Raw genomic sequence first — 144,179 nt, 5'->3', positions numbered from 1 at the left:
CCCATCAAGGAGGTGAAGAATAACTTCTGTTCTAGTCTTCTCTGAATTTTTCTTTTTATACCATCAAACTTCCATTGATTCACTTTTAGTTAATTCCCTATCTTGATCTTATCTTTCAGTATGCAGATATTCAAACTACTCTGATTTTATTAGAATAAGCTTGATAACTGTAGAAAGAGGGCTTTGGGTGTAACCTGAGTTATTCATTCTCTATCTACCATTATGCCCTATTTAACAATATCTGTTCTGCTTGGTTGTTACTGACGCATCATTAGTAGTAAAATATATTGACTATAGGCACTTGTGTATTAATATCTTCAAATAAGCCTGGCCTAGAAAGGTAGGTTATGAAAATAATATGACATATATGAAACTACTTTGAAAAAAGTTAAAAGCATCATGTAAAACAAGATTATTAGCATTTCATTTAAATGTATTATGTTGTCCGATAATACCAGAAACCCTTCTTACCTTTCACATTGAGATAATCCAGGATTAAAACAGCCTAGATCTGGAGCTGGCCTGGAGGTGTAGTGGTTAAGTTCATGCACTCTGCTTCGGCAACCCAGGGTTCATGGGTTTGGATCCTGGGCACAGACCTACACTCCAGTCATCAAGCCATGCTGTGGTAGAATCCCACAAACAAAAAGTATGGGGCAGGCCTGGTTGTGCAGTGGTTAAGTGCACATGTTCCCCTTTGGTGGTCCAGGGTCCACCAGTTCGGATCCTGGGTGTCGACATGGCACCACTTGGCAAACCATGCTGTGGTAGGAGTCCCACATATAAAGTAGAGGAAGACGGGCATGGATGTTAGCTCAGGGCCAGTCTTCCTCAGCAAAAAGAGGAAGATTTGCACAAGTGTTAGCTCAGGGTGAATCTTGCTCAAGCAAAAAAAGGGAGATTGGCAACAGATGTTAGCTCAGGACCAATATTCCTCACCAAAAAAACAAAAGTAAAAACAAAAAACAGCCTAGATCAAAGAGATCTTGGAATGAAACTAAAACACCCTTATAATAACAAGAGAACAAAGTAGACATAAAGGCAAGGAGCATTGCTAGAGAAAAAGAGGGAAATTTTGTAACACTGAAGGGATTAATCCACTAGGAAAATATCATAATTCTAAATCTGTATGCACCTAATAACATAGCTTTAAAATACATAAAGCAAAGTTTGACAAATCTCAAAGGACAAATATATAAACCCACAAGCTTTACAAGACACTTAAACCTCTCTCAAGAGTCAATAAAAAGAGCAGACAAAATATCACTATGGGTATAGAAAATTTAAACAACACAATTAGCAAACTTGAATTAGCCAGCAAAAATAGAACACTGCATCCAACAACATCAGAATACAAATTATTTCCAAGTGCTTGTGCAATAAAAAATAAATAAAAGATGCATTTTAGAACTAAATGTAAAAGGTAAATTATAAAGCTTCTGGGAGAAGATATGGAAGAATATCTTCATGTCTTTGAAGTAGGCAAATGTTTCTCAAATGGGACACAAAAGATGATAAACTAAAAGGAAAAGAAAACATTGGCTTAGCTTAAAGTTTAAAATTTGTATTTGTCGGGGCTGGCCCTGTGGCTGAGTGGTTAAGTTCGTGCACTCCGCTGCAGGCAGCCCAGTGTTTCGTTGGTTCGAATCCTGGGCGCAGACACGGCACTGCTCATCAGACCATGCTGAGGCAGTGTCCCACATGCCACAACTAGAAGGACCCACCACGAAGAATATACAACTATGTACTGGGGGCTTTGGGGAGAAAAAGGAAAAAAATAAAATCTTTAAAAAAAAATTTGTATTTATCAAAAGACACCATTAAGAAAGTAAAAAGCCAAGCTATAGGGTGGAAAACTATATTTTATTTTGATATATTTAACAAATAACTCATGTCCAGAATGATTTAACATGAAGAACTCATACAGGGGCTGGCTTGGTGGCGCAGTGGTTAAGGTCCGCATCGCTTCGGCAGCCCAAGGTTCACCAGTTCAGATCCCCTTTGCACCACTTATCAAGCCATGCTGTGGCAGGTGTCCCACATATAAAGTAGAGGAAGATGGGCACAGATGTTAGCTCAGGGCCAATCTTCCTCAAAAAAAGAAAAAAAGAATTCACACAAATAAAAAAGAAAATGATAATAATCCAATAGATAAATGAACAAAAGACTTCATAGAACACTTTACAAAAGAGTATATCCAAATAGCCAATAAAATATGAAGGTGAGCATCTTATTTATCAGGCTAATCAAATTAAAAACATAAAGAGACACCACTTTATATCACCAACATTATTAAAATTACAAAGTGGCAATATCAAGTGCTGGTGAAGAGGTAGAACAAGCGGACCACATATATGCCTCTGCGAGTGTAAATTAGGACAACTACTTTAGAAACTGTTTGGCAGCATCTCCTAAAGCTGGATATACGCATATCACATGTTCAAGGAATTTTACCCCTAGGCATAAACCCAACAGAAACGTATACATGTGTTCAACAAAGACATGGGTAAAAATACTTATAGCAGGACTATTTGTAATAGCCAGAAACTGGAAACAAGGCAACTGTCCATCTACAGCGGAACAAATTATTGTGTATTCATACCATGAAATACTACTATATGGCAATAAAAACGAACGGACTACAACCACAACAACACAAATGAATCTCACAAACACCTACACATAGTGCTGAGTGAAGGAATCCAGGTACAAAAGAGAAGATGCTGTGTGAGTCCACTGATGCGAGTTCAAAACAGGCAAAGCGAAGCTGTAGTGTTGGACGTCAGATCAGGGGTTTCTGTTGGGCAAGGGAGTTAGGAAGTGGAAACGGGTTTCTGAGATTCTGTTATTGTTCTGGTTGCTGATTACTTGGGAGTGAAAATCAACTGAGTTACGATTTGTACATTGCTGTGCATGTTACATGTCAGTAATATCTTATTAAGAAGCAGAACTAATGCACCATCCACCTCATCATCCCAAAACCTCAGTGGAATAGCGCTTCACTGACATGTCCCTATGTACCCGAGTATGGTGACTGACTAAAAGTTAACACTTGAAAGATTGTTAAGCCTATTGCTAAAACTTCAGATAAAACTATATGAGCACTAAATATTTATTTGAAATCAAAAAGCTTGCTAATAACCTATGGATATTCCACCTACACGTGGTTTATTTCTTTGTCTGTAGTGCCACAGATGACTATGTATAATTAACTAAAACCTGAACATCAATTTGTATTTTAAACCTGACTAGGGGCCGGCCCAGCGGCGCAGTGCTTAAATTCGCACCTTCTGCTTCGGCGGCCCGGGGTTTGCCGGTTCGGATCCCAGGTGCAGACATGGCACTGCTTCGTAAGCCATGCTGTGGCAGGCGTCCCACATATGAAGTAGAGGAAGATGGGCACGGATGTTAGCTTAGGGCCAGTCTTCCTCAGCAAAAAGAGAGGATTGGCAGCAGTTAGCTCAGGGCTAATCTTCCTCAAAAAACAAACAAACAATAAACATGACTAAAAATATTATCAATTGAATTATATGATTAACAAAGATTGAGAAGAAGGTTATGGTTTGTCAGTAATAATTAGTCTTCTAAGCTGTCCTAAAAAATTAAAATGATAATAATCTAGAAGCAATTTAGCTACTAATCCATGACAGAGGCCATTAAAGTTTAAGATTTCAATAATTAAGGACAAAGAAATGTATAAACTAGGGTCATTGGTGTCTAAAAACTAAAAAAAAGAATATGATACAAACATTTAATATGTAAGATAAAGAAGCCCAGTGGATTATAATAAAGTTATAGGTGCCGTGTTAGTTTTCTATGGCTGCATAACAAATTATCACAAATTTAGCAGCTTGAAGACAGCACAAATTTATTAGGTCATAATAAATTTGGGTCAGGAGTCCAGGTACAAGTTAACTGAGTCCTCAACTCAGGCTCTCATCAGGCTGAAACCAAGGTGTCGACTGGAGCTACAATCGCATCTGAAGCTCTGGGGTCCTCTTCCTGGCTCACTGGTTGTTGGCAAAATTCATTTTCTTGCCACTGCAGGCCTGAGTTCCCTGTTTTCTTGCTGGCTATCAGCTGAGGGCTTTTCTCAGCTTCTAGATGCTGCCTACCATTCCCTGCCACGTGGTCTTTTCCTCAAAATGGCAAGTCTTTAAGGCCAGAAGGAAAATCTGTCCCTTCAGTCTGCTTAAATGGAGTCTTATATAAACTAATCTAGGAAGCGACTGTTCCATCATATTCATAGGCCCTACCCCGTCTCAGGGGGAGGGGATTCTCTGCGGTCTGTATACCGAGGAGTGGGGATTTGGGGGTCATCATAGAATCCTGCTTACCACAGGTTCATATTAGTCGTATATAAATTCCCAGCATAAGAAGCATATTTGATGAATTAAAAAATCCACTTTATTGTGACATGAAGATTAGAAAGAAATGTGATAGATATATTTAAAGGAGGAGGAGAAACTGTGATGACTCAGTGTTAAAAATTACAGAGATAATACATAAATATATTATAAAACTATATAAATTTAACATTATCATGCTAAAGTGCAGTACACAATTTAAAAATAGAAACCCATTTGGATTGCCAGTATTTTTGCTTTTTATCCTAAAATAGTTAATTTTAAGAGAAATACCCCATGCAAGGATGTTATTGAATTTTTCTAGTATTTTACAAAAAGAATAACTCTAGAAATCATTTGCAACAAGATATAAAAATTATTTTGTAGCTAATCTACCTGTGAAATATAAGCTGTCATTGAATTTGTTTAATGACTGCAGGCATTTACATATATCATAGAGCTTAAATTGTTTTCAACATTTCTAAAATAAAATGCAGCACTTTCTTCCCTGAAACTACTGTTCTTTCCTAATTTGTCTATTTCTATTCATGGCATCACCATCCTCCCAGTCACTAAAATTAGAAACTTGAAAGTCATCTTCCATGACTTTCCCCACCTTATCCCCATCACAAATAGAGTCACTAGGTTATAACATTCCCCTCCTTCATTAAGAAAACATTTACCGAGGGTCTGCTGCCTTTAGGCACCATGCCAGGCTCCCAAACTGGCACAGTGAGTTAAGTCATGACTCCTGCTTCAAGGACCTCAGCATCCAGTGTGGTCGTTTTACAATGTTTCCCTCAATTTCCATTCTCACTGCGCCTGTTTTGTGTTGAAAGCCCCCCGCCTAGTTGTCTTCCCTCTAAACAATCCTTACGTCTAGTTCATTCTGTGTACTGCTGCCAGATGAATTATTGATTCATTCACTCATTCATTCTTTGACACCTCTGTTAGGCACTTGTCTAAATGCTAAGACTACAGCACTGAACAAGACAGCCGAAAGCCCCTGCCCTCAGGAAGTATATGTTCTAGAGCAAGAAGGAAGATACATTTATAAAGAATATTTCATATAACATCTGGGAGTGACAATTATCCTATAGAGCCTCTTTCACTATGTCACTCCGTCTCAATCTTCATTTGCTCTTCGATGTTGAAAATATAAGTTCTTGACATTCAGGACCTTCCTCAGTGTGCTCTTTCTTCCTTTTCACTGCTCCTTTTTACAAATTGTCTCCCTTCTAAAGGCTAGCCTTCTCAGTTCTTCATTCTACTGCTTCCATGCCCATGCTTACCTTTTTTTCCTCTCTTCTGGCTACCTTCTTCCCCTACCCAATTCTACCTAATCATCCTCAAATTTGCTGTAGTCTTTCCTGACTATTTCAACCCAAAATGCTTTCTCTCTTCCGACCTTCCTGTAGTATTATTATCTATAACTATTTTTTTTAAAGCCCATATTTTCTGGTAATATAATCTGTTGCTTTTTTGCAAGTATGTATGCATTTCATATTTCCACCAGATCCCCAGCTCCTTTAGGACAAAAACTATATCTGTCTCAGTATCTTTTTTTTTTTTTTTTTGCTGGGAAAGATTTGCCCTGTACTAATATCTGTTGCTAATCTTCCCCTTTCTCTGTTTTTTTTTCCTCTCCCCAAAGCCCCAGCACATAGTTGTATATTGTAGTTATAAGTCCTTCTAGTTCTTCAGTGTGAGCCACTGCCACAGCATGGCTACTGACAGATGAGTGGAGTGGTTCCATGCCTGGGAATGGAACTCACGCTGCTAAAGCAGAATGTGTGGAACTTCATCCGCTAGGCCATCAGGGCTGGCTCTCAGTATCTTTAATACTAATTTTCACGAAGATACAGATGAATTTTTCCTTCTTTCAGAATTAGATTAGTCTTCTATCCGATAAATAGTCCCTTTACACAGTAGTCATTCTCAGATAATTAAACCATTTTGTATACAATTTTTCCTCACAAAAACAGAAGAGTACTCACATAAAGAAAAAAATTACTATCACTAATACAAAAACAGGAAGTTTTTGAAAAAATGTCTTGATAAATTCCTATAGAAAGTCTACAAAAATAGCAAGACCTCTATGTCCAACCTGTTTTTGTCTTCTCCAGTGTACATTCTTCCCAGGATTTTGTAACCTCCAGAGCATCATGGCTTTGACACTGTAGTCACTCACCTCACAATAATGATCTGTACTGAGCACTGGTTGTGCTCCCGGCACTGTGCTGAGCACTTTATGAATGTTATCTTCAAGTCTTTAGCCTCATCCTACAGTAGATACTATTACTCTCATTTCACTTAGAGGAAGACAGACTTCCATGACCAGCAATATGGCAATCTATATCTGAAAAACCTCCAAAAAACACACAAAACAATGCTGGATAAAATATAACAAATATCTTTGTAAATGGATAGCTGAGTTTGCAAGAAAGTAAAGGAAATCCTCAGAGGTTAAACATGAAGAGAAAACTAAAAACTAGAGCTAAAAGTGTGAAGTGATGGTGGGTTGTCTTGGGGCAGGCACGGGAGTCATTCTCATTCACTCTAAGTGTAGATATATGAGGAGGTAAGCCTTGGATCAGGCAAGGTGTGGCATTAGAACTGAGACCTTCTGCAAAAAGATGGGCTCATTGGGATCCAATGAAAGGATGAAGTAGAAAAAAGTAACACAGCGACACTGGGAGACACAATAGCTTGTCATCTCATTGCATTCTGGGTCAGAAAACAAAGTTTCCTCTTAGAATTTGCCTCAGAACAGCATTCAGATTTGATTTTAGAATTTATACTCTCTGTAGGGCCTGGAAACCTTTAAGCCAAGAAATTCCCAGCCTCAGTGCCAACTCCTTGCCTCTGATTTGTCTAAGGCCTACTCTCCTCTCCCTGTCTGTCCATTAATATGAAAGCTGATAATACTCACGGGGAGACTTACAGAAGCAAAGACCAAATCAGTCTCTGAAAAGATTCTCTTTATCCTTGGTAGTATTCTTTGCTTTGGAATCTATCTTGTCTGTTATTGATATAGCCACCCCAACTTTCCTTTGAGTAGTGTTGGCATGGTCTATCTTTTTCTATCCTTTTACCTTTAAACTGTATCTTATTATTTAAAGCAGATTTCTTGCAGATAGTGCATAGTTAGGACTTGGGTTTTCATCTAATCTGTCAATATCTGCCTTTTAATTAGACTTGAGGAGACCCTCTACAGATCTCGGGAACTCTCTCTCTCTCTGTACTTCTCTCCTCCTTGATATTCTGATTTGTAGACCCTAACCTCCTTGGCCTTTCCACATTCCCAGTTCTATCTCCTCACCTCAGAAAATCTGCCAGGCTCCTCCTGTGCATACTTTCCCTGGAAACCCTCTTTTTTTAATTGAAGTATGTTGAAACCCTTTTAATCATGGAGCTCATCTCATTTGTTTCTTGTCTCTTTGGGATCATTGTCTTTGTTGCTTAATGTTTGTTGTCTTTAAAAACTGTTGTTTCATATATTTTGCCTGGATTTTTAAGTGTTTCAGGCATAAAAGTAAATACAGTCCTTGTTACTCCATCTTGCCTAGATGTGGAAGTACAAACCACTCTAGAAGGACATTCCATACAGGATTCCCACAAATAAAGCTCTGATTAAAATGCACCACCCATCTAAATTACAAAACACATGAGGAAATAATCCATCATGAGTTAAAGTCAATAAACACAAAAAACAGCATGCTTAGACCCCAAGAACTTTAGAAAGTAGAATTATTAGATATTGATCATAGCATAGTCAATCATGTTTCAAATGATTCAAGATATTTTAAAAAAATAGAAACGAAATGACTTTCTCCAAGAGTACCAGGCACTTTTGAAAAAATACCAAAGAGAACTTCTAGAACTGAAAAATATAGTCATTGAAATTACATATATAGAAACAGAAGTTCATTAAGTTTGATTTGCCTAAAATTACCCAACTTGTATGTGGTAGATCTGGAACACAAGCTGTTCTATGTAAAACCAATGCTTGTGATCTTTTTATTACACTGTATCCTGAATTTAGTGGAAAAATGAATGAGCAATGAGGCCTTTCCACATATAATGTCTCCTCCCAGTCTTTTCATTTAACATTAACTAATATTTGAGTCATTGATGATGAAATTAACACAACATGCATATAATAGTGACCTTAAGGATCATCATTAACACACATGCTTTAGGTCAACATAAATGAAGGTCATTTTATTGAACCCAAACTTGAATAAAACTGGGCGTACTTTGTTTCAACTTCAGATCCATGTCGCTTTGGAAATACATCCAAAATTAATACATATATGACTCTAAAAGCAAATTATGCATATTCCAATCACTCTTCAAAACTTCATGAAAACCTTCTTTGCACATCTTGTTTTACCCAAAGTTCCTTTCTGCCTACCAAAATAAAACAAACAATAACAAAACATAACTCCCCTCTTCAGTTTCGTATTGTTTTTTTTCTCCTATCTCTTCCTTCCTTCTGTTGCCACTTCTTTATTATATAAAAAAGTCAGTCTTATTCCAGTTCCTCTCTTATACATCTCTGTGATGTACTTGAAAACAATTTTGATTCTTGATTTTTCTTGGTCCCTTCCATCCCATTGTCTCCTTTATTTTTTTGGAGATGGAGATCAGAATAAACGTGATTTAACTTTTGGCTTGAATCACCCACAAGAGGGATCTGGATTGGGAACAAACCACACCACATTCACCAACCCTTTCCTCTTGTTGTTTTAATTAACATTTTTGCAGAAGTGAATCCTGATAAAAATGAAGTTGTATGATTAGAAAAATTTGAGTGAGAATTCAGTACAAATGTGGCTTTAATGAACATCAAGCTATTTAAGTCTTAGCTCATTTTAAATCAAAGAATATTTGAATCTTAGCACTGAAATGGAAATCGGAGGTCTCATATATACATATACATATGTATACAGACACACATATATACATATATTTTTGTTAATTTAATTTATTTATTTTGGTCCTTACTAATCTAACTGCAATATTGTTTTTATTTTAGATTCTAAATTTGCCTTAACAGTTTAAAACTATAGTAAACAGAAAGACCCTTTGTTCACAAAAGAAGTAATAGCTACAAAACTCTGACATAATGTCCTAAAAGGTGAGGTGTGATTGACTCATAACAACTAGTCAGCTACATGAGTGGAGTGTTGTAATGCAACTTCAGTGTAATGGAAAAACAATGAGTTTTCAAGAATGTTTGGTAGGGCCAGCCCAGTGGCTCAGCGGTTAAGTTCACACGTTCCACTTTGGCGGCCAAGGGTTCACTGGTTCGGATCCTGGGTGTGGACCTATGCACTGCTTGTCAAGCCATGCTGTGACAGGTGTCCCACATAAAATAGAGGAAGATGGGCATGGATGTTAGCTCAGGGCCAGTCTTCTCCAGTAAAAAGAGGAGGATGGGTGGCAGATGTTAGCTCAGGGCTAATCTTCCTCAAAAAAAAAAAAAAAAAAAAGAACAAAGAATGCTTGGTGGATAGCTTCAGAACCATTTTGTACAATTCTCCTTTCAAGTTTTTCCTTCCTTTTGGTTGGACAAAGGTATTGCCAAATACTTGGGAAATGATAACTTTTTATTCCCAGTGATTGGTTGATATGAACGCACCTCTCTGAGGTAAGCCCTCATCTCTTGCTGGAAACTCCTCCCCCATTGTTCTAAGGATCTTTATACAAAGTAAGGTATAAATGACTAACAGAAGTTTAAATATCACTCTTTTCATTATGGAACTTTTCAAACATATATAAAATAGAATGAATAGGATGGTAAACTTCCAAGTACCATTATCACCCAGCTTCAAAAGTATTCATGTTTTGCCAGTTCTATAAAAAATTACCTTTTCTTGTCTATTAATAAGGATGGATATTATTTTAAAGGAGATCTTCCTGTAAATCTTTGTTCCTAACCTAGATCATAACTGTAAATGGTTATTCTGTTTCTATCTGTAAAGAGAATCAGGATCAATTCAGAGGAGAAAGATACATGAAGCTTATCTCCACTGCAGAAAGCAGGAAGTGATTCCTTCCTTTGGTAAAAATACAGTGTTTGACTACAAAAGGCCTCTGTTCAACTTTTGAAAAGTGTGGTGCCGGAAATCTCTTTGACTCTCAAAAGGATTTTCCACACAATTTTGGATAAATCATCATATTTCACTATATTTATAGAGGTTTCTCTTTTCCTTCTTGGTGTTTTCATTCTAGAGTGGATGTTTGTATGAGGTGGAAGAAGAGGATTTCAAGCAGGTTTTTCTTGATCTCCCATTATCCAAACTTTTGAATATAATAGAAGCTTGCCCTGAATACCACAGATAATTAAAATATGAGAGTCCTAATGTTACTTCCTCCTTTAATGATACTTCAGGGACTGGACTGGTGGTGTAGCGGTTAAGTTTGCACACTCTGCTTCAGTGGCCCAGGGTTCACAGGTTCGGATCCTGGGCACAGAGCTACACACTCTTCATCAAGTCACACTGTGGTGGTGTGCCACATATAAAATAGAGGAAAATGGGCACAGGTGTTAGCTCAGCAACAACCTTCCTCACAAAAAAAAGAGAGAGAAAAAATAATATTTCACTCTGACAGTCAAAGACTATTTTTTTTTTTAAAGATTTTATTTTTTCCTTTTTCTCCCCAAAGCCCCCGGGTACATAGTTGTATATTCTTCATTGTGGGTCCTTCTAGTTGTGGCATGTGGGACGCTGCCTCAGTGTTGTTTGACGAGCAGTGCCATGTCCGCGCCCAGGATTCGAACCAACAAAACACTGGGCCGCCTGCAGCGGAGCACGGGAACTTAACCACTCGGCCATGGGGTCAGCCCCTCAAAGGCTATTTTAAAGCAGGGCAAGTGTGTAATGGTAGAAAAAACAAAGTAAAGACAATAACTAAGTCCATGAAAGACAGATGTTATATTTAGAGAGAGGAAAAAAAGGCAGATGACTACTTCATTTCTTATACCAAAATAAATTTCAGGTGAATTAAAGATTTAAACAACATAAAAATTGAAACCACAAAAGTACCAGAAGATAACTTGGGAGAATTCCTAAACACAGTCTTATAATGGAGAAGGTCTTTTACACTATGACACAAATCCAGAAGCCATGAAGGAACCCAACTGGATCAATGGGCCATGTTTAGTTGCAAGGGTGGCTGGGAAGTTAAGTGTCTGCCAAAGGGACCAGGACTGTTAAAAATTGACTTGGAGCAGTTAGTATTCATTGCTCAGGCTGGACACATTGCCACCCTGAACAAAATCAAGATTCAGTCAGGAGGTAAGGAGGTGGGAGGACATTTATAGATAAACAACTAACAGGATCTGCCATAATTACTGTGTCCTTTCCTTGCAGAATCCTTAAATCTTGTCATAGCATTGCCTGATCTTTATCTTTTCCTAACATTTTACTTTAATTACATTGGCCAAATAAGTGCTATGTCAAAAAATTATCAAAAATATAAATTATAAAATATTTGCTACTATAGAAAATAACTAGTATGTTTTAGAAATAAATACTATTATTATAACATGGAACAATAGATAGTCTCAGTTAAAGAAAACATATTTACCTAGTCTACATAAAAAGAAAGAAAATGTTAATACTTTATCGACTTATCAAAAAAGAAAATTTCAAATCAATTTAAAAATAAAAATAATCACTATAAGGGAGAGCAAATTATTTTAGATGAAAATGAATCACAGATTTTTCTTCATTTAAAACATCTTAGAACTGTTATTCACATCAGATTAACAATATAATATGCAGCCTTTATAGTTGCAAAATACAGAAAAGAAAATAATAAGTAGAAGTACATAATCTTGGGCCAGACCAGTGGCGCAGCAGTTAAGTTCACACATTCTGCTTTGGCGGCCCAGGGTTTGCCAGTTTGGATCCCGGGTGTGGACATGGCACTGCTCAGTAAGCCATGCTGTGGCAGGTGTCCCACATATAAAGTAGAGGAAGATGGGCATGGATGTTAGCTCAGGGCCGGTCTTCCTCAGCAAAAAGAAGAGGATTGGCAGCAGATGTTAGCTCAGGGCTGATCTTCCTCAAAAAAAAAAAAAGAAGTACACAATCTTCCAATAATTATTTAGTTAGGTGAATTTAGTCCTGGGATGTTATGATGACTGGTTTAGTAGAATGGTTTAAAAAGGAAACATACTTATACCATCTAAGAACGAAGATTATATAAGCGGCATATTGCCCATGACCTCAGCCAGAAAGCTCAGGAAATAAGAACATCAATACATAATGCATTTAAGAAACTTCAGGCCAAAATCATCTCATGCTTTGGTTAATGCCTAGTCTTAAAAGACTGATTATTTTACCTGATGAAAGCACAATTTTGAACAAGCCAGGCTGTGTGCTTAATTGATAAATTTTTAGCTGACTGGGAAAATAATATGGCACTATATTTTTCAACCTACTGTATTTGTTTTGATTTTTCAAACAAAAAAATCCTTGACATGCTTTTCTAGCTGGTCAAGAATCCCCAAAAGTATGGAAATTTAATGGATATCCTTTTTATTAGCTAAGACATAAAAAATATTTATATCAAATAGCAAAATACAAATTCAGAAATCCTCATCAACTTTAGGATTTATTAATAAACAAAGCCTATGGAGAAATGGCAAAACTGAAAATATAAAATCTATTTCTATATCTCAGTCCAAAAGAACAAAGAATCTCTATTCCAAACAAAAACGTAATTATCTATGCTACCTATCATGATTACTCAAACACTGCAGCTAAATCAATGCATTTTGACCTAGCTATGGCTGTGTAGACAGGTATCTAGATAACTCAGATTTTAAAGCCTTTTCATTCAGCAATACTCTTCATAATCTTATGGAAGATATTTTTGGTTATTTCCAAATGGTAGCAAAAGCTTATTTATAATTTAGATTTTAGGTTATATAAACTTTCAGCATTCTCCAATCTATTAGCATAATTCTAAATCACCACTACTTTTCATTACATTTCATTCTATTTGTTATAGACCCATTGCCTTTATTAGTCAACTTTGCTTCGGTTACAAATGGTCCCAGAAATCTGTTACTTAAAATAACATGGCTTATTCCTTGCTCACATTACATGCTGGCCGACAAGTTTGCCTGTGGTTTTGCTCCATCGATCTTTTCCTGGGACCCTACTGAAGGAATAGTTTCTGTGTAGAACATCCTATTCTTATGGCAATGAGAAAGAAAAAGATTGTTGGCAGAAAAATCCAATGGCCTATGTCACTTTTGTTTACATATCATTGACCAAAGCAAATCACATGGCCAAATTTGACATTGAGGCAGGAAAGTACACTCCATTGACCGGGAGGCACTGCTAGCCACGTGGCAACGGATGGGGACATATAATCCTCTTACAGATAAGCAGGGAGCAATTTGTGAGGAATACAATCTACCAGTCCTATATTCTTAGGTTAAATATATTGGAGTCATTAAAAAACAAAACAAAAACCTGTCTTCTTTCCTCCTCCCATCCAATCAGTTACAAACTCCCTTCAATTCTTTCCCCCAATGTACTCTGAGTATTGCTTGATTGGAGATTGTCCTAAGAAGGAACTGCCATCCAAGAGAAGTTAGAGAATACAGAATGGGATCATGGTTGTTTTAAAGGGGCTCTAACAATCAGCTTCATAAAAACTACATCCCAGTCTGCTGAAAGAACTTACAGATGTGATGAGGGATTCCCTGATAAGTTAGATGAGTTGTAATGATTATAAGAGAAACCAGAAGATAGATGTTGGATACATATTCTGATTACAAAAGTGCTACGGTATAGCGTGACTTTGGCAAGTAGTTTAAACTTGAGAGCTTTGGTTTTCTTATTTACTCAATGGGAATAGTAATATCTAGTCCGTAATGTCATTGAGAAGCTTAAATGAAATGAGATGACAATAACACAGGGTTGAATTTTAAAATATTAGCTCTTTTCTCTATTAAAAAAAGTTTCCAGAGGGGCTGGCCCCATGGCCGAGTGGTTTAGTTTGCGCGCTCCGCTGCAGGTGGCCCAGTGTTTCATCAGTTCGAATCCTGGGCGCGGACATGGTACTGCTCATCAAGCCACGCTGAGGCAGCCTCCCACATGCCACAACTAGAAGGATCCACAACTAAGGATATACAACTATGTTCCGGGGGCGGTTTGGGGAGAAAAAGGAAAAAAATTTTTAAAAAAAGTATTAAAAAAATAAATAAATAAATAAACAAAAAATAATAAAAACAGTTTCCAGAAATGCATAACAAATACACCAGTGCCTAACAAAACTTTAGAAAAGATTATTAACCAATTATTTTGAGTGTAGAATGGGAAACAATGATTAGCTATGTTCACCATGAAGCAATTCAGAACAAGACATACCAAGCTTTCTTTTATTTTATTTTGTTTTGTCCTTGGATAAGGTTGTTAAATTGATAGGTGGAAAAATGCTGCAGGCATTCTTTTTGAAATAGCAAGGTATTTTTCAAAATCACTTATAATACAGATGAAAATAAGATAAAGAAAGGGTAAGAGGATTTATTGCTTGTTGAACAAATACACCTAAACAGTATCTAATAATGGATTTTTGTCCACACAGAGATTGGTGGCTTCGTACTTGTTCTTCATTGTATTATTGATTTGGATTTGAGTATACTATACATGATTTGCTTTTCACATAATTGGACACTGTTTAGTCAGGGTTCTCCAGCAAAACAGAACCAAGAGGTGATAGATACATGGAGATAGTAATCTATCTACCTATAATCTATATCTCTCTCTCTAAAGAGATCTCTCTCTATATATATCTATACGTATCTCTCTATATATATCTAAGAGAGAGACGGAGAGATTTTATTTAATGAACTCACTTACACAATTGTGGAGTGGGCAAGTTTGAAATCTGCAGGGCAGGCCAGCAAGCTGGAAACTTTGTAGGAGTTGACACTGCAGTCTTGAGGCAGAATTTCTTCTTCTGTGGGAACTCTCAGTTCTTGCTCTTAGGGCCTTCAACTAATTGGATGAGGCCCACTCACGTTATTGAAGGTAATCTCCTTTACTTATAGTGAACTGTTACCCACATTTTCAAAATACCTTCAAAGTAATATCTAGATAGTATTTAATTAAATAACCAGGTAGCAGAGCCTAGCCAAATTGACACATAAAACTAACCATCACAGATACCAAAAAGGTGGAAGAAATAGTCAATATACTGTATTACACAATGGGGAATTAAAAAAAAATCCTTAAGCCTGAAATATTAAATTCAAACTAAAATAATGCACTAGATTAAATACTATGAGTTGCACAAATACAGCACCGGGGAAACTTGACTTGATGAACATTCACAGGGAAAATGTTTCAATAGTAATTGCTGTAAACAATGTTTTTCAACAGCAGGATGTGACCTGCCAAGAATTCCAATTTCTTCTTTCCCTCCTTTTTCTTTCATTTTTTTCTCTTCTTCTTTCCTTCCACAGAGATTTACTGAGCACTTACTATGTGGCAGACACTGTCCTAGGCAAATGGAATATAGCAGTTAATAATATAGGCAGAAGTCCTGCACTCATGAATCTTAGAATCTATTTGTGGAGGTAGAGAATAAACAAGTAAACAAATAAAAATATGCCATAACTTCAGGCACTGAAAAGAAAGAAGAAAAATCGAACAGTGTTAAGTGGAGGCTCTTTGTGGTTAGAGCAGCTGGTGAAGAACTTTATGAGGATATGACATTTGAGCAGACTTCAGTGAAGGAAGGAAGGAAGGCATGCACAGCTCTGTTGAAGAGTATTTCATGCAGAGTACGGTAAATCTAAAGGCTCGGAGACAGTACAATTCTTGATATATTCAGGAAACAACAAGACACTCAGTGTGATAGGATTATAGTAGAGGGATAGAAGTGTGTGGGAGGGGCTGAGATTTATGAGAGAGGCAGAGGCCGTGTCATGTATGGCCTTACAGAGGGCGGGAAGAAGTTTGCCTTTTATTATGTGTGATGGGAGGATTTTAAAAAGGGATGTGAGGTCATTTGATTTACATTTTAAAAAGGTCATTCTAGCTAATGTCTGTAGAATAAACAAGAGGAGTAAAAGTGGAAGCAGGAAGACTGCTAGAATAGTCTATTGTAGAAGTCGAAGCAAGAGCTGATGATGGCTTAGCTTGGAGTGCTAGCAATTAAGATTGAAATGCAATCAAATATAGGATGCATTTTGAAGACAGAGCTACAGAATGTACTATGAATTAAACGTGGAATACCAGAGAAAGAGGGGAATCAATGTTATCTAAGTTTTCGGCCACTAGGGGAGTGGTGATACCATTTACTACATGGGGATTCTGTGGGAGGGGTTTTTATGTGTGGTAAATTCAAGAGTTCTATTTTGGACATGAGATATTCAAATGGAGATGCCATGGGACAGTTTGGGCTAAGACGGGAGGTTGGGGTTGGAGGTATTAATTTGGGAGTCATCTGCTTATCTATGATATTTAAAGTCATGGATTTTGATTAAATTATTTAGGAAGAACAGTGGATGGTGAAGAAAGCCAAGGGTACTCCCAACATTTAGAACTTAAGAGGGAAACCATCTGCAAAGGGGTTGAGGCCAGTGACTTAAGATAGAGTGATGTTTTGGAAGCCAGGTAAAGAAAATGTTTCAAGGAGGAGGAAGGGACCAACTTTTAGATGCTGCTGAACAGTTAAGATGAGGATACATGCCATCTTAAGCTGTATTAATAGAAGCTTAGAATAAGGGATATAAAATTTATATTCCATACTAGATTGGCCAAAATATATCTTTACCTGCCATGTAGGGTACCATGATCAAGTGATAGTGACAATGGGAGTGTGTCCAGATTAGGAGCAAGATGGTGAGGGGTCAATATCTGGCCATTTGAAATATCACAAAAGCAACTGAATTTTTTTATGTGAGGAAGAGACATCTTTCAGGACTTATTAGTTATCTTCGAGTATTTTAAAGGCTCTATGTTTAATATAAATTTAGAAACATGAACTAGGACCAATTTGAGGAAGTCACCAGGAGCACATTTCTGCTCAATAAAGGGAACTATTTTCTAACACTTACAGCTAATGCCACATCTTAAGAACATCGAATCACCGAAAATTTCACATTTTCACCAAGTCACAGACTTTCTAGAAAGGCCTTTTGTGTTGAGTAGGACTAATATTAGCTGAACTCCAATATCCTTTTCAAGCCCTAAGTCTCGTTGTTCATCCTCAGATTTTTGTTTCCACGATAGTCTTCCTCATTCAACAATCTTCAGCAGCTGCCTATTTGCCTCAAGACAAAATTCAAACGCCTCTGCCTAGCTTTAAAAAACTTCCATAACTTTGCCCTAACTTACAACTTCCTCTTCATCTTCCTTTCTGATTATGAACTCTCTGCTCTAGTATGGCTTGCTTCTTCCTTCTCTACCACAGAATTTGCTCCTCATGTCATCTCACCTTTTCTTATCTCCTTACCTGGGACGTCTAGTTCCTCTTCTTTCACTTCTTTTTTTTTTTTTTTTCATTAAAAGAATTAGTGAAAGTTAATAGAAGCTCAAGGAAAACTTTGCCCTTTTGCTTCAGGACACAAACCATCTGATTCTTCTCAACTGCCATTGCAGTAATCTAACACTTTACCTCATGTAAACAATTATACATTGGATTTTACATTGTAGTGTAGTATTATGTCACCATTTCAAAAGTGCAAATCTCATCCTCTCGACAAGATTTTTATCCACTACAATAGATACAATTCATTGAGCTCCTACTTTGTTCCATTATCTCGTTATATTAAATTCTCATGCAAACCTCCTAAAGGTAGGTGTAGAAGCTGTCAGCAGCCCCCTCATATTCCCTGGTCACCATTCTAGCGCCTGTCCATGCAGTCTACCTGGTGACTGTCTGGGAGCTTTCTCTTGCCTGTGAACATGGGACATCTCAGAAGCGCAGGGAGTTAAGGAATCGAAGAGGATTCTTCACCAAAGATAGAAGGGAGTTGGAGGATAAGTACCTCGAGCTTCCTCACTCCTCTAAGACATGTTTAACATGGTTTCCCATAGTTCCCCAATGGAATCAAGCCCTCATCCCTTGCCCACAGTGATTACCTATCTGATGACACACCCTTCATTGGCTTCCTTTCCGTCCCTGTCTCACTTCCCCTGTGCAATGAGGCTTCCTGGGATCAGCTCCCAAATAATTTACAACCCAGTTCTAGTCTCGGGGTCTGCTTCTGGGGGAACCCAACCTACGCCAACAGGTATTGCTATCCACACATATAACAGATGTGAAAATTGAGACTCAGAGAGGTTAAGTAACTTGGCCAGAGTTATAGAGCTCTGCCACAGAGTGGCAGAGGAGGGATTCAAACAGTCTGTCTGCCCCAGCATCCCAGGTTTGGGACTGGTTTACTGTCTGCATCATTACACTGTAACACTCTGTGAACACTCACCAAAGACTTCGTCAAGTGACTATAAAAACCATAAAGATTTCAAGTCAGTTTAGTTTTTCTCTTCCTAATACAATTTATCTTAGTGTTAAATGCTGGACTTATTTACGTGGCTAGTTGATTAAATGTCTACCTCTCTCTCTAAACTGTATGCTCCATGAGAGCAAAGACCATGTCTATTTTGGCTCCCCATTGTTTCCCTGGTACTTAATAAAGATTTATAAGTGGGAGCAAAGAAGTACTGGAAGCCACGGGTAAGCAGGAATCATGAGGTGGAGCGGGGTGGTTGGTACTGAGGGTGGAGTCCGAACCAGCGGTGGCTATGTTAGGCGGAGAAACAGAATGAAGTAGTGACAGCACTTGAGTCATGGGGATGGTGTCGCCCCTGAAAGAGATAATAACACAGTCCCCATTCTTCAGACATGACCACAAGCATGCCTGTTAGTTCCCTAGAGCTGCTTCTGGATCCTGAACAACACAAGACATTATAGTTCCCTATGAGACTAGACATTTTACTGTGGGACAGTTTTCTTGTCCTACCTGACTTCCACAGGAATCTTTATAATAAACTTTCATCACCTGCGGTGAACTGATCACACTTTTGAACTCAACAGCTTACATATCTGTCAATTAAGGATAATAACATTGTCATACTTTTCCAGACTTGTGAAAGAGACACTGCACAAGAAAGCATGTTGACAAATTTAAAATTTTCTTTGAATACAAGACATGAATTTTGGACCACTTTTAATAAAATAAACATGCTATCAAATTATTTCTTCAAAAACGCTGTTGTAATATTCATGATAGTTTTTCTTGAATCTTTCCCATTTGGCTATCAATAAGCTATTTTATGTCCAATGCATAATCACCGTTGCTCCTATTATATTATCTAGCTCAAAATACATGTTAAAAAAAGAAGACAGGAAATATGTTTGGAATCCAGCAATACATAGATAGTCTTAGAAAATCACTCCCTCTGGTCAGCATTGCTCCAGGGATATTTGCATTGCTGGGAAATGATGAGTTCTCATCCCAGTGACATTATGATTAATGCTGAATAACTTAGCCATTCGTGCTAAATAGCCTTAGTAGGTCATAGAGTAGGATAAATTAAATATTAAAATAGTCAAGCATAACAAAAATAACATTCCAAAGTACCTATAATTAATTGAACTAAGTTCTTCATCACGTTCTCAAACCCTGGTGTAGAAGGTGGTGTCAGTGTGAAGCCCATACCTCCTTAGCACTCACCTGTTCTGGGCATGCAACGGCCTCTCACTGCAAATATTAGTAACTCTCTACCTGAGGGCTTTCTCTAGCCAGGGGAGACCCTCAGCCTGCACACAAGGCAATCTGGAGCCGTTGGAGAGGAGATGCTTCCAGGAGCAGCCCTCAACCAACGACAAATGGGAACTGATGAATACAAACCACAGTTTCTTTGTCCCTCAGGTGTGACAACCCTCGGGCTGGGGCTGTGTTGTCTCCCAGAGCTGTGCAGTGGCAGTGAGCCCCAATGCTCTTAGCAGTATCCTGCTCATTAAGACATCCTGAATGGCTTCCTTCCCATCCCTACTCGCCTACTGAAATTTCCTGGGATCACCTCCCAAATAAACAACTTCATAGTCAAGTCCTAGTTTCAGAATCTGCTTCTGGGGAAACCCAAACTAAGCTACCTGGTCTGCAAACCAATGCCAACTTTTAATAAATTCATGAAAAAGTGAAAAAGAAAGACGTACTATACGATGCACATTTCATGAAGCTAAATTTATGTAACTCAAAAGACTTCTTTTTTTCTGGAATTCTTTCCTTCTCTTTTCTTGTCTTTTTTCTCCCTTCCTTCCTCTCTCTCCCTCCCCCTCCCCCTCCTCCTCTTCCTTCTTCCTCTCTCTTTCTGCCTTGAAGCGTCCTTTTCTTTCATGAAATAGAGTGGTTGAAAATGATAGTTAATAACAACAAAATATTTCTCACTTCACAAAATTTAAAGTTGGCAAACTCGTAACAATTCAATAGTTTCTCAATTTTTGTGGAAGCTTTACTAGTCTGTAAAGTCCAGAAATCTGGAAATTACTGCTGAGCTACATGTTATATTTCATTGTTATTTTAATGATTAGATAAAGAATGAGTAGAAAGTTAAAAAATGAAAAAGTTGTGTTAAGATAACAGGTGAAGTTGAAAAGTTCTGCAAAGGAACATGCGAATTGAGAAATAAGTATAGTTAGAAATACCTTAGAAAGGTAGTTACCAGGAAACTCCCAGGTAGACCAAAGAACACAGCCTGAATTAGAGATTTTGCAGGACTCCTAAGGTGAAGAGGTCAAAGGTTAGCTGGATTCCGTGACCGTGCTTCAGGTGGCCTTTAAATTGTTGCTGACATACACAAAGAACAGGAGTGTAATTATGAGGGAAATATGGACTCCCCTATTTTCTTTCCCCTGAAACCATTCCACTTCCTTTTTTCTTTCATTTTTACCATGGAGCACTGTCATGGAAAGGAACCAAGGCACAGAAAGGAAATATATAAATGTTCCTGGTCAGAGGAAAATAATAGGCAAAGAAAAACACACTAGACATAATGGAGGGGAAATTTCTGATAAAGAATAATGAAAAATCAGCAAATAAAGACAGACGAATAAGGACAAACTAAATAAAAAGTAGAGACATTTTTCTCCCCTTCTTTCAAGAAAAGGGGTATTTAGATCCAACTGCTCTAGGCTCTTTTAACCATATATAAGTTTAAATGTTTCAAGAGGGCTCCTGATAATTTCCTTTGAAGTTTCATAGCCTCAGAGATGATAATATCCTTTAATTTCTCCAAGGTGTTTATACTTTTCATAAATCTCATTTAGTTATTATACCACATACTGTAATCTCTGCAGAGCTATTTATTTTATCATCAAAATAATCTCCTTTAACCTGTAACTGCTCAACATTACTTTCTCAAAATATCTCCCTAATGAGGAAATTTGTGCTCTTGAGGATTTTTGAGATGAGGTCAGCAAATGCAGTAGGGCTATTAGAGGTTAGGAGTAAAGGCTTCCTTTCAAAATTTTTGGGTCATTGAAATCTTCTGATGCTATTTAGATAAATCTGGAAGCCTACTTGTATGGCTGAGCATCTACTGGGGCTTGAAACACAATTTGGGATTCTTCAAACACAGCTGTAAGCTTTTCATCACTTCTTATCTAGTCTTCCTCTCAGTAACTCCTAATATATTTGCTCTGAACCCCTTGAGGCTCTCTAAAATTGTATTAACTCAGAATTACCTTTTCACTTACTGGGGTATCAACACTGCAAAATATTTCAGAATGTATTACACGCATATTTGAGTGGCCAATAAAATCAGAATGAGCCAAATTCATTTTTTTAATTAAACATTCATATTCTTCTCACTCACAAGTCTTTGTCCAGCATTTTTGATTGTTTATTCTTCATTAAATACTATATTTAATTCAATATCTGGAGTAACTTTCCTAAAATTATAGGTTGTTTTACTAAAAGTAAAAGCTACTTTGAATTTTCCTCTTTTCTTTTGTATATTGTTCTGTTTTTCAGTACCTCCCTGTTTAGTATTATCTGTGAATTTAATTAACAGACTGTTTACTTCCCTTTGTTAACTGATGTTACGTAACACCACACCTAACACCAATTCTGTGCTGCAATGTCTCTCTCCAAATAGATTTTTCATAGTTTTTGTTTTAAAAATAGTTCTTGGTTTTTGACTCATGAAACTTTAAGGAGTATATTTATGTCAGAAAATTCAAGGGCTTGGAAGAAAAGAACAGGAAGACGTAGAAGCAGAAATTGAGGGAGAAATCAGCAGAAAAAAAGAGAACATGAGACTCTAAATGAGAGCAGGGCAGAAGATCAAGGTGAGTAGAAAAAGAAAAAAGGAAACACAAAAATAAAGAAAGTAGAAACACTTAACCCTTTTGGAAAAAATAAAGTCACTGAAGATAGAAGATGGATTTGAGATGAAGGAAATACACAAGGAATAGTAAAGATCAAAGCCTAGATCTGTCCAATAAAAGGAGTATACAAAATATTTGAAAATAACTCATCTAAAATATGTGGTAATTTCTTTGGATGAACAGGACAGCACCACTCTAAGATTGAATATAAGGTAAGATATCACTATTAGGTTGATAAACTAATAGACATAGTATGTCTTTCCTACTAGTTGAGCAATTGATGTCCAAAGATGTGAACTGACCTAATCCAGGGTTTGTTAAAAGCATGGAGATCTGTTAAAGCATTTGGCCAGGATACCTAGTACCGGGCTAGGAAGTAGGATAGACCACAGGTACTAATTGCAGTATAGTTTTGTGGATACATACACCTAAAAGTAACTAGAAAACAGTATAACAGTATATAATTGGCGTTGGACTGCATTAAATATTGGCCTTTAAGTGCTATAGAATTTTCAACAAAGGGGAAGGAGATAATTCTGCAAATTAGAGTGGTGAGCCTGACCTGGAATCTCACGCAGCATATAGATGGTGTGTGGGCACTGAGGGAAGATCAGTGATAACCAAGAGCTGGGGTAACCTGTCAGAATAATGTCCTATAGTCAGAGGCTGACGGTAGTAACTGGGGTGGGAGTGTTGGAGGACTGGGATGCTAACATACCGTAGGCTCTCAAGCACAGGCTACATGAAAATTTGCTGGCAGTGAGTGGAACAGGTACTTTGATGGTCTAACTCTGAGAGTCTAAGTTTAAAAGAAAAACTGATTTCAGCGAGGTGACTGTAAGAAGCAGTACTTCATTATTGTCTTAAGGATTACGGCTTTACTTCATTATGCACTTTCTCATTTTCTAACCTCCTTTCTAGAATAGCACAGAGTTTAGCAATCCAATACCAACATCTCTTATCCATCTACCTAATGAATGACATTGAGCCGGCTTTCTCATCTACTCTTCTTTCTTTCATTCAGGACCACTGCACACCTCCTTCTTGATTAGCATATTATACTCTAGCATAGTGGTTCTTAAACTTAAATGTGTAAACTTGGAGGGCTCATTAAAACATAGATTGCTGCACAGTTTCTGATTCAGAAGGTCTGGGCTGGGGTTCCCAAATTTGTATTTTTGCCAGTTCCTAGGATAATACTGGTCAGAGACTACTCTTGTGACTAGTCCATCTTACTCTCCCAAGTGGTACAATGCATAACAGCACCATGAAGGAGTCCTCAAGATTACTGTTTAATCAAGTTTGTCATGGATTTGGCAAATAGACTCATGCAAACTTCTAAAGGAAAGGAAAATGTCTTGTGTGCACCTTGCCCCCTTTCAGTGGTCGATTCCTTTTCTCCTGGGCCTCTATTACAACCCTTTCCCAACCCCCATGTGGTCCTATATTGATTTGATCATCTTTAGCAGAGAAAATATTGATCTCAAAGATCAATATTTAATGGTATTTAATGTGGGATTCCTCCTGGGAGAATTTAAACGATAAGAAAAATATATATGAATCCAAAAGGGCAAATTACTAGTACTGTAATTTCAAACAATGGGAATGATTCCTCCACCTACATGAACGCACAGAATAGTTTATTATAGAAGACAAAACAAAACCAACCAACCTTTAGCTATATTAAGGGTGAGACTTCAGTTTACTGCTAATTTTTGAAACTATACATAATTATAACTGGCACTTGGGGCCTTCTTGACATTTGCGTTGTTGAAGGTGCTCCGTCCGTTCGCATGTGCATCGTGGAGCATGCCCTGCCGTCTTTTGCACACAAACAAGGACAAAGTGCGTTGACGAGTGTTGTCTATGGCATCGCTCCTCTCCACACCTCGTTAGTACTCAACAGACTTGCACTGGCACAGGTAAATGTGTGTGTGTGAGACAGGGAGAGAGAGGGATGGTCGGTGGAGAAAATAAAACGTGTACGGTCTTGCTTCACAACCACTATCTCCACCAAAATTCTTAGCCCTTCCCACATGGACCTCTTTAGCCATTTCGTTTTCTTGTCTTGAATTTCAGAACCTAATTTTTTATTGCATTTTAGTTTTCAGTTTGTAGTAGTCGTATAGTGATTTAAATTATGCAACGAAAATGAAAACATAAATATCACTGCCTCGACCTTCGAAGCAATACCCACCCTCCCCCGGGGCCTCGGCTGTCTGGTTTCTGCGCCGCCGGCTAAGGGTGTTTTTTCCACCGGCCCGGAAGCGAAGCAGTGGCTCCGAGGCATCTTCCTTTCCCTTTCCCCATCCTTCCTCCCACCGCCTCCCTGCCCCTCCCGCCTCGCCTAGTCTTCAGCGCGCAGGGCGGCCGCGTGCTCAGGTACTCACTCCTCCCCTCCTCCGCCCCACCGGCCCATCAAACAAAGCCCAGGCAGACAGGCGCGCGCCGCCGGCAACACCGACGGGAGAAGCCGCCCCGCAGCCACGCGCTCGCACCGGAGCGGGACGGGGAGCGCGTCCGCGCCCCGCGCGTGCCCGCCGCTTCCTTCCCTCCCGACTCTTCCTTTTCCTCTCTCCAGGCCTGGCCCCCCCACCCCCGCGCCGGGAACGCGCCTGCGCAGAAGCGCCGTCGCCCTCCTCCCCCGCCCTTCCTTCCCTCCGCTCCTCCTCCTGTGCCCCGCCTTCCTTTCTCTCTTGTCGATTTCACTGAGAGCTCCAGGTTAGGAGCAGTTCAGTCCATTTCCCCACTACCCCGCCCCCCTTCCTCTTTTCTCCCCACCCCTCCCATCCCCAGCCCGGTGGAGGATGAAGCGGCTGCAGCGGCCCCAGCCCCAGCAGCGGCACCGGCGGTGGCTGCGGTGGGGGTGGCCGGAACTGGGGTGGTGAAGAAGCGGTGGCGGCGGCGGCGGTGGCTGAGGGAGCGGCAGCCGCCCCAGCCGCTTCCCCTGTGCTTCCCTTCCTCTTTAGGGCAGCCAGGAAGTTTTTCGCTTCTGTGTATGTGTGTGTGCGTGAGTGTGGGTGTGTAAGGTGAAGGTTTGGGCGGCGTTTGTGCCGGCGTTGGGTTTTTTGCCCACTTCGCTTCCCGTAACCCGGGCAGCTCCGGAGCCTGGGCTGTGGCCCGAGGAGGGGGCGCGGCGGCGGGCTCTCTCCTTTTGTTGTTGTTTCCTCCGCCCGGGGAGCTGAAGGGGGGACGCGCCTGGGTGGGGCGGCTCGGAGCCCGGGCCTGGTGGCCCCCGGGGCTCCCGGGCGGGCAGGGTAGGGCAGAGGAGAGCGGGCTTCAACATGATGGCGGCCGAGGGCGGCAGTGAGGAGGGCGGCCCGGTGACCGCCGGGGCAGCAGGCGGCGGCGCGGCCGCAGGCTCCAGCGCCTATCCGGCAGTGTGTCGGGTGAAGATCCCCGCGGCTCTGCCTGTGGCAGCCGCCCCCTATCCTGGGCTGGCGGAGCCCGGAGTGGCCGGGACTCTGGGTGGCGGAGCCGCTGTGGGGTCAGGGTTCTTAGGGACCGGGTCTGTGGCGGGGACACTGGGGGGAGCCGGACTGTCAGGGGGAGGTGCTGCTGCTGGCGTGGCTGGTGCCGCCGCCGCCGCCGGCCCTGGCGGGGAGATGGCTCTCACCAAGGGGACCACTTCGTTGCCTGCCGAGACCTTCGGGGCGGGCGGCGGATTCCCTCCTCTGCCGCCCCCTCCCCTGCTGCCCCCTTTGGGCGCGGGCCTGGGAACAGTGGACGAAGGTGATTCTCTGGATGGACCAGAATACGAGGAGGAAGAGGTGGCCATCCCGCTGACCGCTCCTCCAACTAACCAGTAAGTCAAGACCGCTGTTCTGGGACTGGGGAAGCTAGCTCCTGGAAAGGAGTCGGGGAACATACCTCCTTCTTTCAGCTATGATTTGTTCTGAAAAGTTTTGAAGCTTCAGGTTCCCTGCGTAGGGATTTAAGATGATCTCTCATCTTCCCTACAGGCATACTCCCTGGCGTCTTTGTATATTTATTGCTCCTCTGGGAAGACGTAAAGTTTTTAAGATGGGAAGCATGGGAAAATGTGTCTCCAGTGAGAACCGGATATGGTTCTGCCCCTTCCAAATTGAGGTGGCGGTCTGGGATTCAGCTGAGCTTGCAGCTCCCGAGGCAGGCAGAGTCTGTATCAACGTGTGTGTGTTCCCTGTTGAAGCTAGACGATTAGTGGGAAGCTTTGAATATTTGAATGAGTATTGTACTGATAGCATTTGAAACATGCGTTGGTCAGAATGCTTTGTTTTTGTTGCACTGCAAATCCCAACTTCTGCCTATTGAAAGCATAGAGATGCAGAAAAGTCTGGATGACTGACGAAACTGTGGGTCAGTGAGAAACGAAAGGAGTTCCGCGAATTACAGGTGTGATTAAGGGCCCATGCTCCAGCAATCTCTAACTTGTGCCATAGAATTCCCATTTATTAATATTAGTGTAATTCTTTTTATAGCTGCGACTTTGTAAATAGAATATTGAAGTAAAACATAATAGTGTGCTTCCCTTCAACACTTTTTGTTGGTGGCCAATACAATATTTTATTTGAAAATTTGACAGTCTACTGCACAATATATAGAGCAAATGACTTTTCTGTATGAAGTTAACACCTCCCCCTTACTTCTTCTCTTCCTAAGTGAACTTAGGTATGCGTTTATAAAGGTGGACCTTGAGGAGAGGGAAATGATGATGGGAAGTGGTAATAGGCAAAACTTGTTTTACAGATCCCTCACCTCTGTCTTCATTGACCTTTAGAATTTCGACAACCTTTAATGAGTATCAGAGGAAAAAAGATTTGGTTCATATGTTGACAGTCACTCCGGACAATTGAAAGGTTTTTTTTTTGGATAAGCTGTTTTGGAGGATTTAGAAAGGACTCATAAAAAGACTTAGGAAAAGATTCTGTAATAATCCATTTTTGACTTAAGGCTGCATCTTCTGATATTTAAGGTGGAAAATGAAAGCTAGTCGTATTTATGTCAGCCATGGTATAGGAGTGTTGTATTCCTTTTATATTCAACATGAGTTCAATTTTTTTGTGTAATTTTACTCCAACTTACTATGTTAAGTCTATGTATTGCAGACTTTTCTGAAGGTGTTCTGAGAGTGTTAAACATTCGAATTTTCAGCACTGTTTGCACACTTTCAAGCCATTTTGAAAAATTCAGTCAGGTTTGAATTTTAAGTGCCCACTACCTTTTCAGCACTGTCCTTATAGTAAACAAAGTGCAGCTTTTCATACTGAAAGAATGCTGTCTTATTCCAGTTCATCCCTGGATTGAGTTAGGCATATTTAGTGTATTGTAGTTCTAAGTATTTTTAAGTAGAATTTATTTTGTAGAGCAATTTTAGGTTCACAGCAAAATTGAGCAGAAAATACAGAGCATTGCCATTAAATTTTTAATAATAAACATGAGTGGGTACATAGGAAAAATTGTGTTTGTGAGAAGTCCATTGTGTAAGATTTTCATCATTACCTCATCTGTATTTGGGAATAAAAATAATATCTGTATGACTATGTGTATGAGAATTGTTCATGTTCTAAAAAGTATCCTCCGTTTCTGGTGTGTTTTTTAAATTTGCCACTGAGAAGTACAAATTTCCCTCTTTTCTTTATCTTAGATATCAACCCAGTCACTGGAGGCAATACAGTGTAGTGGTTAAGCGTGCAAATTCTGAAGTTAGACAAGATTTGGGTTGGAATCCTGACTCTGCCACTTACTAGCTGTGTGATCTTGGAAAGGTCAGTTTCCCCATCTGTAAAATGGGGATAATAATGGTACCTCCCTCATATGGTCATTTTTAAAGTTTAATGAAAACCCTGAACATATTCAGCACAGTGCCTGACACATAGTAGGTGTTCAATAAGTAAATAATCTCCCCAAATAACAATAATATAATTTTATTGTGATTAAATTGCCTACTAATTCTATTGGTATAGGCACTCCCTTACTAATATCTATTTTAAAGAGTGTTTTGAGCTCCAAAGGCCTGCCTACCATGATTAATTGTATTAAAAATTTTACTTTTACTTCATAAAGTCTTCCAGCAAATTAAGCAGGTTTAGAGATGAAATTCAAGTACTTTCTATAGATTCCTATTTTTAAATGAAAGGAGGAAAAAGCCTTAGTGACTTGGTTGAATAATGTCAAATCTGTCATAAAAGTATTGAAGAAACGTTTTTGGCCTAAATTAATATTTGATTACTAGTGACTGTTCACCTTAGTTCTTGATAGGATGGTATTAGGGAGGTTGGGGTCACAGGATTGAATCCACAGTGGTTTGTTACACTAGGGTTCACAGACTTCAACCTTGTATCCAGCTAGTGCGGTGTGTTGGTCACAAGAGAGTCAAGTGACAATATGTAGATAGACCAGTGCAAATATATTAATGCTGTTAGTATTTCGTACATTGTTTTTTTGTGTGCATGGTGAATCATTAGTCTCATGTTTATTAGTGAGCATTTTCATCAGATTCGTTAAGGCTGGAAAAGTTTGTATAATTTTAACTGTTACACTTATTTGAGTATTTTCTTCTGGGGGAATTTTAGATCTAGTTGGAAATCAAGTAAACCAATTAGTATGATTCAGCCTAGCTTAAGATAAATATCATGAGTGAAGTATGTGCAAAGGGTCATGAAGGTTAAAAGAATAAGAAGTTTATATAGTTAGGATCAATAAAGTCTTTGAGGAAAAGTAGCAGGTATGTTTTCCCTGCTGCTTCATTTATTTTCTGAACGAGAAGTTATTGGGTCCCATGCCCTTTGCCTAATGATTCTATCAGAAGAGAAAGAGTTATGAGTTAAATAAGTATAAACTTTTGACCCTTAGTGGAGTCTGTCCTACTGAACTCTTAATTATTTACCTGTGGTCTGGAGGGAGGTTGAAGGGGGCGCCTGTAGTTACTGAAAAGACAGATCCCCAGCTAAAGGCTAGACTTGGTCTGGATCATTCATTAGCCACTCTGGGGAAACCAGGCAAACATTATTGACAGAGACAAAAAGAAAAAGGACAGCCTTAAATTAGGAAGAAGAAAGAGAAGATGCAGAGTAGGCCTTGCTTTGCTCCTGTCTCTTTACTGGCCATTAGGAGAGTGAGAGAATGCCTTTAAGAGCAGCTCGAAGACCCAAAACAGTGGTACCTTGGAGGGGGGTGCTTATAATGATTATTAACAATAACAATTATTACTGCTGACATTTCTTGGTTGCTTACTACCTAACAGGAATGTTCTAATTGGTTTACATGTGTTGTTTTAGTTAGGTATTGCTTTACTCCAAAACTTAATTGCTAAAACGTTTATTTGCTCTTGATTCTGAAACTTGGGCAGGACCTGATGGGGACTGCTCCATGTGTCATTTCTTGGCCAAAATGTTCCAGGTGACTTCTTAGCTCATAAGTGTGGCGCATCAGCTGGGATGGCTAGAACCTCTCCCCACCCCCCCTCCCTGTCCCTCCCTCTATCTCCCCCCCCCCCCCCCTCTACCCACTCCTGTAGTCTCTACTTCATTAGCTTGAGCTTCTTCACAGCATGGGCGGCTGGGTTTAGCGAGGGAGCTATCCCAGAGGACAAGCCTCACTGTGCCAACACTTAGCAAGACTGTGTGTTCTTCATGTTAATGTTCTGCTGGCCAGTGCTAATCACATGACCCGCTCCAGATTTAATATGGGAAGGGACTGTACAAAGGCATCACTGCTGGGAGGTGAGATTTCTTGGGGGCACCAAAGTACAGCCGGACTGCGTGTATTTACGTGTAGTATCAGATAATACTGGAAGACTAGAGGTGAGGGAGGAGGTGGGAGAAAGGGCAAGTACTGAAGAGTCCTTCCCTTAGGCTCAATGTGGTAGATTGTCTTTTATTAAATGATTCAGATATCCCTACAATATTTTGCTTCTGACCACCATTATATTAATTTTAAACCAAAGATACTGAGTGTAGATGTTGGTTATGGGTAATTATTGGAATATGCATATATATATATATATATGGTAGGTGTGTTATCTTGAAATTACCTGCAGTACATTTCAGTTGTGGGCTAAGTTAAAAGTAGTTGTTATCAGATATAATTTACTGATAACTTCTTCATATGTCTAATCATTATCTCAGCAGGATTTGGGGTATAATTTTAGGTGTTTCAATGATTACATGAATAAAACAATGAACGTTATGGGGGACAAAAAGAAATATAAAAGAATATACAATTAGTGGAAGATGAGGCATTAGTGATAGAAAAATAAGATGATTAAATTGGAGACACATTATATGGATACGTTTTTCAAATTAGAGGATACTTATGGAAAAGTTGGAAGAATGGAAGTGTATGAAAGAATGATTGAAATTTCGTACTGTAATCCTCTTTCACTGAAGTTTTCTAGAAAGTTTGACTAACTTTTGTAGCATTGGTGTTTGATATTATATTAGTAAGAGTGATATGTAAAGATACATAGTATTTTAGTGATAGAGGAAACTCTCAGTGCCCAGGCGCAGAAGCAGACTTAGGTAGAGTGGTTGCTTAGGGTCACATAGCTAGATAGTGGGAGAACTGAGACAGAATCCAGTCCCCATAATTTTTCAGTTAGGTTTAGATTTGAGTAATATTTATAATTAATTTTGGGGTGGAGGGGATGGAAAGGCAGATGCCCAGTATTGACTGAACATTTACCATATTCTGGGCACTTTACATAGATTATCTCATTTAAGTCTCACAACTATACAGTGAGAATAGCTATTCACACTTTTATTGTTAAGAAGACTGAATGATAGAACTGGAATTCTAATGCACATACTTTACTTTTTCCTTTGTCTTGCCCTCTTCTAATACATATAATACACATGTATGTCCATGTACCCATACAAAACTTAGTATGCTTCAGGGCTGGCCAGTCACTGGGTGTTAGGACTGAATTGTGCCCCCTAGATTCATAATTTGAAGCCTTAACCCCTGATGTGGCTGTTTATGGAGATAGGACCTTTAAGGAGGTAATTAAGGTTAAATGAGGTCATAAGGGTGACCATAATCCAATAGGACTGGTCTTATAAGAAGAGAAAGAGGCACCAGGAGTACATGTGCGCAGAGAAGAGGCTGTGTGAGTTCGTGGCCATCTGCAAGCCAAGAGGAGAGGCCTCACTAGAAACCAGCTCTGCTAGTACCTTAATTTTGGACTCGGCCTCCAGAACCGTGAGGAAATAATTTCTGCTGTTTGAGCCATCCAGTCTGTGATATTTTGTTATAGTAGCCTGAGGTGACTGATATACTGGGTAACCCTGCGTCTTTAAAAATGGCTTTGGATGATTTTGGAGCAGATTAAATACACATCTACTACTTGAGAAACAGGATCCTCATTCTTTTATTTCCTGTCGTTCATTGTAGGAAAGAACAACTTTGTGCTTTACTTTCTTTCTTTGTGAGTTAGTGTCTTCTATCTCCTCTTTTGGCTCTCTACCTGTGTTGAAAGATGGAAAACATGTTTAAATGCATGTCTGGTTATTATAGTGTGAAAAGATCCTACATATGACCATGGATGGTAGCCATGGAAAATCCTATAGGTGAGACATTACTCCAGCAAATTTTCTGTATTCACTCTGTATTCATTGTTGTGATGTTCAATATAGCTTTTAAAATTCCTTTTATATATCTGTCTCAAGCTAAGGGAAAGACCTAGAGATCCCCCTCGACTCTTTTTTTTTTTTCAGATTTTTTTATTCTTTTCCTTTTTCTCCCCAAAGCCCCCTGGTACATAGTTGTATATTCTTCGTTGTGGGTCCCTCTAGTTGCGGCTTGTGGGACGCTGCCTCAGTGTGGTTTGATGAGCAGTGCCATGTCCACGCCCAGGATTCCAACCAACGAAACACTGGGCTGCCTGCAGCGAAGCTCACGAACTTAACCACTCGGCCACGGGGCCAGCCCCTTCCCCCCCCCCCCCCCCCGACTCTTTTAAGCCTTCTTTGTAGGTGTAATCCATTAGACTGGGTTCACAGTTAAGATGCTTATATAATAGAACCATCTCTGTCTCTCTCTTGCATCCATGTCTGTCTACCTAAATATTGATTCGTCTCTCAGATTTTTAAGTTAAACTTATTTTGAGGTTATTGTAGATTCACATTCAGTTGTAAGAAATAATATAGAGATGTGTTCTTCATTGAATTTTCCTCAGTGGCAACATCTGGTATCACAACCAGGAAATTGACATTGATATATTTCACCCGTTGTACATACACTTGTGTGTGTGTGTGTGAAGCATTTAGTTCTATATAGTTTTATCATGTGTAGATTTGTGTAATCATCACCATAGTAAAGATAAAGAACAGTTTCATCACCACCAGGATCCCTTGTGCTGCCCTTTTTATAACAAAACTCACCTCCTTTCTCCCCTCCTTCCATTTGTAACCCCTGGCAAGCACTAATCTCTCTTCATTTGGTTATTTCAAAAAGCTTATGACAATTCCCTCAAGATTCATCCAAGTTGTTGCATGTATAATATTTTGTTCCTTTTCATTGCTGAGTAGTATTCCATGGTATGGATGTACTACAGTTTGTTCAACTGTTAGAAAACACCCATTAGAGAAGACTCATTAGGAAACGTTTGGTTTGTTTCCAGTTTTGTCTATTATAAGAAAAACTGCTGTGAACATTTGTGTTTATATTTTTGTGTGAGCATGTGATTTTATTTCTGTCAGATAATGCCAAAGAGTGCAATTGCTGAATTATAAGGTAGTTGCATGTTCAGTCTTACAAGAAGCTGCCAATCTGTTTTCTAAAGTGGTTGTATCCTTTTACATTCTCCCCAGCAATGTATGAGTGATCTTGATTCTCTGTGTCCTAACCAGCATTTGATGTCGTCATTTTTATTTTAGCTATTCTCATAGATATCTAGTGATATCTCACTGTGGTTTTGATTTGCATTTCCCTAATGGCTGTTGACATTGATATGTGCTAATTTGCTCTCTGTATATCCTCTTTGGTGAAGTGTCTGTTCATCTCGTTTGCCCATTTTCCTATAGGATTGTTTGGGTCTTTTTATTGCTGGATTTTGAGAGCTCTTTAAGTATTCTGTTGGTCCTTTGTCTAATATGTGGTTTGCAAATATTTTCTCCCATTTTGTAGCTTGTCTTTTTCTCCTTTTAATGGTCTGCTTTTGCAGAGCAAAAGTTTTTAATTTTGACGAGACTTAATTTATTGATGTTTCCTTTTGTAGGCTGTGCTTTTGAAGTCAAGTCTAAGAACTCTTTGCCTAGCCTAGGTCTCAGAGATTTTCTCCTAATTTTCCCTAAAAGTTTAATAATTTTATGTTTTAGAGTTAAGTCCATGATCCATTTTTAAAATTTCATTTTAATAAAAGATATGAAGTTCAAGTTGAGGTTCAGATTTTTCCTGTGGATATTTAATTGCTTCAGCGCCATTTGTTGGAAAGGCAAATATCCTTCTTCCATTGAATTGCTTTTGTGCTTTTGTCGTAAATCAGTTGGGCACATATGTATGGGTTTACTCCTGAGTTTTCTGTTGTGTTCCATTGATCTGTATGTCTCTATCTGCTAATGTCATACTCTTGATTACTGTAGGTATGTAGTAATCCTTAATATTGGGTAGAGTGATTTGTTTCACTTTTCAATATGGTTTTAGCTATTCTGAGGCTTGTGTCGTACAAATTTTAGAATAAGCTTGTCCATGTCTACAAAAACTTTTCTGAGATTTTCATAGGAATTGCATTAAGTCTGTAGATCAGTTTGGGGAGAATTGACATCTTAACTATGTTGACATAGTATGTACCTTCATTTATTTAGGTCTTCTTTGATTTCTTTAATTAGCATTTTGTAATTTTAAGAGTATCAGTTCTGTATACTTGTTGTTAAATTTATACTTAAGTTTCCCTTCTTTGGAGCAATTTTGTAAATGTTATTATGTTTTCAATTTCAGTTTTCACATGTTCATTGTTAGTAGATAGAAATGTGATTCATTTTTGTATGTTGGTCTTGTGTCCTGCAACCTTGCTAAACTTACCTTTCAGTTCTAAGAGGTTCTTACAGATTCCTTGGGATTTTCTACATAGATAATCATGTCAAGTGCAAATAGGGGCAGTTTTTACTTCTTTATTTGCAATCTGTATCCTTTTATTTCTTTTTCTTGTCTTGTTACAGTGGCTAGTACTATATTGAATGAGGATAGTGAGAGCAGACATTCTTGCTTTTTGTTCCTTGTCTTAGGTTGAAAGCATTTAGCATTAAGCATGATAGTAACTAGAGGCTTTTTTTGTTGGGGTAGGATAGATACTCTTTATCAAGTCGAGGTGGATCACCTCTCCTCCTAGTTTACTCAGAGTTTTTGTTATGAATGGTTGCTGGATTTTGTCAAATGCTTTTTCTGGGTTCGTTTATATGATTGTATGATTTTTTTCTTTAGCTTGTGATATGGTAGATTATACTGATTTTTTTAAATGTTGAACCAGCCTTGCATACCTGGAATAAATCCCACTTGGTTATGGTGTATAATGCATTACAAACATTGCTGAATTTGGGTTGTTGATATTTTCAGGATTTTTGTGTCTAAGTTCATGAGAGATATTGGTCTGTAGCTTCCCTGTGACATTTTTGTTTCATTTCAGTATTTGGGTAGTACTGGCCTCATGGTATGAGGTAGGACATGTTCCCTCCTCTTCCATTCTTTGAAAGGGTTTGTGACATATTGGTATTAATTCTTCTTTAAATATTTGGTAGAATTCTTTTGTTAAAACATCTCAGATTGGGATTTCCTTTTTTGGAGATTTTAAATTATGAATTCATTTCTTTTTTTTTTTGGAAGATTAGCCCTGAGCTAACATCTATTGCCAATCCTCCTCTTTTTGCTGAGGAAGACTGGCCCTGAGCTAACATCCATGCGCATCTTCCTATACTTTATATGTGGGACGCCTACCACAGCATAGCTTGCCAAGCAGTGTCATGTCTGCACCCAGGATCTGAACTGGCGAACCCCAGGCCGCTGAAGCAGAACACGTGCACTTAACCGCTGTGCCACTGGGCTGGCCCCTGCATTCATTTTTTTAATGGTTATTGGATTATGTTTATTAGTTTATTTTGGTAGCATGTAGTTTTGAGGAATTAATTAATTTCTTTTAATTTGTCTTATTTATGAGCATAAACTTATTTGTATTGTTCCTAATTATCCTTTTAATGGCTGTAGGATATTATTCTTGATATTGGTAGATTGTATCTTCTTTTTGTTTTCTTAGTCTTGCTAAAGACTTACCAGTTTTATTAACTTTTTCAAAGAATTAGCTTTATGTGTTGTTGATTTTCCTCTATGATTTTCTTGTTTTCACTTTGATTGATTTTTGCCCTTATTTTTATTGTACCCCTTCTTCTGATTGCTTTGGGTTTATTTTGCTCCTATTTTCCTAGTTTCTTGAGGTAGGAATTTTAGATTATTGACTTGAGACCATTCCTGTTTCCTAATGTAAGCATTTAATGCTGTACCTCTTCCTCTTAGCACTGCTGTAGCTATATCCCACATCTTTTGACGTGTCTTTTCATTTTCATTCAATTCCATGTTTCTTTTTTTAATTTTTACTAACCCATGGATTATTTAGAAGTATGTTGTTTAATTTCCAGGTGTTTTGAGATTTACCAGTTGTCTTTCTGTGACTGATTTCTAGTTAGAATCCATTATTGGTCAGAGAACATACTGTTATGATTTCAGTACTTAAAAATTTTTCAGGTTTGTTTTATGGACCAGGATATGGTCTGTTTTGGTGAATGTTCCATGGACACTTGAAAAAAATGTGCGTTTGTCCTTTTTTTGGTGGAGTGTTCTATATATGTCAGATTCTCTTGGTTGATTGTGTTGTTTAGAACTTTTAAATCTTTGCTGATTTTCTGTTTAATATTTCTGTGAGTTTTGGAGAGGGGAGTCTTGAAGCACCCAACTCTAATCATGAATTTGTCTATTTCTCCTTTCAGCTCTATCAGTTTTTGCGTGATGCATTTTGAAGCTCTGTTGTTTGGTGTGTACATATTTAGGACTGCCACATATTCCTGGTGGATTGACATTTTTATCATTATATAATGTCCTTCTTTTGTCTCTAGCAATTGTCTTTGCTTTAAAGTCTATCTAATATTAATATAGCCACTCTTGCTTTTCTTTTGTTTACATGCATCTTTTTCCATACTTTGCTTTTCACACGCCTTATTTTAAGTAAGTTAATTGTAGACAGCCTATAGTTGGGTCATTTTTTTTTAAGTCCACACTGCCAATCTCTGCCTTTATTTGGTGTACAGTAGTCCCCTCTTATCACAAGAGATACGTTCCAAAACCCCCAGTGCTTGCCTGAAACTGCAGATAAACCAAACCCTATATATACTATGTTTTTTCCTATATATCTGTACCTATGGTAAAGTTTGTTTTATAAGTTAGGCACAGTGAGAGATTAACAACAAAAATAGACCAGTTGTAACAATATGCTGTAATAAAAGTTTTGTGAATGTGGTCTCTCACTCTCAAAATATGTTATTGTACTGTATTCACTCTTCTTGTGATGATGTGAGATGATAACAGTGCCTAAGTGATGACATAGGTGAATGACGTAGTGTTAGGCTACTGTTAAGCTTGATACCTCAGAAGAAGGAGGATCAAGCCATGACAATGGCAGTGGTTGGATGTCAGGAGCAGATGATGTTGATAGTTGGTTGACCACAAGCACTGTGGTACTCTGACAGTTGATCTGATAATCAAGATGGCTACTAAGTGACTAACGGGTGTGTAGTGTATACTGCGTGGATTTGCTGGACAAAAGGATGCTTCATGTCTTGAGTGGGATGGAGCAGAGGATACAAGATTTCATCACACTACTCAGAGTGGCATGCAATTGAAAACTTATGAGTTTATTTCTGGAAGTTTCCATTTAATATTTTTGGGCTGAGATTGACCAGGGGTACCTGACACCACCGAACGTGAAACCTTGGATAAGGGAGGACTACTATGTTTTAACTATTTACATTTACAGTAATTATTGATAAGTTAGTACTTAAGTCTGGCATTTTACTTTTTTGTTTTCTGTTTGTCCTCTCTGTTTCTCATTTCTGTTTCTCTTTTCTTCCCTTCCTATGGGTTATTGAACATTTGTTAGGATTTTATCCTGATTTATTCGTAATGTTTTTTGAATTTATCACTTTGTAGAATTTTCTTAGTGATTGTCTTGGATATTAAAGTATACATATGTAATTTGCTGCAGTCTGTTGGTCTAAACATTTTATCAGTTTGAACGAAGTGTGGAAACTGTTCTTCCATTTAGATGCTTTTACCCTCCCACTTTGTAAATATCATTGTCTTGAATATTTCTTCTGCATACATTGAGTAACCTCATCAGATGGTATTAATATTTTTTTATTGGGGTAAAATATTCATGACATAAAATTTTACCATTTTAACCATTTTTCAGTGTACAGCTCTGTGATGTAAAGTACATTCACATTGTTGTTGCACATTACCACCATCTGTTTCCAGAACTTTTCTGTCTTCTTCAACTGAAACTATGCACCCATTAAACACTAACTCCCCATTCCCCTCTCCGCTAGCCCATGGCAACCATCATTTTACTTTCTGTTTCGATGAATTTGATACTGCAGGTACCTCATATAAGTGGAATTGTATAATTTGTCCTTTTGTGACTGACTTATTTCACCTTAGCATAGTGTCTTCAAGGCTCATCTGTGTTGTAGCATTTATTGGAGTTTTCTTTTTAAGGCTAAGTGCTGTTCTAGCCTTATCCCACGTTTTGTTTATCCACTTATCCAGCAATGGATACTTGTGTTGCTTCCACCTTTTGGCTATTGTGAATAATGCTGCTTGAACATGATGTACAAATGTCTGTTCAAGTCACTGCTTTCATTTTGGAAATATACTGGGAATTGAAATTGCTGGACCACATGGTAATTCTGTGTTTAAGTTTTTGAGGGATTGCCATGCTATTTTCTGTAATGGCTATACCATTTGACATTTCCATTAGCAGTGCACAAGGGTTCCAATTGCTCCACATCCTTACCACCACTTGTTGTTTTCTGTTTTGTTTTGATAATAGCTATCCTAATGGGTGTGAAATGGTATTTCATTGTTGTTTGACTTGTATTTCCCTAATAAATAGTGATATTGAGCATCTTTTCATGTGTTTATTGGTCATTTGTTTATCTTCTTTGGAGAAATGTCTGTTCAAGTCCTTTGCCCATTTTTAATCAGGTTGTTTGTTCTTTTGTTGAGTTTTAGGAGTTCTTTGTATATTCTGGGTATCTCTCCCTTTTCAGATAAATGGTTTGCAAATATTTCTCCCATTCCATGGATTGCCTTTTAACTCTGTGTCAGAGGTTTTTAATTTTGATGAACTCTAACTTACCTATTTTTTTTGCCTGTATAATTTTTATTTCATCCATTAACTATGATTTTAAAACCTCTTGAGTAGAAGAGTAGTGTACTGAGTCTATTGTTTTTATTCGTATCTCTGCTTTTCCCATTGTTCTTTCTTCTTTCCTGATGTTCCAGGATTCCTTCTTATCATTTGAAGAACTTTCTTAGCCATTCTTGAAGGATATATCTACTAGTGACAAATTCTTTTAGTTTTCCTTTTCCTATTTATGTCTTTATTCCCCCTCATTCCTGAAAGATAATTTTGTCAGATATAGAATTCATGGTTGGCAATTCTTTTCTTTCAGCACTTGAAAAATTTTTTGTCACTTTTTTCTGAACTTTGTGGTTTCAGATGAGAAACGTACAGTTGTTCGAATTGGTGTTCCCCTATACATAATTCATTCTTTGTTTGCGGTTGCTTTCAAGATTTTTCCTTTGTCATTGTTTTCAGACGCTTAGTGATGATATGTCAAGGTATGGTTTCTGGTGGGTTTACCTTTCTGTGGTCTGCTTACTTGAATCTATGGGTTCATGTCTTTCTCTGAATTTGGAAGTTTTCAGCCATTATTTTTTTGAATACTCTTTCAACTCCGCCATCTTTCTCTTCTCTTTATGGGACTCCAGTGGTAGGGACTTAGATCTTCTGTTATTGTCCCATGGATCTTTGAGACTTTGTTAGTTTCTTTTCAGTAATTTTTCTCTCTTTTGTTCAGACTGGGTAAATTCTATTGCTCTGTCCTCAAGTTCACTGATTCTGTCCTGTGTAGTGCCTATTATTGAGCTCATCCAATAAGTTTTTCTTTTCTTATTGCAGTTTTCAGTTCTATAATTTCCATTTGATTTTTTCTAATTTCTTTTTCTTGGCTTGGATTTGTATTTTTTTGTCTGTTTCAAGAGAATTTGTAATTGATTGATGATGAATTTTTATGATGGCTGCTTTGAAATCTTTGTTGGATAACTCCAATATCTAATGTCATATCAGTGTTGGTGTCTGTTGATTGTCTTTGTCTCATTCAAGTAGTGATTTTGTTGGTTCTTGGTATGATGAGTGATGTTTTTGTTGGGTGTTTTGTTTTCTATATAATTTTTTTCTTTTAGTTTTTAAATTTTTATTTATTTATTTTTGAGGAAGATTAGCCCTGAGCTAACATCTGCTGCCAATTCTTCTCTTTTTGCTGAGGAAGACTGGTCCTGAGCTAACATCTATGCCCATCTTCCTCTACTTTATATGTGGGACGCCTGCCACAGCATGGCCTGAGAAGTGGTGCGTAGGTCTGCACCTGGGATCCGAACTGGCAAACCCCAGGCTGCCGAAGGGGAACATGTGAACTTAACCTCTGTGCCACCAGGCTGGCCCCTATATAATTTTTCAAAACTACTTTTTCTTTTAAGTATGGTTAATAGATGTTGACTGTAGAAAATTTGGAGACTGTTGGAAAATACAAACAAAAAAATTGCTCTTACACTACCAAATATAGCTACTGTTAAATTTTTTGCATATTATTTATATATGAAAGAAAATATGTATATAGTCCCATCCATCCAAATATAATTATAGCTAATGTTTTTACACATGAGGAAACTGAGATAAGGAGAATTTAGGTAACTTTGCTAGGTCACAAAACTACCAAATTATTTAAACCCAAGCTTTTGACTCCTCGGTTCTATACTTTTTTTTTTTTTTTTTTTTAATATTTTATTTTTCTCCTTTTTCTCCCCAAAGCCCCCCGGTACATAGTTGTATATTTCGTTGTGGGTCCTTCTAGTTGTGGCATGTGGGACGCTGCCTCAGCGTGGTCTGATGAGCAGTGCCATGTCCGCGCCCAGGATTCGAAACAACGAAACACTGGGCCGCCTGCAGCGGAGCGCGCGAACTTAACCACTCTCCCACCGGGCCAGCCCCTCGGTTCTATACTTTTAACCACTGTGGTACACTTTCTCTTGTTCTGTTTTTTTTCCTTACCACTTCAGAAAAACTGTTTCAATAGGAGAAAGAACTTTTTTGAGGAGGAATAATCAATAGCTTAATAACCCTCTTCAGGCATTTTGCATAGTGTTTAAGTAGTTCAATATGTGTTTATAGATATTTGAATATGTTTAGATACATAAACAGTCATCTTTTGGTATCCAAGGGTATTGGTTCCAGGACCCCTCCCTCCCCAGGATAGCAAAATCTGCAGATGCTCAAATCTCTTAGTCAGGCCCTCCATATCCACAGGTTCCCCATCCACAGATACAGAGGGCCAACTGTATATACATGCATTTTGGAAGATTATCTTAGGTAGCAGAGAAAGGAGCTTTGATACCTCTTGTTAACGTATTCACTAAGGGATATTTAAATAAATACAGTCATGTCTCGCTTAATGATGGGGGTATATTCTGAGAAATGCATCGTGAGGCAATTTTGTCATTGTATGAACATCACAGAGTGTAATTACACAGACCTGGATGGTGTAGCCTACTACACACCTAGGCTACATGGTAGTAATCGTAGGTGACCATCTTTGTTTGTATACATGGTCTATTGTTGACCAAACATTGTTATGCTGCGCATGACTGCAAATACTTCCTTAAATTTGAATGGGAAGTGGTAATAGGTCTTTTTTTCTTTTACAAGTTTTTGTCTCCTATCAAGAGAATAGTCTTGTTTTTTTTTAAGCTAATCATTGCTAGCTTCTTTACTTATTTATTGAGCAATGAATGTGTGGAAATTCCGCACGTTATCTCACTTAAGTGACTGTAACGTTGCTCATCATATCTGTGTAGTAAGCTTGGTTGTTGACCCCCATCAAGTGAATTTTAGTGTAGCTGCCTGAGCATGGATTTAGGGGAAATTCCTAATCACTGGGTTAAATGGTGACTATATGAGGACTTAGGGATATTTTACTGCCTTTTAGTTCCTACTTGACTAAGAAAACTAATCCAGGCGCTGGCCTGGTGGCGCAGTGGTTAAGTTCACACGCTCTGCTACTCAGCGGCCCGGGGTTCGCCGGTTCGGATCTCGGGTGTGGACATGGCACTGCTTGGCATGCCATGCTGTGGTAGGCGTCCCACATAGAAAGTAGAGAAAGATGGGCACGGATGTTAGCTCAGGGCCAGGCTTCCTCAGCAAAAAGAGGAGGACTGGCAGTAGTTAGCTCAGGGCTAATCTTCCTCAAAAAAAAAAAAAAAGGAAAGAAAACTAATCCAGGTATCTAGAGTGGAATTGCTGCTGCACTTATTTACTTATCAGACACAGCACTGCTTATGGCTGGTGATAAGAGAAATAAAACTTAAATTAGTTTTCAGTACTTCCTTGGAACCCTCTAAGAATTTCTCTACATTTGTCATTGCTGGCAATTAAAGATGAGTTAACTTTGTGGTTTGATGTTTGCTTTTAGTCATTGCATAAATTTAATTTTTCGTGGAATTCAGAAGAAAGGAATGTACATCTCACACTGACAGGAGATTACATCCTGTAATTAATACTAGAATTCCTGAATATCATCCTCAGAATGTTTTCATCGTGAATTCATTTTTGAAATAACTATAGAAGTGAATAAAAAATACCTAATATTTTTTTATTTTGACACTTTTTTTAGGGACCTGTTCTATGTAATGTGATAAAAGAACATTAAACACTAAAGTAGTGTCAGAAATCCTACAAAGTCTTAGAGTGCTGTGGAGAAACGGTGTCTTTTAATAAATTAGTGTTAATTTTTATGGAAATGGTCTTCTTTGCCTCGTGCACAGAGCCTCTGAGTGAGTACAACAAAAGAACAGTTGAAATATAATAGCTAGCAGCCGTATGGTGGTATGCTTTAAATGCCACAGAAAGGAGCTGGTGCGTTGTAGTGGAAGTATGTGGAATCCATAGAATGTGATCCTCTGCTACTTAACTTTTCAAAACAGTTTTTTTCTTAAAGTTTTCAGTCAATCTGTCTTTTTCTCCTCCCCCCACTCCAATCTAATCATTTATTAGGATTGTTCTTTTCTATCTCCTAAATTGCCCTAGAATCTTTTTTTTTAATCTCCCCCTATGGCTTCAAACTCTTGTTTTCTCTTTCCTCCTGTTGGAGTGGTCTGTTAATTTTCTCTCTGTCACTGATCTCTTTCCCTGACAATTACTACCTCTCTTTGTCAATGGCTTTCAAAATTTTTTTATTTTATGTAAGTAAAAATTAAGAAATTCATTGTGCATTGTGACACACTTTATGTGTCTGTAAATACAAAAAAATGAAACTAAAATTGCATGAAACATACCCTTTTTAAAGATTATTACTGGTGACGCATACTATTTTCTTTTTACCTTTGTTCTAGTCTACTTAAAAAAAATACTGGTGGAGAGGCACTAAATTGAATTTGAGACTCCCAGCAGTTTGAAAAACTGCTTGATATTACTGCCAGCATGATTTTGTAAAGACAAATCTTATCATACTCTTTCTTGAAACCTTTCCACAAGTCTGCATTGTCTAGAGTAGTGGCTTTCAAATCTCATTTTGACCACGACTCACCAAAAGAAGTAGATTTTACATCTGTGACCCAGCAGACATATATAAACAGCTATATATAACAGAAACAAAAGTTTCATGAAACAGTACTTACCCTGGCTACTGTGATGCACTCTATTTACAGTTTTGTTCTTTTCTATTTCACTTCATTAAAAAGAATGCTGACTGTGAGTTATTAAATTGATTTCTTGACCCAGTGGCTTGAGACCTGCAAGTTGAGACCAAAAAATTAAAGCATACTTAATGCTATTTATTCCTTAAACTTTCCATGCTATTTTCTGTCATTTACTATTTCTTCTGTCTGGGGTACCCTTCTCCCTACCTTGATTGTGTGGCAACCTCTCATTCATTCTTGTAAACATAGCTGAGACGTTACTGAAGGTGATGTATAATGACAAAAATAAAGGTTTCTTCTCAAACGGTGGCAACAGAGCTCTCATTAAACAGACTCGGAAACAAGTGTTTCCTCAGAGCATTAAACCACAATATCTCAATTAAATTAACAATAGCAATGAAATTAAATGCTTTCTAGTTAGAAAGACCTGACAGTAACCTGGTTGGTAGTATTGACGTATTCAGATAATGGGGATTGTAGCAGTGACCTGGGCATAGTGGACTCACAGAAGATGGAGACTTCGGCGGGGCTTGGCAGTGATCATCTAAGCTCCAGGGAGTGGGCTTTTTTATCTGGTGCAGTTATTTTTTTTATTACATAATTGTTTTCATTAAATATATAAATTACCTATGTCCTTTGGTCCAGATTTCAAGCTCAATAAGCAACCTTTCTCAAGTTTTTATGTTGAAAAATCTGCAGAAAAGTTGTAAGAATAGGGTACTGAGAAACCATATATCCTTTACCTTTTGCCACACTTTGTTTATCCTTTTGTCTTTATGTGTATGTATCTATTACTTTTACTGAACTGTTCGTGAGTTACTTACAGAGATTCTGTCCCTTCCCCCTTCAATACTTCATCATGTATTTCCTGGGAATAAGGACAATAGCCTACATAGCCAAATAGAATGAATTAAACAGTAATATAATTCATATTCACACATCCTCAGTTGCTCCTATAATGTCCTTTATATCTGTTTATTTTTTTAATGAATTGCATTTAATTGTTATGTGTCTAGTTTCCTGTAATCTAGAACTGTTCCCTTAACTTCCTTTTTTCTTTTAGGATACTGACATTTTTGAAGAGTGCAGGACAGTTGTTTTGTAGTATGTATCTCAGTTTGTATTTGTCTGATTGTTTCCCCTTCATTAGATTTAGGTTAACCGTTCTTGGCAGAAATACTCCGCAGGTCATGAGTTTTTGGTACATCGCAACCAGGGTCACATGATGTCAGTTGTCCTATTGATGACATACATAAGTTTGAACTTGGTTTAGGTGGATTCCACCAGATTTTGCCATTAACAAAAGGTAATAAGCAATAAGTACCCAGTGGTTTAAGTATTTATTGATTTTTACCTGAATTGATTACTCTGTTGTAATGGTATTGTAAAATGGTCATTTTTTTTTTCCTATTTATCATTCCTTTGAAATTTATTAGTTGGCATTCTTCATCACACAACCTTCTCTTTATAGTTTGGCTTCCCACTTAACAGGCCTGCAGGGGGAGAGTAAGCTAGGAAGAGATGTATGCAGGCATTTATTTTTTGTCGTTAATAGAAGCATTGTTGCGGTTTCTTTATTAGCCACTTGTAAGCTTTGTTAGAGTGGACCAGCGGTCTTGAGTCCAGTCACACCTTCAACTTGACTGACTTGAATTTGAGTTACAGACCCTGGAGAAGTCACCTTGGTTATTGATTCTTTATGAAGTCTCTTGGCAGCCAGCGAGTTAATTCTGCCTGGCACCTTACCCTTTTGTTTCACATGTTTTTACAGTGACCTTTTCAAAATAATTAGGGCTAGGAGGATGCTTATCAGAAAAGGCATTGGATTTTGGTTAAATGTGGTTAAAAGTGATGGATAATTAACAGCAATGCTGTTTGAGTAAAATAGTGAATGCTTGTAGGTAGGCTTAAAGGAGTGTTGCATTTTTCCAATTCAATTTCTTTTTTTCTGAGGAAGAGGAGCCCTGAGCTAACATCTGTTGCCAATCTTCCTCTTTTTTTGCATGAGAAAGATTAGCCCTGAGCTAAAATCTGTGCCAGTCTTCCTCCAGTTTATATGTAGGTAACTACCACAGCGTGGCTGACACGTGATGTAGGTCCGCACCCCAGATCTGGATGTAGATTAAGTTGGGGAGAAATGACATCTTGACAGTATTGAGTCCTGTTATCCACAGTCGTGTAATATTTCTCATTTTATTTAGTTCTTCTTTGATTTTGTTCACCAGAGTTTTATAGTTTTCCTCATATAGCTCTTGTACATGTTTTGTTAGATTTATACCTGAGTCTTTAAGTTTTTGGGATGCTGATAAAAATGGTAATGTGTTTTAAATTTCACATGCCACTAGTTCATAGCTGGTATGTAGGAAAGCTATTGGCTTTTGTATGTTAACCTTGTATCCTGCAGCCTTGCTATAATCTATTATTAGTTCCAGGAGTTTTTTTATTGATGCTTTTAGATTTTGTATGTAGACAATCTTGTCATCTGCAAAGAAAAACAGGTTTATTTTTTCCTTCCCAAGTTTTTTGTCTTGTATTTCTTTTTCTTGTCTAACATGTTAGTTAAAACTTCTAGTGTGATGATGAAAAGGACTGGTGGGAGAGGACATTCTTGCCTTGTTCCCAATCTTAGTGGGGAAACTTCAAGTTTCTCACTGTTAAGTGTAATGTCAGTTGTAGGTTTTTCGTCAAGTTCTTTAAAGTTGTAAGATTTTTCTGAAGTTAAGGAAGTTCCCTTGTGTTTCTAGATTTGAGAGGTTTTGTCTTATCTTTTTTTCCTGCTGAGGAGGGTTCACCTTGAGCTAACATCAGCTGCCAATCTTCCTCTTTTTGTATGGGAGCTGCTGCCACAGCATGGCCACTGATAGATGAGTGTTATAGGTCCATGCCCAGGAACCGAACCTGGGCTGGCTGCTGAAGTGGAGTGTGCTGAACTTAACCACCAGGCCACCGGGGCTGGCCCTGTCTTATTTAATGAGTGTTGAATTTTTGTCAAATGTTTTTTCTGCATCTGTTTTACGATCGTGAGATATTTCCTTAACTTGTTGATGTGATGAATTACAATAATTGATTTTCAGATATTGAACCAGCCTTGCATACCTGGGAATCTCACTTGGTCATGGTGTATAATTATTTTTGTACATTGTTGGATTTGATTTGCTAATATTTTGTTGAGGATTTTGCATCTATGTTGATGAGAGATACTGTTCTGCAGTTTTCTTTTCTTATAATTTCTTTGTCTGGTTTTGGTGTTAGGATATTGCTGACCTTATAGAATCAGTTAGGAAGTATTCCTTCTACTTCTGTCTTCTGGAAGAGATTGTGGAGAATTGGTATAATTTCTTCCTAAAGTGTTTGGTGGAATTCACAGTGAACCCATCTGGGCCTGGTGCTTTCTATTTTGGAAGGTTATTACTTATTGATTCAATTTCTGTAATAGACATAGGCCACTCAGATCATCAGTTTTTTCTTGTGTGAGTTTTGATAAATTGTTTTATTCAAGGAGTTGGTCTGTTTCATCTAGGTTATCAAATTTGTGGGCATAGAGTTGTTCGTAGCGTATGCTTTGTTTTGGTGAGGAAAACTGACCCTGAGCTAACATCTGTTGCCAATCTTCCTCTTTTTTTTTCTCCCTAAAACCCCAGTACATAGTGGTATATCTGCGTTGTAGGTCATCCTAGGTCTTCTATGTGGGGTGCTGCCACAGCATGGCCTGATGAGCGGTACTAGGTCTGCACCCAGGATCTGAACCAGTCAACCCCGGGCCGCTGAAGTGGAGCACATGAACTTAACCACTTGGCTATGGGGCCGGCCCCTTTAATTTCTGATATTAGTAATTTGTGTCTTCTTTTTCGTCTTAGCCTAGCTAGAGGCTTATTGAGTTTATTGATCTTTTCAAAGGCCACCTTTGGTTTCATTGATTTTTTTTCTCTATTGATTTCCTGTTTTCAATTTCAATTTTAATTTCAAAATACTGAGCTTTGCTCTAGTTTTTATTTCTTTTCTTCTGCTTACTTTGGGTTTAATTTGCTCTTCTTTTTCTAGTTTCCTAAGGTAGATACTTAAATTATTGATTTTAGATCTTTTTTTCTAATTTATGTGTTCAGTACTATGAATTTCTCACTAAGGACTATTTTTGCTACATCTCACAGATTTTAATGTTATGTTTTCATTTTCATTTAGTTCAAAATGTTTTTAAATTTCTCTTGAGATTTCTTTGCTGCATGTGTCATTTAGAAGTTTGTTGTTTAGTTTCCTAGTATTTTGGGATTTTCAAGCTATCTTTCTGTTATTGATGTCTATTTTAATTCCATTGTTGTCCGAGACCAGACATTGTATGATGTCTGTCTCAAATTTGTTAAGGTGTTTTTTATGGCTCATAATGTGGTCTGTCCTGGTGAATGTTCCATGTGAGCTTTTAAGAGAATGTGTTATGTCCTGTTGTTGCATGAACTAGTCTACAGATGTCAATTATATCCGGATGATTGATGGTGCTGTTGAGTTCAGCTGTGTCCTTGCTGATTTTCTGCCTGCTGGGTCTGTCCATTTGTGAGAGAAGATTGTTAAAGTCTCCAACTATAATTGTGAATTCATATATTTCATCTTGCATTTCTATCAGTTTTTGCCACACATATTCTGACCTCTGTCGTTAGACATATGCACACTAAGGACGGTTACGTCTTCCTGGAGTATTGACCTCTATATCATCATGTAATGACCCTCTTTATCCCTGATAACTTTCCTTGCTTTGAAGTCTGCTCTGTCTGAAATTAATATAGCTACTCCAGCTTTATCTTTTTGATTGGTGTTAGCATGATATATCTTTCTCTGTCTCTTTACTTTTATTTTTCACAGTTAAAAAATTTTTTTTTCTTGTGATGAGAACTTTTAAGATCTCTGTCTTTTTACTTTTAATCTTTATGTGTCTTTATATTTAAAGTTGATTTCTTGTAGACAACATATAGTTGGGTCTTGTTTTTTGATCCATTCTGACAATTCTGCCTTTTAATTGGTACATTAGACCATAGCCCTTTATGGGCCCGGCACACTTCTGCTGTGCCACTCTGCTATTTTAGACCATTGCCCTTTAAAATGATTATTGATATAATTGGATTAATATCATATTAATGTCTTCTATTTGTTCCCCTTGTTCTTTGCTCTTATTTTTGTCGAACACACTTTTTCTGCCTTTTGTGGTTTTAATGGAGCATTTTATATAATTCCATATTCTCTCTTTTCTGAGCATATCAATTGTACTTCTTGTTTTACTTTTTCTTAGTTTTTGCCCTAGAATTTACAATATACATTTATATCTAAGTCCACTTTCAAATAATACTATATTGCTTCACAGGTAGTGCGTTTATTTTATAATGAAATATTCCTAATTTCTCCCTCCCATCCCTTGTATCATTACTGTCATTCATTTCACTTATATATGAGCATATGTATATGATATATATATAATCAAATATATTGTTGCTATTATTATTTGGTTAATTTTCTTTTTTTGAAGGTAGATTAACCCTGAGCTAACATCTGCTACTAATCCTCCTCTTTTTTGCTGATGAAGACTGGCCCTGAGCTAACATCCGTGCCTGTCTTCCTCCACTTTATATGTGGGATGCCTACCACAGCACGGCTTGCCAAGCGGTGCCATGTCTGCACCTGGGATCTGAACTGGTGAACCCCGGGTTGCCGAAGCGGAATGTGGGAACCTAACCGCTGTGCCACCGGGCTGGTCCCTATTTGGTTCATTTTTAACTGTTAGATCAATTAAGGATAAAAAAAAATAAAACTTTACTTTCACTTATTTATTCTTTGGTGCTCTTCCTTTCTTTATGTAGATCTGAGTTTTTGACCTATATAATTTTTCTTCTTTGAAAAACTTCTTTTAACATTTTTTGCAGAGCATGTGTACTGCCAACAAATTCCCTCAATTTCTCCGTCTGAGAAAGTATTTTTCCTGCACTTTTGAAGGATAATTCTGCAGGGTACAGAGTTCTAGGTTGGTGACATCTCTCAACATTCCAAATATTTCAGTCCACTCTCTTATTGCTTGCATGGTTTCTGGGGCGAAGTTGGATTTAATTTTTATTGTTGCTCCTGTATGGGTAAGATGTTTTTTCCCTTGCGGCTTCTTTTAGACTTTATCTTTGATGTTCTGAAGTTTGAATAGGATGTGCCTAGGTGTAGTTGTTTTGGCATTTATTTTGCTTGGTGTTCTCTGAGTTTCCTGGATCGGTGGTTTGTTGTCTGACGTTAATTTGGGGATATTCTCGGTCATTATTGCTTAAATAGTTTTCTTCCCCTCCTGGCATTCCTTCCCGTTACATATATATCTTTTGTAGTTGTCCTGCAGTTCTTGGATATTCTGTTCTTTTTCAGTCTCTTTTCTCTCTTTGCTTTTCAGTTTTCTACTGTCATATCTTCAAGTTCAGAGATTCTTTCCTCAGTTGTTTCCAGTCTGCTAATGAGCCCATAAAAAGCAGTCTTCATTTCTGTTACAGAATTTTTGATCTCGTAAAATTTCTTTTTGATTCTTTTTTAGAATTTGCATTTCTCTGCTTACATTATCCTTCTGTTCTTTCATGTTGTCTTCTTTTTCCATTAAAAGATTCCTGGTCTGATAACTCCAACATTCCTGCCATCTCTGACTCTGGTTCTGATTCTAGTTCTATCTCTCCAATTTGTTTTTTTTTGCCTTTTGGTATGCCTTGTAATTTTTTTTTGAAAAGTGGGCACGTGTACTGGGTAGAAGTAACTGCACTAGGTAGGCCTTTAGTAATGTCATGCTAAGGTGTAAGGGAAGGAAGTGTTCTATAGTGCTATCATTAGGACTTGGTCTTTTGGCGGGCCTCTGCCCCTGGGCTGTGAACTTAAGTGCTTCTGTTGTTTTCTCTACCCGCTTAGGTGGGAGAGGATGTCTGTAGAGGCCTGGTGTTGAGTATTTCCCTTCGCCTACATGGAAGGCTAGAGCTGGCTGGAGTTGGGCATTTCCTTTCCCTCAGGTGGATTGGACTCTTGATGAAACCCTAGCAGGTTAGGCTCTGGTAAATTAATTTCCCCTGGGGACAGGTCTTGTTACGAACAGAATGGTTTATTTCTGGTTTATTTCAGAATGGTTTCTTTCCTTCCCCCTGTTAGAAGCATGAGGTGATTTTTCTCAGATGTTCACTCCAAGGACCTCGTAGAACTCCTGAAAATAAAACTCACAAAAGCGTTGGGGGTCCACTCTGTGACTGGGTCACCCTGGAGTTGTTAACTCTCAGAGTTGTCTACACTGAGCCTCCAATAATTCATCAGTTACAGTTCAGGTTTCCCTACTCTGGTGCTGGTTCCTAGGGAGGTTTCTGCTCAGATAAGTTATGATTCTCTTCATCTGCCTGTCTCTCTCTCAGTTTTGGGGGCAGCAGTTTGCCCTGTGACCTCACTTCTCTCATGGATCTAAGAAGAATTGTTGATTTTTCAGTTTCTTCAGCTTTTTACTTGTTAAGACAGAGTAGCAACTTCTAAGTTCCTTATACACCTAACTGGAACCTGGAAGTGGCTTAAAGGAATTTTAAGTTAAAAGTTTTAAAGAGGTTAAAAAGAATTTTGTGTGTGGGAATTTGGAGGCTAAATCCTTCAGGAGAATGGTAGCCAGAGGGGATGGCAGAGTAAGGGGAGCAGCTTTTTCAAAATAGCATAGAGAAGTAATTTGAATGAAAATATTTTTACTCCTAATAGTAAATATTTAGGTGTCTTTTTTTTTTTTAAGATTTTATTTTTCATTTTTCTTCCCAAAGCCCCCTGGTACATAGTTGTGTATTTTTAGTTGTAGGTCCTTCTAGTTGTGGCATGTGGGATGCCGCCTCAGCATGGCTTGTTGAGCAGTGCCATGCTCATGCCCAGGATTCAAACTGGTGAAACCCTGGGCTGCTGAAGCAGTGTGCGCGAACTTAACCACTGGGTCACGGGGCCAGCCCCCTAGGTGTCTTTTTAAACAATCATTTAGCTTGGATTTCTTATTTTTACTCCGGCATATTCAAAAGCAAGTTATGCTTTATTTTTCAACATATGTTAATGTATTTAGTCAAAATCTAAAGAATTAAGGTAGAGATTTTATCATTAGAAGAAAGCAATTTTGAACAAAAAGAAGGAATTATTAGCCAGTCAGCAGGTGTCCACTGTTTCTTAAGTGATTCATAGCATTTTGTAAATTGTGCACTGCATTGTTCAGTTATAGGATTGGTATTCTGTGACTTTTTTGACAGTCCGTGTTCTTAGAAATCTAGAATGCACATAATACAAGATTCCTGGCTCTTTAATGTACTAAACAAACTTTTTTGTTAACTCGGCTTTTCCTCAACTTAATTATATGCTTGATGAACTTTGAGAAACGTGGTAATAGCAAGTAGCTAGGTTTCTATCCACCTGGTGCTGACAGGGTTAGTAGTATAGAGGAAGGAACCCATAGTTTAGGCTTTGGAAAACCTGCGTTTCTGTTTTTAATGCTTTTACTGAATCACTGTATTGGAAAATTTATTTAATTTCCTCATGATTCAGTTTTCCTTTTGTGAAACACAGTGACTTTTCTCCATTTCTTATTCATAGTGATGTTGATGTTTTATAATTATCAAAAAGCTTTAGCAGAGCACTTATATACAAAATTTACATATGATTCTTTTAGAAGAAGGTGGACTTTTGATTCCTACACTTTCTAGGGGCAGGTGACATTGATGTGAATTGTCACAGAAATCTCTATAAATATTGAAATAGTAACTGAATCAAGAAAAAAGTCAATAGCTTGTTAACTTTAGAGGCAGCAGTGCTAAGAACTTAGGTTTTCATGTAATCTTTTTCTTTGCACACACTATAATATGTGGCCAGGACAAGATGACAATAAAGCAAGAATAAATACACATTTTAGTGTTACTTATTAAGATTTACAGAGATAAGAGGAAGTATCCCTAGCAGGGAAGCTTATCCTGCTTATTAATGACAGAAATGTAATAGAAAACATGATGGAAAATGTTGGCATAAAATCATATGCAGTTGTTTTTGAGATAACACCTACATTTCTAATTGCTTTATTCTAGGGAAGTTAAAACTGTATGAGTTTTAGACTAATGCCTACAATAATTGGGGATAGAAGAGCTTTTTGTATGAAGAGAGACTAAAGTATTCAGATTTTTTATTATTGAAAAAGATTAAAAATGATGGATATGATTAAAGTTTGCATAACTACTTAATGAGTAGAGAAAGTGAAAAATGGTGACAAAATCCTGAGAGGTATAAAAATACACGTGCCAAAGAGGCAGAACGATGCAGTCCCATCGTTGCTCTGACCTCAGTGATCATGAGTTGTTAGTCATAGGGAGGCAGAACAGGTGAGACAGGGCTAGGGCCTGGCGCTTTCTGCTATTGCTAGATGTGGCACTTAGGTTGTGTCCAGTTCTGTCTGTTACAAATAGTATACTGTGAATTTTCTTGTAATGTTTTTTGATCAACATATATGTGCCGTTATGTTAGTTGCATACCTAGGATTAGAATTGCCAGGTCATAGGATGTTCATACAATAAGCTTGGTAGATGTTATATATGTAACTACAAGGGTGGATAGCCCTTGTGGTTTTAATTTGTATTTTCCCGATGTGATGAATAATGAAGGTGTGTATCTTTTCATATTTATTGACTTACTTGGATAAATAACCTCTTCCATAATTATTTGTTAAAGTCTTTGCCATTTTTCTGTTGGCTTTTTTCTTATTGATGTCTAGTTGTTTTTTCTGTCTATGAGTTCTTTGTTGGATGTCTTAGAGATACCAATTCTTGTCTTTTCAGTCTCTTAATGCTGTCTTTAATGAAGAGAAGGTCTTAATTTTAATATATCAGTTTTTCCCTTTATGATTGGTGCTTTTTTGGGTCATGTTTAACAAATCTTTGCCTGCTCTAAGGGCATGAAAATATTTGCCTATGTTTTTTCTAGAAGCTTTATAGGTTTTGAGCTTTTACTTAGAGATGTAAGATATGTATGGAATTGACTTTTGTGTATGGAGCAAGGAAGGGGTCGCCTTTTTCTGATGTGGATATCCAGTTGACCCAGCAACATTAATGAAAAGACGCTCTCTTTCAGGTTTATCATTGTCGTAAGTCAATGGCAGTCTGTGTGTGAGTCTCTTGCATCTCAGTTGTATTCCTTTGGTTAACTTGTCTGTCTTTGCAATAAGTCTTGATAAATGATAGCATGACTAATTGTTCTGTAGGACCAATAAGATTTCCCCCTTTTTGTTACTGAAATTGACAATTTGTGACTTTTTTCCTGTTTTGATTAGTCTTGCTAGAATCATCAATTTTATTAATCTTTCCAAAAGCCAACTTATGTTTTTTTCTGCAGTTTTATGTTACGCTTTTGCTTTTATTAATTCTATTATTTTCTACTTTCTTTTTGCCTTTTTCAGGTTTAACTTTTTGTTCTTTCACTAATTTCTTGAGATAGATACTTAAATAATTATTGTCATTCTTTTCTTTTTTTTTTTTGCTGAGGAAAATTTGCCCTGAGCTAAGATCTGTTGCCAGTCTTCCTCTTTTTTTCTTCCATGTGAGCTGCTGCCACAGCATGGCTACTAAAACACATTGGTGTAGGTCTACACCTGGGAACTGAACCCGGGCTGCTGAAGCAGAGTGCACTGACCTTAACCACTAGTCCACTGGAGCTGGCCCTGTCATTCTTCTTTTTTGATATAAGCATTTAAGGCAACAGATTTTACTCTATAGCTTCAACTGCATGTCGCAATTTTTTATATGTCCTTGCTTTATTATCATTCATTTAAGTACTTTCTATTTTCCATTGTGATTTCTCCTTTGACTCAAGAGTTAGGAAGTATATTGTGTAATTTCCAAATATTTTTAAGTAGGTTTTTTGTTGAGTTTTGTTGTTGGTGGTGTTTTTTGGTGATTTCTTGATTCATTTCATTAAGGCCAGAGAACATACTCTGAAATGATTTCAGTCCTTTGAAATGAGGCTTCCTTTTTGATTCAGCATATGGCAGTTTTGATAAATGTTCCGTGTTCACTTGACAGGAATATATATTCTTTTGTTATTGGATGCAGTTTCTATATAGATCATTACATTATATTTATGAATCTTTTTATGTTTACTGATTTTTTTTTTTTTCTTTTCTTAGCTTATTCTGTTAAGAGAATTATGTTAAAGTTTCCCGACTGACTATGGTTTATATTTTGATGCCACATTACTGGGTATGTGCACTGTTAGCTTAGCATAAATTCCTGGTAAATTGGTCCCTTTATTATGATGAAATGCCCCATATTATCTCTAATAATACTTCTTGTCTTAAAATCTAATTTTTCTAACATCATTTTTCTTTTGATTAGTGTTAGCATGGTATAAGTTTTTCCATCCTTTTACTTTCTTTTTTTTTTTGAGGAAGATTAGCCCTGAGCTAACATCTGCTGTCAGTCCTCCTCTTTTTTTGCTGAGGAATACTGGCCCTGAGCTAACATCCGTGCCCGTCTTTCTCTACTTATATGTCATGCCTACCATAACATGGCTTGCCAAGCACTGCCATGGCTGCACCGGGATCCGAACTGGCGAACCCCGGGCCACTGCAGCAGAACATGCACACACTTAACTGCTGTGCCACCGGGCCTGCCCTCCAGCCTTTTACTTTCAACCTTTCTGTGTTCTTTTATTTAAGATGTATCTCTTATAAGTGTTTTATTTTTTATCCGTTCTGGCAATCTTGATCTTTTAGTGGTTGCCCTAGAAATTACAACACTTATCATTGACTTATTGCAGTCTATCAAAAATACTTTTACCACTTCCTTAACAATGCTAAGAACCTAGAACACTTGAACTCTACTTACACTTCTGCTTTTTACATTGTTATCTTGAATTTTCATTGTGCATGTGCTTTAATACTCACTAGATACTATTGCTTTACACAGTCACTGTTTATTTAGATTTACCCATGTATATTTACCCTTTTTACTTTATACGGCATTTCCGTGGGAACCTTTTTTCTTTTTGCCTATAGAACTTCTTTTAATATTTCTTTTGGTAAACATCTAATGTCCTTTACTTTCTGTTTATCTGAAAACATACTTCTTTTTGTTTTTAAAGGATATTGTTGCTGGGCATAAAAGTCTAGGTTTGAAGTTATTTTCTTTCAGAAATGTGATGATATTCCATTCTCTCAGTCTTCCAGTATTTCTATTGCAAAGTCAGCAAAGATTTTTTTGTTATTTCTTTGAAGTTAGCATCTTTTTGTTCTGACTCCTCTTAAAATTTAGTCTTGTCTGGTTTTTAGTATCTTTACTATGGTGTGCCTAGATGTGGCTTTCTTTTTTTATCTTGCATGGGGTATACCAATTTTCTTGAATCTTTGGGTTGATATCTTTCATTGGGTTTGGGAAATTCTTGACCATTTTCTCTTAAGATTATGCTTTTGTTCCGTTGTCTTTCTCTCCTCCTGTGAGACTGCACATATGTTAACCACTTTTTCTTTATTATGTCCCATTCATCTTTTATGCTTTCTTTTGTATATTTTGTCCCTGTTTTCTTTTTGTGCTGTAGTAAAAATATTTTCTATGAGTGTTGCTCATTCATTAACTTTTTAAAAATGTGCTTGATCCACTGTCAATCTCATATATGTAGCTCTTAATTTTGTAAATTTGATTACTTTTTAATCATTCCAATTTTATGGTTAAAGTCCATTTTTATATCTATTTTATCTTTTTCTATAGTTCTGTGAATTGTTAAAGTCTCTATTAATTTTAAGTTTATTCACCTCTGGGTCTAAAATTGATAATTTGTGACATTTTTCTCCTTTTGATCAGTCTTACTAGAATCTGTTGATTTTATTAGTCTCTCCAAGAACTAACTTTTGAATTTTTTCTTAAGTTTATTATTATATCTTTGTTTTATTTTTTTGCTTGTTTGTTTTCTTTTATTGGATCCTGTCTCTTGGCATGCTGTTAATTTTTAACTAAATGCCAGACATTGTGTTTGACAATTTGTGGACGATCTGAATGATAATTTGCTGCAGAGGATGACCTACCCTTTCCTCTGCTAAGTGGATAGAGTGCAGTGAAATCACTTTAGTTAGAAAGTTTTCCAACACTCCATTTTGCTCTGCAGAGTCTTTGCTGGACTTCTTATCCCTCCAGCTCCAGAATTCAGTAAATGTCTCTAGAGGGTAACTAGTTCAGCCTGTGGTTCAGTTCGGTCTCCTTTGTGACTGGAATCCTGGCCCTTCAAGTCTCTTAATATGTGTTTGAGCAGCTTTGTGAGACTACCAGAAGCTCTCCTGGATTCGTTTCCTCCTAATAGGACCCACGCAGAACGCCTGGGTCTTTTGCATGGATCCTCAGACTCTTGCTTTGTGACCACAATTGGCAAATACTCTGAGGGAAAAAGTGGCAAAGTGGCTGCTGAATGGCACTCTACTTTCACTGAAGTTTTGTCTCCTCATGTTCTGATTATCTCAGGAGCTCTTGGATGACTTGAGATAGAGAAACTTCTTCTTTTTCTTGTATTTTATTTGCTTTTGCTAGTTATTCTTGGTGGGAGGATCAATCTTCTGCAAATAATGTTACAAGTATTACATGAATACCTCCTGTGGAAAAAACAAAACCAAAAATGAACAATATGAGAAAATGTCTCCACTACTTCATACCTCCCTAATCTGTTTCTTAGTAGTAACTGTTGCTATTATGTATGTGTATGTTTGTTCATGCATATATATGTGTAACATATATATGATTGTTGTGTGTTAAGATTATTAAGTTTTCCAGTAGTCTATATATATTTGCACACAGGAAAAAAAGGCAATGTGTATAAAATGGTATAAAAAGTTATTCTGTGATTAAAAAAATCCCCTTCTACCACTCGCTCTCAGTTCTCCAGTTATACTTTCTAAGGTCAACTATTTACCACTCTTTTGTATATTTATTTATGTAACAGCTAAATTTTTCAGAACCCGGTTATACCAGGCACTGTTCTAGATGCTTCGGATAAATGAATAAACACATGAAGATATCTGCTCCTTTGGTGGTTACGTTTTGCTGGAAAGAGAAAGACAATAAACATTAATAAATAAATAAGTTGTACAAAATGCTAGAGGTAATAAGTGCTATGACAAAAAGAGAGGAAAAAATTGGACAGGATAAAGGGGGTCATTGGTAGTGCCAGGAGGGAGGGTGCAATTTTAAACAGGGTGGCGGGAATAGGACTCATTGAGGAGATTTTTGTGTAAAGGTACCTTAAGTACCTTCAAGTCTTTACATTTGTCTACTTATGTATGTTTGAATTACTGTATTCTTTTAAGTAGCTACATAGTTTTCTATTGGATGTACAAAGTTTATTTACTCAGATCTCCAATTGTTAAATAATTGTTCTACCTAATCTTATGATGTTGTAAACAGCTACAGTGACCCTTCTTGTGTGTGTTGTATGAGCACGTGTGTGCATTTAATATTTTGCTTACTTTTACTTTGACATAGTTTTTGTGCTGTCAAATCTCAGTCTTTGTGTAATTTTTTCTTTTTTCGCTTTTAAGTGTAGATTGGCATATATCAAAGCTTATGTATAAACTTATAGATTTTATAGTTTGATTTTTTAAAAAGTTGTTTAATTTCTCTGGCATTTATTTTGTTATTGCTTGGGAATCTGAGCTGATTACTTTCCAAACATCTAACTGATTGTTGCAGGACTGTTTATTGAATATGTTTTTTGATATGCATCCCAGTGTATATTAAATTTTTATGTGTGATATGGTCCTTTTCTGTGTACATGGTGATTGAAATTGTGTTGCTGTTTGGGTGATCTGCAGGGATGGCTTTAGAGAGGAAGCAGCGGAAGCAGATATATGTAATGTTTTTGTTAGAGGAAAGACTTAATGTTATTGGCTATGGCAAGTAATGTCAAGGAGCTTATTGATTTTGAAGATCAATTAGGTGATAATTGGCTGCTGTGAAGTTCATTGCTTTGTGCATAAATTTGTGATCCATAAGTAAGGCAATCCTAAAAAATTGCTGAAAATATGTTAAAAGTAAGGAACATAGCAAACTATCAAGTAGAAACTAAGGAATTTTCAAAGAATTTTAAGGAATTCCCTAAGCCAGTGATTCAGCTAAAGAAAAATTAGTAATCTAAAAAGAGTGGAATGGTCATCAAAATATTAGTAAGCAGAAGAAAGACGCCAAAGCTAGGAAGTTAAAAAAAAATCTGAAACATATCAGTAAAATAAAATAATGTTTGAATTAATAAAGTATTGGGAAATTAGGTCCTTTATAACAGAGTAGGTTTTATTTAAAAAGGGTGACAACCAAAAATTCATAACTAATGGAGGCTGTCTGGGCTTGGCATAAAGAAATAGAGAGGAAAGAATTAACATTTTCGTTAAGATATTGGTGATGGCCTTGTCTTCCATATGAAAGTTGACAGGCTTAGCTGAGACTCTTCAGCTAAGAGGTTGGATTGCTTCCAGGGGGTTGATAGACTCTTGTCTGCTTTGACTAGGATATTGGTTCCAAATCCTGAGGTTCCTTGAGACCCTTTCAGGAGGTCTGTAAAGTCAAAATGGTTTTCATAATACTAAGCTATTATTTGCCATTTTGCTTTGTTGACGTTTGCAGTGATGGTGCAAAGCAATAGGAGGTAAAACTTCTGGTACTTGTGTATAAATTGATGCCGTGGCACCCAACTGTACTAGTAGTTATTGTAGTCATCACTTGCAGAGAAAAAAGAAGCCAGTTTCAATTAAGAATGTCTTTGATGGAGCAGTAAAAATTGTTAATTTTATTGTTACAATCCCAGTGTATGTCTTTTTAATATTCTGTGTGGCGAAATGGAAAATACACATAATACTACATCCTTAAGTACATTGTCTTGAGGAAAAGCAGTTGTGTGATTATTTGATTAGAGAGCTGAACTAGCTGCCACTTTTAATGCACACTATTTTTACTATAAAGAATGACTGACAGACAAACTATGATTAGTCAGTCTTGAGTATATGACAGATATTTTCTTGAAAAAGAACGAAGTGAGATCTGTCACTTTAAGGAAGATAACTGACAGTATTTGGTGTTTCAAGCAAAATTTGAGCTTTCAAGTAAAAAATAGAATTTTGGAAGCCTTGTGTCTGCAGCTGTGACTTTGAGAGCTTCTTAATGACTTTTCTAGTGATATTGATGGTTGTTGTTGGAGGTCCTTACAACCACCCTGAGGTTCAGTGATTTTCTAGAAAGACTAACAGAACTCAGCAAAGCTGTTAAATTCACGGTAACAGTTTATTATAGCAAAAGGATACAGATTAAAATCAGCAACGGAAGAAAGTGCATAGGGCAGAGTCCAGGAAAGACTAGACACAAGCTTCTAGTTGTCCTCTCCCAGTGGAGTCATCTAAACAGTCCTTGGTTCTCCCAGCAACAATGTGTGACAATATGTATGAAGTATTACCCATCAGGAAAGCTCATGTAAGCTTTAGTGTCTAGAATTTTTACTGGGAGTTGGTCATGTAGACCTGGAGCCCCCGTGTGGCTGACCTTAGTTACTCCATCAGTTTGACTCTAGAGATCAAACGCACGTTATCTGGACCAAGGGCACCCCCCCCCCCCCCCCCCCCCATAAATCATGTTGTTAGCGTAAACAATCTGGCAAGGCCCAAGGTTCTCAGTAAATAAAGACACTCTTATTTGGCAGGATATTTTAAGGGCTCAGAGTTGTCTCCCAGGAGCTGGGCAAGAGTCGAATGTGCAGTTTGGACAACCTAGGCCTACTTTACTGCATAGTGGTAATGTAAAGGATGTGACATCTTGATATTATAAAACAAAATGTGTTAACACTTAGAAGATCTTCATAGCTCAGTGAACCAATATTGCTAAATGACTATGGCATGGTACTACAAAATATGCATGAATAAATGATTGACCAATGGATTTTAATAGATCAGAGTTTAGAATGTTTTATAGGCATGGTCGGATTCTACATTTCATCTCCCTTTTGTTTTTAATTTTTTTCCTGCTTTTTCTCCCCAAATCCCCCCAGCACATAGTTGTATATTGTAGTTGTGGTCCTTCTAGTTGTGGACATCTACCTTTTAAGTATTAAGGTTAAATAACAGTTTTCATATACTATGAACCAAAACAATATGCAGCAAATGATTGAATGCAGAAATAGATATGAGAATCCACCTATCTTCTGTTAAGTTAGCTGTTAAAGAACTCTATAAAAATGCTCTCTTCTCACTAAATGTGTTTTGGAAAATATAGTTATTTTACATAAGAATATATTTTCTGTATTAACAATAACTCCATTATTTGTTAATTTAAAATTAATAGTAAACATATTTTAAATGTTTTAATTTCTAAAACTGTTAATATTGATAGATATAACCAACACAAACAACTTCCTTTGGGGGTCCAGTAGTTTTTTAAACATGTGAAAGGACCTAGAGTCCAAAAAGCTGGTCTAGAGGTAATAAAAGGGTGAAATGAACAACTAACCTAAGGGAAGGGTAGGCTTGTAACTGGGATCTCAGAGGTAACTGGAACCAGGGATTTTAATGATACCATAAATCTCCATTTCCATCTCTTTATCTGTTTGGCCCCATTAGCTTCACTTTGTTATTATACACTGGCTCTTCCAAGTAGTGGAAAACCTAGCAAATAAATAAATAAACAAAAACCCTTTCTTTGACTTGGCATCCTATAGCTTTTGCCATCAGAGAAAGACTGACTCTTTCTCAGTTCCAGGGTGCAAAAAATACTTGAAAAGAAACTTTGACTCTGCTTAGTTCAGGTGCTCCTCATGGAATGATCAATTTTGACTGGGTCAGGTTCTTCAAAGAAAATGAAAGCTTCCTCAGAAGCCATGTTTTTGGAATTGGGGGAGAAAGAGGTCCCAGAGAAGGAGGTATGAGTGTATATGGGATGAATGATGAACAGGCAACTCCCAAATCAGCATCTTTGAGTATCAGCACGTTGTATAGATTGCAAATATGATGAGAGTTTGAGTAGGGGAGGTTGGGGGTCCAGGTGAGGGAACCAACAGGTCTGCTTCAGTCTTTCTACTGAGAAAATGGATGTAATCACAAGGCATTATATGCTAGGTGGTTTTTAGATTTAAAACATCACTTTGGGCAAGAGTGGTCTTGAGATGATTCCTTGGAGGAGGTGGAATTTTGGCTCTGCCTGAGGCATGGGTGTTCCTTGGAGGGAAGAGTGATAAAAGAATCTCTAGAATGGGGGTGGGAGGACAATGCAGGTTGAGGAAATAGCTTGAATGGGAGAATGCAAGGCATTCTCCAGTTTGGCTAGATAAGTGGATTCCAGTAAGGGATTATGACTTTAGAATTTCAGCGTAGGCAGGCATTTTTGACAAATTTGTTTTTCTCAGCTTCCCACCTGTCAATGCCTACTATGTTCAAAGCGTTGTGCCAGGTGCTAGACTAGAGGATTGTGAAGATGGTGTAAGTGTCCCCAATATCCTCAAGTACCTTTCAACTAAATGGAGAAAATAGATGTGAAAATGACTGACTATATTACAGATGAGATAAAGTGTAAAAAAAAAAAAAGTATGAAAAATAAGCTGGGAGCATGGTAGAAGCAGATTAATTATGACCAGTGGATCAAGGAGATGGCACTTGAGCTAGGCATTGAAGGATGGTGTGGATTTCCATAGGCAAAGGGCTGGCAATAAGGGCATTTCAAATGAAAGGAATGGCACGATCAAATGGATGGAGTCTTGAAAGTAGTGTGTGCTTAATATGTTTAGGAGGTGACAAGTAGTGCTGTGGGGACTGGAAAAGTCATAAAAATTACTGAATGCCGTGCCAGTAGTTTGGGTTTTGTTCTCTAAGCAGTGGGACCATTTCAGTGTCTGAGTTGTGATTCAGGTGTAGCTGTTTCTGGAGGTGTTAATACAGATGTATAAGGAAATGGAGGAGCAGCGAAGCTGGAAGACCTATTGCAGGAACTGCTACAGGACGTGATGAGGAAGGACATTGACAGTGGGAAAGGGAAAAATGAGATAGCTAAAAGGGCATTGAGAATTTGGAATTGTCAAGACTTCGTGACTGGTTGGATAGGAGGGAAACAGCATAGAGTAAGTCATAGGTACTGATGAGAGGTTTCCACCAGGTGAAACCATCTGTAATTGCTTTTTTGACCTTAAAAAAACAGCACTGTATTGTTCTACCTAATAGCTTGGGTGAATGGACTGATGTATGACATAAGTAAAGATGAGAAGCAGGAGAGAAAGAAGAGGTTAGGAGAGGGATGTGGGAAGAATGATGATTAGGTCACTGTTTTAATGTGTTGGGTTTGAGTTGTCTGTTGAGACCTCCAGATTGAAAGGTCCAGCAGCTGTTGGAAATGCAGGTCTGCATTAAGGCCGACTGGAGAGTTAGGAATGATTACATTGGTAAATACTCTATATCGTGACACTAGATGAGTATGACAGATATGTGATCTAGTTTATATAAGTGGCACTCCCCTTTTTGATTTGGAGATCCTAAACAAAATCTTGAATATTATACCTGTTTTTGAGGACATTATATTTGGATTTAGGCAAAATAAGGTTTCCAAATTAGTTAAAATGTAAGGGGTTTTATATTAAAATGGATATATTCTGATTTTCATATTCATTGTGTTCATAAATAAGTACAGAATTATGTTGCAGCTCTTATTGATGGCTAACAGGCAAATACTTCCTTTTAAAAAATCTTGTGTTTTTAAAGAAGCACACTGTCTTCTGGGGTTTTTACAGAACATCTCAGTCTCGAGTAGGTTTAGAGTACTGTTTGATATCTTTTGTTAGAATACCTGATATGGGAGAGGGTTGAACAACAACTGTTGGTGTTATTATATTTTATATGCTACTAAACAGGAAGTAGCTTTGTTTTTCTATATTAATTAAGCAAATTAAATACTTCCTAGCAATTGTGGTTATTGTTTTGCTTAAGAAACAATGTTGATATAGAATAGAGCACACTACGGGTAAAAATAAACCTAATTTTAAAAATGAATATGCAGGCTGATGCTTTGATTTCTGTTACAGAAAGTTCAAAATTTTAATCAAAATTTTCTGTGGCTTCTTAGAAAATTTATTTGTAATTCAATTTATTTGTAATTGTATTAAAATTTAGAAAAAAATTAAGACAGATGTTCAAATCTATCAAAGTAATATATTTTAAACTGAAATTTTTGTGAATAAATTTCAGAGAACTATTAATGTTAAATTTCTTTGTGCTAGAATGCCTTGAGAGCAGATCTGTTTATTTGAAAAGAAGCTAGAAGCGTATAAATTTAGAGCACATACTATGAGTAATAATTATCACCTGTGCCTTAGCTCTCGTGCCTTTAACAATGCCCTCTAAGGTATCATTGTTTTGGCCATGGTACCTGGGGAACAATTCTTTCTTTGAACGGTTACTATGGTTGTCTTACTGAGGGCCTCTTGGTTTCCTAATGCACTTGAAGAAATGTAAAAAACAGTTGTGGAAAAAATAACCAGCTTTTCAAAAGTCAATGAATAGCTTATTCTGATTTCCAGATCATCAGTAGACAGACAGTTAAATTTGACAATCACAAACATACTTCAAAACCTAACCCTCTTTTTCTCTTTCATCTTTCTCTTCTCTAAATTCTGCACCCCTCACCCTGATAGGTAGGTGGAGCCTTTTGTAGTGGCCTTTGAATGCCAGGTTGACTAGTTTGTACTTCGTTTGGTAATGGGTAGCCATTTGTAGACTTTGGAGTTATTAGAGTGAGATGATTAAGCCTATGGTTTAGGAAGATTAATCTTTCCACAGTTGTAGGAAGGGTTAAAACAGGCTGAGAGGAAAAGAGGGCCTGAACTAGAGTAATCGATGAGGGAATGGAAAACTGGAGAATAACTTGTATAATACAACTCCAGTGATGTTGGAGATGCAGTATACAAGTTGATGGTTTTATAGCGAGAGAGGAAGGAATCAGAGTAGTTTTTGAAGTTTTGGGTTTGAACACTAGGAAGGATGCTGGTGCCATTAACAGTAGAGGAGTAAAGAGGTAGAGGAGTGTGTGTGTGTTTATGTTTGTAGGGGTAGTTGCTGATTTTTTAGATTTAGACATATTCACCTTAAGGTGAAGATTCTTAGCAGCTGCTTGTTACCTTAGGCCTGAACTTAGGAGGAAAGCCAGGTTTAGAGAGAAGGATTTGGGAATTGTCTTCATAGAGGTTATAGTCTGAGCTGAGGAGGTCCTGTTATTTCCCTAAGTAAGAACAAATAGAGAAATAGAAAATTCTGACGGAAAAAACCCATAGGAAACAGCTTAATTTTAGGATGACCTTTGGCTAAATCGCATAATCTTTTCACCCTCATTTTAAAAAAATGTTATATAGGAGGAAATAACTCGAGAAGGCACAGAGGGAGAAAACCAATGTCTAAAACAGGCCTAAAACCTATAGGTGCTTAAAAATATTTGTTGAGGAATAAATGTAATTTGGTTAGGATGTAGGGGACTTGTAACGGGCGCATAGTGGAGAACTTTGAGTGCTGTGGTATAATATGCATCCCCACCCCCACTCCCATGCTGGGACCAGATGAGAGGATAGATCTGAGAATATTTTGAACTTTTAAAATGTTCTTTGAGATATATTTGTGTTTGAGGAACTGATTCAGCAAGTAAGGTTATAAGTCTAGCCTAATTCAGAAGCTTATATTCTTTTCATTTCATCTGATAAGAATTAGACTTGTAAAGTAATTTTTGGAAGTTTAAAGTATTCTCATGTTCCTATATGTATATATAAACTTTTTTTGCCTGTGCTGTTCCCTCTGCCTGTGACATCTTTCTCACCTTCCCAGTCCCTTGCTTTCTCTGAATCACTTGCTACTTTTAGGTTTCCATGTGGCCATCAGTTTTTTCAAGAAGTGTGCACTAAAACCCAATGACTGATGTTTTTCTGTGTGCCCCCATGTGCCAGTACTTACTGCAGCAGACTGCAACTGCCTGTCTGTCTCTATTCTCCACTAGATCGTTAACGTCCGTCGTGGTGTTCTGTGGTGCTAACTTGTTTTTCTACCATGTAGCACGATGCTCGGCATGTAGTCGTCGGAGATGGACTAAATAAAAGGCAGTGTTAGAGTAAAGTTTGCTTTTAGCCTTCAGAGTCAGTGTTTTAAAGGTCCATCTTAAAATACAGCTTAAGAAATGTTTTGGTTTCAATAGGTAGCCGCTGAATCACCATACTTTCCAAATTTTACATTGAGCATTGTGAAATTAAAAAAAAAAAACGTTTGTTTTTAAGTAAAGGATTGCTTCCGGGTAGCTTACACCTGTTGCAGCAGTGCTTTGGACCAGATGGCTGCAAGTCATTTTCTTGCCCTGGTTTCATCACTTAGTTGCACGTGTAACACTGCAATTGATGAAGTTCTTAGAAAAACTCAATTGTGAGAATTGGTAGTTTTTGAGGAGTGAAATTACAGAGAGATAAGTAATTGAAGATGTTAGGTAGGAATTGATGTTAGCCTCCTACTAGTAGGTATTTTGCTTTTTCTTGTTTTTTTTTGTTTTTCTTTTTAACATGTTTGATTAATGCCTAACATTTTTGGAGAAGGTATGGCCTTTTCTACCCATCATTATCTGTTTTCTAGTGTGATGGGTGTTAAGGGTAGTGAGAATGAGACTGTCTTGGTGGATAGCAGTTCACTATAAGCATTGTTATAAGCATTGTATTGGGTCCCACCTTTTGTATATTAGTCTTTCAGTGCATTGAATTTTTGGGTGGATAGAATATGTGATGATGCTGTTTCTTTACTTCCACAGAACTACAGACTCTGTAATTATGTTCCCTGTGGCAAAAGGAGATAGAATTTCTGCTCTTGCTATGTACTAATTTGATCTGAGATTTATAACTAAATATTTACACAAACACACACACATACTGATATTTGCCTGAACACACAAATGAACTCAAGATCTCTAACATATACACATGAGTGTTCTTCTCAAGTTTCAGTGATGTAGTTGGTCTAAGGGGTATGGGTATTACACCTATAATGCTTAGTTTAGTGTTTGTTCAAGTGAGTTTACTAGTGACCAAGTTTTAATCTCTGCATAGTGATAAGAAAGAAAAGACTGAGTAAAATCACTTAGTATAAGGTATATTGTCTTTACTTTTCCCTTCACTTTACAGAGTAAACTTCTTTTTCTTAACCATCAGCTCAGACGGTATGACTGTAGAAACATGTTTGTTAAAAGGAAATATGGGGGCTTTAGGAAATGTATAGTAGTTTTAGCAAATTTATAGGTCTATGTCTTATCAGCCTGAAGTAACCAATTTAATTTCAGAAAGGACAAGCATTGTAGGGAAATCCAAATCATTGAGAGTTAAAGAAGAACTTTAGAAGTTTGTGGTGTGATCAGGCACAGAGTCGTAAGTGATTCAGGTGACAAAAGAGATTTCTTGGCAATTGGATTTCTGCATATGTGTTTCTCTGTAAGGACTTTGGTACCTTCACTGGCATCACTAAGAGGAAGAGCATAGTGGAAAGTAAAAGTGATCTGCTGGGAACTTCAATTTAGTTTCCTTTTCAGAAGAAGGAAGTCTGTTGAGGATAGCACTATTTTAATGTTTTTCTGCTGTAGTAGGCAGTTTCCATTTAGAATTGTCAAGTTAGTTTTAAATAATCATGTAGTTTGAATGAAGTGTCTGTCTATGTTCACACCAGGTTATTTTCTTATCGCCTGGAGTTCTGTATTATTCTTCCTGATCAGGAGAGACAGACCAAAAAGTACGAAGGCCCCTGCACGGCTCCTCAAAAGTGCTCCAGCAATATACAGCATATGTTTATAGAAAACATTCATGTCATTCCAGACTTAAAAATAAAAATGACTCCTGTAGCTTGTCCAACTTGTCTCTTTCATTGACTTATTTGATATGTAGTTTCATCTTGGAATGATATTTTAGATAAACTGTGTAGTTTCTAAGAAAATGAAATCAAGGGACTCCATATCTGCTTGTAAGATTTCTCAACAAAAATTGCAAAACTAGGTGACAAAAATGTATTTACTTCTTAAATATCCTGCCTTTTCCCCCATCTTCCTTAAATGAGAGAAAAAGAGATGTTTTACTTTTAAATAGGAGAATATTAGATATTTTATTATTAAAGTGTTATGTTAGGCAAATTTAAGTCACAATATCTCATGCATCCTGTCTTGCTATCCCTCCAAAGAAGATATCCACATTGGGGAAAGAGTGGGTCTATTCGTTCTAGAGTTGCCAAGAGAAATGGAAGACTTTCTAGTTTATGCATAGCATGGTGCCTCTAGCCCCAATCATTATGTATGATCTGTAATGTGTAAAAAAGGAGTTTTGGGAAAAGAAATTTCCTCTTAAAATCAGTGCTTTCGCAGAAACAGATTGGTTTCTCTTGCTTCCCAAAACTTGATGAAAGATAATCAAGACTGGAAAATAGGAAGATAATTGAGGCTTGGGTCACCACAAATTAGTTATCCATTATGCAAGTCATGAAATTTGAGATTTTCATTGATGAAGTTGTATTAATCAGTCCTATTGTCTTTTGTATGTATCTATATAATTTATATGTATATAGTTTAATATTATTCATTTAATAATAATATCAAGGCACCCATCTATGAGGTAGGTACTGTTATTATATGCCTTTTATAGATGAGGAAACTGAGGCTCAGAAATTAAGTAATTTGCCCACATTTGTACAGCCAGGTAGCAGAGCTAGGATCAAACACAAGCTGTGGCTCCAAGGTCTTTCCTCTTAACCGTTATACTATGTAGCCTGTGTAGTACGTTTTCATTTTTATATATTTTTTGAAGGAGTTTAGGATAAATATTTATTCTGAGTTTGAGATGGAGATTATTTACTTATTTTACAAGTGATGGTAATGAGGTCCAAATGTAGCAACTTGACTATAGTTATGGAGGTTTCTGGTAAGTCAGCTTAGTCTCTTTTTAGTAAGTTTAGGAGGTGTCAGTGTAGCCATCCTTCTTTGAGCTCTGTCACCCTAAATTGTTTTCATGTTCTTTTCAGACATAGCAGTCTTCAAAGATCAGAACTTGCTTAGTGTGCACATTGAAGACTTTTTTTTTTTATATTAGCAAGGAAGTTGAACTAGCCTTCTAAAGTCTTTTCCAACATTATGTTTTGTGATTCAACAATTCTTTCATTCAACAAATACTTTTCAAATTAATATTACTATGTGCCAGGTACAGTCTGTGAGTTATAATTGCCACAAATATAAACAGAGTAAAAAGTTTACCTTAGTTGATAGAGCCCATAGATATTTGGTAATTTCATGTTACACTCAGAATATCCTCATACCCCTAATATGACACTTTGGTTATTCTGTGTTCCTTTGAAGTATTCTAGATTCCAGTTGCATTTCTTGTTTTATTTACTTATTTGAAAACAATCACCAGCAAAACTGCCCTTAAAGAGATACAATAAGGCTTTGACTGTAACGTCTTAAGAGAATAGAGGAGATGATTGAATATGTTTTCTTTCATGTCCTTGTAATGATGCTACTGTAACTATTTGTACAGTCAGAAAGTTTAGCATTTTTGTTAAACTGAAACTTTTAGACAAATATCTACTAAGGAAGTGTCTTTTCTAGGAGAGTGTCATATCTTTGGTCTGGGGGTATGTTTTGACAAGGCATATGCCACGTGATTTTTTGTATAAAAATGAATTACGTTACAAATTTCAGAAAATCAAGGTAGGCAGCATTTTCTTGGCTGCTGGGGTTAAACAGAATAGATAATGATTCTCTATGAGAAATTGCCACCTTAGGGACTCTGAATCTCCTGTGAGGTGAAATTTTTTATGTTCATCAAAAAGATCATAGGTTAAAAAGGGGTTGAGAGAGATGGTTTGAGAGTAAACCCAAGGACTAGTGCTCAATGGATGAAGAGCTTTGCTTAGGTTCTAAAGATCGATGAAGTATTTGAATAAAATCATTGGGTTTATGATTTATTTATAAAATATTTGTTATAGTTGCATATCATGATGCTATATGCAATTTTAATAAAATGATTACTTTTATCTAGTATGATACTGATTTTTTTGATTTCCAAGTTTTTAAATGGGCTAAAGATTGCATATGGTAACAGTTTAATTTAAGTGCTTTTTATGCCTCAGTAGTAACTTTAAAATATCTGTGCAGGCTCATTTAAAATATTCTTGTTACTATGATTCACCTTGATAATTTGAAGTTAAACAATAAAGATAATTCAAGAAACTGAGTTTTTTTTGGTTTTTTTTTTAAGATTTTATTTGTTTCCTTTTTCTTCCCAAACCCCCCCAGTACATAGTTGTATATTCTTCGTTGTGGGTCCTTCTAGTTGTGGCTTGCGGGACGCTGCCTCAGCGTGGTTTGATGAACAGTGCCATGTCCGTGCCCAGGATTCGAACCAACGAAACACTGGGCCGCCTGCAGCGGAGCGCGAACTTAACCACTCGGCCACTGAGTTTTGATGAATACCATTCCATTTTTTTCCTAGAACAGCCAGAGACTTATAACAAGGAAATGTTTTAACACTTTTTGAGGATCAGCCTCAACAGCATGTGTGCTTATAAGCCTATTGTTGGATAATTTAATTTCAGTTTATAGTCATAAGCAAGAATTGACATATTTTGCTCTTTGTCTTTGAAGCTTATGAGCTTTGCCATAAAGGGAATGAGCTAATACTGAAGAAACAAAGTTGTTTATTTAAGTTAATGTGTCTGTCTTGAACTGAGTACCTATTTTAATGCCAGGATCTTACAGAAAGTACATAGATGTAAAAAATAAAAGTCGCAAATATATCTTTAACGTATCAGTAAAGGTCTTTAGGTGGGTACTTATTATTAGTAATTGTGTAATGCTTCAGGCACCTTCGTGTGTCATCTCATGGTGAGTTCACAAGATGAAGAAGATTAAATAAAATCTTTTAATCCTGACATTTTGCATAAGACACAATAGAAATTAAACAAATATCAAGTACAGAAAAATAGGGACTTTGCTTAAAATTGTTCTTAATTTTGTCTTTGTTCAGTGTGTAAGTCTGCTTTGTGGGATAGCTCCACTGCTGTCCCAGGTAATAAAGAATGTGCCAGTTTCATGTTCTAAGGGTGTCTCATATACTTTCACAACTAAATAAGCTTTTAGCCTGGAATTTCAAAATTTTGTCCTGATCATGTATCATTAAATTTTAGCTCTTCAAGGGACTTTTAATGATTATTAGTCTAAACTTTTCCTTTTAGTCTAAACTTTTTCCTCTTGGAAGCTAAATTTACTGGTCAGTAGCCTCAAAGATAGTGGTTGAACTGAGAGTAGAATTTTAGAGGAATTACAGTTTACAATTATGTTTTTCCTATTAAGTTATAATGAAGCTCCACGACTAAGTTTCTCATTATTTGATTTCAGTTTTAAGGACAGACTTCCAAAGAAGTGGGTTGGTTTTTAGAAGAAAACTGAAAATAATTCTTTTGAGAAGTTTTAAGTTTTTTTTTTTTTTTAAATAAACTAAGGAGTCAAGAATAGTAAGCTTTCATTACAGCAGGCTTAGGAAAATAGTCATAGTAGTATAATAGTTCAGACTATTGAGTTAAGGCTGGATACTAAATGTCGGTGTAAGATGAAAGTTTATTGTTTTCTGAATGTTTCAAGATAGACTACAAGTACCAAAGGATAAGTTTGGATGGCTAACATATTAAAAGTGTAAAAAAATTTCATAACAATTACTTTGCAAATTTAAATTCCAATCTATTTTTAAGTATGCTTCTATTTATATCAATCCATGAGACTTTTATAGACGTAGTTTGGTAGCATGGGTTATGCTCATTATAGCCACTCATTGAAGCAGATCATGGGGTAGCATGGTGGGTAGAATATAGTTAAGTTGAGAGCAGGAAAGTTAAAGGGACAAAGGTATTATTTATTTCCCATGTGTTTGTTAAGTAAATTTGAGGAGTCGAGTTCAAATGTGTGGTTATGGAGTAGATCATCCTAAAACCAAAGAAAATAATCTGCTTCATGTTGAAAGAGGAAATTAGAATAGTAGCCTTTAGACAGTGTCCTTCTCTTTCCTGGTTCCAGGGCACAAACGCTACATGGAATAAAGTTGTATTTTCTCACATGTACCATGTGCCATGTTATGTCAAGTCTTGGTTCCTTCGTATACAGAGAGGCAGTAAATTAATCATTCGTTTGAATTTGTCCATCTTACTCTTATTTTTCTAAGTAAGGATTTGATTGTAAGAAGTGTTCGTATTTGAACAGATAGATGATGCTGGAGGGAGGTAGATGGGCAGAAATGGAACATGTTCATATGTGAGGTGATTAGGCCTGAGGTTATAGAACAAATTTGAAACTGAGTAAATTAATTTTTTTAACACACTGAAAAGTTAAAAATAATTGAGTTAAAATTGGGGGAACTGGTTCAGAGTAAAATGTCAATGTTTAAGTTACATGTAGGTATTTTAACCTCTAGCAGTATATTTTTCTACCAATAGTAATTTTACGATTGCCGTTTTGATTCTAATCCGTTAATTTTTTCCCTTAGGTGGTATCATGGAAAACTTGATAGAACTATCGCAGAAGAACGCCTCAGGCAGGCAGGGAAGTCTGGAAGCTACCTTATAAGAGAGAGTGATCGGAGGCCAGGGTCCTTTGTTCTTTCATTTCTTAGCCAGACAAATGTTGTCAACCATTTTAGGTAAGTCTTTATTCCTATTATGAGGCTATATAATATAGCTATTTTGCTGTAATAGTCATAAGTATACCTGCTTTAATAAAGGTGAATGACTCAGTGACATTTACATAATGGAGAAGGAAATTTGTTTTCAATTAAACGATTTAAGTTTTAGAGTAGATATTATTGAATGTTTACATTTTGGTTTAAAAACAATATTATTACTAGTGTCACTGTGCTAATCCCACATATAATCATCACTTTTAAAGTATAAAGAATTGCAAAGATACTTTGAATGGTAAAATAGAAATAAAGGAAATGTATACTTTTAGACTAGGGAGTAACAAAATACAAGAAACAGTATTTAAGAGTCAAGCTGTGTGCCTTTAATTCATTTTATTTCACTCTTCTGAAACTCTTTGCAAACAGTCATTTCAATTAAACAGGCATGTAGATTTTCAAGTACAGGTATCAAAGTCTGCATGTGCACGTATATTTACGTATATTGTATTCAATTTCATTTTTATGAGAGACAGTGAAAAAAATCATCTAGTGTCTATAACATTAACTGATAAAAATGTTTGTATATTTTTGATCTTTAGATTTGAAAATAAGCTTTAAGAATGCTATTATACCACATGTAGAATGTGAAATTATTATTACACTCTGTAAATATTTCAAGAGATCTGTAAGGTACTTTTAGCCAGAGAAAATTTGTTAAAATAGTATTTAGTCTTAAGTATGGAAAGTGGGAAGAGATATCCGAGCCTACAAACATTTTAATGAATTATGTAATTGAAGTTTATAAGTCAGATATGTATTTCATATCAAATGCATACATATGTATTTTTAAAAGAAATCTCAAGTAACTTACATATGCTGATGGTATTAATAAGCGGTATTTTAATACAGGGATGCAGTTAAAGGAAAAGAGTATGAAAATTATGGTTTATAATTCCTATGGAAATTGGTCTTCAAAACTGACTCTAAAGGTGTTTGTTAATTCTGTATTTTTTTTTCCTGTACCAATAGGATTATTGCTATGTGTGGAGATTACTACATTGGTGGAAGACGTTTTTCTTCACTGTCAGACCTAATAGGTTATTACAGTCATGTTTCCTGTTTGCTTAAAGGAGAAAAATTGCTTTATCCAGTTGCACCACCAGAGGTAAGTAAAACTTGAATAAAATATCTTTCAAAACTTCATTGTTTCGCTCTACTGATGGGGTTAGCTCTTGTTCAATTTCCTGTAATGTTTATTCTGGTATAATTCAAGAGGTATATGTTGTATTAAATTTTAATTCTGATTGTAGTGTCAGAGCAAAACTGACCACTTCTTTAAAAAACAATAAAAAGTAATTTTTATTTTGTATTGAAGTTATTTTATATAATACTGTATGGTGATAGCCTAAAACATATTGTTGAATGAATGAGGAGTAATTACTGATATCATAGTGCTACTGCTGAAGCTGCTGCAAGGTTCTGAAAAGCCTTCTCCATCATCAGAGAAAGGTTAATTTGTATGTTCTGTGTAGTTTATTTAAGATTAAATGATAACTCACATTACTTGGAAAAAGTATATTGGGTACTACTGTTAAAAGAATTTGTATAAAAAGACAAACATTTCTAGGCTTCGGATGTTTAGAGTCTCACTAAAAAATAGTTTGAATGATCCTGTGGAGTTTATAATTTGGATTTTTATTGGCTTTAACTTTGTGTGGACATACCTGATTTTATTTTGACATAAAAAGGTTATTTATATTTAGTAAATCAATTTTTTATGGTTTCTAGCCAGTAGAAGATAGAAGACGTGTTCGAGCCATTCTCCCTTACACAAAAGTACCAGACACTGATGAAATAAGGTATTTTATAATATATTTTCATTTATAGGCATTTGAGACAGGCATGTGAAAGACTTTGAAAATTTATTGCTTTTGGACTAAGAGGGTTTTGGAGTTGAGGAAATAGCAGGCAGCAAGGCAAAAGTGCTTTTCATGTTGAGTCCATTGTTCCTGTACTCCTGTGTTGGCTTGTCAGTCCACGCTGGATTTGGATGAGTGGCCACAGTGAAGATGATAGGAGAAATATCTTAGCTTTTATTAGGCTATCTCTAACAAAGTAAGGAGAGTTCTGCTATATTCTATACTCTTTTTAAATTTTTCTTGCTACGTGATATTTATGTCCTAACGGTAAATGGTACTCAAATGATGATTAAACTTCTATTTTACATCACGGGTGAATAATTTTAAGTGTTATTAATGGTATAGAACTATAGAACATGATAATATTTTGTTTTTATTTTTATATAGTTTGATTTATATATAATTTGTTTTTAGTGATTAATGCATAGTGTTACAAAATTATGCACGGGTAAAGGATCCAGTCAAAGTGCAAGATAGACCAGTAGATCTTACTGGAATGTGCACAGAAAATTCATTGATACATAGCTTTAGATTCTACGTTACAACTAACCTTCAAGAAAGTACTACTTGCTGAGTTTTTGGTGTAATATCATAGAATATCTCTATCTGAAAGGCTGTTAAAATACTCATATCTTTTTCACAACTGCATATTTGTGTGAAGTCAGATTTTCTTCATTTGCTTTTAAACAAAAAAAATAGCAACACATTGAATGCAGATACAGATAGGAGAATCCAGCAGTTTTTAGTTAAGCCAGACACTGAGATTTGCAAAAATGTACGACAATATTCTCACTGAACTTGTAACAATTTTAATTATTTTCATATTCTTTGTTATTATGTAATGGGGTATATAATTATTTTTAAAGGGATTAGTAAATATTTAAAAACATTTATATTTTAAATTCTAATATGGTAAATATAAATAAATGTAATCCATATAAATAAAGGCCTTTTAGGATATCAGTTTTTTTTGTTTTTTTTAAAGATTTTATTTTTTCCTTTTTCTCCCCAAAGCCCCCCGGTACATAGTTGTGTATTCTTCGTTGTGGGTCCTTCTAGTTGTGGCATGTGGGACGCTGCCTCAGCGCGGTTTGATGAGCAGTGCCATGTCCGCGCCCAGGATTCGAACTAACGAAACACTGGGCCGCCTGCAGTGGAGCGCACGAACTTAACCACTCGGCCACGGGGCCAGCCCCCTAGGATATCAGTTTTTAAGAGTATAAAGGGGTCCTGAGAGACACCCCCAAAACTGAGAACTACTGATCTAGTTTTAAGATAAATTTAAGATGAAAATTTAAACAAGAATTAAAATGTATAAATTTTGATTTGATGATATAAATGTGTTTGAAGTTATTAGTCTTTTTGAAATTTGTATATACCTGTGAAGTTTTTTCTTTCAGGTAAAAACATCTGAACGTTAATGAGATTTAATAAAGCACTTTAACTTCTTTTTGGGAAAAATGCAAAATAATACAGAATGAATCTTATGATTATGTTGTTTGTTCTAGTAAGCTTTTTATTTTGAATTTTTTTGTTTTTTATGCCCTAAAAAATTAGTAGTAGAGCAACAGAAATGTGCACAGAAGATAATAACAGCATAACAGAAGTCGAAATTAAAAAAAAAACCTCTTACAACTGCTTTTGATCAAGAAATGAAATTTAGTTGAAATGAAACATTTCCCATTTCTTTTTTACTTATTGTCCATACGTACTCCCTTTTTACTCATTCATGATTGTTTTCTTTACTTATTTAGGTAGTTGGTTCTAGAAAGGAATAATTTATTTGGTTAAGTGGTAAGTCTCTTGCCATTTAGCTAGTGAAATATTGGTCATTCTTATCAAGGGTTGTAGAGTAAAGATAGAATGCAGTATTCTGTGTTTATTCAAATAGAGTGCAGCTAAAGTGTTGGGTACAAGTTTTCTATTCTTGAACTTGTCCAAGAAACAGTGAGACTTGAGATATTTTAGAGAAAAACAAAGTTTTCAAAGGTATGAGAAGAGGTTTACTTAATAAAACGTTGGTCTGTGAATATTAAGACTGAAAGGAAAATTGATTAAAAAATGTAATAGATATGGGTATAGATGTAGGGTCAATGGTAGCAGTCAGTCATTCTTGAAAGCTTGAGGCGTTTCTTCAAACCTAAAAGGAAAAGTTCAAGGAATTGCTGATGGTTTCATATTGGTGACATACATCAACAACTTATTATCAACAGCTTATTTCTCCTGTGATTATGTGGAGGTTGAAAACATCTGCATTCCAATAAAAAGAAACTAGGTCGTGTGTGCATCCCTCTACTAAGAAACTGATAACAGAAAAGCATGCATGTGTTCTCATAATATATTCCTGTTGCCGCTTTCAGAGAAAGAATGTTATGTGTTGAATCATGGATGTCGGAGTAAATGAAATAAACTCTAATGAGAAAAAATGTTAATTCTCATAAGCATCTGCCTGAGAAGGCTAATTGTGCTTATTTAAAATAAACTTTTTCTAAAGTAACTGTATCTTGTATATGCATAATGAATTAATTATACTTATTTTATGTTTACAATTTTATATCTAACCCACATCTGAGAGAGTAATAACACTGAAACTGAAATTTTTAAGTTCAGTTTTCTTGGAGTTATACCCCAAAACCTGTAATACATGTACAATTACTGTTTACGAAAATCCCAATTTGAATCTAACAATAATACAGTGATATAGATAGTGCAGCTATCATTATTAAGCCTATTTTGCATATAAGGAAATTAAGATTCAGATTTTTAAGTGTCTTCAAAATTTTACATGTAGATAATGCCAGAAACAAGACAAAAATCTAGGATATTTGACTTTAATCCTTTGCATTTTACAGTATCATATTATCTGTGTGGTACATGATTACTTAAATTTCTGTGTTTAAAATTTTTATTTAATTTTAGTAACTTCATAATTGCTATTTTCAGTTTCTTAAAAGGAGATATGTTCATTGTTCATAACGAATTAGAAGATGGATGGATGTGGGTTACAAATCTAAGAACAGATGAACAAGGCCTTATTGTTGAAGACCTAGTGGAAGAGGTGGTAAGTTTTTTTTCTTTCTTCTCACTCTCAGAATTCTAAATATTGTGTAAAATTTTGGAACTTGTCCGTAATCAGAGAAATTAGCTATGAATATATTTCTTTTATGAAAAACCTCAGTTCATAAGTATAAAGAATTTTCACCAAAATGCATTTACTGTTAGTAAATACTATTTATTTGTAAAGAGCATAACCAAACTAGCCTGTTTTAATTTGTAGCTGCCAATTTTCAGATTTCATGAGTTTCTAAGAATTAAAAATGTATTAGCAGGGAAGCCACCCTGGTGGTGCAGTGGTTAAGTTTGCACGCTGTAATGTGGTAGCCCAGCGTTCACCAGTTTGGATCCCAAGTGTGGACCTATGAACTGCTGGTCAAGCCATGCTGTGGCAGGCGTCCCACATGTACAGTGGAGGAAGATGGGCACAGATGTTAGCTCAGGGCCAATCTTCCTCAGCAAAAAGCAGAGGATTGGCAGCAGATGTTAGCTCATGGCTAATCTTCCTCAAAAAATAAAAAGTATTAGCAGGACTAGCCCCGTGGTGTAGTGGTTAAGTTTGAATGCTTTGGCAGCCTGGGTTCACAGGTTTGGATCCCAGGTGCACACCCAACCATTCGTCAGCCATGCTGTGCCGGCAACCCGCATAGAAAGTAGAGGAAGATTGGCCACAGATGTTAGCTCAGGGCTGATTAATCCCATTCAGCAGAAAAAAAAAATTATTTTTAAATGTATTAGCATCTGTGCTTATCTGTATCCCTTTTTGTTTTCTTACTCTTCCTCATAAATGATGTTATGTTGAACTGATCATGGAATCTCAAATGGTTGCACATATTTGTTTCAAATTCCTTGTCTCCCAAATATATGTATAATTTTCTAGTAACATTGGGAAAACTTAGTTATATTACACGTATATTATCACATGGTTTTACGTTTTGAGTATTCCCCTTGTTTTCATTGTCATCACATATTACGTTATCAGTCATCTTATCACACAGTATAAATTATGGCATTTTTAGATAGTGGGTCAGCCTTTAAGCAACATTTGCATCGCAGAGACAATAGTCAGCATCACTGAAACATTATCGAACGTTATATTACAATCTTGGAATTCACCCTTCCCTTTCAGATTTGTTCAGCAGGATGGAATGGTTTTCTGTATTTTTTACAATCCTCAGAGCTATTGTCTTTAATATGCCACGAACCTGCCAATATGCTGACACCTGTGCTCTGATGATTGCTCCAGGAAGATGGCAGTGGAGAATAGTTTTCTCTGCTATTAATTCTCTTGTCTGCCTATTCTGGCAGCCAGATCTTGATATATAGAAGTAAAACACACTGAAGAAAAGTGGGTGGAGTTGAGGAAATGGTATGATACATTGCATACTTATAGTCACATAGTTACTTAGTGCAAGAACTGGGGTTAGAACTCCTAATTCCTGGATTAGTATTCTGTATTGTATAGTAGGAGAGAGATTTATTCCATATAAGCAAGAAGTATTCAAACTGAAGAATCTGACTATTTGTGTTGGTTGTACTACAAAATTTCTTAGTTAAAACTTTTATGTTGAATTTTCTTCTCCCTGCTGTAAACCCCTCCCTCCATTATTCTAAGTATTTAAAGGAATTATGGTATAAGTTGAACTTTTCTTGAGCTCTTGGAATTCTGTGTCAAATTTAACAAGGCAAACTTTAGTAAGGAAAACCAAAAGTTATCCAATGAATGCAGAAAAAAAATATCCCAATTTAAGATAAGGAGACATGACCTAACATCAATAAAAGGAAAAAAAAAGAAAAAAGAGCACAAGTTAACAGCTCAGAATGAGCGAACAAAGTGATGTGGCTGCTGGAAATAAATACAGTCATCCTTTGTATTAGTAGTGGAATGGTTCCAAGTTAGAGTTATAAGCAGTTTTTACCTCAATATTTAGAATAATTTTTCATAATGATCTTCATTGGCACCTAGTGATTCCCTGTAGCTTGAAAAGCCATTTTGAGATTGTCTAGATTTCAGGCATTTGGATGGTGGTTGGATTTAAGGAATTTCCCACTCTGAAATTCTACTTACTGCTCTCTGAGCACATTTATACTTTTATGTCATAACTCTAGCTGTTAGCTCTGTGAGGATCTTTGTCTCTGATTCAAGGACGTGTCACTGTTGCCTAGAATAGTGTCTGACATTCATAGACATTCAGTAAATGTTTGTTGAATGAATGAATGTCTCGTGCCTATACTTCTTCCTCTTCCTTGACACTCCTGTGCTGCTGGACTACCTTGTAAAATGTGATTTATCTTTGTTGGTTCAGCTCAGATGTCGCCCCTTCTTTCACAGAGGTTTTCTGTCTGTCTTAGGCTAGGTTGTTTCCTCTTGTGTTTCTATAGCACCTTGTTAATTCTACATTCCATTACATTGTATGAAATGAATTTATTGTGTAAACCTCTTTTATAGAGATTAACTCCTTTTGTGTCAGGATAATGCGTTTTGTTTTTATGTAATTTTTTTAGCATACTGCTTTGTAATATAGTAGGCATTCAGTGAATGTTTGATTTTAGTTTGGTTAGGTATTTGGTGAGTGAGGACCAAGTTGAGAGAAGTAAATCCATGCGTAGTTAGACAATTTTTCTATTTTTTCCTTCATTATTCAATGAAAACTTGGTGCCAGGTACTGTGCTGGGTACTAGGACTATAGTTCAACAGATGTTCAGTGAAAATTATATGCCCAGCATTGTGCTAGTGGTTGTGGTGGTGGTGGGTGTTAACAAAGAACGGCTAAGATCTTAAGATGCTTACAGCCTCTGTAATGGAATGAATAACACTAGTGTGTCTTAAACGATAGAAATATTGAATAGAGTAAGGTATAGTTTAAAAGATGATGAAAGAAGGATGATGCCTTTTTCTATTCAAAATAAAGTTTGTATTTACCTTTTAGGAACTCAGTCTCCCTGAGGAGGTAGTTATTTGAGGGAAATCCTGCCTACATGGTTTAGGTTTTAACTAATAGGTCAGAAGCAGTGAGTGGAAAGGACATTTTGAGTCAAAAAAAGAACAAGCTACAGTGGTGGGAGAATGTAGATTAGGAAGTAGGTAGTTTTGTGTGACCATGGTATAGATACCCAAAGAGAATTGGTTGTATGAGTCAGTAAACTTAGACCTGAGTCATATGGTAAAGGATTTTGATTTTAAACTGAAGAGTTTCTAGACAGTAGAGAAGTACTGTTAGGTTTTTAAAATTTGTTTGTTTTTGTTTGGTTTGATGTTTCTTAATGCAGGGCAAAGTTGCACTTGAAACCCATGAAGATACCCAGATTGGAGTGGTGGGGTGGGATGGGCCACAGAGGGCTGTCCTAGCTGGGCTACTGTAATCGTTTAAGAAAAGGGAGGCAAAGGGCCTGAATGAGAGTAATGGCAACGAGGGGAGAAAAGTAGTAAGGGAGAGGGTTTGGAAAGACATTTCTTGAACAGAAACACCTTTTCTTGTATACTCATAAATAAATATGAAGGGCAGGGTGGAAACATGGTAGAAGATGTTTTTGATTAATTTTAATAAAGATCAATAGTTAATTATATAAAATATTGTCTTAATGTCTTCCCCTTTAGGGCCGGGAAGAAGATCCTCATGAAGGCAAAATGTGAGTTTGTGTTAATTATTAAAAGCAAAAAATATATATTGTAAACCTGCTAATTGGAAAACTTTGGCCAAACAATATTTCAAAGAAAATTGATACTTTTGGGGCTGACTTAAATTTTTTTTTTATTTGGCTCAGGAGTTGCTATCTAAATATTTTCTTAAGGACCTAGTGATAAAGTCTTTCTTTTAAACAATGAAGGAGGCTCATACCTATAGATACAACTCTTATATCACCAAACTGAAGACTTTCTGATAAACATTACATTAATAACATTATGAATGCACAATTCCTCGCATTTTTCTCTACTTCCTTGTTGATTTATTCATCATCTTTCTTGTTTACATCACCACATCTTCTATATATTTTATGGTTCAGTTTTTTGGTTTTTTTAGTCAGAGAACTTTTCCCTAAGATCATAGTTGTAATATTAATAAGATTCTGCAAGTACTTTGTTTTCATAATCTTTTCAGGCTGATTTTAAGTATCTTATGAGAGCTCATTCAAAGACCAGGTGTTACTGCACTTACCGCTTGCCACATTCTTCTCTTAGACTCCAGAAGTTATCAGCTGTACCCAATAATTCTTCTGGGAAATCACTCCATCTGATATTTCAGCCTTGCTCTCATTTTATTATGGTTCTTGAAGATCTGTTTTGCTGTCCTTCTCATCCCTCGTGACATTTATTTGTATATAAGTTTTCTTTTAAAGACCTTAACTCTTAATCCCAATTCTGTTGTACTCATAGTATTTTAATAGACTGTTCATCTTCTAATATCTTTTCAGTCGCACATTTTTCCCTTACCATCCTGTCAGCATTTATGGATGGAATTTGTCTTACCTCTCAAGTGTTTTCTTATTCTTTGTTCTAACCATTAGAACATAGAACCTTAAACTGAGTACTCCACTTTCTGTCACCTTATTTAGTTTCCCACCCTTCCTTAAGTGGAACGCATGAGTTATTTTCTGAGTTCATTTTCCTTGTTGTTCTATGTAGCTGCAAAATAGGCTCGGTGAGTGAGACTGTACCTTGTTGACTGTGTTAGTTTGAAGCCTCCCCACTACCTGTGTCGGGAGTTACGAATTCTACTTCGTGCTTGGAGGAGGCATACAGATAACGTAAGCAAGTGAAGTGGGTCAGGTGTGTCTGTTCCTGTTTTTCTCAAATTACAATAATCTTGATCTTTCTTATTTTCCTTCTTGGATAGAGACCGAGGTACATGGAACTATTTCCTTACTGTAAGAAAACAACCCTGCAAGCGTGGGGATTAAATGGCAGCTAACATTAACTCTTTGTATTAGGGAAGACTGCAGGAAGTTGAAAACTAGAAAGTAATTGCCTCCAGGAAGGTGACTGCCCTGTCCAACTGATGTGTGCAAGAATGGGAGTCTAGTGTTTGTGAAATCTTGATTTTCCAGAGAAGCTAGAAATTTATATTTTTCTCCCTATTTAAAATAATACCATAGATTTAAAAAGAAAAGAAAAAAATGTACCAGTAAATATTTAAAGCTACATCCACTTTTCTCATAGTGTAAAGTATAAATCCCACTTTCACTGTGAAATCTTTAATATCATTGTGATCGTTCCATTTTCTGAACTTTATAATTTTCTACTCATTTGGTATTTAGCATAAGCTAAATTTGCATCGTTGGTTTCTTTTCTGTATTTGTCAGCTCCCTCTCATTTCCTAAGATGGAAACTGGCAGTAAAGTGTCGTCTGTGACATCCACAAGTACCCTTTGAGGCTAAACAGTCAGTGTAACTTCAGTTGTGTTTCTTTCTGGCTCCCTATTTCCATGACACGGGTACCAAGTCCTGATCATTTTATCTTCTAAAATGTTTCTCGAATGTATGGCTACTTCTCAATCTTAAGCAACCGTATTCTAGTTCGGGCCCTTTTCATCTCTCACCAGGGCTGGGTGTAGCAGTAAGCTCCATGTTGGTCTCCCTTGATGCCTTAGTCTCCTCAAATCCTTTTGTCCAGTAGCCAGAATCATCTACCTAAAATGCATTATCTAACTATCACTTTTTCATTTAAAATTCTTCGGTGGTCCTCTGCCATCTTTGTCTTCGCAGAGCCTCGAACGGTCATCTCATCTAGCTCTTGTGTCTTCCCTTAGTCCTGTCTCTTGTCACTTCCAGTTCTATGCTCTACTCGCCAGTTTGCAGACCTTCACATGCTGCGATAGTGCTGTTTTTCTCCTTTGCTCAAGCTACTTCCTAGGCCAGAACTCCCCTCCATTGTGTTTCGTTAATTCCTATTCTTACTTAAAGACTTAACTCATTTATCATTCTTTCCAAGAAATCTCCCTTTATGTTTTCCCTGACACACTCTACCGAATTCGTGCCCTTGTCTGTTATTCCAGAAATGCCCTCAGTGTATACTTATCACTGCATTTTATCATATTTTCTACATTGCTTTTATATTTATACAATATTTGTGTCCCTTTTTCTTATTAGAATGGGGACTTCCTAAGAGAAGAGACTCATTTCTATCATTGGTGGAAACCCTGTGCTTGAAATATATACATTTTACACATAGGTAATAAATGTCTGAATGAGAAAACTCAGATCTAATCCTTTCAGAAACGATATTGTCAGTTTGTTCTCTAAACCCCATTTGTTGCCACCCCCTTTGAATTCCCCTTTTTTCTTTTATTCTAGCTGTAAAAATACACAATTGGCCTTCTAAGTCATCTAATCAACTCTCCCCCAGAATACAGAAATCCTGTTGTAGCATTTATAGTAAATGGTCGTAATTTAGACTATTAAAATGCAACATGGAACCTCACCACCTTTTAAGGCAGCCTGTATTGCTCCAGTTACTGTATACTTGCTTTATATTATTCGTAATTTGCATTGGGAGCCCCAGGAAATCTGAATTAGGGAGTTAATGGTTAGAATAGAGTTAAGGAGAGAATTTAAAAGTTTAAGATTTCATTCATTTGAAAAGGTAAAACAGTTATATTTTATACTTTGACCAGTGGTAATGTGGATGATTTAAAACCGTGTGAACAGCCTTTAAACTTGGAACATTGGGCTTTAGAGCACTTGTAGGTTTAGTCTTGTAGTATTTTTACTTTCCAACTTGTTCTTTAAGCCACTATTAAAAATAGTTGTAGGGGCTGGCCCGGTGGCATAACGGTTAAGTTCACATACTCAGCTTCAGTGGCCCGGGGTTCACGGGTTCAGATCTCAGGTGTGGACCTAGCACACTGCTCATCAAGCCATGCTGTGGCAGTGTCCCACATACAAAGTAGAGTAAGACTGGCACAGATGTTAGCTCAGGGACAATATTCTTCAAGCAAAAAGAGGAAGATTGGCAACATATGTTAGCTCAGGGCCAATCTTCCTCACCAAAAAAATAAAATAAAGTAATTGTAGGCCCTAAAAATAGATGGCAAAGTGGTAGAGAGGTGATCTGGGGTTGTCAGCTTGGCATTAACATGTGTCAATCAGCAAGATAGATAATAGTCCTTTAGGTCAATGAAAGGAGGTTTTATGTAATTTAATTACTAGTAATTAATTTTTAAATCAGCTATGTCATTTTATTTTAGGGTAAAATTTAAATCATTATTATATGCAGTGGATCTTGACTGTAATGGCATTTATAATAATTTATAAAGGCTTATTTTAAGTATACAGAATATGAAGTACTCTAGCAATCTCATTTGCTAGGCCATAAGCTCAAGTAGAGATAGGAATACTAAGTCATTCTTTTCTTTCAGTTCTTGATGTTGGTTTCTACTCTTTCTCATCACTCAATCATATTTTCTGACTTTCAGTAAAGTATGTATCAGCCATGTTGATTTTATTTGAAGAGAGAACTTATCACATATTATAGGAAAATTTACTTTGAGAGAAATATGAGAAAAATTAATTCACTATATTTTTTCTGGGCAGTTCTATAGTGGGCTGTACTTGTACCACTCTTCCCTCTCAATAAAAAGAAAAGAGAATGCTAGCTATGATGTGGGTATATAACAGTATGTCATTATCAGAATTAAAATCATTGCTGTTTTTGTACTGGTAATTAATATGGAAATTATAGTTCATACTAGATAGTTGTTAATTTTTCTATATTTTGTTGAAATTATACGTTGAGAAAGTGTTGTAACAAATGTAAAAGGAATGAGATAATTTGATCAGTTGCATTACATTTATCTCATTATGTCAGCTTGAATTAAACTTATATTTTGTTGGTTGTTTAGTTTTGATCCTATAACAGCAAAAAATACTTTTGATTTACATATTTAATTTGTTCTCTTTTTAAGATGGTTCCATGGGAAAATTTCCAAACAAGAAGCTTATAATTTACTAATGACAGGTACTTGTATATTTACTTGCCTTTTCTAATGTCTTTATTTAAAAAGAACAATAAAAGAACCAATCATTTATCATATATTTTGCCTTTAGCGTTCATTTGATATTTATGCGTATTGTAATTTCTTGCCCAGTGCAGAGACACTGGTGTTTTTTTGTTTTTTCATATTTTTAGTAGAAAACATAAGTGTAAAATTCATCGAAGTGTGTTTTGCTTCTGCCCCAGACCCCTGTCCTCTTCACTAGATGAGAGTTTTTTCTCTGTTTCTAGAAGTTTTCTGTGTGTGTATCTCACTTCCTCACCTCTGCACACATGCACTCCCAGGAACATGCAACACACCTTTTTCATGTTAGGATATATTTTGGGAGATCATTCCATATCTGCATATATGAATTTTCATTATTCTTAATGACCTGAGCTTTCCCTTGTATAAATACCATAATTTGTTATCAGCCTCCTATAGAGGAATGTTTTCATTTTTTTGCTGTTCAGCTGCAGCAGATGTTCTTGCATTTATCTTTGTGCACTTGTGGAATTATAAAGTTGGACCGTATTTAAAATATATTAATTTTGACATTTCCCAGAACTTTGTGGTTATAGTATATGCAAAGTAAAACCTGATTTTTGTATGATGGGTTTATTATTTAAAAGAAAAACCATCCTGTCATCATGTATCCTAACTAAATATTTAAGACTGAATTAACTTAACTGCCAAATATCTCTTCAGTAAACCATGCCTTATGAGGATCTGAGACAAGTTTAAGCCGTAATTTGTAATTTAGAAGTCTTAGTTCTTTAAAAAGAACCGGAGTTCAATAGTTTCTGTATATGGTGAATAAACTACTGCTTATTAAAGATGGTATCTCAGATACTGTCTTAAGCCCCAAGGCATTGCATTTTAATGTAATTAATACTTTGCTCTTTTGAAAGATTTGAGGTAGTTTTAAAAATGTTCAGTTTTATTGTGAAGATGTAGGTTGAGTAGGTTAAACATGAATTAAAGAACATGAGAATGCTATATGGTAATAATAGTGACCAAATGCTCAACCAAAATGACATGCTATCGGCTTTCAAAGTGGGACTAAAATATGTATTTTAGTGGATTTGCTGAATTTTGAATGTAAGTTTATATTTTCGAACTTGCACCACCAAATACTTGAGGCACTCTGGTTTTAGGCAAGTAAAGCTGAAAAGGAACTAAACTTAATTTCCTTACATTAGTTTTTATTTTCTTTGGGTCATGTGCACTTTGAAGAATCTGGTGATTTTCTTCCCTGAGAAGTACACATAGGTACTTGCATGCACCATTTTACAGTAATTCCTACTCTTTGTACTGAACATGAAATTACTTGGTACTAAGTGCCTTGGCTAGATGATTGGAACTATTAGTAATTTACATAAAAATTACATCTAATACTCAACGTGTTCATTGTACTTTCCTAAAAGCAATCAAGTTCTGATCTTTTCTATGTCATTAGGACGTAAACAGAGAAAAGGCAAAGTATCTTAGTGTTAAGAGTCACTGCCAATTGAAGATAGCAAAAAGACTTCTCTAAAATCAATATGAAAATATTTAATATATGATAATTTGCTTCCACGTGACTTTTCAGGATCATACCTATTGAATGAAGTATAGTGCATGCGTACTGATTTTGATAAGATACACAAATATTTCAGTTGTTTTCACTCTACCTTTGTAAGTTTTTGGTACTATTTTATTACAGTTACCACTTTTTACTGTGTAATCAGAAGCATTAAGTACAGAGTATTTCTAAGCAAAATTCACTTTAACTTTTTTAGACTCTTCTTATTAAGGGGATTTGCAAACAGAATATAGCAGTGTGAGCCAGTATCCCATGGCTGTGGTTAGAGTAATCTAACCTGTGGTTAGATTATTCTTTCCAAGTTATGACAGGTATAGACATTATTAACCAGAAGTCACTGCTACAAACGTCTGCCCAGTATTTTATATAATAAAGACAAGCAACATCATAGGTGGTTGTGGCTCATAAACCAGAAAATACAAAAGAAAAAAACCCTGTCTTAAAATTGTCTTTATTGTAACACGAGTTCCTGGTGAAAATTTACCTATGTTTATGACTTTTGAATGTACTTTGTAATTATACTACTTAACACTTTTTCTTTTTTATTTGATAATTAGGGAATAAAACTAACAGCTTAATTTTTACAGTTGGCCAAGTCTGCAGTTTTCTTGTGAGGCCCTCAGATAATACTCCTGGTGACTATTCACTTTATTTTCGGACCAATGAAAATATTCAGCGATTTAAAATATGTCCAACACCAAACAATCAGTTTATGATGGGAGGCCGATATTATAACAGGTAAGTTGTGAGAAATTTTTGTCTTTTACTTTTGGCAAAAGTAGTTGAAATCTTGATATATTAGTATATCAGATCCAAAATTATATAAAATACTTTTAATGTAATTTAGTAGTAGTCATGTCCAAGAATTCTTTGATAATGTCAAACATGAATATAAATTGATAACTTGTAACTTTTCCTTCCAAAATAATTTATGTTAATTTTTTTTGATTATGCACAAGCTATTCACTAAATCCATATATTATCTTCAAGGGCAGCAAAACATCTAATCTAAGAAAAAGAAAATACATTACATTCTTTTATCAGTGAGACATTTTAATAGCAAGAAAAGGTTCTTGGAGTAACCTGACACTTAGTACAAATGTCACCATTTAATTGGGTTGTTCTCAAGTTGATATTTCTTATTTGTAATTATTGGTTCCTACTACTCACCTTTAAAATTCTGAGTAAACTCTTTGCTTCTACCAAAACCCAGAATGGACTTGAGCCACTTGATTTAGGAAGATAAGTTAATTAGAAAAACGATATGATATAATGTCAGCTATTTCTTTCTGTATAATAGAAAGTAATCTTTCGTTTTATTTCTGAATGTAAAGGTTTTCCTGTACCGGATAACTCTAGGCTAGCATTGTTTTCCTCTTTTGGAAGCTTGCATAAATGAAAATGCTGGCGTTTGCCTCATTTAATCCCCTAATACCACAGCAGCATTCTCCATCCCATTTAGAAGTTCTCTCAGTTCCAGCTTGACCTTTGGGTGTATAGAGATCCAGCAGCTGGTTAATCTGGAAGACAGAAAACCAAAACCAAGTTCTAACTGCTTGCCAGAAGCTCAGTGGACACTTATAAGACGTGAGATGGAAGATATGAGTCTAGACAGTTGGATCCTTTTGCGCACGTCATATATAAGCTGCTTGAGTAGTTTGTGCATTACAGTCTGGTCTAAGCATCCTCACTGAAAATCTAGCTAGCTGCAATTTGAGCTCTTTGTCAAGGTAAATTAATTTTTCCCATTGTTTAGTTTTCCAGGGACTTGGAATATATAAAACTATAAATTGAAAACATCATATTCTTAATTGAATTGATAAATGTCTACCGGGAGACTTTGTTTAAAAGATAAAATAATTAGCAGTCATACACCACATAATGATGTTTTCAGTCTATGATGGACCGCATATATGATGGTGGTTCCATAAGGTTAGTACCATATATGGCCTAGGTGGGTAGTAGGCTATACCATCTAGGGTTGTCTAAGTGCCCTGTATGATGTTCACACAACGACGAAATTGCCCCATGATGCATTTCTCAGAATGTATCTCCGTTAAGTGGTGGGGAAAGTTTGTTTTATTGACTTAAACTTCCGTATGATACACATTCTGCAAAGATGAAAGTTCTTCCTACATAATGGAGGCAGTCTGTAAAACATAAAAAGGTAGTCTTTTTTGTTGATGAAGACCAGAATGAAATAGGAAGAAGTATTTGATGTATATTTCTTTCCAAATTATTGCAAAATTATTAGTCTGACTTTAAAAAAATTTAAGCATGTTAATTTAGTGTTCATGTTCGTTCCCACAAATCTTTGACTTTTTGACTTTTTATTCCCTATGGGTATGTTTATCTTATAAAATTCAGGAGTATTGTTGTTTCTAGTTTTAATACTAAAAAAAATGTTTTTAAGGAAAGCCAGAATTATGTGAATCTGATGCCTGGATAGTGGCAGTTTTTATAATTGTTTTGGAAGTATATGTTCCATTTCAGCATTAGTGTCAGTAATGAAGTAATTCCCAGGAAGATACACCTTTATGATTATCATTTATTGTGTAGATATGTTAGTATTAAGTTGGATTATCCAAGAAATCTAAGTAACAGAGCCATACTCCGCTGTCGCATCTCCCCATTAGCCCTACGTTAGTCTTCATTAGAGTGGTAGCAGTTATTTCTGTTTCATTTAGAAACTGCTTTGTTGAGACATAACTTTAAACTTCCTATGTTCAACAGTTTAGAAAAGTAGGAGAGGCGTTTAACAGTGGGTATAATTCAGCAAACGTTTATTGACTAATCTACTTTGTGAAATTTATTATACTGATCCTGCACCTATACATTGAAGAAAAAGATACTGTTCCTACATTAGGAGTGTTCAGGTCTGTTAGGAAAGATGGTTGGCTGGCTGTCATAAATTTAGGGATGTACCAAATACACATAGGAGAATCGGTGGGAAGAGTGTTGTTCAGATGGCGGTGAAAAGGGAGAGGGAGGATTTTGGTCAGACCTTGAAGATTACTAACATTTATCTAGGGTTCAAGAAGGGAAAGACTTGGTTTTATTTATTAAGTAAATTACTGAAATGAAAGTATAGGACACAGTATCTCTGGAAACTCACATTTATTTTACAAACAAATCTATAGTGGACTTAGTTTAGTTTTCTGAAACATAGGTCTCTGATTTCATGGCTAGAACGTTTATGGAATGTGTAGGAAATTTTGGTCTGTTGTGTCTTCCTTGACCGTTCCTGTAGGTGTGTCTGGGTAGACTATAAATTAAAGAGTAATTTTTTAAAAACCTTAAAAGTCCAGCTCCTTGGTAAAAATATATCTGATTGGTTGCCACACACTTTCAAGTTTTCTCCTGGGCAATCTGAACTGCACTCCACAACAGTATACTATTCTTTCAGCTCATGGACAAGAATTACATTGAGGCGCTACCACACGATTGATTGCATTTTGCAGTTACTGAGCCAGAAACCTTCAATATTTACTGTTTTTTCATAGATTTGATGCTTTTTGCTTTGAAAAACATCGTTATCTCTGTGGTGGTATCTAGCTATCTTCAAATATATTCTTTTCTGATTTTCATTTTTCTTTTTACATTTTTAGATTTATGTGTGATATTACATTTTTCCTTTAAAAACTGGCAATCTTCCTTGTCCTTTTACGATAATACCTTTTTACTTGTCTCAACCACCATCTATCTCCTCCTTGTGTTAAATGCTGCCTCTGGTATTTAGTTCCTCTTCATTCATATTCATTTTTTAATTATCTTTTCAAGTCTTTATTTTGCTTTTTAACATTATTTATATTTGGTTTAAATTAATTTTCTGGTATAGCAAAGATACTTTATCTTTCGAGAGAGAGAGATGTGTGTGTATATATATACGTGTGTGTGTATATATATATATACACACACACGTATATATATGTGTATACATATACACACGTATATATATGTATATATACGCATATATCTCCAAAGATAAAAGATATATATCTGTTCTGATTATTCTATCAAGTAGGAAGAGCTGTGAAAAAAACAAGTGACATCTATATTCAATTATCTATCTCTATATATTCTAATTATTATATCAATAGGAAGAACATGGAAAAATCAAGTGGTTTAGGTTAAATAAGATCTGTATTGAGAAATGTTTCTGAGCTGTCCCTAAAATATCCATTCCTTCAGTGTATTAAAGTTTAAAATTCTAGGGTTTAAATATTTAAGACAATAAAATGGCCTACTGATTATAGAGAAACACTTTTATGTTAAAAAAACTCATTATGTCATGCAAAAATTTGTGTTAAAATACATTATATAGTCATTTTATTTTCAGTTTTATTTTATTTATAATGTTTCCCAAATATTAAAAATATTTTTAGCACTTTTTACCAAAATAATCAATAAGCCTTTCCTGCTATAGCAGTAATCCTGCATGTAAGATTAGCTCCTGATCTGTCTATCTGGTTTTTTTTTAATTTGCTTTTGCTTTTGCCTGCTGTTTTTATGTTTTATGACTGAACTCCATCTGATTATTATAAAAGCAGAATATGTAGACATTTTGATGATAAAAATTTTTAAGTTTACTTGAACTCACCACTTGTTAATAAATGCCATTTCTCTTTAAGTTCTTCTTTCTCAGTCTCTCAGAAATACTCGTGTAAAAAAAATGAACTTTTAATCCTTTCCTCACTTACAGTGACTTTTTGACTATGTCTATGGAAAATTGGAATCTCTGACTCAGGTATTCTGACCTGTAAATGAATATTGGAAACATTCTTGTTTTTGTATATTTGGGTTATATGCTTTGGAAAAAACTTGTAAATAGATAATTCTTTCTAACAGGGTTTGCATGTATTTTCAAGATTTGCAATTTTTAATGAGATAAATTATGTCAATATTGGTAATTTTTATTTTAACAGCATTGGGGACATCATAGATCACTATCGAAAAGAACAAATTGTTGAAGGGTATTATCTTAAGGAAGCTGTACCATTGCAGGTTAGTGTTGTTTTTCCTTCTGCAATAATTAAATTTTATTTTAAATGCATTTTTCGTGGTATGTTTCTGCACACATTCATGTATTTAAAATCGGGTAAAATTTAAAACTGCAGATTATTCAGATTATTTCAGGAAATGAATTGTAAGAGATTGCTTATTTTTTATTTATGTTGGGTCTGGATAATTAGGAAGTTCTTGGTGGCTTTTTGAGAATACATGCAGTGGTGGGGGCAGAAGCCAAGTTGTACTGGGTCAAGGAGTGAGTTTGAGGCAAAAGTGGAGACAGCAAGGATAAATCACAGTCAGGCTTATCTAGGTGAGCTTGGGGAGTAAAGAAAAGGGAAAAAATGGTAGCTAGAAGATGATGTTGGGCCAAGAGGGGTTTAAACTTTTTATTTGCCTATAGTTTAATGTTGAGAGAGTTTTGAGCGTGTCTGTAGACTCTGGGAAAAGCCAGTAGTAAAGAGGAGGGTGACAGTAGTGGGTGAGGGATGCGGTGTTGGCAGTACTTGATGAACAAAGCCCTAGAGAAGGCAAGAATGACTAAAATCTAGAACATAGGAGGAAAGATGGGTCTTGAATGATGGGTTTTGAATTTAGTTGCTTAGTGCATGAGGTGATTGATTAGCCTGTTTCTTTCTTCTCATACTTTCTGAAGTGTGCTGGGGAAGGTTATAGCAGGGCTTAGAAAAAGATACTTGAAAAGAGTGATTAAGAGTTTTCCTAGGTGGAAAATGGAGGTAGTGACATTCCAGGGACGTAAAGAAGGACTGAGGGGTTTTGGGTTACCCACCTAAACTTGGGTAGCAATTTATAGCATCTCTGGCTTCTCAAGTTTTCCTCCTCCTAACAAGTTAGTTACAGATGGTTGTACCTACTACTCAGTCATTACAGCTGTGGGGGCGGTGTGTGTGGGGATCATTATTCTGATGCCTAATATAAACTAAAGAATCATCATCTGATCATATTTTAATCTATCTTGCTTCATTTCCTCATGCTTTTCTGGTCAAATGTGAGGGCTGTGAAAGAGGGGTTTTGTGTTATATTCCCACTGCCTAGAATAGTACCTGGCGTTAGGTATTCAGTCAGTATTAATTGAATGAATGGTTGTCTGCTTTCCACTAGGAAAGCATTTCAACCTCTCTGTATTATCAGTAGTATGGCCTAATCCCATTGTGCTTGCCGTTATCTCCGTGTCAGTCTCTTCCTCTCTATCTAAATACCGCTAATTTAAGATCCATTTCAAGTTTCATGTCCTGCTTGACACCTTCCTAATAAACTAGGCAGCCTTGATGTACCACTTTTGTTGACAGTTCTGGCAGACCTTGGCTGTTCACTATTCTGATTACTGTATATATAAAACTAACCCTTTTTTCCCCCTAACCACATGGTGTGGTAGGTGCTTTCTTAGAAACCACTGCTCGGGGTCTTTTTCTTAGGACTCAGAGGTGCCTTTATCTCTGGACGGCAGATCCTGCCACTCAGTCCCCTTGTATACCTTGAAGTCTGATTCACATTGGCTGTTTGAATTAATGATAGTTTTAATTTGTTTCATAAGTCCACAAATTTTATTTTGTCTACAATTAAGCCATACATTTTTCCCATCCTGAATTTGTGCTTAGAATTTTCTAATTTAATTTTTTGTTATTTAAAAAGTGAATAGCATATGACGTCTAGTAAACTTTTGTACTTAAGTTTTAAGGTTTCAAGAACACTTCCGGGGCTGGCCCTGTGGCCGAGTGGTTAAGTTCACGCACTCTGCTTCGGCGGCTCAGGGTTTTGCTGGTTTGGATCCTGGGTGCGGACACGGCACCGCTAGTCAGGCCACGTTGAGGTGGTATCCTACATGCCACAACTAGAAGGACCCACAACTAAAATATACAACTATGTACTGGGGGGATTTGGGGAGAAAAAGCAGGAGAAAAAAAAAGATTGGCAACAGTTGTTAGCTCAGGTGCCAATCTTAAAAGAAAAAAAAAAAAGAATTACTTCCAATATACAGCGTGGCCCACTCGTGTTACTGTGTCATAACTGAACAAACCTCAAATTGTTGTCATTTGCAGAAGTGCCTATAATGCGTTGAATACTTCAGAAATAACTGATGCTGATTACAAAGCAACTTGATTATTACATAAAAACCATTAAATGCTTTGTGAAGTCTATTATTTTGGGGCTGTAGTAAAAGTAGGTTACAGTAGAAGTTTGGGAATCGTAACGCTTACCTATCCTTCCCAGCAGGATTCTACCTAGTAAAGAACACAAAGGCTGGTAACCTCCTTCTGTTAATTGAAAAACTGATTAGCTAGCAGAAATAGTTCACTTCCCCTGAGGTGACCATGCATACCTCGACTCGGGGTGAGGTGCTGGAACAGAAGGAGCAGAGTCCCAGCTAGCTCTGCTTACTTTGTGGAGCTAACACTGCTTAAGACAGATACTAGAAGAGAAGGAGGAGCCTTTTGAGACAGTGCACCCACAATAAAAATAGCCAACATTTTTTGAGCACTATGTTTCAGGTACTGTTTCTTATATGCATTAATTAATTAAAATTTTCATCAATTTGATGAGGTTGATACTGTCATTATGCCCATTTTACAGATAGGGAAGCGGAGACCAGAGAAGTTAAATAAACTACTTAAGGCATCAAGTCAGCCTTGACTCTTCTCTTTCTCTCCTCTACTCTATATCCAAACTGTCTGAAACGTCTTGCAGACTCTGCCTTCAAAATGGATCTAGAATATGACCATCACCAGAATCTGACTTCATCTCCCTGTTTCTACCTTTGCTCCCTTAATACCGCATAACAGTCAGAGGGATCCGTTTAAAATGTGAGTCAGATCACGTCACTCCTCTGTTTAGTGCTTGCAGATGTTCTTCATTTCATTCAGAGTAAAAACCAAAGTCCTTATAGTGGCACAAGGCCCCTAGAAGGGCATCGCATTGGTCCTCTGAACTCATTTCTTTATGCCATCCTTCTCTCTCACTTGTCTCCACTCATACTGGCTTCTTTGACTATTTTTAAAAATATGCCAGGATCTTTCCAGCATCAGGATCTTTGCTCTAGCTGTTCATTCTGCTCAAAATGATTTTCCCGCAAATAGCCACTTGCCTCACTCTCTTCTTTCAAGTTTTGCTCAAAAATTAGTTTCACAATGTGACTTACCCATGCACCTTATCTTTAATACTGTTACTTGCCCTACTTTTAAAGCACTTACCATCTGTTAACGTACAGTACGGTTTACTTACTTGTTATGTGTGTTATCTCTTTCCCTCATTAGAATATAAGTTCCTTGACAGTAAGGATCTTTGATTTGTTCACTGAAGTATCTCAGGAACTAGAACAGTGCCTTGCACTCAACAAACATTTATTGAGTTAATCTGGAGTTTTCCTAGCAGTTAAGTGACAGGCAGAATTTGCAACTGAAGTCTGGCTTCAGGAGCCTGCATACCTAACTTCTCTGCAAAAGCTTGCTTCCGTGGCTGTCAGACTCTCACCATCAGATTATCTACTTCCCTTGAGGAGGAGTATATAAGAATCCCCTCTCCAAAACTGTGTAAAGAATAGATCAACAAGCCTTCCCTCCTATCATGCAGTGATTTTCTAGAACTTGGAGGGTGACCTGTGCCCTTGCTCATAGTGTCTTGTAATACATTGGAATCCTTTAGGAGTTGTAGATCAGTACATCAGCCCCTACCTTAATATAAGTTAGAAGAGACCTATATAGATTATCTTGAAATCAGATATTTAAGTCCAAATATTAGTGTAGTATTATGTTTTAAATAACAGTCTACAAATAGGCCTCATTTTACTGCTAATACTAAATAGTATCACTATTGAAATAAAGACTAAGTACAAATCTATGTAACCAGGAAGGTAGTCATCAGTATCATCTGGGCCCAATGTGTCCTTTTTAAATTTTTATATTCTTAAGTCATTTTAAGAATAATTTGTAGAAGTAGGAATAAAGAGATAGTCCAAAAACAACTTTGTTAGAAAATGTAATAAGAATTTCAAGGTAGCAAACCCAAATTTTTGTTCCATATTGCCTTGGTTATGAAGAGTTACTACATACCTGAAATGGGCAATGTCTTTTGAATGCAACTAACTGGTCGGTCATCCACTGGCTTGCATGGACCTGGAACATGGCCATTTTGTAAATCCTAATACCAGATTTCAGATCAATCTCTAGTAAGTTCTTTCTTTTACTATTTTTATTTTTACTATTATTTACTATTATTACTAGAATATATAATTTACTCTGATTCTTCTTCTCACACTTTCACTGTCAAAATGCAATACTGATTCCAGATTTTAAATATATCTCTACTGGGTTCTAGTTTATGATTCTTTCTTGTTGTTCTCCTACTTGCATTATCAGATGCAATAGTTTTGAAAATTTTGATGGTTCATAATTGTGTTGGAAAGTATAGTCTTCTTTGGTCCGTAAGTATAAAATACATTTATGTTTAGATTGATAAACATCAATTAGAATGATCAATATGGTGAATTTTTTTATTTCTACATTATATGTTTCCTCTCAGTAACCTTTGGATACAAAGTTCCTTTTGTCCACTTAGAAATCATATTAAGTAAATCTTGGTGCATAAACATACATAAAATTTAAAGAACCCTCTTTCCTTTTAGCAAAACAAGATAATCTAGATTTTTGTCACAAAATATTGCATGATGTCCTTCCTACTGAATTACTAACTAGATGAGAATACCATATTTCGTTTTTTTCCTCTAGAAATATATCATTCACTCAGCAATTCTTGAGTTTGAGAAAATTTATCAAGGATCTTCGAAGAATTGTCATCTGAGATTTTGCTTATCGAAATCACTTTTATCATCACAGTGGAGCTTAGAGCGCTGCTGTTTCTTTGCCTTCATCTTCTGATTCTTTTCATGCTTGTCAAACATCTTCCTGTGTCCGTTTTTCTCTTTGCTGTTATGAGCAGAAAATTCAGAGTTCTGAATTTTCAGCTGTCTTCAATGGAAGCTAGTAAAAAGACAACAAAGACGGTGTTTCATACTTTTTTGGAAAATGCTGTGATAGTTGGCAGCACGGTAAAAAAGGCAAAGGGTGGCGCAGTAGAGGTACTTTATTTCACTGCTGCATCGTCCTCTAGGCTGAGGGTTAGCAAACTTTTCTGTAAAGAGCTAGATAATAGATATTTTAGGTTTTGTGGGCCATTCAGTCTCTGTCGCAACTACTAAACCCTGCCTTTGTAGGTGAAAGCAACCACAGACAATATGTAAAGGAATGAGCGTGGCTATGTTCCAGTAAAACTTTATATCCAAAAACAGGCAGTGGGCTGGATTTGGCACGTGTGCCATGGTTTGCCAACTGCTGTGCTTTAGCGTACTTGGGAATAATTGTTGAGTGATGATGAAATGCTTCCTAGGATGATAAAGCAGCAGAGTGTTTCAGGATATAGGAAAAATAAGATTCACGAAAATCCCATATCGTAGATTTTATAAAAGGATCAGCTAGCCCTGTGAAATCTCTAAAGAAACAAAGTGATAAAATATTAATCCTCGCGAATAATAAGAACTGCTCAGAAAAGAAACTGAAAAACTAAAACTGAGTCCGTTGGAGCCCGATGGCAATACTGAAGATTGCTTTATTTTGGAAAGGTCATTCTAAAGGCTCTCTTCTCTTTATGTTCTTCCTGATGTCACAATTCCTTTTGTTATTTGTGGGGATTTAGCAGTTAAGACACATTCCTTCCTAAAAGTCAAGATGTTGCATAAAATCATGCAATAAAAACCACAGGGTTTCAGAAAAGTGGGGTTAGGGGCACAACACTAAAAACTTCATCTGTGACACGTAAAGACAAGAACCTAATAAAAATGTAGCGTAGTTTTTATACATGCTAAATGGTTAAGAAGTATTTAAATACTGCAATAAATATGGCACTTTACCTTGAAAAAGACTTGAAGTTTACCTGTGAAAGAGGCCATCAGAAGGATTGTGAATATTATGAAGTGGTGGAAGGTGGATTATCTGAAATCAGTCAGAGTTGTAACACCAGCTGTGGATAGCGGGGTATGGCACATAACACATGGAGAACTGAAGGGGCTCGTAGGTAGTCGAGTGTGTGTTTGTGTGTTCCCACGCATCTCACTTGAGCTGGGTGCGGTTTTCTGCATTCACCTAGTCTTTCTCGTGGATGTAATTGGGCGTAAGCAAATGTGAATTTCCTTTCTGCTTAAATTGGCTCCCTCATTTATCAGTTATGTTGGGACAAATTCATGTTTTCAAAACAATGTTATTTGCTGTAAACACAACAAAACTGACTGTATTTTTGAAAACAGCTGATTAGTTGCCCATGTTCTTGAGAAATGGTAAGGGAACCTTTTTGAGAATTTCTCTGGGAAGCAAAAGATCTCTTAATATATGTGTTGCACGGTTTTAGATTTTTTAGTATTAAAAGCATTTTTTTAATGTCTAGATAGACATACCATCTGGTTTTTAATTGGTAGTTTACTAGATTTTACTTCATTTCCATCAAGAATTCATGAAATAATTTTAATATTTTTAAAATTCAGGATCAAGAACAAGTACTCAATGATACAGTGGATGGCAAGGAAATCTATAATACAATTCGTCGTAAAACAAAGGATGCCTTTTATAAAAATATTGTTAAAAAAGGTTATCTTCTAAAAAAGGGTAAGTGTAAACTTTTAAGACTGAAGATCAATTTCAGTATTTTACCATTAACATTTCCTGGATGCGTTGTAAATATTGGATACAAAGCTTGTCGTTGAGGTATGTATTCAGTAAGCTGTTGTGATGTGAATTATTAGTAGCTGACCCTTGTTTAGAGCTTTTGTGTAGGCATCCGTTACGGTCTAGAGCCCGGGTGTGTTAAGTGTCTATTTCCACACAGAGGTTTAGGAGATAAGCTACATACTTCCCAGTAAGTCTTGACCCCCTCTCTGCCTTGTACTTTTTTTTTTTTAAGTTACTGCTTATGGCACTTGGCACATTCACGGTATTGATGTTTCTATTTTATAGATTTGCCTCAATTTGACGTTAAGAAATGTTAAGGGATTGGAGGGGGCATGTGGTTAGTGGAAGAGTTTTTTTTCTTATGATTGGAAAAGAATTACTCTTAAGCAAGAATTTTAAAGATTAATCATAATGAAATCTCCGAAGATGTAGTTAAGGTGCCCTTGTCATTTACTCTGTGATTCATTAAAACAAGCAGTGTAACAAAAGTCATTTTTCTACAGATAAATCAGGCATATTCTCATTTTGTAAGGAGTGGTGTGTTATTTAAACTTTGGAATAAAAGTTAAAATATTTATTTTCAGCAATGATAATTTTTATGATTTTAATATATGTTACTTCACAGTTCATTATCTGGCTAAGGGAAAACAATTTTGTTTTTAACAGGCAAAGGAAAACGGTGGAAAAATTTATATTTTATCTTAGAGGGCAGTGATGCCCAACTTATTTATTTTGAAAGTGAAAAACGAGCTACAAAACCAAAGGGATTAATAGATCTTAGTGTATGCTCTGTCTATGTTGTTCACGATAGTCTCTTTGGCAGGTAAGAAATTGTTTTCCTATTTTTTTTGAATTCTTTTAATACTAAATAGTGATCATTTCAAAGCATAGCAAACTAATTTTGACAGCCCTAAAATCATCTGAAAATGTCAGATTTGATTTTAGACTAACCAATGCATAAAATTCTACTACACTGTATTACATAGAAGTCTTTGGGATGACATTTCCAGTAGTAAGACTTGATCTGTGTGTAGCATGTTTCTTCCCTGCCCTGTACCTGACAGTATTGGGTACACTCAGTTGTACTATTAACTTGATAGGCATGTTCCTAAGAAATTTGAAATTCAGAAACAATCATAATATAAAAACAATTATTTCAGTAGGAAAGAGGAGAATATTTCGGAATTGAAATGAAAACATTTTTTCTTACATTAATTTCATAGTTTTTTGAAAAATAAATAAATAGAAATGTATAAGCTAAATCCTGAATCTCACAAGGCAAATCCCGCTCTTAATTGCATCTAGTTTTTTGCTCAAGAAGAATGGCCTTTCTTTACCTTTCACCATTGGTTTTATCAGTAAGGCACTTTAGAGTCTTTTTAGATATACTTACCACTTTATTACCTATAGTTATGATTTACAAAACACAAAGCAATTAAAACAAATGTTTTTAACAACTGGTTTTTCTGCTGCAGGGTGGCTTTCTACCAGGCAAATCTAGTTTTATCCTATTTAAGTTGGGAAAACTTCAAGAGAAATACCTGTAGAGCATACAGCCCTGTCATTTCTTTTTTCCAAACTGTGTTTAGGAGATCACATTAGTGTCATTTGTAATTTTAATAGATAATTAGTTTTTTTTAAATGATCAAATAGGTTTGGGAAATGCTGAACTGAACAAATAGTTTTCCTTACAGGAGGGCTTTTTGGAGTCTCATCCAGTGGTTTGCATTGTGAATCACTAAGAGGGGAGTATAATACAAAGTATTTTGTGAATTCATTTGACCTTGATACTCTTTTTTTTTTTTTTGAGCACTTTAATATCTGATAAAAGCAGCTATTTAAAAAAACAAGCAAAAAAAGTTTGGCTAAGATAGGATTTCTTAAGACTTTTTTTCCCACCATATTTCCATATTTCCCACAATATGGGAATCTTGGCCTGCAGGCGTGGTTGGATCAGATCTCTAGCTCCTTTTCCTCTTTCTGTTCTGCCTTCCTTTGTGTGTGCTGGATTCGTACTCACAAACCAGCTTCCTTCATGGTAGCACGGTGGCACACAGTTTCAGAGAAAGGAGAAGTAAGCATTCCCCCAGTCACTATTGAAAGTCCTGAGAATATGCTATAGAGCCACCTCTGAATGAGTCTCTGGTCTTGACTTACCTGAAGTAGCAAAGGAATGAGATTATTTTCATAAAGTGAGGCCACTGGGTGCCCAGCCCTGCTGCTGGAGATGATCCCAGCCAAATAGTGAGGCTTCTATACTCTGGGGGTGGGTGACATGGATGCTGGGGAGACAACCACACTATTCACTGCCAAATGTAATTTATTAGTGCTATGAGCAGTTGCAAGAGGGAAGAGATTTGGGGGATAAGCTTATTGAGATAAGTAATATGAAATAGGTGGTTCTTTAGCTGAGTCTTAGAGAATGGGTCTGAATTCATTTAGATAGAGCAGCTTCTGAACCAGTGTGCCATAAATATGTGATAGGTGTCTCTTGAGATATTGGTTGTTGTAAAGTGTTATCAGAATAAAAATATTAAAACAAATGTTTCACATTTCAAATATTATACAACTTGAAATTATATGATTCCTTCTGTTAACTGTTCTAATTCATTATTATGGCAAAAGAATTGGTACATAACACTTGTAGACAGAAAGCTCCCTATAGTGGCCATACCTCAGTACTTCCCTCTGACTTTCTCCTTAAATCACCCAGTTCCTCTGAATATTACTTTATTCACAGTTTTTTGTTGATCATCAATGAAGTTACTTTTTGTGTTCATATGTAAAACTGTTTCATTTTGCTTTTTACATTTTTTAATTAAGAAAAGTTAAAATTGTTTTCATTATTGTAAAATATATGAGAGTTCTTGAAGTAAATATAATTAACTTAGTTATTTCTTTCATTGTTTCTTCTTTCGGAGCAGCTTCAATGTACAGATATTTACTTTTTCCACCAGAAAGGATAATTTAATGATTAAAGCTAGAAAGTCATTAAATTCAGAAAATAAAAACAGTAGCAGTAATTTAAAAAATTCAACCTATTAACTAGGCGGCTTAATAAGAAATGTATTGAATTTAGATAGCTAAATCCAGTAATTCTTCTCTTCCTCAGCAAAAATATTTTATTTGCATAAAAAGTTATTGAGTAAATCATTGGTGTCAAGCACATTGTGCTGGCACCATACCACTAAAGAACTGTAAAGCTGCAAATAAAACAGTTTCTTCCCCCTCTCCCCCAGCCCTCTTCTCATAGATCTGTTCCTACAGTATCAGTTACACTTGGGAAGCTTGTTGGGAGAACGTGCAGTTAACAGCTAAAGCTAAAGCCAGAATGTTTCACATAAAGTTGCAGAATTGCTTGTTCTACCGGTCTGCATGGAAATTGTCCACTCTATGTTTGAGGCCAAAAAATCAAAAGAGATAGAAGAGATACCACTTTCAAATAGTATGAGACAGTTTGTCTAGACCTGAATTCTACATTAAATAATATTATAAAATGGAGACTAATAAAATGCAAGCTATTTCAGCTGCATGTGTTTCCGGTTTTATGGGAGGAAATGGGATCAGAACGCCACCTGTTGTTTGATACCGAAGTACATAAGCTGTCCAAAAGAAGAGTTTTGTTAAAGTTCGTTATCTACAAGAAAAAACTTTTTGGTGAATGATTCTCACTTTGCAGATTTATTGAAGAATGAGTGAACTTCCTTAAAATTACAAGTACAGCACAAAAAGATATTAATGTGTTCTGACAGTTTATGGATTCAAAGCAGAAATTCAACTTTGGAAAAGTGAGGTTAAAAATGATTCACTAGTAATACTTATTATAACTTGAATAAGATGAATCTGAAAGAATTATTAAGAGTAATAAAGCAGGATCTGTGTAAGTTTAGGGAAAAGCTTTTACCATTATTTTGACATACTGTATATGAACAGGTGCAACTGGATTGAAAACCTGTTTGCACTGTCAAAAGAGAGGTGAACATTACACTTGCCAATTAAAGAAAAGAACTGCTAGAGTTAAAGATCAGATTTTTGAAGTACAATTTAAAGAGACTGAATTATTCCTCTTCTGGTTAATATCAAGAAAGGAGTTTGTCAGGTAGTGAGAAAACAGTAAATACACATTGACCATTTACTACAAGATCACAGCTTGCTTCTTATGTAGAGTTTCTTGTTGAAGGTGACTTTCAGGAATTTGAAGGTATTTTAAAAGTCTTGGTCATGAATTGTATTTAATAATACCCAGTGTAAACCTGATATGAAAAAGTTATGTCCATGGGAAGCAAGCACAAGTCTTTTATTTTAAAAAACTGAGTTTTTCCCAAAGTATGCCTGTTTACCATCACCTATATTTTTGTGTGCCTTACTGTGAAATAGTTGGGAAGCACTGAGAAAGACTGAATGCCAAGGAAAACAGCATCGGCAAAGTATATTTTAAGGAAGTGAAAAGACATCACTACCAGATAATAGAACTGGTAGAAAATAGGTCGATGTCAAATTATGTGTCATAGAATGCAAAATATCAGAGCACAAAAGGGGAAACTGGATGAATGCTGTTATCTTCTTTGTTGTGTTATCAACTATATATAAGGCATTGAGCATTTCTTGCTTTGTTGTAAGCCTACAACCCAACACAGTGACTGACTTTGGCGTGCGGATGAAGTCTCATGTGGAAGTTACCAGCAGCCTTCTACAGTGGGGTGCTGGCGGCGTGCTTAGCCCGTGGGGCAGGAATGCTGGACAGCACTGCTCATTTGCCTCTTTTCCTGCACCGTTTTGGTTGCACAGCTGTACAATTTTTTCAGATTATTTTCAGTATATGTAAGAGATCTCTAAGCACTCAATTTCTTTACATTAAACTTCTTGCTTTTAATACTGCTTTAAGTGTTAACCATTTGAGAAGCACAAATTGAAAGCCATTTCAGTGATACAGACTTGTCGTTGTAGTGAACATTTATGTGGGATTTCTACGCCTCTGTCTTTTCATAGGCTGAATCTTTCACTTTGGCAGGATTTATTGTTGTGTCTTCACTTATGAAGGATGTTTTTGCTGGATATTAAATTTTAGGCTGGCAGTTTTTCTTTCAGCATTTTAAAGATTGTTTTCTGCCTTCCAACATTTTGTCATTCTGATTGTTTCTCTTTTAGAGATAATGTATCTTTCTTTCTCTTCAAGGTATACTATATTTCATCTTTCTCTGGAAGTTTTGAGATTTTTTCCTTATCTTAGATTTTCAGCAGTTAAACCATAATGTTCCTACTGTGAAATTAAAAAAACGTTATCGTAATATTTGTAGAGCTGCTTCAATCTGGGACATGATGTCTTTTGTCAATTTTGAAAAATTCTTGGTTGATGTCCCTTTAAACAGTTCTTTTGCCATATTCTCTTCCATCTTCTAGGATTCATGTTACATGTTATACCTTTTACCATGTCCCATGTGTCTATTATATAGTTTTCTATGTTTTTCATAATTTTTTCCTCCCTGTGCCTCAGGCTAGATATTTTCTTTTGGTTTGTCCTTCAGTTCACTAATCTACTCTTCTGCAGTTAAATGCATTTGTTGAGGTCTTAATTTTATTTATTACAGTTTTCAATTTAAAATTTCCATTTGATTCTGCTTTTATAGATGTAGTTTTGTGGCAAAATTCTCTATTTTGTTATCTGTTTCCTTAAACATTTTTATTGCAGTAATTTGCAAGTTGTATCTCAACTCAATATCTGGACTATATGTAGGTCTTTCTCCTTTGTCTGTTTTTTCCTTTTGGCTTTTCAGTCATTTGATGTTGATTCCTGTTAACGTCTGCTTAAGTTTACTGAATGGTGGGCACTGTGTATAAAAACCTGTGGAAGCTGTGGGTAATGTTATTCCCTCCAGAAAGGGTTGTTCTTCTGCCGGATAAGTTAGAGTAGGGGTGCTTCATCTTGAGCCCCTGTGGCTCAGGTGTTGGTCAAGGCTGTTTTGTTTCTGCTTGGCCCTTATTCTGAAGGCATAGCCTTTCAGGGGTCTCAACTGCAAGCTTTCTCTTTTAAAGGCCCTGAACTCATTGGTCTTTCCCAGCATGCTGAAACTGCTGAATGTGCTGGTTATCTTTGCAGCCTCTTAGATGCTGCTTTCTGCCTTCACTTCTCAGCTTCTCAACTTCCTGCCCTGCGCAGTTTAGGACTTGGCAAATGCCTTGAAAGGAAAAGCCATGGGGAATTTCAGGCTCACTTCACTATCATCTTGGCCCCTCAAGTCTTAGCTGCTTTGGTTGTTATCCAGTGACTTCAAACAGTTGTTTTTTGTTTTGTTTCGTTTATATTTTATCCAGCCAGGAGGGTTAGTCTGATATAAGCCACTTTCAGAATCAGTTTTCAGTTTACATTTTCCATTATTTTATGGCATTTGTAAAGCGTGAAAAGGTTTTTTTTTTATCTTTAATAAATGTTAAGCTTATACTCTGGGTGTTCTGCTATGGCCTTCTAACACTAAAGTATAAGATATAATCTTTGGTTAAAGTAAGAAATAGAAACATTTATTGAGTTTCAAATACATGAAGGCCCTTATTAAACATTTTATAAGCATTTTCAAGTCTAGGAGGAAAGACAGCACCATCAAATCTTCAAAAAAAACCTGCTATCTAATACTGTACTTACGTGTCAAATGAATTATAGTACAGCGCATACTATAGGAGGGCAAAAACTGATATTTACTATATACCCCTGGTAGGTCATTTAATCCTCAGAATAAGCATATGTATGAGTAGATGTTGTTTCCATTTTAACAGATGAGGAAAAATGGTCACTTGTAAAAAATTTGAAAATACACAAAATTATAAAGAAGAAAATTAAAATCACCCACAGTCTACTGAGAGATAAGCACTAAGAACATTTTTGGTCTAAGAACATGTCTAGTTTGTTTCCAGTGTGTATGAATGTATGTTATGTATCATCTTGAGGCAATGAGCTCAGAACATTTTATTTGCTTTAAAAAGTGTTTAGTGGCCAGCCCAGTGGCACAGCGGTTAAGTGCACACGTTCCACTTCAGCGGCCTGGGCTTTGCCGGTTCGGATCCCAGGTGCAGACGTGGCACCGCTTGGCAAGCCATGCTGTGGCAGGCGTCCCACATATAAAGTAGAGGAAGATGGGCATGGATGTTAGCTCAGGGCCAGTCTTCCTCAGCAAAAAGAGGAGGGTTGGCAGTAGCTAGCTCAGGGCTAGTCTTCCTCAAAAAAAAAAAAAGTGTTTAGATTGGCTGTGTGCCCTTCTAGCATTTCTCCTTCACTTTCTTTGTAACTTTTCTATTTGTAATGTCTTTTAAAATTAATTTACACAGTACTTAAAAACCTTTTTAACTTTGAAAGATTGATAACATTTCAAGTAGTGCAGACAAAAATGTTTTCAGCTGATATTTTCTTTCTAGTAATGGACTGGTACAATGGAGTATTATTTCTCTGAGAATTAATGTTAATTTTATATAAATTATAGAATTATGTATTGTGATTTGTTAAAAAGTTGGTATTAGTGTTTTAATATCATTTGTTAAGCCTCCTAATAACTTTTTTGTTTGTATTTTAAAGGCCAAACTGTTTTCAGATAGTCGTTCAGCACTTCAGTGAAGAACATTACATCTTTTACTTTGCAGGAGAAACCCCTGAACAAGCAGAGGTGAGTTAATTGTTTCTTTAACTACTGTAAACCTTGATAACCTTTATTTAGCCATGTTTTGTGTTTAACTAGAATAGAACACTGTTGCATTTAAGACAAAGCAATAAAAAGGATACCTGAAATCTAATCATCTTTTTATTTTAAGGAATGAGAACTTGTATGTGTAAAAAAAATTTTTGAAAGAAATGCAGAAAAACGCAGTGAAGGGTCATTAGGAATGAAAACTCCGTTTTAAATTGACCTTTAAAATCCTCTATGGTGTTGAGTCCAACTGAGAATGCTCATTTAGACTCCTCTCTGCAGGAGGGTGAGGGGCATTCTCAGTGCAATCAAAAGGTAAGCCAGTTAGTTTTGCTAACAAGCGTTGTTACTCTTCGCTGGTTGAACTACATGTCTAAAAACAGAAGTTCAGTCATCAAAAGGGAAAATATTTTAGGAATTTCTGTTTTTCTCTTAAGTTTAGAGAAAATGTCTACTTTCAGCAGTGGCCATTTATCATGTACAATGTTCTTCTTAAAACTTTTATTAAATTGTAAGTAACGCTGTGAAGAAATAATGTTTTTAAAAATCTCCTTTTAAAAATATTTTGATTTCTTTGACCCATAATGCTTCTGGTATTTAGTGTTTAGTGGTATTTTGTAGAAATAAGGCGGTGTTTCTTCTGTCTGTACTATATGGAAGGAACCTGAAGGTGGTTAAGAGGTCAAAGAATGCGAGTTTGTTGAAATAGAAGATAATTTGCCAACCCTGGATATGACGCAGATGCTTTTAAAACTAGATCCTGATTTGGGCCCCTGACTCATAAATTAGGAAAATATCTTAGACTCTAGGATAAACTTGATGAATGAGCCACTATGTTTGATGGCTCATAATTGAATGTCAAGTTTTAAATGTTTGCAGAATATCTCAAATACTCATTATTAACATATAACACACATAAAACTTTGTTCTGTGGGTATGTATCCTAATTTTTAGATGCAAAAAGTAGGGCTGAAAACATTTCAGTAACAGACATTTTTGTAAAATGTTATAAATTCAGAAGAAATTTAAACTTCAGTATGATATCTTCCAGCTATTTTACCATGTTCCCTCTTTCTAAATAAAGGTATGTTACATACCTTGATGACATTTCAGTATGTTTTGCATGCCTTAGCTGTGTAAATAGAACATTTTTTAATTGTATTTTTATATACTCTTTCCATATTCTCCATTTCCATATACTACTAAAAGTCCAAAAATACCACTGGTATTTCTAGTTTTTGTTACTTTGATGGCCTGTGGGGTCTCTGGTTACTCTCTTCTATTTCCAAAAGCTTATAGTAATTGCTTTGGTCTTAATTTGCTCTATTATAAAGATGTTTTCTAAACACTGACAGAGTTCAGATTCATTGAAATAGCCAACAAACTAAAGACATGATAGAGTACAGCAGTAGTACAGAGTTTTCTAGAAACACATAAGCCAAAGTGAAATATTTAGATTTATTTTTGATAACCTAAAACTATTCTCTCCTTTCTCCAGAGCACTAGATAGATAAACATTTTGAAATATAGCTGCAATTTAATTTAAATATTAGGCTGAAATATTTTTTTAAATCTAATATTATATTTGAAAGGCTTACAAATAACCCAGATCCCTTTCTACATTTCTGCCTATATGATGATCTGAGGTGAGGATTAGAATGAAATCAATCATCACATTATCAGTTGGTTTTGCAGTCAGCCGTCCTTTGACAAAATGCATCAAGTTAAATTCTGCTTTAGAGCACCCAGCGTGACAGCTTAACTGTACAGAAATTTTACTTTTTGGCTAATTAATGGCCACTCATTGGTGTACTTAACATTAATTTAGAGTTTCAACAGAAATACAATTTTTTACAGAATTATTATAATTGTTTTGGGCATTGTTTTACTTTATTGTGGCACAGATATATCAACGTGCAGCATACTCTATAGAAGTGGCAGTCAAGGGAAGGAAAGAACTATTGAATTTAAAAAACATTGATGATTGGAAACTGAATGGACTATCGCATAGTATATTTCTTTGAAATGGTGTTTTTTTTTTGTAGGATTGGATGAAAGGTCTACAGGCATTTTGCAATTTACGGAAAAGTAGTCCAGGGACATCTAATAAACGCCTGCGTCAGGTGAAAGTTAATTTTTTTTGATTTGTTATTGTCACATTTTGCTTTATCACTTTGCTGTATTTTTATTTCTGTGGGAACGATTTTAGGCAACATTTCAAACACTGTAGAGTTCTTGAGAGGTTAATCTTTTCAGGCATTTTATAGCCTTGCTTCCACTTCTTCAATAGCAGGAGAAATGGTTATTTCTTTATGAAAGAGAATGTTCTTTATATACCTGCTGGGGTATTTAGTCCATAATGCCATCTTTTGAATATATACCAATGATTGTTTTTTTTCTTCCACTTAAAATAACAATACCGAACCAATAACAATAGAAACTATTCTGTTGGGCACTTTTTTTTTCTTCAAAAAATTATTTTGGCCTATTTCAAAAAAGTGGAACCTAAAGGTACTTAGTAAAAAGATCATTTGACTTCAGAGTGTACTAATTCCAATAAACTTTTTGGTTTTTCATTTTATAGTAACTGCTTTTGAAACCTGTTGCGTAACTCTGAGGTCATCTCCTATCTTATTTAAAACCTTAACATGTCCTACATGTTGATTTATGGAAAGTTAAGCTAGACAGTCTCTCTTTCTAGGTATGTAAAGTCGACTTTACACCCTCTATTTCTTTGCTTTTTTTCTTTATAGTTCTCTCCAGGTAATTGTAAAAAGGTAATTTTAACATTCTTGGAGGGTTTTTTTGTGGAGGATTCGCCCTGAGCCAACATCTGTTGTCAATCTTCCTCTTTTTTTGCTTGAGGAAGATTAGCCCTGAGCTAACATCTGTGCCAGTCTTCCTCTGTTTTGTATGTGGGTCCCTGCCTCACAATGGCTGACGAGTGGTGCAGGTCCCTGCCTGGGATCTGGACCCACAAGCCTGGGCCGCCAAAGTGGAGTGCACTGAACTTAACGACTACGCCATGGGGCTGGCCCTGGCATTCTTGGAGTTTTAAGGAAAGTTTAGTACAATATTTATTTACCAGAGTGACTCTTGCTTTATTTATGGGAATTTCCAGTCAGCTTAGTGAATTTAATATATTGTTCTGTTGGAAGTAGATAAATTGTTAATATTTAGGTGACTACAAATTATATTCCCTGCAGCTGAAAGTCTGATCCTTTCCCCAGGGACATTTAATTATGCACATAATCATTATGTGTTCTCAAAACAGTTTACAATTTTTTAAGCTATGGAAAATCAGATTGAATTTTTATAAATTGTGTCTTGTGTGAAACTGTAGCCATGAAGTTATCCTTTGTAGGTATAAAATGATATAATCATAGCTAACATCTCGAGCCCTTTCTATGTGTCAGGTATTTTGCTGTGTGCTTTACACATATTATTTCTAATCTTTACAACAACTTGCAGTGGAGACTTTATCCTAATTTTATATTTGAGGAATGCAAGGCTCAGAGAGGCTGACTTGTTCACAGCCCACTAGCAGGGGTGGCAAGGGAGAAAGAGGCCCTGATGCTAGAAGGTACATGGTCTTAGTTTTGGCATCAAAACTGACAGATAACTTCTTTGGATCTGTATCCTTTTCCCTAAAGTGAGAATGTAGAATGAGTGTTTTAAAAATATTTTCTAGCTGTGAAACTTTTTATAGAAATAAAATCTTCCAGATGAGCATTATGTAACATACGGGATTTTGATTTGGGTGGATGATAGTTGTTTACTTATATTAATAAGTAAATCCTCTTCTCAGCTTCACTTCCTCTGAACCATTGTTTTATAATAGAAAAAGCGTATTTCATTATTTCTGTAAAAATATAATTGGAGGAATAAGTTGTAAAACAAAATTGCATTTTTTTTTTTTAAGATTTTATTTTTTCCTTTTTCTCCCCAAAGCCCCCCGGTACATAGTTGTATGTTCTTCGTTGTGGGTCCTTCTAGTTGTGGCATGTGGGTCGCTGCCTCAGTGTGGTTTGATGAGCAGTGCCATGTCCGTGCCCAGGATTTGAACCAACGGAACACTGGGCCGCCTGCAGCGGAGTGCGCGAACCTAACCACTCGGCCACGGGGCCAGCCCCAAAATTGCATTTTTTTAAGTAGGAAGAATTAAGTATGTGAATGTTGTATTTTATATGTCACATAAAAGGGAAAATATAATTGAAGGTCATATTTTTGCCAAAAAGGAAAAATAAGTCACTATTTTGGGTTTTTATTTTATGGTAATTGCCTCTGAAACCTAATGCATAATTCTTGAACTCTGGGGTAACGATTTTTGTGTTTCCTTCAGGTCAGCAGTCTTGTGTTACATATTGAAGAAGCCCACAAACTCCCAGTAAAACACTTTACTAATCCATATTGTAACATCTACCTGAATAGTGTCCAGGTAGCCAAAACTCATGCGCGGGAAGGACAAAACCCTGTGTGGTCAGAAGAGTTTGTCTTCGAGTAAGTCTTCTTTTATCATTACATGAAATCGTTTTTCTTTACCATATTGCATTCTCTTTCCACTTTTTTGGTCTCTGTATCTAAAATGTCAGAACAAGGTACCAAGTTCAGGCATTTTAATAGTACATACATTTTTTTCTCTATTGTATTTATTCACTTTTATTAGTAAAGTGCTATGTCCTTGGTTTTTCACCTAGTTATTAACATGAATTCGTATTACTAGAAAGTCCAAAAACATTTACTAACACACATAACGAAAATGTTTCCAGGATTTACTCGAGGAGGTTAAAGATGGTAGGGAAAGTATAATTTTGCTTGTCTGTATTCTTGTATACCAAATAATAAAAGGTGTTTTGAGTCTAGTTTTAAATCCAGCCTATTCCAGGTGTTTAGCAGCAGAAATAGGGGCTTATTTGATACTAGAAGTAAAGGAATGAGACAGCTGGATGCCAGGACGTTGTTAATTCCTTTTCTCCTTGCTCCTTTAGTGATCTTCCTCCTGACATCAACAGATTTGAAATAACTCTTAGTAATAAAACAAAGAAAAGCAAAGATCCTGATATCTGTAAGTTAATACAGAAATTTCTTTCTAAAATAAAAAAGCATGTTTTATATAGTTTTTAAATTCATAATGAAATGTAGTCTAAAATGAAAATTAAAAAATACATAGAAGTGCAAGTAGTATAATTTGAGAGTTTCTTTTTGTACCTCTAAAAGTATTGATTGTTGTGAAAGAAATGTCTAAGAAAGAAAAAAAGGCCAGAATTGCTAAATGGTACAAACTGTAAGCTCAGGCCCTTAAGATGAAATTACATGTCTGTTCACCCTCTGCTCCTCAGTGAACGGGCTGAAGAAAACAGCAGCAGTGGTCATCTTTTCGTGGTGCTTCCCCTATATCTCCTTTCTCCCTTTTACGTTTTTCCTACTTTCCTATATTTTGCTTGTAAGTGAAAAAAAGCGCTCAATTAAAAAAAAAGTCTTTAAACCACAGTACACGAGTTATTCTTTTCTGGTAGTCAGACCCTCCCAGTTCTTGTTCTCAGCGGCGCGTCTCTTCCCAGCCTCTCACTGAAACAGGTGGTGGTGGGATCCAGCGGCTCATATCAGAGTGAAGTAGGTTAATACCGTCTTAAAAGTCAGGCTCAGGGGAGGAAGTGGTAACAGTGTTAACGGACAGATCAAAGCCTAAGTTTTCCTCTATGTTTATTCTGTAATTTCTGTACTGTTTAAGTGCTTAACATTTTTTAGTGGTTCCCCATTACTTTTAAGATAAAATCCAAACCCCCTAGTAATGACACAGAAGAAAGGCCCTTTCCTCATCCACTCCGCCCCCACTTGCTCTCACTGTGTCATCTTTTGTATATCCTTCTCTTCAGCTATACCAGCTGTCTTATGGCTCTTAAATTATCCATGGATTTTAAAAGCATCCACAATCCCTTCTATTTGGACTGCTCTCCCCTCCGCCCCCTTCTTTTCTACTTAGCTATACTTCCAGAACCTGTTACAAGTCAGCTTAAGGGTTACCTGTTTGGAATGGATTTTTTTTTTTTTTGGAGGAAGATTAGCCCTGAGCTAACACCTGCCGCCAATCCTCCTCTTTTTGCTGAGGAAGATTGGCCCTGAGCTAACATCTGTGCCCATCTTCCTCTACTTTATATGTGGGACACCTGCCACAGCACCGCTTGATAAGCGGTGCATAGGTCCACACCCAGGATCCGAACCGGCAAACCCAGGCCGCCTAAGTGAAATATCCAAACTTAACCGCTGTGCCAGCCCCTGGAATGGATTTTTAACCTCCAAAGGCTGAATTACATATTATTTCTCTGTTCTCCAGTAGCGTTAACCACTCTTAACAGCACTTATCACACTGAATAATTGATTTCTTGCCTAGACCGTGACCATCATGCAAGTCAGAGACCATGTCCTAATCACATCTGTATTTCATATCCCTGTCTGTCACAGAGTGTGGCACATAGTAGGCATTCAGTGAATTAATGAAGCAAAGCATTAAGTATTGAATTTGTGATATCACTGAAAACTCCTTTAATAAAAAGCATTTAACACTATAGAGAAGACAGAACATCAGGAAAATTTGCTTGTGACTAATTATACTGTCGTCTTTTTAGACAGTAATCATTTGATGTTTTTCTATCAAAGTATTTATGCGCTGCCAGTTGAGCCGGTTGCAGAAAGGGCATGCCACAGATGAATGGTTTTTGCTCAGCTCCCATATACCATTAAAAGGTATTGAACCAGGATCCCTGCGTGTCCGAGCACGGTATTCTATGGAAAAAATCATGCCAGAAGAAGAATACAGTGAATTTAAAGAGGTATTAAGTTATTTTCCCGTCTAATTAGTTTTGATGGCACTAAGAGAAATATTTAATATTTAATAAAAGATCCACTAAGTTAAATATAGTAATTTCATCGCCTAGTGGCTCACTGACAGGCAGAGGTTGAAAAGCTTTGTGGTAGTATGATGTTGGTCTTAAGAGATTATAAATACATAGGCTACAAACTCATTCTATTTTTAATAAATTTATTCCATAGAATATATTCCTAAATATAAGAACATATTTCCTGTCAATCTCACTGAGAATGCCAAATGCTGTGTACTTTCAATAATCTGTCTTGATGTCATTTTTAGCTTATGCTGCAAAAGGAGCTTCATGTAGTCTATGCTTTATCACACGTATGTGGACAGGACCGAACACTACTGGCTAGCATCCTACTGAGGATTTTTCTTCATGAAAAGCTTGAATCATTGTTGTTATGTACACTAAATGACAGAGAAATAAGCATGGAAGGTATAGTATGGATGTGTTAGTGTGATACTTCTAAAAACTGGGTTAACAATTAGGTTTTATATATCAAGTACGTATGGACTCTTTCTTAGACTATATTAAATAGTTAAATAATTTTGCACAATAAGTTATTCTGTTTTTCCTTCATTAAAAATTACAGTTGGAATGTCAGTTTTGATTTTTATGCTGGCTAATATGGGGGGGCGGTTAGAACTTCCGATACAGGTTTTTGTCGTGGCAAATTAGTTTAGAAGCCATAAGAAAGTGACTTCTATGTCCAGAGCAATGGCTCACAGTGCTTGATTGTTAAGAATAGTTTGTATACTTAGCATGTTCTCATTACTAATTCGTTGCATAAAAGTTGGTGTCAGCTGCGTGTTATTTCCAGCTTCTATAATAGGTAGTTCTCAGGCAGGATGGCTGGGCACATATAGTGCTTTTTAAGGGCTTACAAATATATCAGAATGACCCATTTCCAGGACTTCGACTTAGTAACAGGGCTTGCTTCTGTTCCCCAAATAAACTGTAAAATCTGGAACTATTTGCTCCTAAACATAGAAAATGTAAAAATATATAGATTTGTCAGGAAAGATAAAGTCATGGTGCATATTTTACACTGAAATTGTCTTTTCTGATAATATTTGTATTTCTTAGGATTTTATTAAAAAGTCATTAATTAGCCATATTTTAGGCTAATAATTTATACTGGGATTTTATGTTATATTCTTATTTGGAAATTAATTCAGATCTTTCAAAGCATGGGCTCAGCGGAGAGCAAAGCTGGATTCTGGTCCTAGTTTTGTCACTAACTGGCTGTAAGGCCTTAAATCATATAACCATTCGAAGCCTTTGTTTTTTCATATGAACATGACAGTGTTAATCTCTAATCATGATGATGATCTAATGAAGTAATAAAGTCTTTTGAAGAGTTAAGTCTGCAGAAATATAGATGTCATTATAATCAGTACTTCAATGCTGCATGCAAATAAGCATACTTAAATGGCTGTAATTGTTAAGGAAAAAATGAATTCATTTAATTTCCAGTTTGGTTCACATTAGTACAGTCCTTTAAAAATAATCTTTTAATATTTATGTAGATGAAGCCACTACCCTATTTCGAGCCACAACGCTCGCAAGCACCTTGATGGAGCAGTATATGAAAGCCACTGCTACACAGTTTGTTCATCATGCTTTGAAAGACTCTATCTTAAAGATAATGGAAAGCAAGCAGTCTTGTGAGGTAAGAATTGAATGTTTTTAAGTATTTCAGCGAAGAGCACATTTTAATAGGTAATACTTTATAGCTAATTACATTTTAAGGAAAATATATTAGCTTTCTAAAATTATTCGTCAGAGCAGTTATATCTTTTGTAATAGCTTTAGAAAAATGTTATGCAAAACAGACTCTTTAAAAAAGATGTACTTTATTTGGGGATTAAAAACTTCAAATTGCACCAGAAATTCATGAAGGTATTTTATTATTTCTCCTACTGTACTAATGATAAAAAGTATATGCTACTTTCAGAAGGTGTGCATAACATAAATTGAAGTTTTTGCTAGAGACTTCTGTTGTATAACCTAGGTAAGTTCTATGTGGCATTTCATAATAACTTCTAGGTTTGTCCTTGAAGGTTTTTGGTGGGGGGCAGGGGCAGGGATATGAGATAATCCCCTCAAAAGCAAATAAAAACATCCTCTTAGGATTCATTCTTAAGGCTTTAGTATAAATTCATAATAAACCATTAAGATAAAGAATGGAATCTCATTTATATGGCTGCTGTCGCATTTTATTTGGAAGGTAGAGCAACTACAAAAGGAAGATACTAAATATATTTTTTAGATCTGATACAAAATTAATAAAATAAGCAATTGCTTTTGATAATGTACACTGGGGGAGCTGTTAAATGTTAATTCTGCACCAAGTTGTCAATTTTTACTAATTAAAGGGTAGAAATTGATGATTTAGTGTTGAAAACCTGAGGTGGCCCCATAGTGGACGGACCTGTAAAGGACCCAGCAGAGGAGCAGGTCTGCAGAGTCTCTGGATGTGGGATCGAGGCTGGGGAACTGAGACTTCCCGGATAAATCTCCTCCACTGATTCTAGATCAGAACGCTCAGATTTTAAGGATTGCTGGAAAAGTTTTGAGAAAGGTTCATGATTCTGCTTAAGGCATTTGGTATTTTATTAGTCATTAAATAAATCTTATTCAGAAAAGCTTTTCAATATCAGTTTTTTCCCTGAAATAAATAGAATTAACATAGCTTTTATTATAATAATATGGTGATCTTTCTTCACATTTAAATACTCCAGGTATATTTGTGAATTTGTGGTCACTGAAACTGGGTTTTTTGTCTTCTAGTTGAGAATACTATATCTAAAATAAAGTCTAATCCAATTTTGTGTGCCTGTAAAAATCTATGGTAAAGTGTGGTAAATGAATAGAACTTTACATACTGGTATTAATCCCAAAGCAACTGAAAATTGTTGAATAGTCACTTCTTGCTCTTCAGTTGAGTACTTGAGAATTGATGGTAACAAACCCATTAGGAGGAGTTCCATAGAGCAAACTACTTAAAAATTCCCATTTACACCCACCCCCTAGAAAGGCTAATGCAGAATGAAAAATAGAAAACCTTAAAAACTAGAACTGTTTGATTACCTTGCATTTGCATTTATCATTGCCAAGGTGCATTTATATTGATTTATTCCTTCTCTTAGTTAAGTCCATCAAAGTTAGAAAAAAATGAAGATGTGAACACTAATTTAGCACACCTATTGAACATACTTTCAGAGCTTGTGGAGAAAATATTCATGGCTTCAGAAATACTTCCACCGTAAGTGGTGAAATTTTAATTTGACAAGAAATTGTATATCTGCATTTTGAAAAATCTGTATTTCTAAAACGTGTAAGCTTTTTCACTGTCCTGATGTAATATTCTGAAAAAGTTAATCTTTATAAGATGAATTGTGTTTAAGGAGAATGACTTGAAGAAACCATAGTGAAATAGTTACGTTAAAATAAAACAAATCATGTTTTTAATACAGGCCAGTGTCTGCTTTACATAGTAACTTGGGGAATGAATAGAGACTCACAGTCCAGATTTGAGGAGATCATATAAAACATGTATCTGTCCAGTCTCTACTTGACTGTCTTCCTTAAAATGTCCACCGGATAAGTACTCAATATCTGCTTAGTGGCTCCCAGAGTTCGTAAACTCACTTATTCACATAGAAGTTGTTAAGTCAAAATCTGTCTCTAAGCAGTCTCAAAATGGTAAGATTGTTTAATGTGAAGGATTGGCTAAATGAATTGCTGATGAAAATTTATTTAAGTTTTCCTTATCCCTTGCTAAATGTGTCTATCATTACTTTTAGCAAAGTACTTTTTGGGGGGAAAAGGCCAGTTGCATTAAAATGTTGTGTATTTGGTGAATTAAGCTTTTGGCTGCACTGAGATCAGTAGTGTCCCTTCTTTCTCGATTGAGATGATTGTGTTATTTTGGCAGGACACTGAGATATATTTATGGGTGTTTACAGAAATCTGTTCAGCACAAGTGGCCTACAAATACTACCATGAGAACAAGAGTTGTTAGGTAAGGCTCATCAGTTCATTTGTTACATCATTGTATACAGCATGTATTGACAGTCAAGGGGGTAAAAATATGTGAAAATTTGAGACTAACAGTACTAATTCAAGACCTTTCTCTTTTATTTTTATGTCAGAGCCCTGTTGAATATTTTCTGGGTTCAGATGGCTCCTAAACTTTCACTTACTATGTTTGTTGTTTGGAAGGCACTATGCATTTCCTAAAAACCTGAACATTCATTTACAGTCTATTTACTATTTGGGATTTTTTATCTTACAGAATGAAGTTAAAAGTTATATAACCAATAAAATCTGTAGGTAACTTGATATAGTACTCTTGATACACACATACATGGTATATACATACATATAGGAAGAGAAGAAGAGGGAAAGAGAGATTGATTTGGTGCTAAGAAAGAAGAGCAATAATTGAACCGTTTACATATTGATTAATTGGTTTCTAATACAGTCTGTCCCTCTGGGCTAATCTCCAAGCAGAGCCTCTGGTTCTGAAGCTGTTTCAGTGTGCGCATTGTGCAATAATTAGGAGGAATAGCTTTGGCAAGTCACAAAATTTTGTAGCTTATATAAGGGGACTTCATTATTATTATTTTAACTGATTTTTCCAAGGAGGAAGCAAATCCGTAGAGGTTAAATAGTTTGCTTAAGGTTGTCTAGAAAGTTGGTGGTTAAGGCAGAACTAAAGGCAAACCTTCTAGGACCCAATCTAATATCCTCACCAGTACTACAGGCTTTTGTTAAACACACCCCAACTCCTTCAAGACAATTGGAAATTTAGTGCAAAAACACCAGAGAATATGGGAGTGTAATAATAAAATAATTTATTATGTAGGATATATACTGCCAGTCATATTATATCCCATGGAAAAAAATTAGGCAACCAATAAAGACACCAATATCATAAAATTAGTTTTGAAAACATGTTAATCCTGCCTCCAACCTAAATTTTGTAAAAAAGCTTCTACTCTTTTTAAAGGTAAAATCTCTCTTGGTTAGTAATGATATGACAAACATTTAAGAATTGTAGATTCTGTATTTCTTGGCTTTAGTAGTGATTGAGAGGAATAGAAAATTACAAGCATATAATGTTTTATCACAGTTATCGGTGTAATGTAAATTAAAACTATTCTATAAACTGTAGGTTTCAAACAAGTATAATTGTTAAGCAAATACAGCAGGAAATTCTGCTATGTGGATTGTTTGATACTACAGTGTTTTACTGGGTAGCTATGCCCAAGTTGATGATTTTTGTCCCTAGAGCTTTTAAATATATGTGTAGGTACCTAGTATCCCTCTTAAATTTAAAAAGACCTCTCAAAACTCTCAAAGAGTAGATGTGCACACCGACATTCTTGTATGTTTGAATGTTGCCAGGTTATATTTCAGATTCAAAGGTCTATTTAAGCATCTAAATGTTTTCAAGCAAGATTCTTCATAAATTAATTTAAAAGATTGAAATTTAGACTGAATAATTGTTGTATATTATAATTGCAATAAATGCTATTGGAGAAATAACATATTCATTTTCTGAGAGTCCAAAAGTTAGCACACTGTCATGTTGGAAGGTAAACGCTGAGAAGTTGGGTCATCCACTCTAGCAGACAACAGAGACTGCACGATTAGTTTAATCTCTAGAAAGAATTTGATCAACTATTTTGGGAATAATGCTCATCTTTACAAGGAGCAAGTGAGAGGTCAATTATTAGTATGGATTCCTCTTAAAAAGAAATTAGAGAATAATGTACATGATGACACATACTCTCTACCAGTAACTTAAGGAGGCAGACTAGGAATTGCCATAGAAGCTCGCAGTTTTACATTATAACTGTTCCCTGAGTAACATTAGCAGGTATTTATCATATATGACAACGTTGTTAAGCCATGTGTTTTTATACTGATTTTTGTTTTTGCTATTATCACTTTATAATTTGAAAACGTTTTCTAACTTTAGAAAGCCTAGCGTCTTTCTTTATTGCCATGAAAGCTTTCAGCTTTCTCTTGTATATGTTTTCATTTATCAAGAAGTCACTTTTTCCCTAGTACAGTGGATTCTTATTTTTATATGAGTCATCAACAAAATTAATATAATTGATTTATAACTGCCTTTACTGGGTGTTCTGTTTAAAGAAAGAAAGAGAAGTGAGAGCAGGGAAGTCTCAGACCTTATGGGACTGTGCGTCTGTAGGAAGCTTTGTCTGTAGTCCTCTAGAATTTCAGAACTTCTTAGTGTTCCTAAGCACACTGCATCCTCAAAGTAAGCAGAAAAGGCGCTACTAGCTTAGAATAAATAAATAATAGACAAGACAGTAAACTGTACAGATATAACTTAAATCCTGCCAAGGTAAATCTAAAATTCCACCTTTGGGAAAAGTGAATAATATATTTTAATGCAAATAAGTATGTTCTTAAAGTATGATACTTTAGCTTATTATTTTCTTAAAGCCATATTTGGGCTTCCCTACCTTAGTTTAAAGTTCATGGTTCTACGAGTATAAAAATTTTGTTTATATTTATTATTTTAATGTCACACTTATGTAGTAGTTTTCTAAAGAAAAATTTCCCTCCCATTCAGTGGTTTTGTTTTTCTTCGACTTATCTGTCCTGCCATCCTGAATCCACGGATGTTTAATATCATCTCAGGTAATCAGCTTTTGATATATTTTGAAATTTAAAAAATTAGAATGAAGTTTCATACTATTTTGGTAAGGTTACTCATTTTTCCTTTTTTTTTTTATTATCAATTCTAAGACTTGGCATAAAACATTCCAAAGCACCTTTTTCTTCTTTCTTCTTTTTGCTACTTTACCTTTTCTTTCCATTTTGTTTCTTACCCTCTTTCCATCTGATACCTGAAGTCTAAGATGGCATGATTAGGCACACGTTACTTTTTTCCATTCCTACTGTGTCTCAAACTCTTTTATGATGACTTTTTCCAGTTTGCAACTTGGCTTTTGCAGGTTGGGAAGAAGAGCTTTGTGTCCGTTTTAAGCCCTCTCTAGACCCTGTCACTGCCCCTGCTAGTTGAATTTTAAGATCAAATTAAAATTATAGCTACAGTTGCAGTAATGCTCTGTGAATACTTATGAAAATTGCCTCTTTAGAGCTTAGAGATTTCTTGTCACCAGTTGTGTTAATTGGCCATTTTAAACTCCAATAAACCAGATGTGGTTTTACTTATCACCCATGTATGTCCATTATGGAATGACTTTCCATTGTTGTAGGCTTTTTTCAAAGAAAGGTAAGAGTGATATTTGTGACTATGAATGTAATAATGAGCCATCAGTAACAGAATGTTAACGCGGAACACTTTTTCTTAATTTGAAGCTCAAAGTTGTATAAATAAATATTTTGGAATACTTAAGTTTTCCCTTTATAGCCATCACATCTCTGTAATTATCTTCTATTGCTGCTAAGACAGTTAAACCTATGGGGCTATGGTTTAGAATTCTTCTAGAGAGATTTATTCATCTAAATGTTGGCCTCCGAACCACTAGGCAATACTATTTATAGTTTACCAGCTTAAGATACAAAGTAAAATCTAAACCAGTCAGTCAGGCAGACTACCCACAGATTTTTACTGTTAAATAATTATCTTAAGTTTCAGCGCTTATATTTAATAGCCATAAATACTCTTCATTTATGTTCTAGTATCTGTATTTTATAGGGAAATGTTTCCTGACTAATCTTTAAAATATTTTAAAAGTTTATTAAATTGTATGTTTTTCTTCTCAAAATAAAGCAGAGGTCTCAAACTTTATCTTTGTTGTTGAGCTTTAAATGAAGTATTTGTAGTCAGTGAAGGTTGGGAGCAGGGAATTGCTCAGATTGCAAATTGCCAACCTGAGTGGGTTGAAATTAGCTTTGTGCATTGTCTCGAAGTGTGTGCAGTGTAACAGTCTTTTTAGCAATAAAGATAAAGCTTTGAGGTATTTTGAAATATTATCAACCGGTTGGGAATTGCTGAGTCTTATAGAACCCTTTCCACAAACCTAGAAGCACTGATAAGTATATTCAATTTTTACCCCTTTAACTCAAGTTCTTTTGAATTATACAGGTCATACATTTTCCAAAAAACATTATGAGTTCTGAATAGAAGAATGTTAGTACTTTTAACAGTAAAGAAATATTAAAGTGCTAAATTTATCATGGCTTACTTGGAAGTATCTTTGGAGTTGGTGTCATTAGCTGTGCCCAATTCTCTTATAGATTCCCCGTCTCCTATTGCTGCAAGAACTCTGATATTAGTGGCTAAATCTGTGCAGAACTTAGCGAATCTTGTGGAATTTGGAGCTAAGGTAAAAACATTTTGATACTTTAAAATGTCACAAGGAATGAAACATCGACATGGTAAAGCCGTAAAACATAGCTTAAGTAAATTTTTAACAGTGGATATTTCATAAACAGAATTTAGGTTTTTGTTGGTATGTTCACATTTTTAAAATGTTTAGATTTTACAGTTTAATAATGGAATTTTTAAAACCACCATTGTAGGTATTATGGAAAAGTATTTTTTCAATTTCCAGTATACTCAAATTCTACCACTTTTAAATATAAAAAATCAATGAGCGTATTTTTAAATGCACCCCAACCATTTTAATATTTATTTCACAATAAACTATTCACTGTAAATATTAAAACTTGGACTAGTTTTTAAACACCTGTATGTGATCCCACTACCTAAGGATGATGACTCTTAATATCCTGGTAGGGATCATACTATCACACACCTGCTTTTGTCAACATGTGACAAACTTCTTGCCGTACCTGGGAATATATAACTATTTTATTATTCTGAATGATTATGTAGTATGCCATCATGTAGATGTTAAGTAGTCCTCTGTTGGATATTTAGATGGCTTCCAGTTTGTCACTGTTATAAATATTGCTGTAACAAATATCAAACTCATCCATTTATTTCCTTTAACTTTGGAGTAAAATTACTAAGACTCTTTGCTCCCTACAGCCTTGCGAAAACTCAATGAATATTATTCTTTTTAATTTTTGCTGATCTGAAAGGCGTAATATTACTTTCTAGTTCTTATTTCATTCCTCTTGGAGAGACTGAACGACTTTTCACTTGTATTTTGTTGGAATTGACTATTTAGGTCTTTATCTCATCTTACTCAGTTTCTCACTGATTTTGAGAGAGCTTGTGTTAATACTGACCCTTTACTCTATTACAACACAGCATATTTTTAAACAGGGTTAAGATTTTCATATGAAGAGCAGTTTATATGTATGGCTTAACTTTTGAATTTACCTGAATCCTGAGGCAGGTTATGAGGGATGTATTTTCGTATTGCAGTCCTCATCACACTGGATTTCAGTTCCCTATCTTCTCTGTGAGATTCTAACCTCTGGGTTGGCCTCATGTTTGTCTTGGTGCGTGGCAAATAAGTTTCCCAGTAATAATTTTTGAATGAATTACATATAGCAATTTGTGTCTGCTAGGCTATGTGTTTTGATTTGTTTTCATCCAGAATTTATTTTTTCATTAAAATTACTCCAATTCCTTAGTAGAGCTGCTTGTTTATATTAGAAGGAAAATACTGTTATTGTATGCTTAATTCTTGTAAACATGTTTTGCTGTTGACAGACATAATTAGATTTGTAAGAATTCTTGCTACATGTATGGTTTTTTAATAGATTAGACAATAATGTTTGTTCTTGATGTATATAGTAAACTTTTCATTTTTACATTTTTAGGAGCCCTATATGGAAGGTGTCAATCCATTCATCAAAAGTAACAAACATCGTATGATCATGTTTTTAGATGAACTTGGGGTATGTATATAATCTTTCAAGTACTTTGAGAACTATATTTAGTATAACTGAGTAAGCTCATTTAAGCAACAACCTTTAGAAAGATTTTCTATCTAGAATTTAAAAAAAAAAAGAAAAAGCTACATATTTTTGTCTACCTTCCTAAACAAATTATTATAACCATTTACTCTTACGCTAAATAGTTGGCACCAAGCATACACTATTGTGGCTTTTGGACTTGTGTCAGTTTTTAGTTTCTGTCTCATCTTTCATTATCCTCTCAGCTGTTCATCTCACAACTGTGACATTCTTTTGCCACTTTAGCTACTTTTACTTTGCTGCTACTTTCTGGAATGTCAAACAAGATGGATGATCTACAGTTCTGACCAGGTTAAATAAGTAAATGGGTTAGAGAACGAGTGTTCTTGTGGCTTTTCTAGGAATAACATACTTCGTTGAGTGGGATTACCTATGCCTTATTTGGGCCTTTATAAATAAAATAGTGATTATAAAATTTAAAATAGGCAATTTTTAAATAATTTCTAAGACTGGATTTCTTAGTAAAGTTAAGTTTTCTTGATTGTTATAGATTTTCAGATATTGAATCGATATAAAACTAAATAAATAAATTAGAGTTTGGTTCATATATATAGAGACCAGAAAGGGAGCATACATCTGTGAATTTAGCTGGGTGTATGCTGGCTATAGAACTCTGAGTTGCTATAACCTGTGTCGTCTCTACTAGACTGTGAGCTGTCTGAAGGCAGATACTGTAGTGTCTTCCATCTCTGTGCTCCTTCATTCTCGGAATGAACAAGTGAATAACTGCAGCAATTAATGAATTAAGAATGAATCATATTTCTTTATACCATAGAAAACTATGTCTTTTCCAGTTTTTAGGAATGTGCAGTTTTTAGGAAGGTATTGGCACCACTAGGGAGAGGAATAGATTTATTCAAAACTACTGGTGATCTGAGCACATGTTAATGCTCTAAATAACATCACTGGGTGCTAATAAAGTATATCAACTTATTATAGTGACTACGTTACTTTATGAAACCTATCTGAAGATATCATATTGAATACCGATCATTTCCACACGTTAGCAGGTGTTTTGGGCACAGTCCACAGATAATTACAGGCCTGACAGAGTCTCATCACACTTTCATAAAGTAGCTCTTACTTGTACATGCTGGTCCACTTGGACAAACTATAGTAGGTTAATAATGAAATTCAGTCTGAAGGAGTGGAGGAATTTTAAATTTAGGTTACATTTAATCCAGATTAGCAGTTAATGCTTACATTGTTTATTTGCCATATGTTCCAGATCTAGGAAAAAAAACACTCTTTATCAAGTTTAGGAAACCCATTTATTTAGAATAGCAGTAATACTGCACAATATTCTGCCATGCTATGGAAGAAAATGGAACCTGGTTTTGATGTGAATGCTGAGGTCACAAAATCTATGTTTCATCAGAATTAGCACTGCATATTACATTTCAGTGTGTCCTTAGAATTTCAAGAGACGTTTAAGAGAATGTTATATGTTAAAAAGTCTATCTACTATAACTAATTAGGATATTTTCAGAAGAGACTATAAAGATTTGTATTTCTAAATGCAGTTTTTTGATTCCCTTAAAGAATGTGCCCGAACTTCCCGACACTACAGAGCATTCTAGAACTGACCTGTCCCGTGATTTAGCAGCACTGCATGAGATTTGCGTGGCCCACTCAGATGAACTGCGAACGCTCAGTAATGAGCGTGGTGCACAGCAGGTAGGTTTTCGGCAGCCTTCGTTAACAGTGTTTCATTAGCACTTAAGCAGAATGTCAGCATGAGACTCTGAGAAATAATAAATAGCTGAATTATCGTCATTTTTATTTTATCAGTTACATTAAATTTTTAAGAATCTGAATCATAATCCAAAAAGATTGTGACAAACAGGGATAACAGGCACAGACTAAGATATGTATTTTTGATACTGCAAAATGTCAAATCTTGGTGTTGAGACTAAATTAATGTTAATATTTTGCTAAGAAATGGTGGTGTTCATACACTCTAGTGGCATGTGTGAAGATGGCAGATGAGCTAATGATAAGTCACTAGTGATGTGGCTTTTTCTTTCTGTTTCTCTCTCTCTCCCCGACACAGTGAGTCTGTGGCCAGATGATTTGCAAGCTGTCAAACACATGAGAATTATTCAGGAATTTTAATAAAAATATTTCAAGCTCCAGATCCAGAGATTCTGGAGTGTGGCCTTGGAAGTTGACATTTTTAATAAGCTCTTCCTGACTACTGTCACTACACTGGCCAACCGTTTGGCAGGGAACCTTGTAGAAGAGATTAAAGCATTGAGTTTGGCGATTCTGAGTTCTTTTCAACAGGAGATACTAAAATCAAGTTTAGATTGTCTGGCTCATTAAGGTTTCCATCACTTTAGAAAACTTAAGCAAATATGCACCATGGGCCTACTTAATGTGCTCAAGGCATGTATAATGTCTTCTTGCTACACTGAGGCTGGGTTTATTATATGACTTGCTTTAAATATTAAACTAAAAATAAAATTCTTATCGGAGAATTTGGCCCAAATAAGACTTTTAAAGAAAGGTAAAGGAGCTGTTTGGTTTAATTTTAGGCCCAAGGTAGTCACATTTCTTCCCTGATTCTTTAAAGCATTCACTTGGCTGCAAGTTAATTGCGCTTTTGTGATCTTATAGGGCCTAAGATGTGTCATTTATAATGATAAATCTGTCTTCTGGCAAGATGTTCCATCCTGGATTGTTCTAGCATAAGTAGATCTGAGAACGCCAAACAAGTGAATTTCTATTCACTTCAGGGTACAAAAATTCTATTATGACCAAAGATATTCAGTCAAGGGCTGAATAGGAACTTTCATAATTTTATGCTTTGAGTAGAATGGTAATGTTATTTTATGAATTCCTTTGAGTAGACAGGGCATTTATCAAATACAAGTTCCCATCCCTGAAATTTCTGACTGAGCTTTCATTTACTTACTAATTATTTTCATACTGTTTTTCCTTATCTAGCATGTATTGAAAAAGCTTCTGGCTATAACAGAACTGCTTCAACAAAAACAAAACCAGTATACAAAAACCAATGATGTCAGGTAGCAGCCTTTGCCCAAGTGTTCTGCATGGATTCAACATGGCAATTCACATCAGTATAATGTCTCCTTTGCTCTTGCCAAAAAATAGCACACCTTTCCACATTCCAGTGATGTGTGAGCTATGCAAACAGAACTCAAGATTCTGCTGGTGAATAACTGCCAGCAGCTTTGTAAGCTATCTGTGCAGGATATTTGCACTTTTTCCACAAATGGAATCAATCTTTACCAACCTCTGAGCCTTGGTGTACAGATCACCTTTCACACAAAATGCTATGACTGTATCTTGAACTTTGAAAATATATTTTCAATACATCCAATTGCCAAAGTTTTGCTGTCTCTTGGAAAAAGAACTATGAAATCAACTGACAAGAAAAAGCATTCTCTGTTGACAATTGAGTATAACTGGATTCCAGACTGTTCTTACTGTAACTTCTTCCTGATTAGGAATATGACCATTTGACTGTTCAATGACTTTATTTGTATTTACAGTTTCCAGAGTTTGCCATTATAATAGGAACAATCTTTGCTGTATACTTTTTTAAAATACTGTGTGCTATTTCTTGCTGGAACTGTTGAAAGAAAATATATAGAATGGATCTATTGCTCATCAGCTTTATTTTTTAAACATACACTTATTTTGTTGGAATTGTCAAAGACTGTATTTAGATCTCATAATGCTTTTGTTAAATGTTTACAACAGTAAATAGTTTGAATTCAATAAATATTATTGGTCATTGTATTGATCAATGCATGTTACCCATTCAGCCATTTTCTAGATTACCAATTTCTTTATGTGTTAAAAAATACCCTACAATGCTTTTGTTGAAAGTATTCGTTCATTAATTCCAAGTTGATTTTGCAAACCAGTCACTTAACAGCTATCCATCTTTGAACTTCTGACTACTTGTTTATCTGCTGGATATTTAGTTTGACTGTATAGTTTTATTTGCTTCTATATGTGTATTTTTGTGAAGTATTCACAAGGGTTAAGTTAAAATAAAACCAAGGGATATCTTGAATAACTGATTACTTTTGTCTAAATACAGCTAAGCATTTAAGTTCAGTATTTTCTTCCCCTTTTAGGGGCAGTTCAAATTTAGAACCAGACAGAGCAAGGCCCAGGGAGAGGCTGAAACTTCAGATTTTTTTTTTTTTTTTTTGGCCAATTGTCTCTTTTGAAGGATTCCATTAATGTATTCATTATATATTAAGCAACAATTCCTTCCTTCTCATAAGGGGAGAGAAGGCACACAAAAAATGTGGCAGAATATCATCCGTAGTCAAAGTGAGCAAGACAGGAGCTAAAGGAGGTAATGGGAAAACTATTTCCACAGTAAAGAAAAATTTTCTAAAGGTCTGGATTCCAAGAGCAACAGTTTATTCTATCCCTCTGACGTTCAAAATATAGGAAAAAACAAAACGTTACCTAGTCGAGGGTTTAAAAGCTATCTGCATAGTATAATTGTAAGCTGTAAAAGGCTGTGATTTCTGTGAAGGCAGCTAGCTCTGATGCAGCTGCAGTCACAGCTGAACAGTGACAGCAAAACACTCACCACACCCTGTGCTCCTTTTCCTTGATGTCAGCTCACTTCCATTTCTTCCCTTCTTGTCTGTGAATCACACTCCTTTCCTCTCTTCCATCTCTCCTGCTTTTCAGCTAGACTACCACAGTGGTATCCCACTTGGTCTTGCGTTACAGGATAGACCAGCAGGGATATAGACTGTCACATCTTTGAAAACATTTCAATAATATGCAAAAAGGTCCAACTTCTAGAGTGAGGCCATTTGGTTCTCTCCCAGTAATCACACTTCATTCAGTCTTCAGCCGTACTGACCTATCTGCCATTCCTCAATCTGAAATGCTGCTCCCTCTTCTGCCTTTCGTTTTTAAAACAACACAAACCTAAAGACACCCTACTTGGTCTATTTTAATGGCGTATCTGTCTCTTAAGCTGGAATAGGTAACTTGTCATTTACCTTTGTAGGCCTTGTAGTAACTAGCTGGTCAATGATGAAATAAAACTAAAATGCTTTTTAATGGGGCTGGGTAAGAAAATTTTCAAAGATAAATATGGACCTTGCTCTGATGCCAAAGTTTATTGACCTAAAAGAGAAAGCAGCTCAACTGTGAACAGCTTGCAGTTCTGTCCAGAGCCTAACAGCACGGCTCCCTAACCTGGACCGCACTGGAGGAGGACTGTCGGCTTTGGCTTCGTCTACTCTGCTTCCGTAAACTTGCACTCCAAGAATTTTATTCCTCTCGTTCCACAACGACCAGACTCAAACCAAAAAACTCAAACATAAACTGTAAAGAATTATTAGAGAGAATATGCCTATAGCAAATGTTGCCCTCAAATACTAAGATATAATTAAAATGGTACCTACTCTCTTCTGGAAAGGACAGCCTGGGATGCACTGATACTGAGGAGAGGTGTGTATCCATAAAACTTAGTTAGATTCAGAGCAGTTGAGTTTCTCAGAATTTCTTCAACACAGTTTGCCAGAACAAATTTGACAGACATCCACAGTTTGGTTCCAACTTCGAAACTGAATAAGATCACAGTTAAATAACTGAACAAATGCTATAAACCCAAGAAATCCGGTGCCATCATTTGTGCTTTTATATTTTTATATCTGGATTCACTTAGGTGAATGAACAAGTTAATTATAAAACTGAATATACAATTTGCTACTACCTACTTACCTATTGCAACTTAAGATTTTTATCTAGACAACTACTCAAGACTGTACATTTGATAATTTGATTTCTTCTTTTTGTTAAAAACCCCTTTGGAAACGCTAGATAACTCACTGAGGAAAACAAAGATTCCTTACCGTGGGTGACTAGCTTTCAGTACCACCTAACAGGTGAAGTACACTCTAGTTCAGTAGTAACACGCAAATAGCTAGGTTTATCAGGATGGAAGTTGAGGAGCCATTTATAAAGATTTCCAGAGGGCAAAAAACATTCCTCAGCACATTTAAAGCTGACTACTAACCGTGTTTAAAGCTGTTTTTTGTGGTGCATTTTTAAAAGAAGGATAGGTTTGCTTATCCCATTTTTTTAAAACAATATAGGCAATAAACAACAATATAGATAAATTACACCTTTAATTTGGCTATACAGAAAAACTAATTTATATTAGTCACAATGGCGCAAGATTATCCAAACCAGGTGCTATTCTGGCTTCTTTGGAAACGTTTTATTTCACAAAAAGCTACCCCGAAAGGAAAAATATTTACATAACATAAATAGAAAAATTTAATATATTTAGATGATTTTACATTATTTCATTTTACAAAGCCAGATATGCTTCCCCCTGCTGTTGATGAGTTAGCATTGACAAGTCAATTTGAGACGGTTAGAGAGAATCTACCAGGTCATCATCGGTCCATTCTTCCTAAGAAGGAAAGAAAATGTAGTTAAGGACAACATTACACGGAAACATGACCTATACTGCTCACCTCCTTGCCTCCCCTTAGGAAAATGTTCTTTTACTATGCTGGTTGATCACAGACGGAAAATAAACCAGGAGAATTTGTAATAGCTTGATCTTATAGTAATATGGCTTGATATTACCAGATTACTTCAATGACAGAAATAAAGGCTACAGAGTTGTGACCCTCTGCCTCTGATTATTTAGTTATATCCGGATTGCCAGGTACAATTTTTTTTGAAAGGGTAGAACAATCCGTGGAGAGTAAAAAATGGAGCAAAAATTTAGCATGTATGTATATTCCTGCTGCCTTCTATGACCAGAGGAAGGATTCTTCATCAATTAACTATTATACTGCTTCAGAACAGGCTGAGACAGAAAGGAGAAAAATCCCCGTAATAATGAACAATGTACATAAAGAAGGATGTAAAAAAAAATGAAGGCTTTTAAAAACCCACACCTCTCTATCTACAATGCTTCGATTCTGGAATAAAATCTTAAGAGTATGGTCACACCAGAACGTACAACAAGAGTAACTTAGAATTTCTTTAGAGAACATACCTCCTCATGTTTGGATTTCTTTGAGATGTAATCATCATCTTCATAGCCTTTCCTCTTCTTCCTATAATTGAGCAACCATCAATAAGAATCTAATACTGGCAACAGAAACTACAAAATAAACTAGCAAGACTATATGAAATATATCTACTGAAGAACAAAGCCTGGATAAATGGAAAGAAGAATAATCTTTCAAGTTAATCTTTAAATTTAATGCAATTCTAATTAAAATCCTTTGACCTGGGAAAGGTTATGTGAAGACAGCAAAAAGAACCTGAAAAAGAACAGTGTGGGAACCTTGTCCCAATTATCATCAAAACACACTATGTAGGGGCTGGCCCCGTGGCCGACTGGTTAAGTTCGCACGCTCCGCTGCAGGCGGCCCAGTGTTTCGTTGGTTCGAATCCTGGGCGCAGACATGGCACTGCTCATCAAACCACGCTGAGGCAGCATCCCACATGCCACAACTAGAAGGACCCACAATGAAGAATATACAACTATGTACTGGGGGTCTTTGGGGAGAAAAAGGAAAAAAATTTATTAAAAAAAACACACTATATATAAGAGCTATGGTAATTAAAAGTGTGGCATTAGCAAAGAACAGAGCAATGATGAGAGCAAATAGGCAAAAAACAACTATGTATATATAGGAATTTAATCTGTAAAGAATGAATATTTAAAATAACTAGGGAATTATGAAATACTAAAAAATGGCTGGTACAACAGGTTATTTATTTGAAAAAAAATACTATTAGATTTCTACCTCAGCATTCACAAACAATTCTAAATAGTTTAACAGCTGAAGAAAAGGAAAATAAAATACAGATTAATTTAGGGCAAGAAAAATGTATTCAGATATAAAAGCATAAAGCAAAAGACAAATTTTCTATATATACAAAGAGAAAGAAACAGAAGAAAATAGCTATATGATATATAAAAAGATGAGTATATAAAATATATGAAGGGGCTGGCCCCGTGGCCGAGTGGTTAGGTTCGCGCGCTCCGCTGCAGTGGGCCCAGTGTTTCGTTGGTTCGAGTCCTGGTCGCGGACATGGCACTGCTCATCGGGCCACGCTGGGGCGGTGTCCCACATGCTACAACTAGAAGGACCCACAACGAAGAATATACAACTATGTACTGGGGGGCTTTGGGGAGAAAAAGGAAAAAATAAAAAAATCTTTAAAAAAAAAAAAATATATCAAGAACTAAAATCAGGAAAATAACACCAGAAAATTGGGCAAGGATTCTAAGCAAGCAGTACAGAAGAATACAAATGACTATTCAACACAGAAACATCAGTGCCTCAGAGTAACGAAATGCAAAGTAAAATAGCAACGGAATAGTATTTTTTCACCTTGACTGGCAAAAGTTAAAGAATGATACTAGTAAATGTACAATATGAAAACATTAATGAAAAGAAAAAAACAGTTCACACACACACACACATTCATATGCAGAGAAAAGGCTGGCAGAGGTAAACAGCAAAACTAAGTTCCCTCTGAGATCACAACTGGGGTTTGGGTTTTGGTCAAAGAGGACTTTGGTTTACCTGACTGACTGACTTTAATAATGACAATATAGTTATTACTTGTGATGAAAAAGCAAGATAAAAGAATTACAAAGACCAAGGAAAACAAATATTTTATCCTAAAGTAGTGCTTATAAAAGTGTGGTCTATGAACCATTTCCAGGATGCAGTCAGAGAAGTACAGAAATTGAGTATGTGTTTAGAAACCTTTACAGCAATTTTATAATTAATTTTATGACTTCAATCTAATACAATTCAAGCTTTTATGTCTTAATTTCATTTTTCTAGTAATTTGTTTTTATTGTTTTGAAAAAGTATAGGTCTGTAATGAATTTAAAAAAAACAGCAGCCCCTTACAGAGAGTTTGAGAAGCACCCTCAAGTACTCATGTAGAATTTGGTTGGCACAGTACAAAACAGATGGGAACTTGGAGTAAGATACAAACTCTGGCAATTAGGAATTTTGGATTATGGTCTATTCAATTACCCAGCTTGAAGGGCAGGATTAATAGTTCAATTGTCTGATCTAGAGATTGCTGAACTTTTTCTTTAAAGGGCCAGATAGTAAATATTTTAGGCCTTATAGGCCATACAGTTTGTCACAACTACCCAACTCTTCTGCTGTAGTGTGAAATAACCATAGATAATATGCAGACTAATGGGCGTGGCTATGTTCCTATAAAACTATTTCTAAAAACAGGTAGTAGCCTAGATTTGGCTCATGGGCCATAGTTGGCCAAGCCCTGGTCTAAGTCCATTTCAAAGTCAAAGTGAAAAGAACATAATCAGTGCTATTAATACTTTTATTCATTAAAGTCAGTATTTCTTTACTCCTCTGTAACTACTCCTTCATTCCGGTTGGTTACTATTGAAACCCAGGAGTGAAATCTACCAATTTTAAGTTCTATGCTACGCCATGCTTTGCAGTTACAGCTATGAATATAACAGTCCCATCTTTGCACACTTAAGTCCTTGGATATTCTCCTACTATAAGTGTATAGTTAAAGAATTTGAGTCATGTGTACCTGCTCTGAAGGCCTTGGAATGTTGTTCTGGCTTCTCAGACATTATCCAGTAGCATATATTCACCAATTATAGGGATCAAAAACATCTAAAAGGCACCTTAACTGTAAGACGATAGAGCTCACTCCCACTAAATTTTAATAAATAAGGTAGAACAACTTTTAAATCAGAACGCATTCCACAGAAAATAATAGTTTTACCATTCCTGTTACTTGCCTAGGTCCCCAAATGTTTAAACACTTAAAAGATTAGGTGTAAGCAGATCCTTCAATTTGCAAAGCATAAAGAGCCTGCATATGATGATTTCCACATTAAGCCTACAAATCAGTGAGACATTATGGGTGCTCCTTACGGCAGCAAGAGGATTTCTTAACAGCACATTTTCCTACTAGTTCTGTCTTCAATATAACGTTTACCACTGAAAGACAGTATGTCAAGTTTCTGTACTCTAGCTAAAAGAAAAAAGCCTGGAACAGTATACTTGTTCCTCAGAGGAGCTATCAGACCCAGAAAGAACCCAAAGATTAAAAGGGCAAGAAGAGGTTCAGAGATCCCCTAGGAAGACTCTGCCCCATGGGATCCTATGAGGAGTAACAGGACAGGGCCTGTGAGCCAAAGAACACATTAGTCACAGCACCAGCAGACCCGTACTATGAAAACCAAACTATTTATCTCATTTAATCCTGTAAGAAATATCCACTCAATAAAAAAACCTGATTTAATGGGTAAGTCCATTTTTACCAGATATGCAAACATTTACCAATTAAATGATTTATTTTAAGGACCAGCCGGATGGGATAAAAATTACATCTATTTTTGAATAACACTGTCACATCTACTTACGTAATTACATTAAGCGCAAGCTCAGCAGAGTGACATCTCTCTAACTTCTGTTTTAGAATAGCAACTTCTTCAGGTCTGGGTGGTTCATATTTTTTTACCAAGTTTCTCATGCCTATATGGAGATTAAAAAAAGGATTGATACTAGATAATAAAAAGCCTTGTTCTCATAAGCTGAATAATATTTTAACATCTTGTTATGGGGAAAAAAAACAGTCTTGAATTGATGTGATGATTATTATCAGAATTATATTGTTTTGCATAAAAATCCAATGAACACCATACTTCTAGTCCAAGTAATTATAGCTATATGCTGCTTAGCCCATGTCATGTACAGCATAAAGATAAGCATGCCCTACAATTTAGTCACTATTTTTTTCAAATCCTCCCATGGTCACTTTTTGCTCAGTTTTAAGGCTTTTTTTAAATCTCTACATGATTTAGTGAACATGCTTTGTTCCCCGCCACCAACCATATTCACAACATTCCACCTTAGAACTTGTGGACCAAAAGTGTACTTCTCGTTTACAAAGGAAACCATTATTACATAAGATGATAAAGGGAAGATGCCTAGTAAAAATGTGTCCATGATCCTTTGCTTTAACAAAATGCAGAACCTATACAATGAAGCATCACCAAGAAAACAAAAATGTCCTCTTTAGGCTAAAAGCAAACTAATACAGCAGTGACTTTCTAACTGCAGAAACATCCTCTACCTGGTCTGCTATTCAACCACAAGAAATCAAGAATATAAATCCCAAGGTTTATTAGGAGAATGATAAGAGATCCAGGGCTTATTGTTAGCCAGCCACGTGCTCCAAATGGGTGACTATGCTGCTGACTTATTTCATAATGCAAATAAAGCAGTGTTTTCAACTGAATTTATACTTGTGACTCAAGACCCTTAGGATATCTTTTGTTCCAAAATAAGGAACCTTAATAAGATACCTCATAAGATAACCTAAATAAGATACCTTAATATTGGTAAAGGTCTGAGTATTTTATCAAGGGCTGTTCTTACTTCATATTAAAATAAAGGTACTAAGAAGAAATCAGTAATAAAACTGTCACCTATAAAATGAGCATAGTGGGTTATCTTTAGGGCCCCTTCTACTTACTAAATTCCATGATCATAAATCTATGGCCGAATCACTGTTAGCTTTGGAAGTGAACCCTCTAGTGGTATAACTGAAGACATACGGTTTTATGATTCATCAATTACAAACCCACCGTTCTCAACTAAAGAGGGAAGCCCTCTGGGGCTGCCCCATGGCCGAGTGGTTAAGTTCTCGTGCTCCGCTTCAGTGGCCCAGGGTTTTGCCGGTTCGAATCCTGGGCACGGACATGGCACCACTCATCAAGCTATGCTGAGGCGGCCATATGCTGTGGGCCATGCCACAACTAGAAGGACCCACAACTAAAAAGACACAACTATTGGGGGGGGGGGCTTTGGGGAGAAAAAGAAAAGTAAAATCTTAAAAAAAAAAAAAAGACGGAAGCCCTCAAGACCATTTCATGCAGAGAATCCAGAAATTTACCCATATGCCCTGAAGCATCTTAACTTTTAAACTATAAAACATACAGAAAGTATACCCATTTACTATTATCTTCTAAGATCAAGATTTTCAATCTCATATTTTATTGGTTTATTCAGTATTGACTTAAACTACAAACTTAATTAACAAGGACAATTGGCAAAACAGTTTTGGGGACAAGCACAATTGACTTTTAACCCTCAAGGGTAGTCTAGTAGCCATGAGGATTCAATGTGACATGGGCAAGAACGAAGAAAGCAGAGGGCCTGGGGCCAGCCCAGTGGTGTAGTGTTTAAGTTCATGTGCTGGGCTTCAGTGGCCCAGGGTTGTGGGTTCAGATCCTGGGTGTGGACCTAGGATCGCTTGTCAAGCCACACTGTGGCAGCATGCCACATAAAACAGAGGAAGATGGGCACAGATGTTAGCTCAGCAACAATCTTCCTCAAGATAATAAAAGGAGGATTGGCAACAGATGTTAGCTCAGGGTCAATCTTCCTCAAAAAAAAAAAAAAAAAGAATGGAGAGAGCTGGCAAATATAGCCAATCAACTAAGTGGGGGGTCTATTGAACTCTTAACGCAGGGTTTCTTGACATGGGCACTAGTGACAGTTTGAGCTTGGTTGTGAGGGGCTATTAGTTTCCTGATATCTTTTGGGGAGCCATTTTTCAGTCAACCAAGGGGCTAAACTATGAATTGTACGATGTTTAGCAGCATTTTTACCTCCATTCACTAGATGCCAGCAGAAGCCACCCCCTCCCCCGCCAAGTTGTGACAGCTGACAATTCTCCAGACTTTGCAAAAAATCACACCCAGGTGAGAACCACTGCTTTGGTAATATAAGTTAACAAAATGACTAGCAAATAACATGTATTAACTAGTTAAAGCTGATTTATTTACAAAACAGAAGTTCCAAATTTAGGTGTTATCTTTAGTTTAGTTCCCTGTGGATGTTTTTCAGTGCTTGGCATACATTTGTGTATACTTTAAAAGGGTCCCAGTTTGATTCTTTGACTTTCCTGATTCTGATGGTATGTTCACCTTCCTAATACATTGTGTGAAAACTACTTCCTTCCACGTACCTTGTGTTTGTTCTCCACCAAGTCTCCATGATATAATAATTTAACGAAAGTAAATCTAAACAATAATCTATGTTATCTCAAGTTAAATACCAAAATGATATTCACTTAGAAAGTAGCTTTGTAATAAAATATTTTGTAAAGTGTTTTGTTTTACTTACTTTTCATTATATCTAGTAACTGTGACAAGCAAGTTCTATTCTCTTTCAGCATCAGACTTTCTGATAAATAACTGGAAAAAAAGGAAAAGAGTTTTAATTCACTGAACACACACACAGCATGTTAAGAAAACATGACATCATAAGTTATTTTCCTCCATGTTCATTTCATTATCAAGGTCACTTTTAAAATTATTTTAAAAGTATTAAATAACAATACTTTGAACTCCACAAAATATAATCTCTAACTCTAATTTACTACAACTTAGATTAAAAGATGTTTATGGGGCCGGTACCACGGCATAGCAGTTAAGGTTCAGTGCACTCCATGTCAGCAGCCTGGGTTCTCGAATTTGGATCCTGGATGTGGACCTACACCATTTGTCAGCCATGCTGTGGCGGTGACCCACATACAAAATAGAGGGAGACTGGCACAGATGTTGGCTCAGGGCTAATCTTCCTCAGGGGGGAGAAGAAAAAAAGTTAATTAAATTCTGTAACATAAAGCTTTCAGGGGGAAAATGGCATGAAAATAACAGTAATAGTCAAGACTTTTTTTTTTTTTTTTTAAAGATTTTATTTTTTCCTTTTTCTCCCCAAAGCCCCTCCGGTACATAGTTGTATATTCTTCGTTGTGGGTCCTTGTAGTTGTGGTATGTGGGACGCTGCCTCAGCGTGGTTTGATGAGCTGTGCCATGTCCGTGTCCCCAGGATTCGAACCAATGAAACACTGGGACGCCTGCAGCGGAGTGCGCGAACTTAACCACTCGACCACGGGGCCAGCCCCAATGGTCAAGACTTTTAATATTAAGTGTATAATATATAAACCCTATTGAGTCTAACCTCATTTTACAGATGAGGAATCTGAGTCACAGGGAGAGACAAGTCATGAACTTGTAATCTGCCCTACATCATAAAGCTAGGAAGTAGGAGAGCTGGAACCTGGCACTGGAAAGGATTCTCTCTCCCCTTAATATCAAGTCCACGTTAACTATAGTTGTTCTTAGGTCTAACAGGTATTCAAACCAGTAAGAATATCACTCCATTCTTTACAAATCTATTATATCTTACTTGCATCCAGTCCAAATCAAAGGTGTTAATACTTTTCCATAAATGTGATATAAAGCCCAATTACCTGTTTTTCTCAGAACCAGTAATACTAGTATGAAAAAAATAATTTCTATATTTAAATTTTTAGTTATTCTGAGGTTTTATGTACCTGAACTTGATCTGTAATTAATAAAAGCCCAAGTGAATAGATTCTCTTTCTTTCAAACATGAATGCAAAAAAATGTTAATTTTTCTCTTTCAACAAGTACTTGTAAATAGTTACAAAAACAGAAGGATGTCTTTAAACTATCCGGGTTATTTAAATCACATTAAAAAGTTCTGAGAAGTTTGATAGTACATCTTGATTATCTATTGTGGGAATTATTTTAGATATGGAAATCAATAACTCCCTTAACAACTAATGCATTTCTGGTTAACCATAATTCAAAATAACGATTAGTTTTTTCCTTTCCCTTTTCTCCCTAAAATTCCTCACACTTTTGGCATTTTTTGCTTTATACTTCTTTTTCTTTCCACTTAAGCATAAGAGTGATAGATACATTTGATTCTAAAAGTTAGCTGACCAGACTCTCTACCTCCACGAAACTTTTAAGTTAGCAACTCTCAATCTCAATCCTGAATTAGAAATTTAATATTTTGATTTTTTTTAAAAAAATCCATAGGCAAGCAAGAATATCTAGGAAGTCAAACTAGAAGATGAGAAAGAAAGCTCTTAATCCAATGAAAAAGAAGAAAACCTGGAACTAACAACAACAGAACATCCTATGAGTAATCCAAAGGATCACCCAGAATGTAACAACAGTACAAGGGCTTTCCCTTTTTTATTTCAGGAATAAACGTAATTTCCATGTATTCCAAAAGTCTGCAAAGTAAATCAAAACTTAAAAATGATTTAAAAGCACTTCCCCAAAGGAAAAAAACCCACCCAAATGTCTACAGTTCCTGGGAATGCTACAAAAGATTATTTAATTTGCAGTGAGCTCAAGGTACCACAATTTCAATTTCACCTATCTGAAATTATAACTAAACTTCTAAAATGAAATAAACCCTAATTTGGACCGTAGGATGCTTCATCCCTATTTACTTAAGAAAAATCTCACCACTGGAGAATTTGTATACACACTGTACATAAGATACAACACTTAACCAGATTAATCAAACATTTGGTTATTTGAATTGTAGAAGAGAGGCTTTCTTCCCTTAGAGAATGGAGGCTCCACACCTAAACTCCATTGATATCAATTACTAGCAGGGCTATCTTTCCTAACTAGAGCCAGGATTTATAGTTTGTTCATTCTTATATGCCTAAAGTGTAGTACAGTAAATAATGCTTAGTAAATAAATGGAGGTATAGATCACTGTGGTATTAATGTATATATTTATATACAGTTGGTGAGCTGTGATTGTAGAGAAGAGGAATACCATAAATTAAAATACAAGCCCACAAATCCCTTCTCTTGGATTTGTTTTGAAATTTGGAATTGTACATGTCTTAGAAAGGTAATTTGGTACATATACCATGAAACATGAAACACTCCAGTGATGTCTGGGGCAGTATCCTGTAATCAGTAATATCAATATTTTTGCAAGGAAACATAAATATTCCCATTAAGTCAAATAAAGACTAAATTACATCTGTTCCTGTTTGCTGCCACCCTATCAACAGATTCTGAAATTATGGATGAGGGATTACAAACATATAGAAGAGTTTAAGTTTAGAAAATTTTATCATCTTTCTTCCTCAGCTATTTCTAAGAATGAAATCAAGCAGAACTTCAAAGGTAATAGAGAAATTAAATGTAAAGTCTTAAAAAGTCTAATTTGCTGCTAGCCTGTGCTTGAGTTAGTTATAAATGACTATGAGGATATTTAACTAATCTGTGCACAAGATATTGTTGTAAGAATCAAGTGAATTTAATTCACGTGAAGTGAATTCTTTCAGAGCCTGGTTCTCACTGTGCATTTATTTATCAGCTATTACTATTTACAGCTCAATTCCAGCTCATTTTTCCTAAAGCATTATTTGTTGCACAAATATTTACTGAATTCCATGCGCCACACAGGCTCCCCAGGAGGGGAATAAAGATATAACAAGGCGGACACATTTGCTGCACTCATGTTGCTTACGAGTTCATAAAACTTCCAAATTTGCCATATACTGATAGCTATATCAGTCTTTCAAGGAGCAACTAATTTACTGCCACTTTAGTCATAAAAGCATCCTCTTAGCTCAAAGATATCTTACTCAATTGTTAAAGATTCCCTTAAAAGGTGATTTCATTTCTTCCCTCAGTTGCCCTGACCAACCCTCCCAACCAGAGGAGACATAAAGGACTATAGCCACAAAGTGAACCTTACTGAAAAACTCGACACTAGGACTCTGATCCAAGTTAAAACACAAATTAATACCTTTCCATAGAAATTCCTGCTCTGGATGCACTAGATAGAACGGCAGTCAGGGCAATCTGGGAAGGTGTGTACAAAAGGTAAGCATCCGTCAATGCAACTCTATTAAGAAAGTCATCAGCTGTTTTCCTCAGCATCTCTGGATTCTCCAACATGGGATAGCGAGTCTAGAAAGTAAGTTTGTAAATGTTATCACTTCTGAGGGTTTAGTGGAGTAATAACAGTTCAAAAATATTTATATAACCAGAAAGTGCTTAACACAGGATGCTATAAAAGTAACTCCTTTTCTACACTCCAGCAACAACAAACAATCTTTCCATGTAAGATTGTTTTGTACTCAGAATTACAACATACCAAAAATGCAGTCATTAAATTCTGCATGTTTTAGGAATCTGTCTTTTACTCAGTGGCTTTCAAACTTTTTTGAACACAACCCATAGTAAGAAATATATGCGTCAAGGTAATACATCTAACGTTCCAAGTATAGTTACTTGGCACTATTCCCATCAAGTTAATTGCTCTCCTTGTCCTTTTCCACCTGAGGAGGAAAGAGAAAGGAGGCTCTCAGAGATTTGATCGGGTCTGAAGTCGACCTAAGAAATACATATTCCCAGGTAAACGCTTCCCAGGCAATCCAGCGGATTCAGATGTAAGGCCACATTTAGGAACAAAGCACCATCTCATTTTGATTTGAAATTTAAAGTTTACTTTTGTGAAGAAGTGGAAATGAATCTTGGTTTGATTACAGAATTATTTTTAGAATACGCCCAAGAAATATAGAAGATCCCACATTTTCTGACAATTCTTCTTATCCTTTAAGATGAACCCTAAATCCTAAACCCTGATTTACTTCAGATATCCAAATTCAAGTCCCAGTGCAGTTAGAAATCTTTTGTATACTCTGAAAAAACTATCCAGAATCAACTGTACAGTCACACCCAGGTCTTGTCATTATCCAAAATGCCTGACCTCTGAAATGACAAATTCAGACATTCCACTCTGACCACAGTGCTCCTTTTCCTAATACATTTGTTCAATTACTTCACAGCTGTTCTTTGACTTCCTCCTCGGAGCCTTTAGTCTCTTATCCCTCTACTTGGTCCTACTCACCAGTGTCCACTGGTCCACATTTCCCTCCTGAACTCCCTGCCCTGAAATGCTACTAACACATTTCTGCCAAACTTCAAGAGTGGGTGAATTCAACCAACCTTCTGCTTTGCAACTATACCCAGATTTCTGGGTGCTGCTAGAGAAAACAATACAACCAAGAAGTCTGGTAACATTACTAAAAATTCAAGTTCACTGACCTCAGCAGGGCTCTCAACACTGCCTAGCTATGATAATGTTCCGCAGAATATTTGTTCTCCCATTTTTCAGTGACTATGTTAAACACTGCCACCTGTCTCAATGTCTGCTAATTCTCAGGAATTCCATCACTCTCCAAAAATTATCTCTGCTCTTGACAAAGAAAGACACTCTATTTCCTGCCACCACCAAATCCCCAGGCACAACACTACCATCACCCATGCTTTCCTCTTTCCCCATTAAAAGGAGCTATTATTATTCTAAGGCCAATTCTTCTATCTTGCTTCAAATCTCACACCTGCCCCTTCTACTTCACTCCAAAGAGAAAGCTGAGCTACCTGTTTTCCATTTTTTCCTTTAAGCTTTCTCCCACTGCCAGCTCCCTGCATTAGTTTCTGCCAAAAACAAAAAACCATCCCTTCATTTCCAGCAGTTCCTCTGTCTTCTCAATCATCCTATCTTTTTTCACTTCAGAGACAAGCTGCTGAATCCAAGTTACATATATTCGTTTTCTCATCCTTCTATTTATTGTTCCTCAACCGACTCCAATCTGCTTTCTTCCTCCACATTCCAAGGAGACTAATTTCACCAAAATCACAAATGACCTTTCTGGCACCAAATCCAGCAAACATTACCCATCTACTTCTACTATGCCTGAATTCTGAGCAGGATTAGAGAGTTGCCTGTGCTCATTTTCTAAAAGTATTCTACTTTGTTTTACTTCTCCAAAAAGTCCTACCTCTCTAGAGATTCTTCAATCTCCTTACTAGCTTTCTGGATCTCTCTAACTACTCTTTTAATTGACCTCATGGCCAAATGGTCCTTTAAATTTTCCTGAGGCAATGGCACCCAAATCTCTCCCTCCACCCTAGCCATGTTCTCAGACTTCCACCCACAGATGACTACCCACCCTGGATGTCTTGCAGGCAAGGGAAATTCATGATGTCTCAAAACAAATTCATCAACTCCCCACTCCTCCACCACAAACAAATCTCTCCTGTGCCAGCGTTTCCTGTATCAGTAAGTGTACCATCGACCTATGTGTTCAAGCTAGAAACCTGAGGGTTGCTCCTGTCTTCATTCTCTATATGCAATCAATGCTCAAGCTCTACTGATTCTGCCTACTATCTCTGAAGTCCAGGAAACCCTCTGTACCCACTGCCACTACATGAGTCAAACCAGCCACCATCTTTTGCCTAGACTACTTTAACAGCATCTTAACTGGTATCCCTTCATTCATTCTCATCCATTCTCCACGTTATGCCTCACACATACAGATGTGCAATAAACATCTGATGCAGACTGATGCATGGGCTCACCAACATGATTTTTTTAAGCTACAAACCTAATTATGCCACTTTCCAGACATAAACCCTTCACTGGCTTCCCATTGCTCTATTCAAAGGCCTTAATATCACCTCCACAGTCTAGACTTTGACTTCCACTCAGGCAGCACTCCGTGGCAGGCTCCCCCCTCTATCCCTAAGCTCTGTTTAGGTTCTTTAGTGCACCACGGTATCTTGAATCTGAGCCTTTGGCCAAAGAAGTCTCTCTGACTCAGATGCTCTTCCACTAACTAATTCCTACTCTTGCTCTGAATTTCACTCTAAATGACACCTTCCTAGAACTGTCTTCTATTCCTCTCAACCTGCTATCTCCTTCTAACGTACCCTCTGTTTCCTCCTCTGTAATACTTAATGCCCTGAATATATGATGATTGTCTTTCCCATCAGATTGTAAGGCCTATGAAAGTTGAGGCTGTTCCTGGCTAAATCTTCAAGCACGACATTTGGCATATAGAAGGTACCCAAATTTTGCTGCTCAATTGAGATAAATCAACCAGTTTCTGACTTCTGTTTGATTTTACTCATACTATCCAAATCCTCTTTCAGGACCAAAACAACTTAAGTCACTTTTGTTAATGTTTATTTACTTATATTTTTGATGCCTACATATTGATTCAAGTTCACAATGCATAAAAAACACAAGTCACTTAGCAATCTTCTATTTAAAATTAAGAATTTTTTATGGTTTTTAAAATCAGATCCATGATAGTATACTTCAAAGTGAGAAGAGTTCTCTTAAGTCTTTAAAAGCATTGCTGTAAACTCACAATGACTCTCATTATAGTCCTGGAGCCGTATTTACAGATGTGCTAGCTCAGAAGCTCTGCAGCCCAAGAGTCCGAGCTAACGGGCCCTCCGGGTGACTGACGCACACTGAAGGTGGAGAACCACTGCGCTCGAGGTTCAAGCCAAACAATATTTTAATTTAGCCCATGTTCTAACAATTAGGATGATGACAGGTTAGAATAAAATTCTTGACTCTTTTGGTTAAAGAACAATAGCAAATGAGTATACTCTACTAGTTTACTTTATACCAACAAGATTACCTTTATATCAATGAGGAAGCCCTCAAACGGCCTATAAGGATTGTGGACAATAAGGTGGAAATTAAGCTGCTGTATAAGAAGTAGTTCGTATTCCAGAATCTGTTCAAGTGCCTTCTCCTGTCCAAGAGGACTCTCCCTCAGATTTCCAACAAACTGTGGACTAGAGACATTGAATTCATCTACTTTGCAGGCTAAAAATGCACAAGTAAGCCTAGAGGAGAAAATAAGGGGAGGGGAGAGGGATATGCATTTACTTTGAGAAATAGCTAAATATTTTATTACTAAAAGTACTTTCTAAAATTGCCTAATATTCACAAGTGATTAAGCTAAACATCACAGGAAAATTATTTTTTAAAAAAAGAGTTTCCTGTTCAGACTTTTTATCCATTAGGAGACTATAAAATTAGGTTGAACCATATAATATTGCTACAACATTCAACCACTATTGACTTAATGGCAGTTTCATATAGTTCAACCTAAATATATGGAAAAACAAAATAACTGAGGAATAAGAGTACTTTGTATCATGAAATGTAGATGGAAGAGGAAAAATACAACAGCACATGCATATGTAGCTTACGAGCACGGGAAGAAAGCTAGGTTAAAGGAACACTTTGTGGAAGGCCACCAGTGGAAGTCTCCAAGGGCGTTTGAATAGAGAATTATTACCTCAGAAACAGACCTATGAAACTCTCATGGCTACTA

At 36.2% G+C, this 144,179-nt stretch overlaps 2 protein-coding genes across 3 annotated transcripts in view; one reads left to right on the top strand and one right to left on the bottom strand.

The window, feature by feature from the left end:
• Positions 1 to 25,419: 25,419 nt before the first annotated feature.
• RASA1 (RAS p21 protein activator 1) lies at positions 25,420 to 127,171 on the top strand. Its single transcript, XM_023618035.2, has 25 exons — positions 25,420 to 26,526; positions 72,273 to 72,425; positions 73,434 to 73,569; positions 74,193 to 74,263; positions 77,267 to 77,384; positions 80,976 to 81,007; positions 85,280 to 85,332; positions 87,521 to 87,671; positions 91,859 to 91,937; positions 98,488 to 98,608; positions 99,338 to 99,494; positions 106,233 to 106,320; positions 108,387 to 108,464; positions 110,684 to 110,841; positions 111,330 to 111,406; positions 112,999 to 113,171; positions 113,489 to 113,648; positions 114,743 to 114,885; positions 116,366 to 116,481; positions 117,154 to 117,240; positions 119,827 to 119,894; positions 121,461 to 121,549; positions 122,961 to 123,038; positions 124,659 to 124,793; positions 126,066 to 127,171. The coding sequence occupies exons 1-25, from the start codon at positions 26,006 to 26,008 to the stop codon at positions 126,147 to 126,149; spliced, it is 3,126 nt and encodes a 1,041-aa protein (XP_023473803.1). The 5' UTR covers positions 25,420 to 26,005; the 3' UTR covers positions 126,150 to 127,171.
• Positions 127,172 to 129,239: 2,068 nt separating this feature from the next.
• CCNH (cyclin H) overlaps positions 129,240 to 144,179 on the bottom strand; it is a 19,867-nt gene continuing 4,927 nt past the window's right edge. Inside the window, exons 4-9 of one of the 2 annotated variants that reach the window (XM_001504626.6) lie at positions 143,475 to 143,685; positions 139,781 to 139,944; positions 136,304 to 136,374; positions 133,534 to 133,645; positions 130,144 to 130,204; positions 129,240 to 129,546 (exon numbers count right to left, since the gene is read on the bottom strand). In XM_001504626.6, the coding sequence (XP_001504676.2) occupies positions 129,508 to 129,546; positions 130,144 to 130,204; positions 133,534 to 133,645; positions 136,304 to 136,374; positions 139,781 to 139,944; positions 143,475 to 143,685 (658 nt within the window). In that variant the 3' untranslated portion in view covers positions 129,240 to 129,507. The remainder of the gene's footprint in view (positions 129,547 to 130,143; positions 130,205 to 133,533; positions 133,646 to 136,303; positions 136,375 to 139,780; positions 139,945 to 143,474; positions 143,686 to 144,179) is intronic. The other variant, XM_023618036.2, reaches the window with a different exon arrangement.

Source organism: Equus caballus, chromosome 14 (assembly GCF_041296265.1).
Source record: "Equus caballus isolate H_3958 breed thoroughbred chromosome 14, TB-T2T, whole genome shotgun sequence".
In the NCBI taxonomy this organism is placed as follows: domain Eukaryota; kingdom Metazoa; phylum Chordata; class Mammalia; order Perissodactyla; family Equidae; genus Equus; species Equus caballus.
This window is presented reverse-complemented; position numbering and strand designations above follow the sequence as displayed.

What these genes read in the sequence shown, in the direction of transcription:
- RASA1 (XM_023618035.2), top strand. Translation starts at nt 26,006, where the DNA reads ATGATGGCGGCCGAGGGCGGCAGTGAGGAGGGCGGCCCGGTGACCGCC. An exon ending in ACCGCTCCTCCAACTAACCA is followed by an intron (nt 26,527 to 72,272) that starts GTAAGTCAAGAC and finishes TTTTTCCCTTAG; the next exon opens with GTGGTATCATGGAAAACTTG. An exon ending in AATACAGTGAATTTAAAGAG is followed by an intron (nt 113,172 to 113,488) that starts GTATTAAGTTAT and finishes TGTCATTTTTAG; the next exon opens with CTTATGCTGCAAAAGGAGCT.